Here is a 142,753-nt window from a genome sequence, read left to right as displayed (position 1 = left end):
ATGGGTAGTACGACTAGGACTTGATCCAAACACTGGAATTTTCCGTGTTATAATATAAGCTAATTTCTAGCTGATCGTTGCAGTCAAATTAGTTCGAAGAACCAAATGCTTCGGTTGCTATATGTACATGTGATATTGCTCTTGAATGTTTCCGCTGGTTTGCTTTAGAATTGTATTCCAGTAGCACTTAACAGAAGAAACTGTCATTGATTCCATTTTGTTACGAGAAAATATTTAGCATAAGATATTTGATCAGGAGCAAACTTTTTATTTCTGACTTAATCTGACTTAATTATTACTGGTGTACTAAGTTCTTTTCGTTCCTTCATTGATTACCAGACATGCAAAATACAGTTTTTGGGTCCGTTGACCTTGAAAATTCTTTGTTTATAATCTCTCCTTTTTGTGTACTCACCCTTATATGAAAAAAGTATGACAATGATACTATAATATAAGATATTTTCTTACCAATGTCGCTAAATAAAGACTTATTTAAAAAAATTTACTTGTCCAAATGGAAGTAAGATCAAGATCAAAGCAGCCATTATACAGTTCACAACTATGCCTATAAGATGAAGGATAAAAAATACCAGAATATACAAAACGATGAACACAACTGGCAGAACAGATTTGATTTTTTCGGGGAATGTGTCAGGAATGAAAGTGAAAAATGAAAAATGGGAAAGAGCATTCCACCTTATAATTCAAGTTAGGTGAGCTCAAAACTACAAGTCGGAAGAAAGCAATGATTGCCTGAAACTCAATTTACTTTTTCTTGGACACTAGCGCCACCGCCTTCGATCGCTCAATCCTTTAATTTCCGGAAAAGACAAAAAAAAGATTAAAGTGCATCTCTTTCGTATTGATCATTCGGGCGCGGAGGTCGATCCACGTCCCATGTGGATATTCTCCGAACTTATCTTCCCATTATGCCTTGGAAAAAGAAGTGAGGGGGACGCTCTGGTTCTCGAGAATCGTCTTCTGAGAGCACTTATACGTCAGGAAATTACTCCGGCGAGCGGTCGCATGTTGCGCATCTTTTCGGCTGATCTCATCATCGTCAACTATGGACCCAAGCCTCCGTCTCCGCCTTTGATAGACGTTCCCCACCCAACATCTCTCGCCCGTCAAATTAATTTAGGAGGACCGTCGATCTCTCGCTTTCGACTTGCATGGATCGCTGTTGCAGAGGAGGATTTTGTCCACTTCCTATAGATTATTTATTTAGAGTGATGCATTTTAGCTTCCAACCATACTACCGTGTGACACAGAAGGGGATGTGACCTGCCAAAAAAAAAAAATCATGGCTTCACCACTTTTGCTAGTCAATATGATGTGCAGCTTGGAAATGAGGAGACGCCTACCTTCACATCCTCCCCCATCAACCCATAACACACAATTCATCTTTTAAGATCCGTTTGGCAATACTAACAAGTTATTATTATTCTATCAACATGCCTTATATGAATCTATCTACTTCAATTTTTAGAGTAGGGTCATAAGATAAAACAGTAACAACTTGTTATTGCTGTCAAATAACTCTTAAAGTCAACATTTTAATGGAAGTTCCAAAAAAAAACTTAATAGAAAGCTGCCAACTTTGACATGTGACGATCGGAGATGAAGAATGGATCAACATTTGAGCAGCTGCTCACCCAGATCCCTTAACAATTTTTTGTTAAAGCTGGAAAAATGTTGTTTAACAACGACTCATTGTTATCTCTATATGTCCAACACATGGCTCTAGCCAGAAATTTTTGGTTGAAGGGCACTCTAAATTTAAATTTCAATCTTTTAAATAGCATTCATATGTCAAAAACTGAAAACTTGTGAAGTTTCTATATTTTAATGAAGTAAATTTTGTAGGTTAGTGAAAACAATTGCCCACATCAACTACAATGTTGCACCACCATTTTATCCAACTGGAACAGCCGATCGAAGCGGACCGCTGGTTGAGCATGCAGCGCACAGAGTAAGAAGATTTAAATTCTAACACATCAGCAATCTACATCCAGCCTGTTACATGCACTTAATGAGATCCACTCGAGGGAAACGTGATCCCATCAGTCGCCCCTTTGTCATAAACGGAAGTCATTGTGCTCCATAAACCGGAGAAAGCTACACAATGGCTAACATCATGCTCGTTGCATGTTCTACACTCAAAATGATCAAAGTACCCCTTCACTTCACAAAGAAGACTCTCTTTCCATGACGGCAAAAATGAAATGAAAATTTCTTTTTGAAAAATAAACGAATACTCAATTGGCGCAACAGCAACCTGGTTACTAAAAACTGTAGAACACTGCAAGAACGATGGATGACACCGCTGGTCAAGCTTTACAATTAAGTCGGTAGGAAGAAAAGACGCTTGGTAATTGGGATCGAAGAAGAGATTACCGACAGACAGCTTGTTTAAGCATGTCTATTGTTGGCTAACAGAGAAGCATGGTGCACCATACAAAACGCAAAGAGAGATTTTCTTTCACGTCACATGAGAATCAGATATCCACTGATGTCACAGAAGGCCAAATTAAGATGGCGTGGAACGACAGCAAGTGATTAACGTCAAGGCTCGCACTGATCAAATTAACGCCAAAAAATTGGAAGTTATGGCGTCGTCCGCTCACCTAGTTACCGCCATGGCACGTCGCCCTCTTCATTTACTTCACCAGATGATTCCAAACAAGTGGAATGGGTTTGGAAATGCCTTCCTCCCCGTCGTCGATATGCCCATATAAAACCAAGGCGCACACCAGGAAGCCTTGCACTGCACTGGTGAAGTCTGTAGGCAAAGCGTGAAAAGAAGATGGCCAGCAGCTCGAGCAGCCATTGCATTAATCCTGCAGGCATCCGAAGGGGAGCTTGGAGCGAGCAAGAGGACGTGCTGCTGCGTAGATGCATCAAGAAGTACGGTGAAGGGAATTGGCACCTTGTTCCTTCAAGAGCAGGCAGGGATACATAATGATATTCAACTCTCTATTGGGATACCTAATGATAACTCTTCCCTGCTTGCATTTTTTGGGAAAAGCCCATGAACATTATTTGCATGCATCGTCGATATTTGCTCGGACGGTTGTGGCTTCTGCCAAACCCATCAATATGCTTTGCTACAGATTCCCACTCACGTTGGAACTTGCGCCACATCTTCTTTCTCCTATCTATAGATCTCTGTGCGTCTTTCTTCCTGCGTCTTCTTCAAGCGTGTTGATTTAGTTATCCGACTATGGTTTTCGGCACGAACTGATGCACTTCAGTAGGTGACAATACACGACTCGGGGCAGAGGCATTGCACCAAATTTCCATACAAACCCAAACAAAAAAAGTCTTACTATTGTCATATTGTCGTTCCTTACAATTTGGAAAGTTTATACCTAGTTCCTCTTGACCACTATATCTGACCCCGTTCTCCAACTGGCCAGACTCAGCAATATGCCTGTGATGTACTGGAATTCAGCATCACGAACATACTTTACATAGACCTCGTGGGTCGAGTACTTGAGTATATAAGTGCTTAATTCAATGAGATGTCCGCTAGTTCGTAGTCACTTCCTCGCGATTCAGACGATTCCATGCACATGATCTGGACGTTCCATCTCCTTTCTTTCTTTTCTCTTTCTAATAATAAAGAAACGGAAGCATGCAATTTTTAACAGTATTAAAAGTCAAGAAAAGAAGGGTACACAAGCCACATCACATGGCAGTACTGCATTCCGAGCAATATGCATGCATTGAACATGCAACACAGAAGTAAATTAAGCATGAAATACTGAAAAGATCAAAGTACCGAATTGCTGCATATTGACTCAATTATATTAATGTTGATCAGGGCTGAACAGATGCCGTAAGAGCTGCAGATTGAGGTGGTTAAACTATCTTAGCCCCAACATCAACCGTGGCCCTTTTGCACCGGATGAGGATGATCTCATAATCAGAATCCAAAGGCTTCTCGGGAACAGGTGTCCACTTACACAACCAGTTCTCCTTTTCCCCCATTCTTTGTCTGTTGCACGTCTTTAACCTCTCATTTCCCTTCACCTTCTCTGTGTTTCTATTTTACTTCCTAAGCATCCTAAATTTGCCTCTCATAACATGGACATGGCATTCGGTTCCTGCTTTACTCACTGTGCACAATTTCTAAAATCAGTTTTGAAAAAGTTAAGAGGTGGGCATGAGTACTTTTGCACAGAACATTCATTCAATTAAGGACGGGACTATAGTAATGCCAAGGGAAGAATTGAAGCCTGAGTATCAAATTCGTTTACCTATTTCCTCTTCAAAACTTACCAGTGGGGGGAAGATGCGCCTGACTATTAGACAAAATTAAAGTGCACTCAAATTCATAAAAGTTAAATAAAGTTATCATTTTTTGTCTTGCGTCTCATTTTATTTAATTAAAGACGAGCTTACTCAACCAAAGCTAAGAATATACTATTCTACTGACATTTTCTTACGAGTGTGTGATGAATAAGATGGTCGTTGATTGCTGGGAGAATGCTGGGAAGGACGGCCAACGACATAAAAAATCGATGGAACTCTCACTTGTGTAAGAAAATGGTGACCTATCAACGGCCAAAGGAAGCGCCGCCAATCCCTTCCGTTGTCGTCGTGAAGCCGCAAGCTTACAGGCCTACCGTGAAAGCACCGCACTGGTTCAAGACGCAGCAGGTGCCCACAACAGAAGAGCCTGCAGATTACTTTACAGAAGAACAGTTCTGCTTCTCTAGCTGGTTCGACCCATTCAGCATTCAAGGAAGAGGGGTAGAAATTGGAAGAGGAGGAGGAGGAGAACTCGAGGCACCTCATCAAACTGGAGAAGAAGCATTATTGCTTCCTGAAATATTGTTCGACTTAGATGGCAAAGAATTCCCTCTTCAAGCAACAACAGCTCCTACTCCAGCCGAACTTGAATGGCTTCCCGAAATATTGCTCGACTTAGATGGGAGAGAGTTGCCTCATCAAGCGACAACTGGTCCTACAGATCAGGGGGAACTTGAATGGGAGAAGTTATTGTCAGATCCGGAGTTTTGGAGCACTTTCGACATTAGTGGTGGAACCACAGGTGCAGAGGCCCCTTCTGACTTGCCAAAAGATGATGATGAACCTGCGATATGAAGAACAAAGCCGCTTGTTGAAAAAGAACAGGGGCTCGACCAAGTGTTTGTTGCCTTCATCGAAGCAATAACCCAATTCACTTTTAGAAATCTCTACAACAATCTTGGACTCTTTGCATTGACGTCCGGTTTGAGGAATGATGAAAATGATAGTCATGCATCATTAAGACAAGTCGTTATGTTGCAATTCTTAAGAAAAATGATGCAAAGAAGATCACGATGAATAAGGAGATTGCGAAGATAATCTCGATAATAATTTTGCAATCACAAAGGAAATTGATAAAACCATCTACCATAATCAGATGCAGATTTAATGCTAGTAATAGTAATTTTGCAACCATTCTAAGGACCAAGTTAATAGCATAAAAACATTGAATGGGTGTCCTGCTATCAGTTAAGATCGACGGATGGAGGCTTTCCATGGACTAGGAATTATTGCACCCACCTTTAACTCTTTATTCTTTACTTTCATTCTTTTTACACTTCAATGACAAAGTTTATTGTCAGATCTAGAGCTTTGAAGCTCCTTGGACGACAGTCCTGAAACCCCTCAAATTAAATGTTTATATATGTGTGCTCCGGTGACTCGAATTTCTAGCTTCACCACTAATCAAAACCTAAGCATGTCGATTTAGTTCCCTGTTCCCGATTGCCTTTTGTCTTGTTCCTTTTCGTGTCCAGGTAACGTTGACAATGTTGTGCATTTGGAACGAAACTGCACGCCCTTTATTTAAACGATGGAGAATGATTGTTCATCAAGGGCAGACTCCACGCACTTCTGATGTGGAAAATTCATGAGAAGACGGAGAAAAGTTATCCCCACTTTTTTTGTTTGGGTAGGAATAGCATTGCATGGAGTACAGACCTGCGTTTGGTATACTGAACATAGTATGATGCTAGTTATATAATGTCATTTGGTACCATTTTTGTGGGATCAAGAAAGCACTCAATCTCTCTCTCTGTCTCTCCCTTTGTGTTAGCGCAACCGTTTGTGTTGGGTGACGTGCTATAGTAAGGTACTCAAGGAGCTATCATAATTGTATTGAGGAATGTTGATTTTTAGATTAAGTGTGTCATTCTCGAGGCTAAGTAAACCGGTTTTTGTCCCTCCCTCTTTCCTCTTTCCCTTATGTTCTCTCTCTCTCTTTCTTTCTCGGACACACACACACATATATATATATATATATATATTGTTGAAAACACAGTTTAGTTACTTCATATATAAAAGCAATATCTTGAAAATATTATTTATTTGAGAAAAGAGAATGAACCTTAAACACAATATTCTTCAAATATATAGCTGCGTAAAAGGATAATCCCAATATGAAAGGCCCTGCCACTTCGTATTTTATATTTAATGGCATAATGATTCTTGAAATAAGACATTAATTTAATGAGACCGCCAAATGTAATTAATTATCTTCATTTTTAAGTTGATCAAATATGAAAAAAAAGCGATACGTGTTGAATAGTTCTTTAATTCAAGTAGTTAAAGTTCTTTTGAAGCTGAAGAAAATTAACTTTTCCTAAAGTACATCAGATCTCCTTTTGGTAAAAGGATCGTGAAAAAGACAAAGAAAAGAAAGAAATTTGTTGTACATGGTCCAGCTAGCCCAAACAGCCTAGATTTATGCGAAAGTACCACTATGTGTCTCTTTCTCGTTTGATTTACTCCCTATTTAGATACGAACATATATCTGCATGTTCCAAATCTCATCTGGAACGGACTGGTATGATTTTCAAGAGAAAACGTAATAAACATTATCCAGAAGATCATAACAAAACATGAAACTTTCGTAGTATTCTTGCATTATTTGCAGATGCTAACTTATGTAGCATGAACCGTAAGACTTTCCTCGAAGGAAGGAATTGACGTGTAATGGCAGCTCATTTCTAACCGATCGATTTACAGCTTACATTCAACTTAGTTCGAAGAACCAAGGTATAAATAAACTCTTTGGTTGCTGTATATACACGTGATATCGATCTTCCTTGTTTCCGCTGGCTTGTTTTCAAATATTACCTTTTGGTGTACCATTGATTCCCATTAACTTTGAAAATAGAGATTCAACGTAAGGTAAATTCATGCAGGAGCAGATTTTTTATTTCGGAGTACTCACTATTGATGAAGTTTTTTTCTTTTGGTTGCTTGACTTATTGATTACCAGATAGGCAAAATGTCATTTTTCTATTGTTAATCTTGAAAATGTTGTTTCTTTATAATCACTTCATAATTTTTGGTTACTTACCCTTCCGAGCAATCAAACGGTCACAATCCTTAGACATTATTATCAGATTGGTTATATAAAAAAGTGCAACAGCGACACTGTACATATCAATATAAAAAGTTTGTTTGTCTATTTCGTCAAAATAAAATTAATTTAAAATTTCTTACATGTCCAAAAAGAAGTAGGTTAGCGCCAAGCGTCACCGCATGGGCACCCGATATTATACAGCCACATCACTGGCAGCGAAAAACCGTTTTTTTGTACCCTCATACCGTTATCTCACTATTTCATTAATATTTTATTATCTCATAAACAATATCCCATATTTATTTATGTTTAGTGCTGTCTCATTATCTCATAAATATTCTATTACTTCATAAACATTTTATTAACTCATACATTCGTCCGTTATCTCATTTTCTCATAAATTTTTTGTTATCTAATAAACATTGTCTCATACATCTATTCGTTATCTCATGATCTCACAAGTCTTTTGTTATCTCATACACACTATCTCATACTTGTTTGTTATTTCGTACATATTTGTATCACATGCATATGCACATGCACATGTAATGTTTCGGCATAAAAGTAAGTATGCATATTGATAGTAGAGTCCACGTTTGGTATATGCTCGTTATATACAAAGAGTGGCATATAGAACTTGCTCTCTTATACAAGCTAACAAAAGGTGCTTGTAAGGGAAAGAATTTGTTGCCTCTGGTCACAACTAAATGATAAGTAAAGCTTTGTAAACTAGAAAATTTCAGAAAGTTAACTTTTGCATCCTTACGGACTTCAGTATGTTCATCAAATAACAATATCATTTTTCAATTTATTCTCAGATCGACATGATTTGCGGGCGGTTAACATTCTGCAAATGGTTTCTTATAGTAGATTATCATCCAGATGTATCTTTTGTTTTTGTCGTTGTTTTGAGTCTTTTGTAGTGTGCAAACACCCACTACGATTAACTACAATGCTGCTGTCAAGGTTCTACACTACTTAAAACCTCATCCTTGCTAAGGACTGGACAGTAGGCGGCTGGAAACTGGGGGTGGATAGCAGCCCACAATTTAAAGAGTAGTGCTGTTGTATACCTCTAACACCAACGTAGCTCTAGACATCGAAGGAAGTGGCACAGCCACATGGTAGCTGGTGTGAGCTTCACAAAGCTTGTTTTATTTTATGTTAATGCTTTTGATATATTTGGTTGTCAATAAATAAATAAATAATATATATATATATATATAGTGCTCCTTAAAAAGAAGGGAAGATATTGAATTAGTGCCCATGTAGCCAAAATTTCTGGCGCATCTGATGCCTAAGGATGAGGGAAGGAAGAAGAATTTTGGCTTTTTCTTCGTGTGCATTCAATTGAAGGCCTTACGAACATATTTACAATTTCTACATTCTTCATGTGCGAAGTAAGAAGTTTTACTGTGACAGCAAACAGCTCTGCATATTGCAGTAGATAACATATTTCATGAGCGCAAAAAACATACCAAAATCTGCTGTCATTTTGTTGGCGATTTGACCAAAGGTGGTATAACTAAAACGTCACCTATTCCTTCTCGTCATCAAACGCTTAATACCAAGGTCGTAGCAATATGCAGAAACATAATTAGTTAATGCAGAGCATGACAGTATCTATTCTATTATAAAAGAGTAGCTCGTAGACTGCACTGACTGGTTCGGCCTGATACAGAACAAATTATCAATACATAATACTTGCTCATTGCTGATTGGTTCAATACATGATATCTTTGCAAGTTAAAAATCACGATATTAAGAAATATAACTGGAACAGACTGGTGAATAAACAATGAAAATTATCCAGACGATGTAAATAGAAAACTTGCGTAGGTTTTTTTTGCATTGATTGTAAAATTCTTACATGGGTAGTATGAACTAGGACTTGAGCGAAACACTGGAATTTTCCGTGTTATAACATAAGCTAATTTCTAGATGATCGTTGCTGTCAAATTAGTTCAAGAACCAAAGCATCTCTAATGCTTTGGTTGCTATATGTATATGTCATATTGCTCTTGCATGTTTCCGCTGGTTTGCTTTCGAATTTGTATTCCAGTAGCACTTAACAGAAGAAACTGCCATTGATTCCATTATGTTAAGAAAAAATATTTAGGTGAGCTCAAAACTGAAAGTGAAAAATGAAAAATGGGAAAGAGCATTCCACCTTATAATTCAAGTTAGGTGAGCTCAAAACTACGAGTCGGAAGAAAGCAATGATTGCCTGAAACTCAATTTACTTTTTCTTGGACACTAGCGCCACCGCCTTCGATTGCTCAATCCTTTAATTTCCGGAAAAGACAAAAAAAGATTAAAGTGCATCTCTTTCGTATTGATCATTCGGGCGCCGAGGTCGATCCACGTCCCATGAGGATATTCTCAGAACTCATCTTCTCATTATGCCTTGGAAAAAGAGGTGAGGGGGGACGCTCAGTTGAAAATGATTCTCGAATCGTCTTCTGAGAGAACTCTTGCCCTTTACGTCATGAAATTAATCCGGCGAGCGGTCGCCTTTTACAAATCTTTTCGCCTGATCATCATCATCATCAACTTTGGACGCCAAGGTGGGGACGTCCCTCGCTTTCAGACTTGTACGGATCGCTGTTGCCGAGGACGATTTCGTCGATTTCTTATCTTTTATTCAGAGTAAGCTTTGTGGTCACAGAGAAGGGGAGGCTGACCTGTGTGGGCGGGTTTGAGCCATTGTACACACCAATCCGTCAAAAATTTCTCTGCAACTAAACTGAACACTTATCCAGCCCCCTACGGTGCCAACAACAGATCATCTCGTTAAGTTTCCCTCAACCAAAAAAATCATGTCTTCACCACTGTTACGAGTCAAATTGTGGCCAACGCCTTCCGCCCCCTATGATGTGCAGCAACACAGAAGTAAATTAAGTATGAAATACAGAAAAGATCAAAGTAAGGAATTGCTGCATATTGACTCAATGATATTAATGTTGATCAGGGCTGAACATATGCCGTAAGAGCTGCAGGTTGAGGTGGTTAAACTATCTTAGCCCTAACATCAACCGTGGCCCTTTCGCACCGGATGAGGATGATCTCATAATCAGAATGCAAAGGCTTTTCGGGAACAGGTGTCCACTTACACAACCAGTTCTCCTTTTTCCCCAGTCTCTGTCTGTTGCACGTCTTTAACTTCTCATTTCCCATCACCTTCTCTGTGTTTCCATTTTACTTCCTAAGCATCCTAAATTTGCCTCTCATAAGATGGACATGGCGTTCGGTTCCAGATTCACTAACTGTGCACAATTTTTAAAACCAGTTTCGAAAACGGTAAGAGGTGGGCAGAAGTACTTTTGCACAGAAAATTCATTTGATTAAGGACGGGTCTTCAGTAATGCCTAGGGAAGAATATTTTCTGCTAGAATATTTTCTAACGGGCATTTGTCATCATTCACTCTGTGCTATAGATATAACACACGAACAAAATAGATTTCTGCGGCCATCCATTGAACCTTTGCTTCATATGAATAATCAGCTACACCAGCGCGAAGCAAGCCATCTGTATGACCTAGCTAGTTAAATCCATAATTGGCTAGTCATTTTGTTCCTGTTTTTGGCAAAATATTGTGTGTTCAGTAACTTAAGATTTATGAAGATTATTTACAGAAAAAAAAGTAGCAGGGAAAGAAGTCAGTATTCATTTTTTTAACTTAATTATATAAATAAATTGGTCATTTGAACTATTAATTTAGTGTTTTTTTAATAAAGAGGTTATCGGTGAAATGGTCGAAAAAGATGACTAGCTGTTTAATGTTTATAAAAAGATCAGCGGTAATATTGTTGAGCGTAGGTTTTTTTTCATTTAATTATTTACATTAATAGTGTGATATTTACGCTAGCAGACCTACGTGGGTACTCTGGAGAACATTGTAGTCACAATAAGGGAAGGAGAACAGTAGGGTATCCCTTAGAGACACCTTGTTCATAAATAAAAATCAAAATCAAAATTGGAACACAGAAAATGATGACCGATCGTATTCGTGGTAGCCCCCTCCCACCTCGTTTTCGTCTTGTTCTACTCCACCGATGACTAGGGGTGAACACGAGCCGAGTCCAGCCCGAGCTTGGTCAGTTCGAGCTCGACTTCTATTTTGCACAGCTCGAACTCGGCTCGATGAAGCATGTCAGAGCTCGAGCTTGATCAACTCATTTATCCATGCTATAGTGCGGTAACAAAAGAACATTGCAGTGTGCTTATTGCTGCAGTGGTGGGGAAGGGCGATTGTTATGGAAATGAAGATGAATCACTTCATGAGAAATGAGAAATTTGAAATCATGAAATCCCAAATGAGAAATCTGAAATTTTATCTGATAAATTTGAATTTCATTTGAAACCCTCGCTCAACGAACGAAGGTTTTGAAACCCTCGCACCTGAGCAAGGGTTTGATCTGAGAAATTATTTTGAACGAGTCATTCAAATGTTTTGAAACCCTCACACCGGAGCAAGGGTTTTCCTAAACCTTTGAATGATTCATTTATCGTCATTTATTTAAACCCTCACTGATCGAAGGAAGGTTTTGAAACCCCTCGCACCTTTGAATGATTCAAAACCTTCTCTCCTTCATTCATCTGCTGAAACACTGACTCTCCATTAAGTGAGGATTTTAGAACCTGAAACCTCGCTCTTGCTCACTGGAGAAAGAGGGCTTTGAAACCCTCTCTCCAGCAGTAGTGAGGGTTCTCGCTCCCTGGAGTGAGGGAGCGAGCGAGGGTTCCTTTGCTCCAGCAAGCGATGGATGAAACCCCCACTCGGGTTTCAAAACTCTTGCTGAGCGAGTTCCTTTTAGAGTTTCAGAAAGAGAGAGAGAGAGAGAGGTACCTTGGCTCTGCAACAATGCAAGAATGGAGAAAGTAGCAAAGGTCGATACCTCCCATTTAGATGTAAAAGACCAAGAAAGTGAAAAGAGAGAACGAGCGCGATGAAATGAGGAGTAAACCTGAAGAAACGAAATAAATACACTCAAGTTATTATTCATTTTTTGTTGAATCGAGCTGAGTCAAGCTTAAAAATTCGAGTTTAAAATTCGAGTTCGAACTCGGCTCGACTAAACAAACGAGTTGAAAAATCAGCTCGAGCTCGGCTCGAATATGAAAATAGCCTACTTGAGCTCGACCACGAGCCGAGCTTTAATGAGCGGAGCCGAATTGCTCGGCTCGTTGTTCACCTCTACCGATGACAACCCCTCCACCCGATCGACCGAGCAGTCCCCTTCTTCTGGGCGGAACACGGCCACGACCGTCCAAGGCAGCACATGGTGGAGCCGCAAGAGGGGCCGGTGAGACTCTTCAGCCACCACCGGTGGATCGACCACAGCTTCTTTTTTACACGAAAAGAGCGAAGCTTGCAGGACTTTTCTTGGATTGATGATTATAAACCAAATCGGTTTTGGAATTTAAAGGATTGCAAGCAAACACAGATGCACTTTCCTCAGTTTGGATATGTAAAATTCACCATATGCGAAAGAACGACAACTACTTGTGCGTCAAGAAAATAATTCATGCAACTCTAGAACGCGTTCGGGAAAGGTTACGACCCGATTGGAACGGCTTGTAGAAAGTTCATGCCGAATTTAGGAAGCAGCAAAAGCGATCAGGTTATTTAATGACAGTAAGTAACGCCGCTGGTCAAGCATTATAATTAGTTAGTGGGAAGAAAAGGCTCTTCTTAATTTAATCGTTTGCAACGTCGAGCTAACTTAGGGCTCAATAATGTAACTTTTAGTATTGTGTATAGAATATGATCTCTTCTCTCCTTTTTGCTAATTAACGTCACATTACAACCTAAAACTTTGTTTGTTAATTTCATAGCCGTTGGGATTTTTTTATTATAGCTAATTTCTTCATAATTTGTCAGGCCTTACAGTCGCAGCCGCACCACGCACACGTGTAACATAATCTCCAATAGTGAAACTTGAGACCAGTTCCATGTGCATGCCATGTTAAACATATCTTTCCTTTGCCTGTTTTCTTAATTGAAAGGCATAGGTTCACCCGTATAATTTTTTAAAAAAGTTTGAAACCTTTACATTGCACAATTTTCAGGTTTGACTACAGTTTTTTTCATCGTAAAAGAAAAATATACAGAGAATTAATTTCGTATGCCTACGAAGCTTGATGACATTGAAGTGAAGATCCCACAGTGAAAATTGATGCGATTAAGGACGCTCAAATTCAAAGTATTTATCATTTAATTTCTTTGATTGTTGTGCTTAATTGGTGTCCTAAATTCAAATTAAAATTCAAACCTGAGCTTCTCGTTCCTTATTAGTTCTTTGAAAAGAAAGAATATGTTCTTTTTGACATCTTCTAATTGCATGCTTGTGATGATCAATAAGATGGTCGCTAATTGCTGGGAGGATTGTTGGGAGGACAGCCAATGATATAAAGAATCGGTGGAACTCTCACTTACACAAAAAAATGGTGGCCTTCAACCGCCAAAGGAAGAGGCCCCAGTCCCTTCCTTTGCCGTCGTGAAAGCACAAGTTCACCGGCTAACTGTGAAAGCATCCCACTGCTTCAAGGCCAAGGTTCAGACGGCAGAACCCCCTTCACCTTCAAGCAATTTTCGAGATGAACACTTCTGCTTCTCCAGCTGGTTCGACCTGAAGGGCACTCAAGGAGGAGAAGGAGGAGTTGGAAGAGGAGGAGGAGGAGAACTCGATGCACCTCATGAAACTGGACAAGAATCGTCATTGCTTCCTGAAATATTGCTTGAGGCAGATGACAAAGAATTCCCTCTTCATTAGGAATTTTGATTGAAGTTGAGTGGGAAAACTTATCGCTATGGAATTTTGGAACTCATTAGACATTGAAGGAGGAGACATCTTGGAGTCAAGCAACAACCATTTTCTTTTTCATTTCAATCACTTTAATTTTGGATGGATTTGTAAAGAGTCATCATCACCAAAGACAGCAACTTTTCGACAAACCGTAAGCTTCTTTTTGTAAGTCGGAAATTAATGATGTAAAAAAGAATAAAAAAAATAATAATTAAAAACTAGTGGAACTTTCACAACGGACCTTCTCAATTTCTGTCTAGCATGAAGAGAGTGGCGAGTGTCTTGTGCAAGAATTTAGTGAGTTTGTATGCTTACTTTCCTGAGCTGAAGTGTGAGAGTTTAATTGTGTGCTCAAGGGCAAGGACGTTGCGTGCGTGGGTGATGGTTCACTAAATGAGCTTGTTGAGCTGAGTTCTTATACTTCATTTTTGTAAGTTTTGTAAGTTTTATTATGACAAATAATGTAAGTATATTATTTAAATGTACTTGGTGTATTTAAGTCATCGTTTGTTGACATCATTTTGTGAACTATTAGTTTGGTAATTAAGTATTTCTTAAGTAAGTTTTGTTAAGTTTATTATTAAGAATTATTTTGAGCGTCGAGACTCTATCGATTTTTCTCTGCATAAATTGTTTGGGTTTGAATCTATGTTATATCCACTGTCCATATGTTCACCTACATGATTGAATTAACATTGAGTTATCCATTCCATTCATTTACTTTTTTTGGTAATTAAAATTGTTCTTTTATTTCTTCATTTTTTTCTTTCTTAATTAACCAACCGAACACATGATTAACTTTCCTTTTGTTCCCTTTTTTTTTCCTTCATCAGAACAGAACTACTGAAACCAAAAAGTAAGGACAGTTTGGTTCTACAAACTAAGTCGACTATAAAACTTCCTCATTGTACGTGTCAAATTCTAGCTTTTAAACGAGCCTACTTTTTATCTCAAATTCTCTGCTGGTTCATTAAAAAGAGTCGAGCTCAAGTCCTGTTTAACCAAGAGAGTTCGAGATCTAGCTCTACTTATTGAACATGGTAGCTGTCTCTACTCATATTGACAATGATCATCCGACCGGCATATGGTTCATTTTGCTGGAGCTCGGCAGCACAGCCGCTTCGGCAGATCACGAATCATTTGAATTCACGAAAGGACAAGCAATAAATAGATACATCGCTTTTCTTCTCCATCATCCATTCATTCTCTGCTTACTACAACGATCATAGTCCCTAAAAAGGAGCCAAGTGGAACTTAATGTCTTGGAAACCATGTTGAATACATTGGTCCAGTTCAAAATGTTTAATTTTTAGTTCTCCTGAAGTCACTTGCAGTCCAATCGTAGAGTCACTTGCAGTCCAATCGTAGAGAAGCTAATGTGGTGGGTGATTCAGCTCCTTTTATAGGTCATTTGTCAATAGCATTAAGTTTAGGCACCTGGCCGGGCTGCTTTTAGGTATCTGGTATCTTGTCCACCTAAAGCAACCTGGGCATGAAAAAAGGACATCGGGAGGTTATCGCCAGCCCTGGTAGACCCGATAAGTCCAGTGGGTTTGATAAATTTTTTTAATATTAATTTTATTAATTTATATATATATATAATATTTTATTATAATTAATTACAATTATATATTATTTTATATTTAAAATATATTTTATAACTTAATTGGGTCGAGCCCCGACTTGAGTTTCGGGTGTCGGGCCGGCCTGAGCCCAAGCTTAAGTAGAATTCCCACTCGAAGATGTGCACACTAACATGCAAGAGATGTATAACGACCGAAATACCCCTTACAAAGTGAAAAAGAGAAGGCTTTGAAAATAAGCCTTGTGTCGGGCCAGGCCGCCCCCGGGTACCCGATACCAGGCCCGACTCGGGCCCAGGCTCGGGCCTTGAAAATTTGCTTATCGGGCTAATATTATCGGGCCCGGTAACTAACGGGTCGGGCTCGGGCCTGCGACTGTAATGGTCGGGGGCCCGGGCAGCCCGATAATAAATTAATTTTTTTTTTCAAAAATAAATTTATGTTAGGGTTATTCGTTGTTCTTCATTCACGACTACTTCGCGCTGCCTTTGAATTTTCTTCTCATTTCCTTGTTGTTCTTCCTTTCTAAATCCATCACTTTCCTCACGATCGCTGCTATTTTCTCCCTCCCTCCCATCTTCATATCATCTTGTTGTTGCAACTTTGGTCTACCGCAATGGAGAAAGTGAGGAAGGACACGTCGACAGATATGCCCTCAAAGGTGGAGTTTTGGCTGCAGTGGGTGAAGAAGCCGCCAACGGAGGGATGAGAGATGACATTCATTCGCCCGCACCAGGGCACCACCAGGCCCTTGCCGCCGAAATCCTCCTTCACCAGCCAGTCCTGCTCACACAAGATCCACAGAAAGGGCACCTGCTTGCTCGGCCCTTCACGGCAGCAGGGTAAGCTAGAAAGTCAGGGGAGAAAGGGAACAGGTGTGACTCGGCCCGAAAAAGCCCGGCTCGACCCGTTAATAATCGGGCCGGGCCTCGGGCATAAATCAAAGCCAGAGACCCGATATTGCATGGGCCCGGACCGTTTAGAAATAGACCAGGCCTCGGGCAGGCCTGTTTTCAATACCAGGCTTTGATTTTATATTTTTATCGGGCTGGCCCGCTCCGGCCCGATACCCAGCCCTATTTAAAAAGGACAAAAATGAGATTGTAAAAAAGTAAAAAAAAAAAGGTACATTTCATCATAATAAATTTCTAAATACCCTCAACCTCTCTCCTATTTTGGAGGTGTATATTTGCTTTGTGTTGAGGGTTATGGACGCAACTAGATCTCCCGTAACCTATGCTACCACCTATTAAATTCTCCTGGTGATCATTCCCTCTCCTAAGTTGGTTGTATGCACTACATAAACAAATTGTACATCGGGCTGTATAATGATCAAAATATTCCTAACCAGTCAAAAGAGAGATCCATTGAGTTGAAAAAAAAAATAGTGAAAAAATAAAAAGTAAGATTTTTTTTCAAATCACCAAAATACCCCTACTTCTTTTTTTTTATTAAACTAACACATATTCATATCAGATATTCAATATCAGTTAAGTACATATTCATCTCAGATATTCAATATCAGTTAAGTAGTGATCAGGGTCTACCTAGGCCTCATCATAGGAGCATGCATGAACACGGCGAGAGTAGTCGAGCCAGGGCTGAAGGACTGGAACTACAAGATGAGCAGGGCATTGTGACAGCCAGGGAGGCTAAACCAGGACTTAGTGCACGAGCAGAGGGTGGCGAGGGCGGAGATGCAAAGGCTCTAGGTCCGAAAACATCCAGGGATGACCAGCAGTTGGGAGCAGATTCAACCAAGGAAGGTCAAATTGAAAGTCTCAGCTCCGATTTAGGTCTAGCCCATCCTAGTGTCGGTCTTGATCCAAGTCCTTAGCGGTGGTCTAGAATGAACCTAGGTAGATAGGGGCAATACGCCCAATTCCATATTCATTTGCTTATGCATTTTACTTCAAGTTGTGTGGGCCGAGATGGTTTGTATCTCTAATCATTTGTTTTGAGTTTAAGTGAACCGGTTCGATCCATCTGTGAACCGAGTCACTTAGGTTAGTATTTAAACTTTGTGTAATTTGGATTTCACATGCAATCATTAGAATTGAATTTCATTTGCCAAGTTTCTCTCTCTCTCTTCACGCCCCTCTCCCCTCACCTCTCTTTCTCCTCACGTCCCTCTTCCCCTCTCTCTCTCTCGTGTGCCCCTTCTTCACCTTCACCTCCCTCAAGTGTCAGCCTTGGCTGGCTACTTCCCTCACGCAAGCCTCTCCATAACCGGCGGTCAATCTTCTTCCTCTCCTTAGTTTCTTGTTCTTTTCCTCAACCCCTCGACCGGCGGCTTGGTGGCTGAAGAATCCAAAGTGTGCATCGGCCCTTGCATTTTCAACAGCTCACGGTTTCCCCACCCCAAATCCAGCATTCAAAGGTGCATTCTCCCTTGAACACCAAAGGAGAATAGAGGCCTGCATTGCTTTCGGGAAGGCTGCAACTTCCCTTGGTGGGCAGCATATGTCCATGTCAGCAATCTAAAGGTTAGTGCGTGAGATTTTAGAATTGAACCTGCGCAATGCCGTTGGACTATTTTGGGTTAAGATTCAACCAAAGGAGTGGCCTGATTCCCTCGAGTCACAGCCGAGAGTCTCAGACCAATTTCACGGTGGAAGCTTTCCCTAAACTAGTTCCTACAAGTCACAAGGGATTTCTTAGGTTTCCTGAACTATTCCTTGAAGCTTGCTTTCAATTGGTTAAAAAAGAAAGAAGAAAATTCAGTGAAAAGGGCAGAGAAGAAAAAGAAAAGATAGAAAAGAATCGCCCGCAAAAAAAAAAGAAAAAGAGAAAGAAATCCGTGCAATTCTGGCGTGCTTTGAGCAAGATTTGAGCCTGAATTAAGCTTGCCGGAAAACCTGCAAATTCCAGTCACCTTGGCCTTATTTCCGGTGACCTTTGGGCGTCTTCCAACAGTGGACCAATTCGCCCTTGTGCCAGCAATAGGGCAAACGCATCGATGCGATGCGGGTGCGACCTAGATTCGAACCCAAACTGCACCACGTTCATTTCAGTTTATTTTTTAGGTTTTTTATAATAAATTTGATATTATTAATATATTATAATAATAAATTAATAATAACAATAAATACTCTCACTGCACCGCCGCACCTAAATTTATTGAGATATGCCGCGTTGGCACCCCGCATCTTGGTGACATAAATGGTTACCCTCAAAATTTTAAAGGAGAAGGAAAAGCAAAATCTAAAAGGCCAGCGGTGGTGAATGCTGTGGAACGTGAAAATAAGTCATCAAAAGCTGTATTTTTAGCTGCCTCAAGCCTCCAACAAAGATTATGTGTTGTGCTTGACTATGGATGGCTATACTCAATTGAAACAACTACTAAAAGTAGAACCATCTCAGTGGCAAACTTTGCAGGTATGTCCCAAGTTCATGTTGACACCTGGATCATAGACAGTGGTGCCACTGACCACTTGTCTTCCTCTCTTGCTCTTATGACCAATGTGTCCAAGTTAACCTACATGTTTCCTATTAGATTGCCAGATAGCAGAACAATTCATGCATCACATGGTGGTGAGGTTATTCTTTCTCCGACTTTGACGGGTTTACTACTTACCAAATTTTAGATACAACTTGATCTCGGTAAGTAGACTGATCTCTAAAAATGATTGTTGTCTAACCTCCTCTTCTGATGGATGCTTGTTACAAGGCCAGACCTCCAGGACAATGACTGGTCTGGGTGAACTTAAGAATGGTTTGTTCTATTTCAATAATCTTAGTCCTATCGCTTGAGTCTTCAACAAAACCTATCCGAAATCTGGCACATGTGGCTGGGACATCCATCACACTCCAAGGACTGGTTGTTTTCTCAATATGACTCAAATATAAAGTTAGAAAAGACTTTATGTTATGTCTGCAATTCTGCAAAACAATCTAGATTACCATTTGGTTTAAGTACTTCTTATTATGTAAAGTCATTTAAGTTGCTCCATTGCAATCTTTGAGGACCTTACTCTCAAGCTACTCGATCAGGTGCTTATTATTTCTTGACCATTGTGGATGATTTTTCAAATGCTGTTTGGGTGTACCAAATGAAATATAAAAGTGAGACCAGTTGCTTGCTTAGAAATTTCATAGTCATGGTGGAAAAACCGTATGAAACTAAAGTTCTAAAAATCAGAACAGATAATCGAATGGAATTTTTTTCAAAAGATCTAAACAGTTTTCTCTCAGAAAATGAGATTATACATCAGCACACATGTCCTTATTCTCCTCAACAGAATGGGATTGTTGAGAGACGACATCGCTACATATTAAATGTAGCTCGACCTTTAAAATTTCAGTTGAGTGTTTCATCTTTTTGGGATGAATGCATCATAGCAACTGTCTACCTGATTAACCGAACACCTTCAAGTGTGTTGCAAAACAAGTCGCCACATGAAATGTTGTTCAATAAGAAACCATCCTTCTCTCACTTGAAGGTTTTTGGATGCCTGTGTTATGTGATAAAACTCTGTCCAAAGGATAAATTTGACACTAGAGCTTATCGATGTGTCTTTCTTGGTTATCTTACAAATCAAAAGGGTTACAAGGTGTATTGTCTGGAGACCAAAAGGTATCCAGTTAGTAGAGATGTAGTTTTTTATGGAAATGAATTTCCCTTCAAACAACAAATCTCCTGTGGTTCCTATTCCTGTAGATGATTGTCAAACTACAGAAAATATCAGTCTGGAGTTTGGATGTCTCAGCCCACCGAAATTCCAAATTATTGACCCAAATGTTGAAAACTGTCCACCAACAAGTCAAAACAATGATCAATCAAGCCCCATTGTTGAACTTGAAAATGTATCAACAGAACTAAACCCTTCTAATTATAAAAACTTGCATTCAAATCCAATTTTACTCTGAAGATCAACCAGAAAATCAAGACCATCAATCTTATTGAAAAATTATTATTGTGGAATAGCTCATGGAGAGTCATCAGATGCAGGATCGACTGGAAAAAAGCCTTCTACCAGGTATCCATTGTTCAATTCCCTCTCCTTTTCAAAATTTTCTCCATCACAAAAATCATTTCTCTTGAGTATCTCCCACATAGTAAAACCCACATCCTTTAATCAAGCTCAAGTAGATCCAAATTAGAAAAAGGTGATGGAGTCTGAAATTGAGGCATTGGAGGAAAACAACACTTGGAGTTTGGTGGAACCACCTGTAGATGCTTAACCTATTGGCTGCAAGTAGGTTTACAAGATTAAATACAAGGCCAACAGTGAAGTTGAAAGATTCAAGGCTAAATTAGTCGCCAAAGGGTATAGTCAAGTGAAAGGCATGGACTATTGTGAAACATTCACTCCAAGAATGGTCATAGTTCGATGCCTTTTCGCTGTAGCAGCAAAAAGAAACTAATTTTTGCATCAAATGGATGCCTATAACGCATTTTTGAATGATGACTTAAGTGAGAATATTTATGTGGAGCGACTTTCAGGTTATGGAACTGAAGGAGACACCAGAATTTGCAAACTAAACAAGTCTATCTACGGGCTAAAACAAGCCCCTAGAAACTGGCTTGCTAAACTAACCTCAGCTCTAAAGTCTTATGGTTTTGTTCAATCTCATGCTGATTACTCACTATTCACACTCACCATGGAGATTTCTAAGGGTGGGCATCGGGCCGGGCCGGGCCGGCCCGATAGCCCGGGTCTCGGCCTGGGCCCGGGCCGGCTCGGCCCATTTGAATTTAAAAATTATTTTTTTAATTATATAATATTTTTTAAAATGTAAAATATATTTAATAATACTAAATATATATTTTTAAAACAAAAAAATTAAAAAATATATATTTTTAATTTTATTGTCTTGCTAATATGCAGATAACCTCATAACAGCAGGAAATGAAAGAAGAAGTATTGAAAATTTTAAGGAATATATGCACAGTCAATTTCGAATGAAGGATTTGGGGGCTCTAAAATACTTTCTTGGTCTATCATTGTCTAAATCCAAGAAAGGTATCTTCTTGTCATAGAGAAAATATACATGTGATCTATTAGATGAATTTGGATTGTTGAATTAATAGCTACACTCACGACATTGGATGGTGAACCCCTCAAAGATCCAACTCGGTTTGGACGTCTGGTTGGACGTCTCATCTATCTGACATCAACAAGACCAGACATAGTTTTTGCAGTTCATTTGTTGAGTCGATTTATGCAGCAGCCAACTACTTTACATTATAATGCAGCACTGAGGGTTCTTAGATATTTGAAGTTGCATCTTGGCAATGGCATACTCCTTCCATCTGATGAAGACTACCAACTTGCAGCTTACTTTGATGCCGATTGGGGTGCCTGCATGGAAACAAGAAAATCTGTTACTGGTTACTGTATATTTTTGGGAGGAAGTTTAGTTTTCTGAAAAACTAGGAAGCAACCAACCATTTCTAGATCTTCTGCTGAGGCAAAATACAAATCAATGGTTGATACTTGTTGTGAAGTTACGTGGATTAAATTCCTATTAGCTGACTTGTAGGTTTGTCACTTCAAACCTGTTACATTATTATGTGATAATAAATCTGCCCTTCAAATTGCAGCAAATCCTGTTCAGCACGAAAACACACGAAACACATAGAATTGGACTGTCATCTTGTGTGTGATCTAGTTACTGCTGAGAAATTGTAGTTCAGTATATTGCTCACAAAATCAATCTGCAGATTTGTTTACCAAGTCAGTTTCTAATGGATCAACTTATTTTCTTAAGTGCCAAAGTGGGCACGTACAATCTACATGCTCCAGTTTGAAGAGGGGATGTTAAAGGGAGTGTGTTAAAAATCAGAATCGGTCCAGCATACCTGTATCAGCAGCTCATGTTAAAATCGTGTCTTAAAGGATATTTTTGTCAAGGAGATATTGTGCACGCTTGAGATATTTTTTGCCCATCGCCATCAATATTAGAGGAGTGGTGCTTCTAGTTATTTCTGCACTCTTGACAACTCTGTATAACAGAATTTGTTAGTGTTGTGTTATTGTGATTCTTTTTGTAACTATATGTATGTAATGAAATGAAATGAGGGTGTGCGCCTTTGGTTTTGCATCGGTTTCTTTCGTCTGTTTCTGCCCTGCTCTATTTTGTTCAGCACTGGTGAAGTCTGCACGCGAAGAGTGAAAAGAAGATGGCCAGCAGCTCGGGCAGCCATTGCATTAACCCTGCAGGCATCCGAAGGGGAGCTTGGAGCAAGGAAGAGGACGTGCTACTGCGAAGATGCTTCGAGAAGTACGGTGAAGGGAATTGGCACCTTGTTCCTTCAAGAGCAGGCATGGATACATAATGATATTCAACTCTCTCTTGGGATACATAATGATAACTCTTCTCTGCTTGTATTTTTTGGTAAAAGCCCATATACATTATTTGCATGCATCGTCGATATTTGCTGGGCCGGTTGTGGCTTCTGCCAAACCCATCAGTCTGCTATGCTACACATCCCCACTCATGTTGGAACTTGCTTCACTCTCCTTCAAGATCGGGTGATCCCCCACGCAGTCCATAAGTTTCTTCCATCTTCTTTCTCCTTTCTCTAGATCTCCGTGCGTCTTTCTTCTTCCGTCTTCTTCAAGCGTGGTGATTTAGTTATCCGACTATGGTTTTCAGCCCCAACAGATGCACCTCAGTAGGAGACAAGAGACGACCCGGGGCAGAGGCATTGTAGTAATTGTCCAAACGGACCGAAAACAAAAATTCTTAATGATATTTCTGAACAAATTTTTTCATTTACATATTGTCATATTATCATTTCTTAAAATTTTGGAAGTTTATACCTAATTCCTCTTCACCCCTGTATCTGGCGCCGTTCTCCAGCAATATGCCTATGATATCCTGGAATTCGGCATCTCGAACCTACTTCACATAGACTTTGTGGGTCGAGTAGTCGAGTATGCAAGTGCTTAATTCAATGAGATGTTCGCTAGTTCGCTGCCACTTCCTCGCGATTCAGACGATTCCATGCACATGATCTGGACGTTTCGTCTGATTCTTTCTTTCTTTTCTCTTTCTAATAATAAAGAAACGGAAACATACAACTTTTAACAGTACTAAAAGTCAAGAAAAGAGGGGTACACAAGCCGCATCACATGGCAGTACTGCATTCCTAGCAATATGCATGCCATGAACGAGCCATTGAACATGCGACACAGAAGTAAATTAAGCATGAAATACTGAAAAGATCAAGTACCGAATTGCTGCATATTGACTCAATCATATTAATGTTGATCAGGGCTGAACAGATGCCGTAAGAGCTGCAGATTGAGGTGGTTAAACTACCTTAGCCCCAACATCAACCGTGGCCCTTTTGCACCGGATGAGGATGATCTCATAATCAGAATGCAAAGGCTTCTCGGGAACAGGTGTCCACTTACACAACCAGTTCTCCTTGTTCCACATTCTCTGTCTGTTGCACGTCTTTAACCTCTCATTTCCCTTCACCTTCTCTGTGTTTCTATTTTACTTCCTAAGCATCCTAAGTTTGCCTCTCGTAAGATGGCTGCTTTACTCACTGTGCACAATTTCTAAAACCAATTTTGAAAAAGGCAAGAGGTGGGCATGAGTACTTTTGCACAGAAAATTCATCTAATTAAGGACGGGTCTTTAGTAATGGCAAGGGAAGAATTGAAGCCTGAGTATCAAGTTCTTTTACCTATTTCCTGTTCAAAATTTACTAGTTGGGGGGAAGATGCGCCTGACTATTAGGCAAAATTAAAGTACACTCAAATTCATAAAAGTTATATAAAGTTATCATTTTTTGTCTTGCGTCTCATTTATTTAATTAAAGACGAGCTTAGTCGATCAAAGGTAAGAATATTCTATTCTACTAACATTTTCTTACGAGCGTGTGATGAATAAGATGGTCGCTGATTGCTGGGAGAATGCTGGGAAGGACCGCCAACGACATAAAAAATCGATGGAACTCTCACTTGTGCAAGAAAATGGTGGCCCATCAACGGCCAAAGGAAGAGCCGCCAGTCCCTTCCGTTGTCGTCGTGAAGCCACAAGCTTACAGGCCTACTGTGAAAGCACCCCACTGGTTCAAGACGCAGCAGGTGCCCACAACAGAAGAGCCTGCAGACAACTTTACAGAAGAACAATTCTGCTTCTCTAGCTGGTTCGACCCATTCAGCATTCAAGGAAGGGTAGAAGTTGGAAGAGGAGGAGGAGGAGAACTCGAGGCACCTCATCAAACTGGAGAAGAAGCATTATTGCTTCCTGAAATATTGTTCGACTTAGATGGCAAAGAATTCCCTCTTCAAGCAACAACAGCTCCTACTCCAGCCGAACTTGAATGGCTTCCCGAAATATTGCTCGACTTAGATGGGAGAGAGTTGCCTCATCAAGCGACAACTGGTCCTACAGATCAGGGGGAACTTGAATGGGACAAGTTATTGTCAGATCCGGAGTTTTGGAGCACTTTCGACATTAGTGGTAGAACCACAGGTGCAGAGGCCCCTTCCGACTTGCCAAAAGATGATGATGATCCTGCGATATGAAGAACAAAAACGCTTGTTGAAAAAGAACAGGGGGCTCGCCCTTTAGATATCTCTACAACAATCTTGGACTCTTTGCATTGACGTCCGGTTTGAGGAATGATGAAAATGATAGTCATGCATCATTAAGACAAGTCGTTATGTTGCAATTCTTAAGAAAAATGATGCAAAGAAGATCACGATGAATGAGGAGATTACGAAGATAATCTCGATAATAATATTAATGCTGCAATCACAAAGGAAATTGATAAAACCGTCTACCATAATCAGATACAGATTTAATGCTAGTAATAATGATTTTGCAACCATTCTAAGGACCAAGTCAGTAGCATATAAACATTGAATGGGTGTCTCACTATCGGTTAAGATCCTAACTCGCTCCAATTCTAAATTTACTCAGCCGATCTATATCCGAATCATTTAAAGTTTAAACTCCTACTTCACAGATCCAACTCGGGAGATGGCCACTGTGCCTTATTTGCATCAACTTTATAGCGTCGGTGGATATATGGTAGTAATAATAGTAGTTAATTTCTTTTCTTAGAAGACGAATAAGGATATGGACGGATTACCAAACCCTGAATTTGGTTATAAGATATGACTTAGGAAGCGACACACATTTCTATTAGTTTGGGTTTTATGCAGCAAAACAGGAAAATAAGAGAAAGAAAGGGGCAGAGGATCGATGAAATAACAGTTTCCAGGAAGTAGAGAAGATTAGAATCTTATGTAAAAGAAACCTTTGATATGTTCTCACACAAATCAAGAAAATTATACATAATTTTTTTTATTCGCATCGTATAGTGACCATGCAGGGGAATTCTCGTCCAACCTTGCTGTTTGAATAAAAGAGGCGCTAGAATTTTACATTGTCATGGAGGCAGCTACAAGCGTTACAGGTTAAACTAGCGCGACCAACTTTTCCGGGCCGTGAGGATAGTTTTCCCATCATATATATACAAATTTGGTTTCTTAAGTGATTAAAAGCTTGATCATGAACATTGCCAAACAGATTAGTTTGGCCGATCTTCAGCTATCTTTAAATCGCTTTACTTATAATTGATTACGCAATTACCATATTCATTTGTTTATCAAGGGTGACGCATCTCTGCGCTAGAACTAGTCACCAACCGCAGACCAAAAGACCTTCAGTTGGTAAAATCTTGTAGCTCACTCCTGCCCACCTGTAAGCCCTCCAAGTTTTCATCACTTACCAAGGCAAAGTGGGATCTGGAAGAAGTATACCCAGAAAATATTGTCCACGAAAAGACTGTCCCGTTGAAATTGGTTTTATTTTCCTATTTGACAGAAAATGGCCGTGTGGCCGTGTGAAAAAACTGCATGACTTCAGACGTGGAGGAGCCTTAATCTTCATTGCGAATAGGGGTGTCATTATGGAGGAGGCTAAGCCTTAATCTTCATTGCGAATAGGGGTGTCATTATGGAGGAGGCTAAGTAGAGCAGTTCTTGTCCCTCCTTCTTCCCATATTCTCTCTCTTTATTCTTGTAGATAGGGTGCTTCTTGTTCCTAAATTTTGTTATATATTTTCAGCTCTTTTCTTTCTCTCTCTCTTTGTGTCGACACACACACACACATATATATATATATATATATATATATATATATATATATATAAGCGATTTTTTTAAAAAACATAGTTTAGTTACTTCAAATATGCAAGCAATATCTTGAAAATATTGTTTATTTGGGAAAAAAGTATGAACCTTAAACATAATATTTTTCAAATATATAGCTGAGCAAAAGGATGCTCCCAATAGTAAATTTAACATATGGGAAGGCTTTGGTGGCTCTGCCACTTCGTATTTTATATTTAATGGCATAATGATTCTTGAAATAAGACATTAATTTAATGAGAGCGTCAAATGTAATTAATGATCTTCATTTTTAAGTTGATCAAATATGCAAAGAAAGCGATAGGTATTGAATAGCTCTTTAATTCAAGTAGTTAAAGTTCTTATGGTTCGGCTTCCAACTAGAGAGACGATGAAGCTGAAGAAAATTAACTTTTCCTACAATACATCAGGTCTCCTTTTTTGGTAAAAGGATGGTGAAAAAGAAAAAGAAAAAGAAAAGAAAGAAATTTCTTGTACATGGTTCAGCTTGCCCAAACAGCCTACATTTATGCGAAAGTACTACTATGTGTCTCTTTCTCGTTTGATTTACTCCCTATTTATATGCGAACATATATCTGCATGTTCCAAATCTCATCTGGAACGGACTGATATGATTTTCAAGAGAAAGCGTAATAAACATTATCTAGAAGACCATAACAAAACATAAAACTTTCGTAGTATTTTTGCATTATTTGCAGATGCTAACATATGTAGCATGAACCGTAAGACTGTCCTCGAAGGAAGGAATTGACGTGTAACGGCATCTAATTTCTAGCCGATCGATTTACAGTTTACAGTCAACTTAGTTCGAGGAACCAAAGTATCAATAAACTCTTTGGTTGCTGTATATACACGTGAAATGAAATCGATCTTCCTTGTTCGTTTCCTCTGGTTTGTTTTCAAATTTGTGTCAGTAGCACTTCACAGAGGAGACTTATTGCCTTTTGGTGTACCATTGATTCCTATTAGCTCTGAAGATAGAGATTCAACGTAAGGTAAATTCATTAAGGAGAAGATTTTTTTATTTCGGAGTACTCACTATTGATGCAGTATTTTTTGGTTGCTTGACTTATTGATTACCAGACATGCAAAATATCGTTTTTCTATTGTTAATCTTGAAAAATTCTTTCTTTATAATCACTCAATTATTGGTTACTTACTCTTCTCAGCAATCAAACTGTCACAATCTTTAGACATTATTATCACATCAGTTATATCAAAAAGTGCAACAGCGACACTATACATATTAATAGAAAAATATGTTTGTCTATTTCGTCAAAATAAAGACGAATTTAAAATTTCTTACATGTCCAAAAAGAAGTAGGTTAGTGCCAAGCATCACTGCATGGGCACCCCATATTATACAGTCACATCACTGGTCGCACCTTGGCCGAAAGTAAAATTGGTTTCTAATTCTTTGCTTTTGTTTAAACTTTACAAGAACTGATATGGAATATAGATGACCTATGTCATACCAATTGAACAAAAGGAACCAAAAAAGCTAGACAAAACTTCTTTTTTCTTTTTCGTGACCAGGATGGCAGCAGAAAAAGAAATTTGAATGTCGTGTTACTGCAATTAATTAAGATTTTATTCTTCAATTTCATCAACATTTCCTTTTCAAATATCTTAGACTCGCCCTTTACAGGCATTAGTTCTTCTATTAAATAATTATCCACTGTTCAAGCGAATCTGGCTATATAGGCCATCCCCATGTATGAAATTTCATGCATTATTTTAATAATGACAAAACATACTTGTGATTAATAAAAAAAAAACTTTTTGTAACACAAAAACGAAAACGGTAAAAAGAAAATTTAAAGATTCGATAAAGGTAAAATTTGTTATCCTGTATATGCATATATTATGACCAATATACCCCTCTAAGCAGTAAACAAAAGGTTTTCCTTTTTTTGTCTCGCTTATAGCACTATTTCATTATCTAATAAATATTTGATTATCTTATAAACATTATCTCATACTTATGTTTAGAGTTATTTCACTTTCTCATAAATATTTTTTTATCTAATAAAAATTATTTCATACTTATGTTTACCGTTATCTCATACATCCGTTTATTATCTCATTATCTCATAAATCTTTTACTATCCAATAAACATTATCTCATACTTATGTTTAACGTTATCTCATAATCTCATAAATTATTTATTATCTCATAAACATTATCTCATACTTATTTGTTATTTTATACTTATTTATAATCTCATGCACATGTATATGCAACGTTTAGGCATAAAAGTAAATAGACATATTGATAGTAAGGTTCACATCTAGTGTATGCTCGTTATGTGTACAGATTGACATACAGAACTTGACCTCTTATACAAGCTAACATAAGGTACTTGTAAGTTGACTTGGTTAGTAATGAAACGAATTTGTTACCCCATGTCACAACTGAATGATAAGTAAAACTTTGTAAACTAGAATAGTTCAGAAAGTTAACTTTTGAATCCTTACAGACTTCGATATGTTTTTCAAATAACAATATCATTTTTCGATTTATTCTCATATTGACATGAACTGCGGGTGGTTAACTTCTGCAAATGGTTTGTTATAGTTTATCATCCAGATATATCTTTGTTTTTCTCCATGTTTTGAGTCTTCTAGTCGTGTGCAAACACCCACTACGATTAACGACAAGGCTGCTCTCAAGGTTCTACCTTAACAAAGGACTGGAGGACTGGACAGTAGGCGGCTGGAACTTAGTTAAGGACTGGACAGTAGGCGGCTGGAACTTAGTTAAGAACTGGACTGTAGGCGGCTGGAACTTGGGGGTGGATAGTAGTACACAATTTGAAGTGCAGTGCTGGTGTATACATCTGATACCGACGTCGCTCTATACCTTGAGGAAGTGGCAAAGTCACATGGGTGCTGGTGTGAGCTTCACAAAGCTTGTTTAATTTTATGTTAATGCTTTGATGTATTTGGTAGTTAATTTATATATTTATATAAGTGCTCCTAAAAAGAACTAAAGATATTGAATTAGTGTCCCCCTAGCCAAAATTTCTAGCTTCGCTAGTGCTTAAGGGTGAGGAAAGTGGGGGGAATTTCGGTTTTTTTTTCCTGGTGGGATTAGCCTCTCACTTACCTAAAAAAAAAAGAATAAAAGAATCCAAGTCAATGCATACAATTGAAGGCCTTACTAACACATTTACAAGTGCTACATTCATCAGCTGCGAAGTAAATCGAAGTTTTACTGTGACAGCAAACAGCTCTGCATATTTTATCGGATACCATATTTCATGAGCGCACAAAACATATCAATACCTGCTGTCATTTGTTTTTGGCGATTTAACCAAAGGTGGTATAACTAAAGCGTCACCTGTTCCTTCTCGTCACCAAACGGCTAACCTGGCCTGTTCACCAAACTGAGCGCACGAGAGCGGTACTTTACAATTTGAGAGTTAGCAATTCAAATTAAATCAGCATGGAAATACCAAGGTTGTAGCAATAACATAATTAGTTAATGCAGATCATGAAAGTATCTATTCCATTATAAAAGTCTACCTCGTAGACTGCACTGATTGGTTTAGCCTGATACAGAACAAATTATCAATACATGATACTGGCTCATTTCTGATTGGTTAGTTGCTCCATCCTGTTCTTTCTAGAACGCTCCGTTCTTTTCTCAAGTGTATATAAGAAAATGAGATCATAATTGTAAAGTGTGTCATAAATAAATTTCTTACTCTGTCCTGTGTTTCTTCTTCTCCCCACTCTGTTTTTACACCTTACCCTGTTTTGCCGCCACAACAAATTATATATATATATATATATATATATATATATATATATATATATATATATATATATATATATATATATATATAAAATAGTGTGTGTGCCAAACATAGGAAAAGTTTTTTTTCTTGAAAAAAAATATATTTTTTATCCTCAATTAAAGGCTCTCGGCAATGAGAGATGTTATTTCATGCTACTGTTGCACTAATATTAGATAGGCTATCGTAAAGCAACCTACAGTTAAGTCTCCTAGATCAATAATTCCTGTTTTACATTCCTCACAAAACAAAGAATTTTCATTGGCATGTTTCCTTATCGTTCCATATAGCAAGCTTTATATGGAAATTAAATAAAAAAGCTCGAATTCTAAAGTGGCTAGGGTTAGATGATCTGGGGTTATGAACATGGACACATTCTTCATTTTTCTCTTACCATTTGTTCTGTGCATATAAGGATGGGAAACGAGCCAAACAACTTAACTGCATATGGCATGCTTGTTAGATCATATACCAAGTTAACCGTTTACTGATGTGAAAATTTATTGGTCTAGTAAGAGTCAATTTTAACTGATGTTGTGCAAAACGTTAGTGAATCATTAGTGACATCTACTATGCTCTGATGGTTAATAGAAACGTCATTACAAGTTTTGCGGATGTTTTGCCCAATTTACTACGTGTCAGTAAAGACCTTTTTCTTGTGATATATCAAATGTGCCGTTGATACTGAATGCCGTATGTCAAATTTTTAAATATTGTAAGGCTTCTTTTTGTTGCGTTTAAAAGTAAAAAATATTAAAACTGTAGTAATTGCCCCACCCGCCTCCTACTCGTCATCCGCTGCAGCAATTGCATGGGAGCAAGTTCCAGCCCCATGCAATCACGTGCGAAAAACAACTGAAAAACGAAAGGCTTGTCCGCTGTATGTAACGGTGGACTTGGGCAGACTCGATGGATCGAGTAGTCTCTTCGATCGAATCCAGCTCTTTTTACATGAAAAGAGTGAAGCTTACAGGATTTTTCTTGGAATAAAGACAAACCAAATTGCTTTTGGATTACTGGGCTGCAAGATGCAGTTTCATCCGTTCTGCTATGTAGAGTCCACCGGATGTAAAAGGACATTGAACGATCGGCAACTACCGGCCGACAAATTAAATGCATGACCGCAGATATATGACGAACCACCTCGCGTAGTTTAATTGGCTCCAGCGCCCTGATTCTTTCTACTACATAATAAACTGGAAAAACATATGCATCCAAACAAATCATAAGTAAAAAAAAATAACAGGTATGTTTACAAGATTTTACTGAAAATAACATAAGACTGCAGACGCAAGGGCGTGAGCTTCGACTTGTGCCAAATTGGCAGTTCATTCATACCAAGTTCAGCGGACCCTATCTTAGTAAGATATTAACGAGATGAGCACAAGTTTGTTCAAAGAGACTAGCTATCTAGTGAGACAAAGATCAACGGTCTTGCGTCCCATGCACTCAAGCTGGTTAAGTATACACCCAAGTGCACGAAAAATTGGTGCACAGTGGTGGCAATGATCAAAATACTTCTATTGAAATAAAAACAAAACTTTTTAAAAAAAGTAAAAAAGGATTGTGAAAAAGTAAAAATTGTCTAGTTTCTTTATAAAAAATTTCAAAAGGTCTCTCATCCCCCTTTGGTGCATACTTGTTGCGTGTACACCTCTGTTCTGTTTGCCCAACTATTGCTCTCGTTATTCTACCCAACAAAAACTTAAAAGTTTCGATTCAGTCAAAATATATATTTATACATATGATTGCATCGAACTGCATGGCACGACATCCAAACAAAAAAACGGCGATATATGTATATTTATATATATACACTCTGATCGTGTCCATCATTTGGTTGATAATGATATGGCATATATATCGTATAAGTCTGTCGGGATGATATGGTGATATTATTCACGACAGCTGCGGTTGTCAAATGCACTCTGTTTTCTGGGTTGTTCATACACTCTATTTTCTGGACTGTTTACCTTCGGCCGGCAACAACAGCTGTTCATGTAGTGCAACAAGTTTGTGTTTAATATGTTTTCATTGTATATTTTCTGTTTATGAATAAAGTTGTATCTTATTTTCTGCTTTCGGTTTATAGGTTGAGTTCCTGCATAGAGGTGAGAAGTGGAGGTGGGATTTTTACAGAAGTGTTGCTCCTTATATATCCTCCAGGATATTGGCGGCAAATGTACTGCATCATCCATCCATACATGTTATCCATCACTAAATCAATAATTCATACCGACAGAGTAGTTACGTAACAATAGTATTGATAGAGAGTATGTGGCTCTGAAAATAGTATTGACGCAGCCCATGTGGTCCGTAGGATTATACCTTTTCACATGAAGGATTAATTTTTTAGTTATTTATCCACTCACCATCCATAGAACAGAGTGAATGATGATAAATGCTAGTTAAAAAATATTCCAGCTTAAAGTTGCCATAGAACTGCCGTAGTTTTCATTCCTCTCTCTCTCTCTCTCTCTCTCTCTGAATGTATGAGAGAGAGAGAGAGAGAACTGCCGATGTGTGATATTTACGCTAGCAGGTCTAACATGCCTAGGTGGGTACTCCTGGAGAACATTGTAGCCACATAAAGGAAGAATAACAGTAGGGTAAAAAGGAAGGCCTTAATTCCTGGAAGGACGACCGATCGGAGTAGTCCCACCCACCTTGTTCTCGTGTTGTTCCGCTCCACCAATGACAAAGAAGCGGACCCAGCCCCGCCTGACCGATCATATGCCAAGAACAACTGAAAGATGAACAACTTGTCCGCTGTAGATAATGGTGGACAGGTGGAGCACTGACCACCCGATCGACCAAGCAATCCCCTTCTTCCTGCCGGAACACGGCCACGACCGATGAGACTCTTCGGCCACCATCGGCGGATCGACCCCCAGCTTCTTTTTCACACGAAAAGACCGAAGCTTTCAGGATTTTTCTTAGATTGAAGATTACAAATCAAATCGGTTTTGGATTTTAAAGGATTGCAAGCAAACACAGATGCACTTTCCTCAATTTGGATATGTAAAATTCACCATATTTGAAGGAAAGACAACTTCTCGGGAACAGGTGCCCACTTACACACATGATGCATGATGCATCAACACCCCAAGTGCTGTTTTCTATAAATTCAGCAGCGTATAAGCGAATGCGAAGTCATAAATTCTATAACCCAAAACCAAAATCATGCAAAGGAACATGTTAGATGTTTTGAAGTTTTAAAACTTAACCCTCTTTTAATTATCAGATTATAAAACGTCATCCAGGCATTGAAATTTTAATTTTTCATTTCTATGTTTTAATATACTATACGTCCACCTACATTATTAGATTTATTGCGTGTGTGAGTGTGTGTGTGTACACCAAGGTGCTCATCTGTTTTAGCCTTTTCAAATTTAGCCTATGCCTTCATTTTGCATGTCCCTTAAAATAAAACCAACTTTATATTCAAGGCCATTGTTTGTGATAATTTCTCATAATGTTGTGACCAGTTCCACTAATGTAGTGCATGCCATGTTAAACATATCTTTGCGTCGCCTTTTTTCTTAATTGAAAGCCATAGGTTTCACCTATATAATTTTTTAAAAAATGTTTAAAACCTTTACATTGCATAATTTTCAGGTTTGACTATAGTTTTTTTCATCGCAAAAGAAAAATATATAGAAAATTAATTTTGTATGCCTACGAAGTTTGATGACATAGAAGTGAAGATCCCACAGTGAAAATTGGTGATTATTAAGGATGCTCAAATTCGAAGTATTTATCATTTAGTTTCTGCGATTATTGTGCTTAATTTGTGTTCTAAATTCAAATTAAAATTCAAACCTGAGCTTCTCGTTCTTATTAATTCTTTGAAAAGAAAGAATATATTCTTTTTGACATTTTCTAATTGCATGCTTGTGATGATCAATAAGATTGTCGCTAATTGCTGGGAGGATTGTTGGGAGGACATCCAATGATATAAAGAATCGGTGGAACTCTCTCACTTACACAAAAAAAAAATGGTGGCTCTTCAACCGCCAAAGGAAGAGCCCCACAGTCCCTTCCTTTGCCGTCGTGAAACCACAAAATCACCGGCTAACTGTGAAAGCATGCCACTGGTTCAAGGCCAAGGTTCAGACGGCAGAACCCCCTTCACCATCAGGCAATTTTCGCGATGAACACTTCTGGTTCTCCAGCTGGTTCGACCCGAAGGGCACTCAAGGAGGAGGAGGAGGAGGAGGAGTTGGAAGAAGAGGAGGAGAAGAACTCGGTGCACCTCATGAAACTGGACAAGAATTGTCATTGCTTCCTGAAATATTGCTTGAGGCAGATGACAAAGAATTCCCTCTTCAAGCAACAACAGGTCCTACAGAGTCCGAACTTGAATAGGAAAACTTATCGCTTGATATGGAATTTTGGAACTCATTAGACATTAATGGGGGAGCCATATTGGAGCCAGGCGAGGCAGAAGCCTATCCTGACCTGCCAAAGTTTTAAAATGTATGTACAATGTACATGTATGTTGTGGCCCCTCAAATGGAATGCTATATGCAATGTATGTTTCTATTTTTGTTATGTTTGTTATTCAAACAGTTTCAAAAAGAATTACATTAATAAGAATTCCAAAATAACAAATTTCTGGCAAGCCACTGAGTATAGTTCATGTTAAATCGCTATTCCATAACACGAATGAATGTCAGTTTTGCTTTGTTATAAAGCATCAATATTGTTATAAGAATCCGCCTGAGTCGGCCGATTCAAGCCAAATTGGCGGCAACCTGACTCAATTAGGTGGCAATTTTTTAAGCTATTTTTGAATATTTCAATCACTTTTAACTAATTTCAATGTGACAAGAATTTTCTCGTGTTGATTTAATTTTATGTGGTTTTCACTTGTTTTATTTGTTTTTCTATTTGGTGGGTTCGCTGATTAATTGCCAGGCCACCAAATTAATTGGAAGCTTCACTGATTGATTGACATTTCGAGAACATATTTATATCGAGTTAACTTGTTTGGATGGAGGGAAATGGGGAGGGATGACGATGAAAAGGAAGAAAATGCGGAGAAAGGAATGGAGAGGAAATGAAAGAGAGAAAAGAAAAAAGATGATTGTAAAACTCGTTTGGATATAAATGAAATGAAACACAACGAGCAACCCTTTTCCTTTCCGTTTCTTGGAGGGATTGAATTTACATTGAGTTATCCATTCCATTCATTTAATTTTCTTGGTAACTAAATATGGTTTTTTATTTATTCATTTCCTTCTTTCTTAATTAACCAACCAAACACATGATTGACTACTCTTTCCCTCCATCCAAGCAGACTCTAAATGCTAGTGGAACTGTTCATCAGCAAAGGCCGTACTCATGTCGCCCATTAAATTCTGATGGTGATCACTCCCTCTCCTAAGTTGGTTATGCACCACACAAAAAATTGTACATGGAGCTGAGCTGTATAATGATGAGAATATCCCCGGTCTTATGGATATGTATATGAAAAATTGGGATCCTGAAAGTGCAAGATTGCTATTTGATGCAGTGTCTGAAAAAGATGATGTTTCCTTCAATACCATGATATCATGGTTGTGGAAGAAATGGGGATGGCAAATTCCATACTTCCCTTTCCTTCAATACCATGATATCAGGTCCCTCTACTTCCCTTTCTTTTGTGCGCACCACCGTGGTGCATGCAACTCACTCACTTTGTAGCTCCTTTTCTCAATGTGGTGGCATAGATGTACGTAGGCTGGTGATGGCCGCTGCCCACACACCAGTCAATCGAAATTTTATTTTAAAACACTTAAATGACGTGACACTGATTCAAAAATTATAATGTTTGCCGACGCTAGATTTAGGCTGGTGACATGGGCCTCCCTCAACCAAGAATCCTAGCTCTGCCATTGTCCCGATGCATCCGTCCTGTTTTGTGTTGATGAGGAATAAGTCATTTACTTTCGAGAGCATGGCACGTGCAGTCTATTGGGAACTGTACCGTGTTTGTCTTGTCCACATGGGCAGCTCAACATTTGGTTTGAGCACTCAACATGGACCGAATTTTCTTTCTCAAAAATTTATGGAGGGATGAAGCACTTGATTAAATTGTTTACTTCCTGTTTCCCTGATCTTAGATTTACTCCTAGCAACCTACGTTGGCGAAGGCCGAAAAATGAATAATGAATAACTTGTACAGCCTTGAATAATGAATAACTTGTACAGCCTTGCACCTGACCACGGGTCTATGCGCATGACAGGTACCGATCTTTCAGAAGACACATGTGCTCCCTTATCTAACATCTTGTAAACAAAAAAACTCACCTTGGGGGGAAAATATTCATTAGTAAACAATCATGCCCTGAACCAAATTCTTTTTGTAGTTCAGTTCCATGATTTCTTTTCTTTTACAACTAATTCAGCTGAATTACTGATTTGGCCGATTCTTTAAATGAATGGTTTGACCGGCTAGTTATTATAATAAGATTAAATTTTGACCGTCTCAGTTATTGGTATTTGGTAACAGGCCAGTAAATTTGATGTACAAATGTAGTTTTCTTTTTTTTTTAAAGGGTTATAGTGCATAAAGCCGTCGACCTTTTTAGAACTTGGGTTCAAACCTTGAGGTGGTCGTCAATGGGCTCTTCCTCTATATGGTAATATATTTAGAAGCTAGTTTTGTGAACCTTAAAAAAGGTGGACATATGAGAGGCAGCAGTGGCCTTTTTTAAAGATGGTAAAAAAACCTCTCAAAAAAAAATAAATTTACTTATAGGTGACCACGAAACCTTTTCCCTACTATCAACAAAAAAAAAAAAAAAAAAAAGATTCGTCACTACCTAAAACATTGTGCCCTAGACCACCCTAAAGAGCAAAGCGAGTAGAGCATCCCCTACAAACACGTGACTCATAAAAGGGAAAACAGTAGCCCCAACCACCTCGTGCCCGTTTGCCTCATGCAATCAATGCAACCATAAGTTGCAAACGGGAAAAAGTTATCAGAGTGGATGAGTGAGTGGGGGAGGAAATGTACCTCTTCCAAACACAAAAAAAAAAAAAAGGATGAGAAGTCCATGAATGCCATCAATCGAGTCGTCGACTTCTTCTAGCTGACACTGTTACATTCACGTAGCCTTGAAGGTCTCCTAAGAAGTCATACTATTATGGTCTTTAGGCTGCGTCAAGTTGTGACCCCTGTGAAAATTGAACCATCGTTTCGACCAGTTATGCTAAGTCTCTTTCAGTACACTGGTAACAAGACAGTCTTTACTGACAGTTGAGGACGTTGGCAATAACCAAAATATACCCACTCCAGGCTGGTTACTTGTAGACTCACATGCAGAAGTGTAAAATGACCAAAATACTACTCATGAATTGAAAAGAAAAAATGAAGGCTTTGAAAAGGACAAAAATGAGATTGAAAAAAAGTAAAAAATAAAAAATAAAAGGCACACTTGATCATCAAAAAATTCTAAAATACCCTCAACATCTCTGGTTTTTTGGAGGTGTATATTTGCTGCATATTGAGGGTTGTGGATGCAACTCAATCTCTCGTCACCTATGCAGTAGTAACCCACCTCATGTCACCTATTAAATTCTGATTGTCATCACTTCCTCTCCTAAGTTGGATATATTCACCACACAAAAATTTGTATATCGGGCTGGATAATAATGATCAAAATATTCCTCGTCAGTAAAAAGGGAGCTCCATTGAGTTGAAAAAAAATGGTAATGAAAAAATAAAAAGTAAAAAACACTTAATTTAAAAAAAATCTCCAAAATACTCCTACTTCCCTTTTTTTATTGAATAACACGAATCCATCTCAGATATTCAATATCAGTTAAGTCGTGCGATCAATTTGTAATAAGTGAAAAAGTTTTTGTTCTCCCTTATCTTACATCTTGAAAAAAAAAAAATCTCACCCATGGGGGAAAGGTATTCATTGATAAACAAACATGTCTAAACCAAATTCTTTTAAGATTAAATTTCAACCGTATCAGTTATTTTGGTAACAGGCCACTAAATTTGATGTACAAATTTAGTAATTTTTATTTCGAAGGACTATAGTGCGTTGGGTAGCAAGGCTGTCGACCTTTTTTTAAGAACTTGTGCTCAAATCTTGAGGTGGTAGTGAATGAGCTCTTTCTCTCAATCGTAATAAATTTTAAAGCAAGTGCCATGAACCTTAAAAAAAAAGGTGGGCGCAGGAGAGCAGTGGCCTCTTTTAAACATCATGGTAAAAAAACTCTCGACAAATGAAAAAACAAAAAAAAAAAATAGTTATTTTATGGATAGACAACCGAAAACTTTTCCTTACGATCAACCAAAAGTTAATAATAAAAAAAAAGGGCTTTGTCACTACCTAGAACACAGTGCCCTTGGCCACCGAGTGGGGCATACCCTACAAACGTGTGATTCATAAAATGGAAAACAGTAGCCCCAACCACCGTTTGCCTCGTGCGGACCACAAGTTGCAAAGGAAAAAGTTATGAGAGTGGACGAGTGGGTGGGGGGAAACAAATGTAGCTAGGCAAACAGATAAAAAAAAAAAAGGAGGGATAAGAAGTCCATGATATAATTGCTGGGGTCGTGCTCAATTGAACCATCAATGGAGTTGTCGACTTCTTCTAACTGATACTGCTCCATGGCCTTAAGGTCCCCTAGGAAGCCAGACTATCCTAGTCTTGGGCTGCGTTAGCGGTTAGGTTGCGGTATGAAAATTGAACTATTCGGGTTATTGTTAAAGTGAATAGATTTGTCATTTTTTAAAATTTCTCTCTGATTCGATTCAAAATCGTGGTGCAACTTGTATCTCTCTTTGTTCTAGTCATGGAAGAGATGGAACAAATCATAAAATGGGTTTTTGTTCAAGAATGAAATCTTATTGGAACTGTCCATATTAGGTTCATCCTTCGAAACCATATCTGATGAAACAGGATGAATTGAGACAGTATTTTGTTAAAGTTTGACTAGTTACGCTAAGGCCCTTTCACTACTCAGCGCACTTCATTCGATTTGGCTTATGTAAAATCCACCGGATGTGAAAGGACAAACAAACGACAGATACGTACCCATCAAAATTAAATATACAAAGGAAGATGACTAACTACTTCTTTGACTAATCCTTCATGCCATACATAAATTAAAAATGGAGACATCGTTCCATACAAATATTACTATATGAGGTCATCACTCTACTAATGGAAAACAACATTCAAGCAATTATTCCTAGATCTTTCTTCCTTGCAGTTTCCTTTCATGGTTAAAATACATATTGAATCGAGAACAAAGAAAGTAAGCATATAGAATTGATTGTGCTGGTCAACTTGCCAACAAACTTCTCCCATATTTTCTTATTAAACCAAAAAACGCCATCTAAACTTAAATTCATATTATGTAAATCTTCAAGCACGAAAGCTAACTTAGATCATTTTTCTCAACATAGGAAAAGTGAAGCACCTAAGGTACTTCTGATATTAATGTTGAAAATGAGCCATGGCTTTTCATGGTTAATTGAAAGGTTGCATTAAGCGTTGTTTTTTTTTGTCAAGTTTGGTGTAAAGTAGCCAGGCGAGGAAAATATTTTTCCAACATAAGTCATGAACCCATTTTCTTCAATTTGCTTCAAAGGAAGAGACGTGGGTAGGATCAATTTGCTTCAAAGCCTCAGACTAATATAGAAATATAGTTGTGTGTCGGTTAATTTAGATACCCAAATTGGACTGCGTAAACTGTAAAAGTTAGACATCTAGACGGTCCAACTTTGCATTGATATAGTAATATTTTCGTACATTCAGAATAACGGAGATCACATCTCGCGGCAGAGTGCAGACAAACAAAAAAGCTTTTTTAATAGAAAATGATAGGCGTTCTCTTTGCTTCTGCTTCCTTCCTCGTGCAATGGCACAGCAGCATGCAGCAGCAGGAGAGCGAGGCTGACTTGCATAGACTAAGAAATATAGGGTGGAACGACTGGTGAACGTCAAGTAGCTGGCGCTGATAAGGGCCGAAATTTTGGTGTTGTGGCGTCGCCACCTCACGTGGTTGCAGTTATGGCACGTTGGCCTGTGAATGATTTGCTGGGGCAGACGATTCAAACTAATTTAATGGGAGGCACTTTTGTCCATATAAATCCACAAGATGCTTAGCGCGCAACCTCGCACAGAACATAAAGCGAGTCGAGAAAGTTTTCACAGAAAGAAAACGGAAGATGGCTCCCATCTCGACCAGCCCTTGCGCGGATCCAGGCATCCGAAGGGGAGCATGGACCAAGGAAGAGGACGCGTTGCTTCGAAGATGCATCGAGAAGTACGGTGAAGGGAATTGGCACCTCGTTCCTTCAAGAGCAGGCAGGGATATTCAACTTCTAAATTAAGTAGTTGAAAAAACCAGATGCATTATGTGCATGCATCGTCGCCAATATTTGCGAATTAAGCTGGGTGTGGCTTCTGCCATGCCCATCCATGGGTTCCAGCTACGAGTCCTCTTCAACATCGACGAGTTGATCCCGAATAATGCGGCCTTAGTTTCCTCCTCCTCCTTTTTTTGTTTCTTCTTCTGTCTCTTTCTTTCTCTCTCTCCGTTCATCTTCCGTCTTCTTCTTCTCCTTATTTTCTTTTCTCTTAAAAGCATGTTAATTCAGGCATGAAGTTATGCATGCATGATTTATTCCTGAACGGCTGAGCTTCAGCAAGTTGGTGAAGTACTGGAATTCTAGGCAGGAAGTCGATCTTACTTCATAGAGACTGCTTCGGTCGAGTTCGAGTTGCGAAACTACATTCATTTTCAAAAAATTGCATCACATACATCTTAAGGGTCAAACTAAATAATAAATAGATCAAAGCAGGACAAGTACTGAGGCCGCACACTGACTCAATGATATCAATGGTGATCAGGTTTGAACAGATGCCGAAAGAGCTGCAGATTGAGGTGGGTAAACTATCTTAGCCCCAACATCAAACGTGGCACTTTCGAACCGGAGGAAGACGATCTTATCATCAGAATGCACAGGCTTTTGGGTAACAGGTGCCCACTTACACACTCACTTCTTTTTCTATTTTTCCCCGGTTTCATTCTCTGGCCTTTGCCTGTTTAGCCGCTCACTTCCTTTATCATTTCCATCCGGAGTGAGTTGGTGCATAAAAAAAATGAAAGTGTGAGTTGGAGTATTTTGAAGATTTTTTAAGAAGAAATTTTTTTTTTTTAAATTCATAACATTTTTACTACTTTTTTGTAAAAAAAAAAAAAAAAAAAAAACTTGAAGAGGGGATTTTCTTTTAAAAAAACAAAGGGATGTATATTCTACTCCAATTTAATTTTGGGCTCACAGGAGTGCATATAACCAGTCTCACATCCCATTTTCTGTCTTTCTATTTTAGTTTTTAAAGCATCCGTGCATCCTAAATTGACCTGTCATTGCTTTTCAAAACCAGCTTTACCTAAGTCGACATGAGTTGCAAACTACTCTTTTGTTTGGTATGGCTGATTCAAAATTCTCTTTTATGTGGGACCTACAGTGTAAACAGTAGACAATTTTTACCGTTACGTGGAAGGGATAATTAAATCCGTCCATTTGATTAAGATCTTCGGTGAGCAAAAATCACATGGGATCTCACAGTTGAGTCTGTCAAACGCCCAAAATGATGGGCACGGTCTCTATAAATTTTCTTTTCAAAAGGACGAATGCATTGTAATATTGCATATTTTTTCAGTTTGGTCATAGAGTAAGAATAGAAATGGAGGACTAATTTTGTGCCAACAAATATCGATCATACAAAAGTTAAGGTTCCCACTCCATTGATTTAATTAAGCTGAATGAGTGAAGCCGCCGAGTCACTGAATCCACAACCCCCCCGATTCAGTTCACAAATCAACTTTTACAATACTGCTTAATATGATCTTACGTCTCTTAATACATTAGATCCTCGAATTAAACACGAGATCCTTCTAATTAGATCTTAAATGTTACCAACACTAAGTTCACGTCCCAAATCCTTCGTTTGATAAAATTTAAGAAGAAGAAATCTCGAAATTGAGAGAGAGAGAGAGAGAGAGAAAGATAGTGCAGTAAATTCCATTGACTAATGACTTTGAAATATTGGCAAAAAGTGCCTCACATCTAGTGACAGCAAAAGTACCCTCAAAGTTAAAAAAGAATAAGTCTTCTACGATTTGTTGTGCTGAATTAGTTTGAGCAGTTTCAAATATTCAAACGTGAGCTTGTTCATTCAAAGGTAAGATTATATTCTTTCTGACATTTTCTAATTGCATGCTTGTGACGATCAATAAGATGGTCGCTAATTGCCGGGAGGATTCTGGGGAGGACAGCCAACGATATAAAGAACCGGTGGAACTCTCACTTGTACAAAAAAACGATGTCCCCTCAACCATCAAAGGAAGAGTCGCCGATCCCTTCCTTTGTCGTCGTGAAGCCAAAAGCTCACCGGCTCACAGTGAAGGCACCCCACTGGTTCAAGGCCAAGGCGCAGGCCGCAGAAGTGCCGCCAGTGGGCAATTTTATGGAAGACCGGTTCTGCTTTTCGAGCTGGTTCGAACCAAAGAGCACTCAGGGAGGAGTTGGAAGAGAAGGAGGAGATGAACTCGAGGCACCTAATCAAACTCAAGAAGAATCAAGATGGCTTCCTGAAGCATTGCTTGATTTAGATGGCGAAGAACTCCCTCTTCAAGCAACAACTCCTATAGCGGCCGAACTTGAATGGGAAAACTTACTGTCAGAGCCAGACTTTTGGAGCTCATTAATGGACATCAGTGGGGGAGCCACATTTGACCCAACCGGGCCACAGGCCCCTCCTGACTTGCCAAAATCATAAAATATGTGTATGATCTAATGTATGTCGATGGAGTTCCTTGTTCCTCTCTCTGCTTTCCTGTCCTGGTAACGTTAATGAGAGTACCGCTTAGTTCAGCTTTGCCAAGGTCCAACAATCTAATTAAGCGAGCGGAGAATCAGAGTACTCGAGCAATGGTCCACAAACATTAAATGGGAAAAGGTAAGAAGACAGAACCACTTGCACCGATTTAGCTTTGGGTAGAGATGCAATTCGATGGAGTGAGAATTTTGATACATTGGAATAACCCCTTTAATTTATAAGCAAAATAGTGTGCATAATCTAGAAGGCATTCAAGTATTTTAGTTCTTGAACTAAAAAAGGTTGTTCTATGAAAAAAAAAAAATCCAAATAATTATACCATTGGTTTTTTTCTTTCTGATATGAGAGAGAGCGAGAGAGAGAGTCGTGATCTTGTTCTTTTTTGAAATTTTTATTATTCCTTTCAAAACTACCAGCATATAACTTGCAAGATTGAACTTAAAAATCTTACCAGCAGTTAGTTTTCTGAATTATGCGGTATATTATCTTATGATTAAATATATGAAAATCTACTTTCACTACGTTTAGTTTATCTTCAAACTCAAGCAAGTTCTGTTAACATGTCTACTATCCTCGATTTATAAATAAAATAAATTACCTTCAGTTATTGCAATAATTTCCTTAAATAATATATTTTAGCTAGGATGTATGTCGAATACATCTTTATTTTCGAAAAAGGTATAAAAATTTTCAACAAGATAGTTTTTTTCCAAATATTTATCCTGAACTTAAAAGTTTGCATTATTGAAACCCTTATCGAAGAGCGAAGAGAACCAGACTTGTTCAAGGGATCGGAGGACCCTGTTCGTGTATAGCGAGAAAGAATGATGTCCCCAGTAAGAAATTTAACATATAGGAAGGCATTTGCATGGCCTTACCACTTCCTATTTTACATTTAATAACATAATGTTCTTGAAATAAGAAATTCATTGAGACCATTTAATGCAATTAATTATATATATCTCCTTTTTTATGTTGAACGCTGCAAAAAAAAAAAAAATGCACTGCGTAGAACACTTTCTAAGTAGTTAATGATCTTATTTATGCTTGGCAGCTCCCAGCTAGCGAGAGAATTAAGCTGAAGAAAATTCTCGTTTTCTGAAATACATCAGAACTCCTTGTGTTAAAGGATCGCCATCTTTGCATTATGTCTCTCTTTTCCATTTTTGGGTCAGCAAAAGAGACTCGCCGAAGCTGCCATCTAACCTAGGCCTTCCCTTCACATCAGTGGCCCCTCTTTTATAGTGAAAAGGTTGACAACCTTGACATACAAAAATGGAGACTGACCGTCTACGAGCACCCACTCTTAGCTGCTGCACCAAGCCACCAACCCTTTGGCATATTTCTCACTCACTTTCCCATTTGATTTAAGCTCTTGCTATATATCTCTGCATGTTCAAAATCTCGATATTAAGAAATATACCTGGAACAGACTGGTGAATAAAAAATGAAAATTATCTAGAGGATACAAATAGAAAACTTGTGTAGATTTTCTTGCATTGATTGTAAAATTCTAACATGGGTAGTATGAACTAGGACTTGATCGAAACACTGGAATTTTCCGTGTTATAATATACGCTAATTTCTAGCTGACCGTTGCAGTCAAATTAATTCGAAGAACCAAATGCTTTGGTTGCTTTATGTATATGTGACATTGCTCTTGCATGTTTCCGCTGGTTTGCTTTCGAATTTGTATTCCAGTAGCACCTAACAGAAGAAACTGCCATTGATTCCATTATTGTTGCGAAAAAAAATATTCAGCATAAAGTATTTGATCAGGAGCAAATTTTTTATTTCTGATTTAATTATTACTGGTATACTAAGTTTCTTTTGTTCCTTCATTGATTATCAGACATGCAAAATACAGTTTTTGGGTCCGGTGACCTTGAAAATTCTTTCTTTATAATCTCCTCTTTTTGTGTGCTCACACTTCCTATCAGCATTAATCAGATCACTATCAGAATTTGTTTATAAATTAGTTATATGAAAAAAGTATGACAATGATACTATAATATAAGATATTTGTTTACCAATTTGGCCAAATAAAGTCCTATTTAAAATTTTTTATTTGTCCAAAAAGAAGCAAGATCAGAACCAAACAACAACCACGCGCCGCCAATTATATTGTTCACAAGAATACTTATAAGATGAAGGGTACAGAATGCCACTATACCAGTCTATGCAGAAACGATGAACACAGATGGCAGAATAGATTTCATTTTCTCAGAGAAAGAATATGTCAGGAATGAATCTGAAAAAAGGAAGAGCATTCCACCTTACAATTCAAGTTAGGTGAGCTCAGAACTACTAGTCGGAAGAAATCATTGATTGCCTGAAACTCAATTTGCTTTTCTTGGACCCTTAGTTTCCGGAAAAAACAAAAAAAAATTGAAGTACATCTCTTTCGTATTGATCATTGGGGCGCCGAGGTCGATCCACGTCCCATGTGGATATTTTCAGAATATATCTTCTCATCATGTCTTGGAAAAAGAAGTGAGGGGGACGCTCACGCTCAGTTGAAAAGATCGTCTTCTTGAGAGCACTCGTGCCCTTTTAAGTCCTGAAATTAATCGGGTGAGCAGTTGCCTTTTACTCCTCCCTTCGGCTGATATGATCATCGTCAACTATGAATTCTCAGCCTCCGTCTCCCATGCTCCGCCTTTATGGGACCATTGTCACAAGGGTACTATGGTAAGAAATTTCTCAAGTATAATTTTATATTTTGAGAATAAAACAAAAAAATCTCGGTAAATTTTAAAAAAATTAAAACATTTAATAAATCCTAAAAAATATCAAAATACATAAAAACTTATAAAAATACAAACAAACACATATAATGTGCATATAATACTCACTTTTTTATGTTTTTTATTTTCTAGCGTCTTTCAAAAAAAACGCGTTTTTGTTCAACAGATAGGACCTTCCCCTTCCCCACCCAACATCTCTCGCCTATCAAATTAATTGCTGACGACCATCGATCTCAAGCTCGAATTGTACCGATCGCGGTTGTAGATGATAATTTGTTGCTTTCGACCTGCATTCACTTTTCATGACGGCAAAAAACGAAATGAAAATTTTTTGTTCTAGAAAATAAACGAATGCAGAAAAATTGGTTATATATATATATATATATATATATATATATATATAGATATATATATATAATGATAAATATTTAAGATTTCTATAAAAATAAAAAACTTTTAAAAGGCAATGTGACTACCCCCACTGTTGAATCAGAGCACTTTTCTTCTCATTTCTTGGTACTTTTCCTTTTATCAAGGGTAATTATGTCTTTCACTAAAAAATAACCTTTTTTTCTCCTTTTTTTCGCCTTTTTTTTTTTAAAGTTCATGATTGTGGGGGCTTCTTTTCTCCTTTTTAAATTCCATCCATTGATCCGAAAAATTTTATCCAATGAACTGAAAAATCATAAATGACCGCATAGTATTACATATGGCTCAGACTCATTCAATTCAGGACACTGAAATCAGTACATGTCTGTGGGCTGCATGGACGCTTCACCAAACTCACTCTAGAAGCTTATTTTTAATGATTGGATCTAAATATATTTGGGTCCAATTATATGTACCATCTCCACAAAACTTGGGCCACTGCTTCAAGGCTAGTTCATATATTTAGTGCTCCATAGACAAAAACTTTTAACTCTGCCCATGCATGCTTATGAGTTCTGCCAACCTCAGATTCATTACTAAGAGCTGGCTCAGCACCAAAATGGTTATATGAATGCAAGTATAAAGGTGTGTAATGACCAAAATGCTTTTGATAAAATAAAAAAAGTGAGTTTTTAATAAGAGAAAAAAAATATTGTAAAAAAAAAAGTTAAAAGTCTAAGACTTCATTATAAAAAATTTCTAAAATACTCCAGCCCTCCCTCTTTTTTACTTGAGTGTATATATATCTGTCAAGTACACATGGTTGTGCAGGCAACTCATCTACACACAGCAAGACTGGTGAGACAACGACCAGTAATGTGGCTTCGGCTTCCATCCAGCCCACCTAGTTTAGGGTCGCCATTGTAATGAGCTCTTATTTGTGCAATTTGTTTCGTTACATTCTGCCAACTAATTTACTATTTCTTTCCTTTGTTGTCAATCACACGTTCTTTGTTCTCAATTACACGTTCTTTGTTCTCAATTACACGTTATTTGTACATGCAAGTGAACTCATGAAAATGAACTGACGAGCTAAGCAGTTCAATGATTTTAAACTTTAGTTTCGCTTGTAAAATCAAAGAAACTAAATGAGCCAAAAATCTCACAGAACTGGGGCTTTAAGTGAAGTTTTAGATTGGGTCACTATTAATCAAAGGGCTTCACTGGCCGACCCTGAACATGCTATTAGTAACGGTGGACTGCGAGAACGAGATGAGGAAATAATGGCAAACGCAGGAAAGAAGATTTTAGGAGGAAACATTCAGTAAAGCAAGTAAAAGAAAGAAGATGATTTAGTGGATGAAGCTAGCTGATGATGCTCATAATTAGCAGGATGAAGGCTGACGATGTTAGTTCAAGAAAAGAAAAGAAAGAAAGAAATTACAAAGTACAAGGTGGAATTAGGATTTAATCACGAAACAACTTGTTAGAGTAAACAAATAGGCGGGTTCTCAAACAGTGTCTACAGTCATCACCACTAATTGCAGTTATGCCTTTCCTTCAATTGGGGTTGAATGTTTTAAGATAGAACATGCCTTATCCTTGTGGTGTTCAAGTTCTTCATCAGTCATGGCTTAAGGAGCGTAGCATAGTTGGTTGGACAGGTTGATATATAAAAGGCACATTGTGTATTTGATTTTTACCAGGTTTTGATGTAGCGTACAACCCCAGAGGCAAAAAACTAAGGAGGCCTTCAGGTCTTCTTCAAGTGGTGGGTTGCTGACCCCCTACTCACTAGAAGTTCTTCATCAATATTAATGTCTCTGCCTAGTTTAACAGCACCACTAATTGATATTATCAGAAACACCAAATAGCTCAGTGCTTCTATTGCATTCCAACACATCGATGACTACCACACACAAAGTAGTTCAGGAATATGCTCGCTATTTCTTAGCACACTGCACCTTTGCCACAATTTAAGCTTCCTTTGACGCAAATTCTCGAGTAAGAAGGAAACTGATTTCTTAAAAAACTACCACTTGTTTGAATGATGAGTCGCCAGAATTATGGGTATTATTTACCCAAATAGGGAGAAAGAAATACAAGAGTAAAGCAGATGATACGAGGAAAACAAGTAAATAAAAATACGAGATGAGGGGAATGGAAAATCTCAAAGGTGACCTATATGAGTTTAACTCAGAAAACTTGAAGCACAGAGGCCCTTTTCTGATACATGAGTTCTTCAATTATCAGAACTGACCGATGAAACAGTGAAATGGGAAGGAAATAATTAACATCAGTGACTCCCTTTTATAGTAAAAGGTTGATGCCCTTGTGGCCCGAAATAGAGACTGACCATCTACGAGCTTCCACTCTAAGGTGTTGCATCAACCCTCTCGCATACTTCTCGTTTTCCCATTTGATTTAAGATCTTGTTATATATCTCTGCATGTTCAAAATCTCGATATTAAGAAATATACCTGGGACAGACTGGTGAATAAAAAATGAAAATTATCTAGACGATACAAATAGAAAACTTGTGTAGATTTTCTTGCATTGATTGTAAAATTCTAACATGGGTAGTATGAACTAGGACTTGATCGAAACACTGGAATTTTCCGTGTTATAATATACGCTAATTTCTAGCTGACCATTGCAGTCAAATTAGTTCGAAGAACCAAAGCATCTCTAATGCTTTGATTGCTATATGTATATGTGATATTGCTCTTGCATGTTTCCGGTGGTTTGCTTTCGAATTTGTATTCCAGTAGCACTTAACAGAAGAAACTGCCATTGATTCCATTATGTTAAGAAAAAATATTTAGCATAAAGTATTTGATCAGGAGCAAATTTTTTATTTCTCACTTAATTATTACTGGTGTACTAAGTTCTTTTTGTTCCTTCATTGATTGCGAGACATGCAAAATACAGTTTTTGGGTCCGCTGACCTTGAAAATTCTTTCTTTATAATCTCCCCTTTTTCTGTGCTCACCCTTCTGATCAGCATTAATCAGATCATTGTAAGAATTTCTTATAAATTAGTTATATGAAAAAAGAATAACAATGATACTATAATATAAAATATTTGTTTACCAATTTCGCCAAAGAAAGACTTATTTAAAATTTTTTACTTGTCCAAAAAGAAGTAAGATCAGAACCAAATAACAACTACAGGCCGCAACTATACAGTTGAGAACTATACTTATAAGATGAAGAGTGCAGAATACCAGACTATACAGAAACGATGAACACAGCTGGCAGAATAGATTTCATTTTCTCAGAGAGAGAATATGTCAGGAATGAATCTGAAAAAAGGAAGAGCATTCCACCTTACAATTCAAGTTAGGTGAGCTCAAAACTACTAGGTGGAGGAAATCATTGATTGCCTGAAACTCAATTTACTTTTCTTTGACACTAGCGCCACCGCCCACCGCCTTCGATCGCTCAAAAGTACATCTCTTTCGTATTGATCATGCGGGGGCCGAGGTCAATCCACGTCCCATGTAGATATTCTCAGAACATATCTTCTCATTATGGCGTTGAAAAGGAAGTGAGGGGGACGCGCAGTTGGAAATGGTTCTCGAATCGTCTTCTGAGAGCACTCGGGCCCTTTACGTCACGAAATTAAATCCAGCAAGCGGTCGCTTTTTGCCCATCTTTTCGGCTGACCTGTGTTAGATACATTGCTCACACCAATCCACAAAAGTTTCTTCTGCAACGAAACTAAACACTTGTCCTGCCCCATATGATGCCAACAACAGATCATCTCGTTAAGTGCCCCTCAACCAAAAAGCTTCTCCACTGTTACCAGCCAACTTGGGGTCAACCCCTTCCTCCCCTGTGCAGCTCCCCTTCCTCCCCCTGTGCAGCTCCGGAATGAGGAGACGGCTTTCACACCCTCCCCCATCAGCCCATAACACACAATTCAACTTTGAAGACCCTTTTGGCAATGCTAGCAAATTATTACTATTCTATCAACATGCTCAACAAATGAGGTAGATTCTGTGTAAAAAGTATTACTTAAAGTAAGCTCATGAGACATTAACAACTTGTTATTATTGTCAAACGACTTCTAAAGTTAACATTTTGATAGCAGTTCAAGAAAATTAATAGACAGCCACCAACTTTGACATGCGACGATCGAAAATGATGAATGGGTCGGCGTTTGAGCAGCTGCCCACCCGGACCCCTTAACAATTGCTTGTTAAAAGCTGGGAAAAGTGTTGTTTAACGACGACCCATTGTTATCTTTATATGTCCAACACATGGCAGAGTAAAAAATTTCTGGTTGAAGAGCACTCTAAGTTTAAATTTGAATTTTTTAAGGAGCATTTATATGTCAAAAACTGAATATTTTGATAAAGTAAATTTTGTAGGTTAGTGTAAACAATTACCCACATCAACTACAATGTAGTATCCAACTGAAACAGCCGATCGAAGCTGTGATTGCTGGTTGAGCATGCAGAGCATAGAGTATGAAGATTCAAATTCAAACACATCAGCAATCTACATCCAACCTCTTACATGCACTTAATGAGATCCACTCGGAGGGAAACGTGATCCCATCAGCCACCCCTTGGTCATAAATGGAAGTCATGCAAATCATTGTGCTCCATGAAGCCGAGAAAGTTACACGTTGGCGAAGATCACGCCGGTTGCATGTTCTACATTCAAAATGATCAAAATACCCTTTCATAAGACTCTCTTTCCATGACATGAAAAAATGAAATGAAAATTTCTTTCTGGAAAATAAACGAATACTCAAACGGCGCATTTTTCTTCTCATTTCACGGTACTTTCCCTTTTGTCAGGGGTAGTTATGTCTTTATCTAAAATAACTTTTTTTTGGGTTTCTTTTTAATTCATCGTTGTGGGGGCTTCTTTTCTCCTCCTTGAATTCCATCCAATGAACCGAATAATTCCATCCAATGAACCGAAAAATCATAAATGACGGCAGAGTATTACATGTGGCTCAGACTCATTCAATTCGGTACATTAAAATCCGTACATGACAGATACTTCACAGGGGGGAGGGGGAGTAGCTGTGGGCTGCACATTGGAGGAGGTTATTAAACTTTAAAACTTTGTTTTTAACGATTGGATCTAAATAGATTTGGATCCAATTATATAGACCAGCTCCAGGTCACTGGTTTAAATCAAAATCAATTGAAAATTTGTTATTTATATATTTAGTATTCTATAGACAAAGACTTTTAACTCTGACCTACCATGCTTATTCATTGCCTAGTTCGCTCAACCTTAGCTTCATTACTAAGAGCTGGCTCAGCACCAAAATAGTTATATGCATGCAAGTATATGTGGGGCGGAGGGAGGGGGTGGGCAACCTAGCCCATAACCCCACCCCAGCCAATTGAAAACAAAAATTTACATTGAAAAAATTAAAAAATTTTAGTTGCGCCATGTATTGTTTGAATTCAAATTTAGTTTGGTCATACCTTAATTCAGAGGTTATACTGTTCGACCTTATGGCTCCTCCCTTAGTATGGGGTGTATAATGATCAAAATATTTTTGATAAAATAAAGAAAGGGTGAGCTTTTAATAAGAGAAAAGGGATATTGTAAAAAAAAAAGTTTAAAGATTAAAATGTACACTTCATTCTAAAAAAAATCTATAATACTTCTAACTCGCCCTCTTTTTTTACTTGAGTGAATTGTATATTTGTTAAGTACCCATTGTCTATTTGATGTTGATGTTTATGTGGGTGCTACTTTTTTGAACTATAAAATGTAGGATCAAACCCCACTCAGGTTTTGATGTAGCGTATAACCCCATAGGCAGGGAACTAAGGAGGTTTTTGGGTCTTCAACGCTAACCCCCTACTCACTAGAAGTTATTCATCAATATTAATGTCCCTCCCTAGTTTAACAGCACCACTACTTGATATTATCAGAAACACCAAATAGCTCAGTGCTTCTATTGCACTCCAACACATCGATGACTACCACCCACAAAGTAGTTCAGGAATAAGCTCGCTATTCTTAGCACACTGCACCTTTGCCTCAAATTAAGCTTCCTTTGACGTAAATTCTCGAACAAGGAGGAAACTGATTTCTTAAAAAGCTACCACTGGTTTGAATGATGAGTCGCCAGAATTATGGGCATTATTTACCCAAATAGGGAGAAGGAAATATGAGTCAAGCATATGATATCAGGGAAACAAGTAAACAAAAATACGAGAATGGAAGATCCCAAAGGTGACCTATTTGAGTTTAACTCAGAAAACTTGAAGCACGGAAGCCCTTTTCTGATATGTGTTTTTGCGTTCCTTAATTCACAGAACTGACCGATGAAACAGTAACATGGGAAAGGAAATAATCAGCATTTCAATTTTTCAAGTTCATATTAGAGTACGTATAAAGGCAATTTTTGGTACTCTTCCATTTCACTTTACCTTTTCCATCAGCTTCTATGGCTGAGGCAGTTATTTACGAATTAGTTTCTTGATTAGGCTTCCAATGTAATTTTTCAAAGTTGAGCAGTCTTTGTAAATTGCTCAATTGTTAGGGCCTATTTTAATTGAAGCATTTTAGTCATTACGCACTTTGGCATACACTAACCAGCTTTGATTTAGTACCATCTATGTTTCTGATGCGGATATAAGGGACAGTACCATATTACTATTGTCAAAAGGTCTATTGATATTGTGTAGTTGTCCTTTCTTTAAATATATATGTAGCGGAATGAGGTTTGGTCCTTTTGTGAAAATTAATGGCATTTTCTTTTTTGGTGGCATGATGCCGTCTCTTGTTTTTAGGGCAGATATATAGAATAATAACGTACTGTTAGTCTGTCGAACATCCCGTTGTATTCTTTAGTTGTCATTTCTTTAATTATATATGTAAATCGAATGACCTTGGCTCTCATGTTGACAAATATGAGTGGAGTTTGAACTCCGAAAATGAGTTGGCTGTGAATCGACCATTTAAACGATGCAGGATAATGAGGATCCATGCACTTGATAATGATGAGGGATGGCGACTAAGTATGCTGCGCCTATATTGTCGCACATGAGAACTGGAATTCATATGTGGGAACTAGCAATGCAGTGAGGAGGGGTTGAAAGTTTTAGACACCGCTCCCACCATGGCCTTATACTCTGTTTCCGTAGATAAGTGGGCAACGGCAACCATGGGTTGTTTATTTGAACCCTATGATATAGCAATGCCTCCCAAAACAGTAACAAACTTATTTGGTAGACCTCTGATCATCTAGGCTTCCGGCCCAGTCTGCATAAAAAATACCTCTACTTTCCTATTGATGATCATAGACGATGCCTTGAAGGTAAAGAAAGATCCTTTTTACATGAGCCCAATGAACATTTGTCAGTTCGCGCTTGAACTGGCATCCCTTGTTTACAGCAAAAGCGGATTGTCAAGGTCTCAAAGTCACATGTCACATGTTGAAGTGACCCAACTAGACTTCTAAATAAAGTTTCATATGAAAATTTTGTGCCTTCATATCTATCTAGAAAGTGTTACATTTGGTGTAGCGGGATAGAATTTCTGAGATATATTTTCTTTGTGAAAGAGCAATACTGCGTCCCTGTTGGTTTACCTCTATTCCAAGGATGCAGTGAAATGGTCCCAAATCCTTAATTAAAAAAATCGTTGTGCAATAAATCTAATAATGTCATGCTCCTGTTGAGATGAACTACTAGCTAGAATGATACCATTCGCTAGATCTTCGAACCCTGGGAGGCTAGCTAGCTCATATAAACCTCTTCTTTCAAGGTTTCATGGAAGAATGTGTTATTAACATCAAGTTGGTGAATCAGCCATCCTAGTTGTATGCAACAGTGAACATCAAGTTGGTGAATCAGCCATCCTGGTTGTATGCAACAGTGAGCACCGGTCTGGTCTAATAGTTGGTTTAAATACAGTACTGAAGGTATCAAAATAATCTATTCCTTCCTTTTGATTGTATCCTTTCACAAGCAATTTGGTCACAAGCAGTTCGAATTTCAAGCATGCAACAGATTCATCTACGTGATACCTAATTTTATAAATCGATCAGAATCCAACAACCTTATAGTTATTCTTAAAAGACGCTAATTCCCAAGTGTGGTTGTTATGAAGAGCTCGAATTGCACCTGTCATAACATCAGCCCATCTAGGACCTTTTTGGTCTTCCTAGAAACTGGCAGGTTCGAATTCATTAGGGTTGTAGGACTTTGATTCATTGGATGTCAATGAGGTTTGATAATTGAAAATCTTTGGTTATAAGGTTCCATCTTGTGACTGGGAAACCATTGGGTGAGTTCTAGTTGGGTTGTCGTCTAGACAATGATTTTGATATAATTGGTCTTCGGGCACTAAGGTCCCATGATTGTTTTGGGATGTGGATTGATATATGAGTGATGGGATTAGGTTCTTCTGGGAAGAGCTCGAGTGTAATATAGAGGCATGTCAACCATTGCTTAATGCCCTGCGAGTCCAAAAAGAGAGAGAGAGAGAGAGAGCGAGAGAGAGAAATCTTTGCTCATGAATTTGCCTCCCCAAGGTGTCCGATTTCTTCTTATGGAAATATCTACGAATGGTTGAGATGCATGTTCTAAGGTTACCCACCCTTCACGAGAAGATGTGTGGCGAATGAGTTGAGCAAGGATTGTTCTGTGACAGTGGCCTTTATCCAACTTAAGGTCAGTTGCTCTGTGTGTTTCCATTGAGAGAATGCCAGATTGGGTTTGATTTTAACATCATCAAGAAATTGATGTGGAGTAGGGAATGAACGATCTACAGACCACATAAGATCTGTTGGAACTTTCAGCAGCAGCTCCCAGGATCCAACCGGAACACCAGCATATTGGGAGAAAGCCAGATTGCTTCATTTATTTCTGTTAGCTTTGTAACAGTTTCTATAATTGAAAGTTACTGGATTATAACATCCCTCATGATATGCCCTCTCACGCTTTTAGTCTTTACGTTGGCTAAGGGCATGGCTCATGGCCATAACCCAACAAGATTTTACTCATCATAACGCGATCGCCATAACAAATAGTTCGTGCGATCAAGTTTGATGGACACCAAAGTGGAGAAGGCAATAAGCCATTGCGTTCCAGCAACGGAACTACTGGATAATTATCAACATTTCATACTTTTCAAACTAAAGAGATATCTACGGCAACTGTTGTTTCATATCAGTTATCTCTTTTTCTAGATAAACTCATTTGTTGTAACCTTCCTTTTTGTAATCCTTCATTCACTCTACAAATTGTGGATCTTGTAAAACTTTTCTGTATATACGGCTTGTAACAGCTCGTTGTAAAATTAAGGGAAAACATTCTTCACGTCCTCTCAATTTCTCAGGAACCAGTAGGGGTGGACGACAAGGACGCACCAGATGCTTGCTTAGAGGTTGCTATGCAGCCGTGGGAACCGGAAGAAGCTTTGATGCCAAGAAAACAGCATGAGAAGAGAGACAAGAGAAAGCAACAACAAACAGGTCCTTGGCGTGACGAGAAACCCAAAAGATAAAGAAAATAAAGGCCACCATTGGCCTTGAAAACCATCGAGCAAATCCTTCAAATTTACAAGGGATTTCAGCAACCAATGTCAAAGATTGCTCCTAAATAATTAATAGGAGCAGTTACAATAGAGTTTTTTCATTTTTTTTATTTATTTATTTAATAATGATAGCATCTCTTATTTCGAAAACCTAACTGCGGTGTTACGATATGCATGATACTTTTTTAAAACGAAGTAAAAATCAACCTTTGAAAAACTAGTTTTCACCAAACCAATCTTTTTAACGTGTCATCCAAACACTGTTGAAGTGTAGGATTGGGACACGTCCAACACAAACTGGGGGAGGGGCAGCAGAGGCCACGGCCCTCCTTAGATCTTTAAAAAATAAAAAAATACATGCACATTTAAAAAATTTAGTTTAACTTATATAAAAAATTTAAAAGTAATATTTGGACTCATTTTTAAATTTTAAAACTCTACTTCGGTCTCAGCAATAAAATATTCCAATCTCTGACCCTGAATACAGACATCAACCCCACCACACACTCTATTTTTGAACTATGAAACGTCTATTTAATGTGTTCATTTTCTCTTTCTTTTTTCCACGTCCTCCTCTCTCTTTCTCTCTTTATATATATATATATAAACTAAGTGATGGGCAGCCCAAGTGGTTAATTTTGGTGGCATGTTGCAAACACATCCTCAATTTGATTTTTGGAGGGTGCTATCCTCATGGTATTAAGGAACAGAATTAGTCTTGAGATTAAAGGTGTCATTATGAAGCCAAGTAGATGGGGTTCTTGTTGTCATTCTACTCTCTCTTTTTGCTCTCCTTTTTTTTTCTTTCTCTCCCCCTCATCTCTGATTACCCTCAAAAAGGATGACCAGGGTCATCTTTTAAAAACAAATTTTTTAAAAGCTTTACTTTATTTAATGAAATTTCTAATTGAAGTATACTAACCTTAACTACATAAAAAAATGTTACAAATATAAACAAATAAAATTATTGAACAGTTAATTCATTTATTAAATGATGGATTCTAAGTTAACATCTTGTCATCTTTTGTTAAATTTATTTTATATATATATATATATATATATATATATATATATATAGTCTGATTATCAAGAGTTATTCAGTTATCTAATCAAGGACCTTCACCCAAATCAAATGAATGGTGAGAAAAAAAACATAGAAAAAAACATGTGAAGTGATAATAAAAGCAGAAAATGTTAATCATCTTTTTTTCTTATTTTTTAATTATCCATCATGTTGGATCAAATAACTTTGATTAGATAGTTAGTTAGGTGGCTCTAAAAAGTTAGTCACTATCCAATTTTCAAATTTCATATATATATATATATATATATATATATATATATATATATATATATATATATATATATATATATATAGCAAGAGAGACAAAATTGGGTCCATGTGTCCAACTTTTTAAGGTTTACCACCATTTTTGACACCAACACCCATGTTTGGGTCCAACGTCGACACCCGTATTTGTATCCATCAATACAGTAGGCATAAGAGAGAGAGAAAGAGGGAAGTTATGTACAGTCTTCGTAAGCAAGAAAGGGAGAGAGAGAGATGAATCGAGCAACTCATCGATAGGTATAGCTCGTTTGACTAATGAGCATCAATGCTCGGACTTCCATTGACAGCTGCTTGGATCAACTCAGAGACCTAACCACTTGGTAATTCAGAGTTCTCTTTTAGAAACATATTTGGTAGTAAGTTCTGTTTTGACTTAGATTCTCGACCCCACCACCTCAAGTTATCTCATAAAAACACTCACGAAAAAGAAAATCATGGAGGGCAGGCCACAAAATTGAAGTTTTTAACATGACGAAAATTTCCAAAGTTGAAAAATCAATGGAAATGTGATAACAAGTGAAAGGTAGTGTGTCGTTACGTCCGTACCAACTCCTGCGGAGGAAGTATGTGGCCGAGACAAGGACTTTGGATTGGTTCGGGGTTGCTCAACTTAGTTAACTTTGGTTTTTTCACTGGGATTAGCATAGATTAGCTAGCGTAAATTCATTTTGGACTTAGAAGAATAATCAAATTCACATGCACCTTCGATTTGCATGGCCGTGATGTGAAACGACAAAAGAAGGCAGCTGCGCGTCAAAATTAAATATATGATGGAGGAATTTTTTTCTGTTTGAGTTATGTCTACTTTTCTAGGAAACTCCAGTTTCCAGAGGAGGATTATTTTTAGTACGTACGGGTTCATGATCTCTGGAAATTAACTACTTTCTTTCACTATAGCTAGAACAAATTCAGCTAGTTTATAACTTCACAATGTGTTTTTCTTCGTATAGTGGGAAAGGGCTGTAACGTGTTTCTCATCACTGCCAAAGTTGTTTTTATTGTAGATTATAGTTTCAAAAAAAATAAACAAAATTAAGATAATAACTGAACCCTATATCAACATATGTAGCTTGAAATGCAGAGCATACAAACGTAGACTTAAATGATTACAATCATGGACTTGTTGTTTGCTATCATTTCTCTTTTATGATTATACCTAACTGAAATCTAAAATTATGGCTAATTATTTTCAATTAATCTCATGCTGTAAAATGGAATGATGTAAGGTATTGCATGGGTTGGTACGATTATGTTGTGTGTGTGTGTTTATATAATTTTGTTGATATGCTTGTTAGTTTAGTTGTATTTCTCAAATTTTCATCATTTTTATGAATCTTATATAATTCACAAATGTGACCATGAAGCTTAAGCTTCAATCAATGCCTTGCTTGGCCTCACCTGCCTCATCGCCTTTTAAAAATTGTTGTCGAGCTAAATTGCTAGGGCACAACTTAATGCTTTCTATTACATAAACTAGAAAAGACACCCATATAAATCATACCATGTAAGGATTATAATCTATTCTAATTAATTGGAGAAAAAATCTAGCATTTTGGAAAAATTATTGTACAATATTGCAAGTATTTTGATATCATTTAAATAGTTCTTCCATGGCTAAATATACACGAAACAGACACCAATGAAAGCATGAGTCACTGTACCAGTTCTGCACACAAATTGGTGCTGTATTTTCTCATAAACAAACAAGCCACCCAATTGGATTTGCATTGACTATAGTAAAAGAAAAGACACCAAACCTCTCGCTAATTTCGCAAGGGTTTTCATGGCAAATTAATAAAAAAATGTTCAAAGAGCTGTTTCTTGTCAGGTTTGGCCCTAAAACTGGCTGGAAAAAATAATAATTTTTTCCTCCACAAAAAATAAATTAAACACCATTTTCTTACTCTGAATAATTGATGCAAGAACAATGAGTAACAGCTATTTACTTACATGATTGCAAAGCATGGAATATATATATATAGAGAGAGAGAGGGGGGGGGAGATCTGAAGTCTTTCGGTCATCCCATCTATAATGCATTGGATTGTGTGGGGGACACGCCACTTGATACCTTTGAGATAGTGTACAGCAGGAGGAAGGTCATAGGATTTCTTTTTGTTAAGTATAGATAGAGAAATGCAATGCATATATATATATATATATATATGGAGAGAGAGAACATGACTCTATGGACAATACCATGGTGAACTAATCGAAATTAATATATTTACCTCATGGTGCAAACATTTGAGGCTGTTTTCAAAAGTTTTGAAAGATTAAGCGTGCTTTTATTGTCGACAAAGACTTTAGGTATGTTACATAAAACTTCTGAAAAATAAAATAAGATGAGACGATCTACATTGCTACTAGCTTCATAAAACTCCAATAAAGTTTGGGAGAGATTGTGATCTATCGGCAAGTTTAGTACAAACTAAAGAGAATGAGATTGTTTCGTCTTTATTAGATTAACGAGGCAGCCATGATTAAGATGGTGTGGACCAACAACAGGTGAACGTCAACTAGTTGGTACCGAGAGGCCGGAAATTGGATTGCAGCCATCAAATGGTTGCTTTCATGGCACCTCTCCGTCTCCACTAATTTCGTTGGCCAGACGAACCGGGAAAATTTGAATGCGTGCATCTATGGGAGAAACTGGTTATGTGGGGGCATGCTTTCCTTCCGATGTCCATATAAAACAGGACGCCTAGCTCGCAGAGCCTCGCACTGCTCATGGAGTGATGAGTCGAGAAAATCTGCAGAGATAGAGAGAGAAGGAGATGGCTCCCTCGACCAGCGACTGCAATCCAGGCGTCCGAAAGAGAGCCTGGAGCAGAGAAGAGGACGCGCTGCTCCGAATATGCATTGACAAGTATGGCGAAGGGAATTGGCACCTCGTCCCTTCAAGAGCAGGCAGGGAATATATATATATATATATATATGCAATTCATTTTATTCATGAGCTCTTCTCTAAGATCAGCTGGTCACGCCCATGGCCGGCGTCACTTAAGTTGGAGTTGATACTCCGGATGTTACGGAAACCATGCACTTCGTGACGATGTCGCTGCATTGATAGGGCGTTCTGCGTGCTTGGCGTTGAACACCCTGTTCATACAGTCAAAGGCAATTCCCATCTTTAAAGATTGAGAATAATGATTCTCAAATTCCATTGAATCAAGTGAATCAAACAGCACCATTTACCCGTGAGTTTATCATGATCTTCAGGAACAGCTGAGCCTGATCAGATCAAGGAAGAATGTGAAACTGGGGTTCAGGATTAGCACTACATTACAAAGAAGAGGAGCACTACGACGCTGGGACGTCGGTCATCTGCGTTCATAGTCGAATAAGTTCCAGCGGCGTCTCCTTACGTTTCTTCTCCTTTTTCTTTTCTTTTTTTATAGGATTTCACCGTGAAGTTAACTAATGATAGAGAACCATTTCTCGCCTACAATACGCCGAGACGTGAACGAATCATATTAAGCATGAAATGGAAAAAGGATCGAAGTAGGAAAAGTACTGAAGCAGCATACTGACTCAATGATATTAATGGTGATCAGGGCTGAACAGATGCCGTAAGAGCTGCAGATTGAGGTGGTTAAACTATCTTAGCCCCAACATCAAAGGAGGCCCTTTTGCACCGGATGAAGATGATCTCATCGTCAGAATGCACATGCTTCTCGGGAACAGGTGCCAGTTACACATTTCTCCCACTCTCTCTTTCTACCATATCTTGCCTCGTAGTATCTAATTAGCACTACAGTGCCGTTTTTTTATAAATTCAGCTGTGTATAAATGAATACGATATGTCCAAATTTATAACTCAAAAAAAGTCTTATTTGAATACATAAATTAAATAGATAAAGTACTTTGAAAACTTAACGGTCCTGGTTTTCTCCGTTTAAACGTATGTGATTAGACATTGAAATTTCACGATCATTTTTATTCTTACATTTAAAAATATTTTGCATCTATCTGTAATTACGTTTGTGAAAAACATTGAGAGATATGATACACACACACATGCATATACTTGTTTAGTGTCCTACTTCTAAATTTTGACACTAATCTTGATCATATCTGAGTATCTTTCTTATTTTGCCAAATACTCAATTTTAACATTTGTTGAAAAAGAAAAAAGAAGATACAAAGTTTTCATATTCTGCAATAATCAAGATTACTGTGTATGCATGTGTGAGACCATGAACATGCACACACAACAAATCTTATCTAATTATCTAAACAAACATTTATTGTGTAACTTTGCGGTCAGCTTAAATTTTTTTTCAATGTTGTCCTACGCCTTTTTAATCTGCGTGTCCCTCAACAGGAAGCCAACTTTAGATCCAACAAACCCATTTTCCTTGAAAATTCTCATAATTCTTTCATGTTTTTGCATGTCCATAGCAAACAGGATGCTCCATGTTTAAGAAGCATACTTTTTTGTATTATTTCTCATTATCCTTCAGTCACTTTTTATTTTTAGCATACCTTAGGTCCTATGACTGCATACCGTTATACAGATCTTGATGATCTTAATTCATGTTTGTTTTTATATCTATTAAGATTTTAGAACCTTGAACTCAAAGCTATACCCTTCTAATTAGACCTTATACGTTTACAAATCACTAAGTTCACATTGACAATGGCATTTGATTGTGTCTGACAGCTAATGCAACAACTTCTGTTGATAGGACATTGACAATGAAATCTTGACAGAAAGTGCCTAACTTTTAGTGACAGAAAACTTGCACTCAAATACAAAAAATTGTCATATTGTTGCGTTCAATTAATTAAGTAGCTGAATTTAAATATTCAAGCGTGAGAGGCTTATGGATGACACCCCAAAACGGATTTTTGTAAGGAACACTTGGTTTTGCTTCAAAATTAGGTTTCCAAATGTTTAGGTGTAAGTTAAAATTAGGTTTGAAGAAAACCCAATTTAGACAAAACCAGGCTTTGTGAAAACAAATACAAAACATAACCTCTTGAGGTTATTCTAAAAAACCAGGTTTTAAGTATGTTACCCAAACAAACAAATCAAGTTCTCAAATTCATTAAAAATTTAGTTTTAATAGATTAAAGCTTTCACAAAACTAGTTAGGTGAGGTTGTCATCCAAACATACCCTTTGAAGGTGTTTGGGTGACACTTCAAAACCAGGTTTTGGATGCAAAATCTGGTTAAATTTGACTCCAAAACTTGGTTTTCAAAGTATTGGGCGCCATGAAAACTGAGTTTGAATAAAATCTAGTTTTGGCAAAACCTGGTTTTGTAAAGAGAGTTAAAAATCTGGTCCCTTTTAGGTTATTCAAAAATCAGATTTTGGATGTCACCCAAACAAAAAACAAATTTTTAAAACTCATTAAAAAACTTGATTTTCATAAAACCTAGTTTTTAGAAAACAGAGTTAAAGGAGAGTGTCACTCGTATAAAACCAGGTTTTGAGTGTGTCACTTAAACAAACCAACCAAGTTTTAAAATCTCATTAGAAAAACTTAATTTTCATAAAACCAAGTTTTACAAAATTGGGTTAGATGAGGATGTCATCTAAACACACCCTAACTTATTGTTCGTTATTCATTGAAAAGTAAGAACACATTTTTTTTTTTTTTACATTTATTACTTTCTAAATTGAAGTGCGTGTGATTAATAAGATGGTCACTGATTGCTGGGACGATGCTGGGAAGGACGGCCAATGATATAAAGAACCGGTGGAACTCTCATTTGAACTAACAAATTAAGGTGGACCGTCAGCGCAAAAAAGAAGCGCCACCAATCCCTTCCGTCGTCGTTGTCAAGCCACAAGTTCACCGGCCAACTGTGAAACTGGTTCTTCAAGGCACACGAGGCGCAGACAGCAGAAGCTCCAGCAGACAGTTTTATAGAAGAACAGTTCTGCTTTTCGAGCTGGTTCGACCCAAAGGACATTCAAGGAGGAGGAGGAGAAGGAGGAGAACTCGAGGCATCCCATCAAACTCGAAAAGAATCAATATTGCTTCCTGAAATATTGCTCGATTCAGATGGCCGCAAAGAATTCCTTCTTCAACAAACAACAGCTTCTATAGAGACCGAACTTGAATGGGAAAAGTTATTGTCAGATCCAGACTTTTGGAGCACATTGGACGAAAAATCTGCGGCCTAACCAAGTGGATAATCCAATTTCCCGTTCCTTTCTCGTCTTCTTTTCCGTTTGTTTTTTTCCGCCCAGTTCATGTTATTGGAGGACCATCGCCTTCAGGTTGATCAGTTTATGCATTTGGAAGGGAACTTCAGGCCAAGTTTCGAATTAATAATCGATTATGGCGAAAGATGCATGAATTATTCCATATCAGACACGGTGCAACCATTAGAAGCTTTCAACATAAGAAATAGGAATATCAAAAAATTTACCTTACTAATGTGCTTCAGCCATGTTGTGCAATTTAGATTCGGGGAGAGCGTCAGGATTGAGTAGCAAGTTATGGGACTAGTGAGTTGTGACCACATTCTTGACGGGCCTTATCTGTTTCTGCTTGCACCTTTTCGTAACCTTGTCTTAGAAAAGTTAAAAGCTATGATGATGAGGCTAATCATGATTAGATTCAGTGCACGTTCACCTTAATTAAGAGTCCAATCCCCTCACAGAATTTATAGATAGGGTTCCGTACATAGAAAAGAGTGGAAAACTAACAATTCCCACCAATTAGAGAGGAAGTTGTGTATGACATGGGCACGGTATTGTAAAGGAAAGAAGGACAGTTTGATGATTTATTAAAAAATGTTTTTTATAGTCTTTTTATTTTTTTATTTTCATTTTTATCTTTGCAAAAAGATTTTTTCTAGTGTGAACTAAATGTATTTTAATCATTAACCATGTATATCATGCACATTATTTTCTTTTCAACCCCTTGTCTCTCTTTCTCTTTCTTTTATATATATATATATATATATATATATAAAAGTGAATGATGACTGTGACAATTCAAAGTCATCCAACCATCTATTAAAGAAGACCACCTGACCTGGTCGTCAAGCATAAGACTTTTTATTTGCATTCAGGAAGCCCAAAAAAAGAGAGATTAACTAGACCATATATCCATTTTACCAGTTCTATTGGTAAAATTTGGGACTCTTCCTTAATGGTTTCTTCTAAATGTACAAATTTCTAATTCTTTAAATTCTTTAAAGCAAGAAAAAAAAAAAAAAGAGGACAGATGATTGCTATAAAAACGCTTTCCCCAAAAAAAGCAAAAATTTGATAGTAATGGACAGCATGTATTTAGCTATGGGTCTTTCCTTTATTCTTTGTTCCTATCATTTGTTCTGCAATAAAGGATGGGAGAGCTCCTCTCAAACGCAACCTTCTTAATTCAAAAAGTGTGCCAAAGAACATGTTATGCCTAATATGTATGGTATATCTCTCAACAGGTCATTTCAATTTTAGAATAGACGGAGGGGGGAACTGCAGTTTCTCTGAACTCGGAAAGGGTTTCAAGAAGAAGGGATCAGACAGTAAAATCCGTTGTGTTTTTTTTATGTAGATATTTTTCTTCTGTCCGCTTGGCCTTTAACACATGCATGCCAACATGCATGTCAAGTAAGGGTGGGCGTTGGGCCGGACCGCCGCCGGCCCTGCCTGATTGGGCCTGAGCCTGGGCTGGGAAAAACCTGGCCCAGGCCCAATAGGTTAGCTCGGGTCAGCCCGGCCCCGATAGGTCGGCCCAGGTCAGCCCGGCTCGGCCTGTTTAGCCAGTTTAAATTAAAAAATAATTTTTTTTAATTTTTTAATAATATATATTTATTATTAATAAATCTATTTTATATTTAAAATTATATTATAATTAAACAAATATTTTTAAATTTTAAATGATCCGGGCCCGAGCCGAAACCCGAGCTGGATCAGGCCGGCCAGGCCGGGCCCGGCCCGATGCCCACCCTTAATGCCAAGTTAAACCAAAGCTGGTCATTTTCTAACTACGTCAGACGAGTGAGTAACGTATAAGAACTCGTCCGTGCATGCAAAGGGGAAAAGAGCTGTAAAAGTTTGCACCTTAGGTTGTGGAGCAGAAGGAGAAAACCACCAGACCGAGGGACGCGTTTGGAACACTTGTGTTTCTATTCCAATGGGTTAGGTTTGATTGTCATTGTCTTTTTGTTTCCAAGTCTTAAACCCAAAAAGGCATAATACTATATAACAAATATTATATGGAAATGAAAAGAGATGTAGCCCTAATTTCTTCACAAATGGTAAGATCTTTGATTCAATGAGGTTGGTGCAATGGTCGGGGGCTAGTATATAGGCGATCGATTTCCGTTTTGAATTCTCATATCATTCACCTTCTGTTTTGCAAAAAAGAGCCATTGACATACAAGTTAAAGCATGGCGAAGGCAACACTTTAAGAACCGAAAGCAAACTTTGTACTTTAGGGAGATACGAGGTTAGGGCGAGCACTTTAGAGTTGTTCTGGTTAGTGAAAAACACCACTCACCTAACCCTAAAATATATATATATATATATATATAATCACACCAAAGTGGAGTGCACTACTCTCAAACAGGACAATGTCTGAAAAGCCATAGTACATTGGCCAAATAGAAAGTCATATCTCAGTACCGCCAACTAAAGAAAAAGGTGTACTTTCAAACTCTAAAAATTAGAATGACCGATGGTCTGGAGAAGTTGTTCATTATCTTGGATATACAGCATTTATTAGAATACAAAAAGCTTTGCACGAGGAAGAGAATTGTCCTATGTTTTTGATGCGCGATGCTAATATGGGAAATTGTTCAGCCGAAATTAAGAATAACCTATGAATCAAACGCGCCCCACCCATCCATGCTGCAGATGCATTTGGATAGAATGCCATTGTTTGGAGATTGTGGACAAGGTGTCTTCCAGGAAGTTCGTTCATTTGATGATCTTCATATAGCATCTACTTTGCTTTTTTCCCTTTCTTCAGGGAAGCATAAAAAAAAATTCAGACATTATTCATGCCAATTATAATAAAAAGGTACATTGTGTGCGTAGATTTATTTGCAAAAACGCACCTGTATTTTCAGAAATTACATGTTTCTTGCTTGTTTGATGAAGAAACCGATGCTCATAGTTTCAGAAATCACAGTCTCATGCATCTTTAGAAACAAAATGAAAAGAAAACGCTGGGAAAAAAATTATTTTATTTTATTTTATTTTATTAATATATGGACGAGTGAGGAGCTGTATCGGCCGACAGAACCATATCGTCCGAATTTTGGACGGAGCCGTTTCGGGTTCCTTCCCGTGACATTTTCCGAACAATACGTTCGGCCGCCGGAGTTGGCATGATACACAAGAACGGTGCGTCACACTCACGCATCATAGTAAGTGGAAGTCTATGCTGGATATCCTTTTCGCGGCGTTGGTGTGTGGTGTGACCGAAAAAGGGAACCACGCGCGCGGGGAGAGAGAGACAAGAAGAAGAAGGAGGAGGATCAGGAGAGGTCCAGCGCTGACGTCAATGTCAGATCGATCTTTCTCTTCAACGCTTCTTCTTCTTGCTTTGCCTTTCCTTCCTTAGGGAAGAAGGAAGTCGTCGAGCAAATCTGGAAGCACTGAGAGAGAGAGAGAGAGATAGAGAGAGGGTTCAGTAAGGGGGTTTGGTTGTGTTCGGGAAGATCGTGGAGCAATGAGGGCGTGGTACGGGGTTGCCAAATCCGCGCAGGCCGTGGCCGCACATGGCATGCTGCTTGCTTTCACCATCCTTCTCGTAATGAAGCTCGACGATTCCCGCGCCTACTCCTGGTGGTTAGTTAAATAACTCTTCCCTTTCCATCTCTTCCTGTTCAGTTTGTGGACTTACTGGTTCCCACATTAAGCTCGATTGCCCTGCCAAGGCTTTTCTTTCCGTCGGTGTTAAGGGGAGACACTTGGGACAGGCGGTGCTTTCTTTCTGAATTCGCTGTTCGGTTATTTTCTTGGGGTTTTTTAAGTGAAATAGTTCTCTATTGGAAATCGAGGGGAAGAAAGGGATGACACGAATTCGGGTAATTTGTAGGGTGGTATGTTTTTCAAACACTAATTCTCCATCTCTGTATGTAAATATCGTCGTTTCAACTCACGATTGATTGTATAAGAGGAAGACTCTATCCTTCTTTCTTGGGCTTGCAACTTCCTAAGGAAAAATGTCTGTTTCGTTATTTTAATTTGGCGGTTGTGTTCTGGTTCTTTATTGCTCTAAGTGAATTTGAAAATTCGGCCTTCTTTGGCAAGTAAATAACGAGTGGATAGCATTGTTCCGCATGTATGTGGGCGCAGTAAAAAAGCAGCATTAACCAGCAGATTCTTCTCAGCAGCAAATGTATGTAAGGTGGGGATTATTGTTTTCTAGCTCGTTCTTAGTCAAATTTAGTGAACTCGTACTTGTATCGTAGGTTTAGAGTTTTAGTAGATCTATGGAAGTGTAGGTACGCCTCGGCCCTCAGCTCATAGAAGATGATTCTGAAGTGCCAGGAAGGGGTTCGGCGAGCAGTAGTCCAGACTCCAGCAGACGTGTTCAGTGAATATCCATTCAGTGCTGTTGGGCCAAACGACGATTCCTTTAAGAAATGGAGAGGAAAAAAATGAGAAAAGGATTAGCTTGGAGTAGTTCCCTAATGGGAAGCTTAAGAATGCATTTAGTTCCTTGTCTAGGCAATCTTGGAGTACTTTGTCCACTGTCTCTTTCTGTATTCACCGTTTAGTTAGTGTTTCTGACAAAAGTTCATCTGCATATTCTGTAAAGAAAATGCTAGTGATTGTACTATAACTTTTAGGTGCCTCTTTGAGAGGGCCATTTAGAATTCCAAATTTACATTTAGGGCATCTAGAAATAAATAAGTGGGAGCTGTCATCTACATTTTTTGAATGTCGTTTTTCTATTTTTGGCTTTTAAATGCCTGACAGCTATTAGGCGCTAAAATATTTACTCCATGTGTAAATAGTACCATTTAGGTAATGATGATTATATGAAGATTCTTAGATTATGAAGATGTTTTTGCCTGTGTATATTGCATTCCAATTATGCTGGTGAATTTGTACTTGCGCATGAAGGTGGCCATTGTTAAAATTTTTTCAGGAGCATCACAATTAGCATTCTTTTCTTGCTTGGGATTTGGTCTGTTTCAGCAAGTTCTTCAGTAATTCTTCAGTTATGCAGGTTCGTTTTTACTCCGTTATGGTTATTCCACTCGGTTGTTGCTCGAGGAAGGTTCTCCTTACCTGCTCCATCACCACCACGTAACCGTCATGTACGATGAAGTTCTTGATTTGCCATCTTTCTAGTGTAATGTTTTATTTTCAATTAGTCAAGCTGCTTGCGCACACAAGCGCAAACATGTATGTATATACATTTATCATAGTTACTAATATTTTTCTTGAATCTTTTTCCAAAATCTGGAGTTTTTTGGAACATATTGGGAAGATATTGGCAGTTTTGAATTTTGGGAAAATATAAAAGAAGTTATAACATAACTGTTTTGTATTTTTCTTGCAATATTACAAGAAACAAGTTGGCAAACTTTCTGGAATCATGAAAGAAATATTTACATGCTTAAAAATATTTAACGGGACCATTTTAAAAATTTCAGGAAAATATGAGAAATAACTTGTAATAATATCACAATATTTTCCTTTTTTCGTGATATTTTTATAATATAAAAAATATTGGTCAGTGTACTGGATGACTTCAAATTGCATCAATTTCACAATATTTTCAAAATATCAGTAAGTCAGTGGCATTTGTCACTGTGGTATGCATCTGTTAATGCATGGGCTCGCATGTGTATATGATATTCACAATTTGTTCTTTTATGCATTAAATGATATTTAAAGTTTTTCTTTGTTTTTTTTTTCTTGTTTTCCAAGTCAGGGCACTACTGCGTGTGAGTGAGAGTGAGTGTTTTACAATTTTTTCTTGTTATTTTATGTGTTGAGTGAAACTTATTTCCTTTTCCTGTTTTGTGTTCTTTTTCCAGTGGGCCCCTTGCCATGCTATTGTTGCCACTCCACTGATTGTGTCATTTGAGCTGCTGCTTTGTGTTTTCCTTGAGAGCTTGTGGGGTATGTCTATTGTCTAAATAACATGTATTTTCTTGTTAACATATTCTAACATGTAATTGAACATGACCTTGTTACTATTATTTCATTGTTGTTGCACCAAAGTCTTAAGGGTATGAGAATCCAGTTGTCCTTCAGATTTGATCGGTTCCAACAACTGTTCTATGCAAAGGCTGTAATGGCAAAATAGATCTTTGTTTTTGTTGGACTTATTTGTTTCAAATGCTTTGCTTGCAGCTCGGGGCTTTCCAGCAGTGAACTTGAAGATTGTCTTTCTTCCTTTGCTAGTATTTGAAGTGATTATTCTGATTGACAACTTCAGGTATTTTCCACTGTTTGAGCTTATTATAGTTTGTATCTTATGTCAGGTTTACTTCACAGCAATAATGAACCTAGAATCTCTTTCATTCATAATTGTATCACTGCAGAACATTATTTATTTTTCCTTTTGAGATGGCAATGACCTTCTTTTTGCAACTGGATGCATCTTTTCCAGCTGGGATTGTACAAATATAAATCTTGTTTCACTTGACCTTTCCAGTGGATATGTTCTTCTCTCATGGTAGTATAATGACATCAACTATTGGCTGCTAAAGATGAGAACGGAGGTTGAATGGTTGTGTTCTTATTACGGTTTTAAGGCATTTTAAACTCTTTTGTCAGTGACTATCCACTAACACTTTTGATTATGTATTTACAGTACTAACTGTCAAGTGTCAATACATTTTTATAGTGTTCATGCACTTTCTCTTTTCACACAGGATGTGTATGGCTTTGCTGCCAGGTGATGAAGAAAGCATAAATAATGAAGTTATACAGGAGATGCTTCCAGTAAGCTCATTCAGTTGATGCTATACTTCTTTAATAAGTGATGAACCTTTACAATTTCCCGATGTATATATTTGTGCTTCTGGTGGTTAAAGCATGACAACAATGGATCTTTAAGTTGCTTGCCTTCAAAGGTCATATACATACTTCTAAACTTCATGACCATAATAACCATTGATAAACACACACAAACACACATATAATCCCCCTTTCATTTGCTTTTGGGGAAAATTTTTGGGAAAACCTTGGCTAGAACTATTTTCACCTGTCTTTATGGCTATGTGCTTAAAAGTTTTGGTATCTAACACCACTTATGAAATAAAGTTATCTGCTAGTCAAAGTGAAGCATTAAAGTTCCAAAATAAGTGCAATTCATTTTATACTTTCACATCATGATTTTATCCACTGCAATATTATCTTATTTGGATTCTCAGAAAGGACTTGCAGGATTCACTTAAAAAAAGAAAGAAAGAAAAAAGCTATAGTGGAAGATGTGCTTTTAGTCTAGCAGAACAATGACTTTCTATTTGTACTGTTTAGTTATCTTCATCTTTTTACCTTGTCCAGTGGTTTTCTTGTTATTTCTGATCAATCATGTATATACGTTGCTGTGATTATCTTTTGAGATATTAATCTGCAAACTTAAAATTTTTCCAGCATTTTTGGGTTGCAATGTCGATGGTGTTCTTTGTTGTGGCAACAATATTTATGCTCCTGAAGCTATCTGGTATGGTTCTGCTCATTTTTATGAAGAATGTCTTTATATCTTGATGCTTAAGTTTGTATATTTTTTATTACTCTTTGAGTGTCACTCCAGGATTTTCTGAAAACTAGCAGTTCAATAGTAGATTATGTGTTTTAACTTTTATGCATGTCCCTGATAATCTTACATAGCTGATGTTGATTCCATGTGATGCAGGTGACCTTGGTGCTTTGAGTTGGTGGGACCTACTTATCAGTTTTGGGTAAAACATCCTTGTTCATTGAGAAGTCTTTTTTTTTACCTTTATCTTTTTTATCAAATCAATCCTCACCCAAAGCTCTAATATCTTCTTTTTCCAGAATTGCAGAGTTATTTGCATTTTTGGTTTGCACAAAGTGGTCCAACCCAGCTATTTACCAGCAAAATTATTGTACGGGGCCAAGTTCATCTTCTCAAACCACTCGACAACTTGATTGGACTAGTGGTCTCGTGGTCTCATCTGAAGAGGATGAAAATGAGCATCATATGTGTGGCACACAGGATATTGGAGGCCACGTTATGAAGATTCCGTTAATTGCATTTGAGGTTTTCCTTTGCATGCACTTAGAGGTATTTGTTCACCTAGCTGTTTCCTTGTGAGACTTGGTAGGAAACTAGTATATTGTAATTTACTATTCGAAATGGATGAACATCCTCACCAGCTGCACCTGATGTTAGGGCACACCACAAAGTGCTAGGAACATCCCACTCGCAGCAATCTTCCTCCCACTTTTCCTTCTTCAAGGTGTTGGGGTTTTGTTTGCGGTGTCAAAGTTGGTGGAAAAAGTTATTCTTTTGCTTAGTAGCAGAAGTAATTCGGGGAGATGTTTTTCCATTTGTTCAAGAGCTCATGATTGTTTTGCATTCTTACATCATGGTTCAAGGTAACAAGTTCTATGTTCTTGGTGTACTTATATATGCATTTTTTTTAGCATTTACCATCTTATTCACAACAGTATATTCTAGATTAGCAATGTGTTCCAACTCTTGCAGACTTCTGGGGTGGTGGTCCATTGATGAAAGCAGTAGAGAGGAACACGCTAGACCTCTTCATTCAGCATGTTCTGGGTGAGCACCCTGTTCCTTTAGTTGGATAAGAATTAATTGTTGTCTAGTTTTGCACAATGATGCATATGGCTCCTTCAGAATTGCCTAAAATTTGAACTGCAGATGTATTTTTGTTCTATTTCACCCTAAGGATGGTGTTCAGTTCTTAAGAACATAAGGTGTAGTGTTAACTGGGGAGATGTTATACTGGTATTCATGTTACAGATTCAGCTTGATTATATGTTATTCACATTGCCAAAGCTGTTGTTGGGGTGATATAACTATAACCTGAACAACTTGAGCAACTTTAGTGTGTTTTATTGCATTTGGACCGTCCGCACAAGTTTCAGGAAATTAAAATAGCTAATTGTGTTTAGCAATCCAGACAGTAACATTCAAAAAGATTGTACGAGGTATCATTATTGGATCTGATCCTTGTCTTCAGCAATTGAGGACATCAAAAGTATGTCACACATATAGCAACATATCAGACCATTATGGTGAACTTGTGAATGTAATATTAACGGGTATAATATAGTTGTGGTGTTAAGCAGCTGCAATATGTGTTTGCCAGAAATTATGCTAATGTAAATTTGCTCCATGCAGTATACTCTAAGTCACATAGGTACATGGAAAGGGTCTAGTCACCCATGTCAGTATGCTGGTATGGCAAACCGGGTACTTGGACACAAATTTGGTACATTTGCCTTGAACTTTTTTTTTTTTTTTTTCAAGGCATCGATAGCTCTTTCCTTCCGAGAATTTTGAAAGAAAGAGGTGACTGAAAGCCGCCCACCCCCCACCCCTCCTTTTCCTTACAGGGGGGACAAAGGGTTTTTAATGAGAGAAGGATATAGAAAGAGAGGTTGGGTGGGGGGGGAGGAGTGGGTTTTAGAGAGATATTGAAAGTGTCAGCACCTGCACCAATACTCGTACCAATACCCATGTCACTTAGAATATCTTCATGTTCATCTTTCACGGAAACTAAGTTGCACCTCACCATACCCCATAGGCCCATACCCACTATTTTAAAATTTGCAGTATCCGTACCCACACCCATACTTGTTCCAATACCCATGTGACTTAGAGTATCATCATGTCATATAATTCATCTTTCATGGAAACTAAGTTGTTTAAAATTGAACCCCAGTGCCCCCACACAGAATATATTGAAGCGACAAGGCCCTTGTTTTGTAGCTTCTTCAAGCTGAGATTTTTTTCTTTTTTCTTTTAGATTACCTCATGAACTTTCAGAGGCCCAATTTCAATGTAACTAAGGCTTCTCAAGACCTGTTTCTTGTTTCAATTCCTCGCAGATTGGGGTTCTCAGTGATTTGCGTGGCCGTGAACTATCTGCCCACCACAGGGGCTTCTCCACGCAGGATGGACCTATAAATTATGACAAGTGAAAATTTTAGTCTAAGATGCTAAATTTATGTTGGAATCCTTCAAATCAAAGTCTATAATACTTTTGGTGTGTTTGATGATTGAAATGTGATCTTCAGTGTCTCTTGGGATTTGTTGTTCATACCCACATGTTGAGTATGATCCTAAGTTTAGCTTTTGAATCAAAGATCTGCTAGTTGAGGCCGGTCTAATGTGTCCTTGGATCTCATGTTGAGATAGTCAATTTTCAAATAAATGGTTGTCATTTTAGGTCTTGTTTTATCAATTTTGTATGTGAATGTTTAGGACAAGGGAAAGTTTCTATTACATTGTTAGATTAAACGCTTACGATTCTTTTGTCTGCTTGACATAAATCTTGACTTCATTCATGTGCCACTCAAATACTCAAATTTAAGGTTTCACACTGTTTCTGCCACATTATGGACTTACTTGCATTTTAGACTGTGGTTTGTGCCTTCCACGTTTATGTATTAATATATTTATTCATGAGTATCAGAAGCTAGCTCAGCTTGGTGAGGAACTATTTGAAGACTGTATTCTGCACATGCTTTTGACACCATCCTTATGGATCTATGTTTGTGAATAGGCATCATAAGTTAAATTTTTGCAATCCTTGGATATAAGTCTTGAGCGTTATGTATTTCATGCAAGGCTTCTATAATTGTATCAGTCAGAGATACCTTGACCATGTTTGCTGCGAGAGTTACCATCTGTGAAGTTTCATTCTATTTGGAAACATCTGTCCGAACATAATTTACATCTCAATTGTCATTCTGAAAATTTGTGTGGATGATTTGGTAATTTCATATTTGCTTTATACAGACAAGTAAACTTTTCTTTTTCTCTGGGACTTCCTTTTTTAGTTATACAATTGATTGGATGTGCTTCCACTTACTTTCTCACTTTTGCATATTTTCCCCCTTTTACAAAAACCATCTTAAAATGATCTTTGCATATTACTTTTATAATGCTGCAATTCATCAAAAGCTGATCTGCATCCTCATCCAGCCTATGAAAAATTTTGTTTGGTGGCGAAACTTCAATGTTAAATTCCGTTCATGTACTTTTGATTTTCTCCAAACCATGTTTTTCACATTTTTGATGTAACTTGTACAGGTACAGCACTTTCTCTGATTATCCACCTGAGGTGGTGAAAAAAATGCCCAAAAGGGATCTCGCTGAAGAGGTGACATATGGTATCCTGTGCCATTTAATTTTAACTTTCTTCACAGATTGAATTTTTTCAGTTTAAATTTTGATGGACTAATTTTGGTATGTAGCTTTCGAAGTCATGCCTTGTGAACTTATCCTTCATGTTTTTTTCCTTTTTTGTAAATTTGTGATGGATGTCTATTATCTTAGTAATTCTACAATTTTCCAGGTCTGGAGGTTACAAGCAGCATTAGGGGAGCAAGCTGAAATCACAAAATATAGCCAAAGGGAATATGTGAGGCTGCAAAATGTAAATCATAGCTCTCTGTTCAGTAATCTAGTTATCTTACTTTGAACAAATGAGATAATTCTATTCCGTAGCATTCATAACAATCTAATGTACTGTCCATTTTGGCCCTTGATAAGTGTGTTGCTCCTTGGTTGTTTGGCTGTATTAGTGCCGCATGCAACTGAGTTTCACTATCTACATAATTGGATGTATCTTGCGTGCCGGTTGTTTGATATGAACATGTTGTTTATTGAGCTTAGCAATCAGTGGTTATCCCGTTAATGGTATTTTTTTTATGAATTTTGTCAAATTTATTGTGGGGATATGAGGTGTGTGTGTGTGGGATCTTTCTTGCTTATTTTTGAGCTCGTGTTACCTGGCAGCTGATTCTGAACATTCTTACCTTTTCTTTAACTTTTCCATAATTAAGCTTATGAGCTATGATGGCAGGTTAGAGTTGGTTCTTTCAGTGATGAGCTCATAGTGAAGCAGATGAACTTTGTAATCTTCTGTTTCTGCTATTGCCTGCAGAGGAGTGAAGCCATATGTTTGTTCAGATTAATATGCCTGTTTGGCTTTTGTGAAGCGTGAACTAATCTGAGCCCAATGCCTACTCCATTAATTTTTCTATGGTGTCTATTTTATAACAGGAAACAATAGCAAGGGTCATTGAAGGACCTTGAATATCCAACCTCAGCCTGGTTGTGACACAATGGATTAGGATGACACTTTCAAGCCCTAGAATTTTGTTTAGGCCCTTGGCCAACATGGACTTCATACACACACTTAATAGGTGTGGGTATAGAAGAATTATCCATTTAGATCAAAAGCAAAACAAATTTAGAAACGCTGGATACCAACTAAATATTGATTTGTTTATGATATTAAGATGACAAGCCCATGAACATTTAACAGCTACCAACTTGAGTCAAAGTTAAGTTTGATGGATGTAGATGCACTTGACTGCACTTGATAAGGCTGATGATCGAATTTGATGAGTCGGTGAAGCACCTATACTTGCACTATGGTGCAGGTGTGACACGGTGCAGCAACCTCCTTTTTGTGTTCATATAACACGCATAATGGTTGCTTGGGTTTTTTAGTTTGCGGACCTTGGAAGGGCGTCTACTACCTTTCTTTTCTTGTGCTTCATATTTCCTGACACCTTACATGATTCAATTTTCAGGAGAAGGTTCTTTGTAGGATTTGTTTTGAGGCTGAAATTGGTGTTGTCCTGCTGCCTTGCAGGCACCGCATCCTGTGCAGGTATTCTACTAGTACTCTTTTTCCTATGATTTGTATTCTATTCCATGCTAGTGAAGTAAATATATGTTTTATCTGTAACTCAGTACTTGTTGCAAGAAGTGCAAATATTGTCCAATCTGTCGAGTTTCCATTGAGGAGCGCATGCCTGTATATGACGTGTAGACTAACCATACGTGCTAGACAACACAAGAACGACTTGCTCAGAAGCTGTGTGAATGGTACTTAATGCGCAGTATAGGAGATTATCATTCTAAACCAGTACTCCACAACACTTCTGGCCGTTCTTGCTCTGACTTAGTTTGAAGGATGAAGCATTAGATGCCGTGTCAGAAGTTTAAGTGTAAAGAAATGCCAGTGTAAATATTTTACGGTTGGAAACTTTTGTTGCTTATTGTAAAATATGCTAGTAATGCCATTTATTGGTTTTCCGATCCATCTTTTCATTTGACCTTCTTTTGTGCTTGACTGGTCAACAACTTTGTTGTTTCGTGTACCGCCACTACGGAAATGAAGAGGTTTAACGATTCTATTATTTCTACGATAGTTTTCAAGCAATAACCTACTTTTGTTAGTTGCGAACTTTCTCTACCCAGAAGTTTCTAAGAAGCGTCTTTTTTTTTCCTTCCCATATATTTGCTTATGCCGGGGTAAGCCATGATATGGACATGACTAACCTGAACAAAGTTATGTGAAAAATAGTTAACTTTATGGTTTTCTTGCTTATGAGTCTCGATTAGGAACTCTGTCGATTCGAATGAAGGATGGTCTTTCCTTTCCAAACATTAACCAATCAAGGAAGGAACTTGCGAAGAAACTTGGTTATAATTTTGTTCAGGTACACCATGCTGCTTTGGTCAACTAAAAGACGCATGAGAATTGTTTTTTCTTTTTCATTAAAAATTCTGACAAGCAACATGGTTTAGCCAAAGGCATGACAAGCTTGGTAACCGATCACGAATTCATTCTCATGGAGCCTAGCCTCAATTTAACCTGCCTTTCAAAAACAGGTTACACTTTTAATTTTCTAAAATTAGGCTTTGCATCGCTGCAGGCATTATTGGAGAGGCGAATGACCAAGAATTAATGAATGGTGATGACTACCTGATGAACGCACATTCTCATTCTGTTAAGGGAAGGAGCATTTGTGTGTTTTTTCTTTTTGTCGGAATTTTCATTTTGAGTTGACTTTTTACCTATAATTTAAAAGTGGATACTATTTTTTGTAATTTTATGAGGGTGCATTTTATGAACACGGTCAAATCAAGGCTTGAAATACACTTTATTAACTAAAAAATAGTGTTAGCTAAAAATTATAAGAGTACAACTCAATGACAGATTGTCAGATGGTATTGTTAGAAATTTGCAGCTAACGTTCTTCGTTCACAAAGTTAACATAATTTCACTTCAAGCATTTGTCTGACAGTTTTTATAAAAGGTGATCTGGTTTTTCAAAATGATAGGCAAAAAGATGGGCCTGTACATGGAATTTATCTGTTCTTTTCGCAGTTACATTTACACTCGGATCCGCCCTAAGCAAGTGCTTCCTCAGAGGAGGCATGGAATGAGCGTTTATAACAGTTCTATTGTGAATCACGTAGAAAGCAAAATGGTAAGGGACATAACTGATTTATTCTGCCTACTAGGCAAGCTACCCTTAATCATGGGATCTGATTACGATACAAAAAAGCAGAGGATGATGTTGGATCCCTGGGATATCTAAGTTGAATAGAAGGCAAGCATACTGGCCAAACCAGGTCAAGGACTTGGCTCTTTCAGGCCAGGCCCATTTTAAGTTGGTTTGCCTCCCAGCCTGCCCCTCTGTAACGGGAGCAACAACCCATCAGGCCCTCTCTCTCTTTCTCTCTGCATCTCTCCACGTCTGGATGGACTAACCCCTTTTCCCCTTTCTAAACCCCACACAACTGCTTATGGTGGTGGATTCTTGGCTTCCCTTCTCCAAACCGGAAATTCAGAAAGGAAAAGACCCTAAATCGGTACATCCGGACAAAGGCATTTCCATGCTTCTCAATCTGAAATCGGGTGCACCTCCACTGCGGCGAAGAAATGAAGCAACGAAACCAATTTGAACCAGCAACAAGGAGACCCCGTTTGGAGCCTTCCCCGCCATCGGAGATCTGCCTTCTCATACGCTGATCGGCCGAGACCCATGGAGAAACCTGGGAAGCAGCTCTCCCTCCCAGAGTGGGAATCCCTAATTGAGGATTTCCAATCAGGAGGTCCAACGCAGACCAAGTGGCTCACGCTCTACCCGAGCCCTTCTCTCCTGGAGCTCGCCCTCAACACCATCCTCAGGAAGGAATTCCCCATCAAAAGCCAGTTGATCTTTTTTGTCGAGGAGTTTTCCAGTGTCATGATTGAGCCCCTCGACGCCGAGCCTGCGCTCGGCAGCGTGGTGCAGGCGCTCAGGGCACTTGTTCAATCGCCGATCGATGGTGTTTCCGTAACGTACGCCTTGAAGGAGCAGATGATGGTGTCCATGACTTCGGTGGTGATAGTCGCTGACGGTCTCCGCCGCGCCCCCCACCATCTTGAGAGCTTGGTGGCGCTCCTCCTGACGGTAATCAACAGGCCTAACCATGGCCCTGACCGGCAATCCCGGGCCGTCGCCTGCGAGTGTCTCCGGGAACTCGAGCGCGCATACCCTTGTCTCCTCGTCGAGATTCTGGGCCATCTCTGGACCCTGTGCCAAAGCGAGAGGACGCATGCCTCTCAGAACTACATCCTCCTACTGACCACCATCGTCAACAATCTTGTTTCTGCGACAACGAGCAACGCTCGAGCGAAGCCTGGTGTTCCTGCTTCATCCTCCCCTTCGATACTTTCGACTTCGATCCCTCTGGTCCCCTTCAATAGGCCCAATTTTCTGGTGAACTCGTCCTCTGCCCCGGAATTCGAAAATGGTGTGAGATCGTTTGCAGGAAGGGAGCTCAGTTCCGTGAATATGAAGGAATTGCGGCGAGTGGTTGCCTTCCTTCTTGAGCAGCCGCAGCTTCTTACGGCTTGCGGATTGCTGGAGTTCATGTCTATGCTTATGGGTGTCGCCGTGGTGTTAGGTTTGCAGGTTTCCCTCTTGAAGGTGCAGTTCTCTGGCTTGATTTATTCTTATGATCCTATACTCTGCCACATTATTTTGATGCTGTACTCGAAATTTTCCGATGCTTTCGACGGTGAAGAGGGCAAAATTGCTGACCGATTGGCGTTGATCTCCAAGGAGGTTTCGGCGCAACTTGTGTTCCGGTTGCTGTCGGTGCATTGGTTGTTAGGTTTGGAAGTTTTTTGCTTGAAGAAGGACAAGAAACAGACCATCGTTACCATGGCCTCCCAATTCTACCCACATGTGTTCGACCCGCTCGCACTAAAAGCACTCAAACTGGATTTGCTGGTGCATTGTATCATCCGTCTTGATCATTCACTTGCCGCGTTGCTTCCTTCGGCCAATAAGCGGTCTGAAGACCCTGTTATGGAGAAGAGAGGCTCCCAGAGCGATTTGGATTGTGGGGTTCGGACGACGAAGCTTTTTGAGGATGGCCTGCATTGCGTTTCAGCATTCAAATGGTTGCCGCCAAATAGCACGGAAACCCTCGTGGCCTTCCGAATGCTGCATAAATTTTCGATAAGTGCTATACCCCATGAAGTACCTGATTCTTCGGTTACAGTGATTTTCACAGAATCTGCCAGCTTCTGCATGCTGCGGGTATACTTTCATATCTTGAATATCTTTTCTTTCATTGGTACTTCACAAGTACATTCATCGGTGTAACATATGTGGGTTGGATTTCGCTTTCTTCAGACTCTGCTTGTTAAAACATTGCTGGAGTTTCGGAGAATGGTTCCTGTTATTGTTACCTTCGTTGACCGGCTGCTGGGTTGTGGCTCCCACAAATGGTTAGGAGAACGCCTGCTACAGACGTTGGACACACAGTTACTTGGCAAGCTTGCGCCAGATCAATGGTTGACATCGTACTTCCCAATCTTTGACAGAATTGCAGAGACTGTTGCAATACCTCCACGTTCTTTGCTGGAGTTGCTTACAACGTTCACTGTTGCTCTAGTGAAAAATTATGCTCCAGAAAAAGGAGTGATGCCTTGGTCACAAGGAAGTAAAGTGCTAAGCATATGCAGAACGTTGCTTATGTATCATCATAGTTCTAGAATATTCGGTGGGTTATCACGCCTTCTTTCCTTCGTCTGTCAGTTCTTTCCGGACTTGGAGGTTCGTGATAATGCAAGGTGCGACTAAACATCTGGGCTGCTGTTTCATATCTTTTGTTTGGTTCAACATCTTTTGAACTCACGATACCAATTCACGTTAGAACGTTTCGCTATTGGTTTTTCTGATGAGAGCTTCGATGATGTTTGCAGGATTTATTTGAGGATGCTTGTATGCATTCCTGGGAAGAAACTGAGGCACATTCTGAACCTTGGGGAGCAGCTTCCGGGGGATGCATCATCTACCCACCTTTCCTCATTTCTCCAGTCGCAGTCTCCTACAGCTTTTCGTGATGTGAATAAAACACGTGATATTTCTTCATATATTCTTCTTGAACGGGTTGTACCACTTATCGTGAAGCAATCATGGTCATTGACTATCCCAAGTCAGGTGATTGAAGATGGCGGCCATAGTTATCTTTTAAACGACCCGTCAACCGTCACCTCAGATCCTGATACTGGAGTCCCTTCAGATGGTTTGAACTTCATAGAATCTGAGATAAGGCATGCGCCTCAGGAACCATTGCGTGTTATGGATTCAAATGTCGCAGAACTTTTGGGAACACTCAGAAGGCATTTCGCAATTATCCCAGACTTCCGCCACATGCCAGGAGTCAAGATCAGAATACCGTGTATGCTGACATTCAAGTCTGCGTCCTCAAACCATCTTTTGGGGCTTGATTTGCAGGTTGCAGATTCAGATGGAAATAGGAGACAGTTGGCACTGTATGCAATAACTGTTTCCTTCTCATCTTATGCACGTTATGGTCGAATTCCACCATTCCGAATTCCTTTGCTTCTTGCTAGACCATCAACAGATGCCAATGATTTCTCTATGGGTGCCCAGGAAGAAAATTCTGTTACTGTTTATTCAAAAAATGGGGTGACAACTGAGCAGAAGGGACACTTAAGTCTCACCCACGATGATATGAATAGATATGGAGCATTTGGAGCCTTAGTGATAATTGAATTGGAGCCTCGAGAGCCAGTACCTGGGGCTGTAGATGTTACGATCGAGGCGAATATTGATAATGGACAATCCATCTCAGGGAAGCTCCATAGTGTCACGGTGGGTATCGAAGACATGTTTCTTAAAGCCCCTCCAGAGATTTCAGACGAATCACTTCCTGATTATTACTCAGATCTTTTCCATTCATTATGGGAAGCGTGCGGAGATGCCAGTACCTTTGGCAGAGAAGTATTCGCGCTTAAAGGCGGAAAAGGTGTGGCTGCTATTAGCGGTACAAGAAGTGTCAAGCTGTTAGAAGCACCGTCTTATGTAGTTATAGGAGCGGTCGAACGTTCTTTGGCATCCTTTGTTGTTACCGTCATTGGTGAGCCTCTAGTCACTGTGGTTAGAGATGGTGGCGTAATTAAGGATGTTCTTTGGAAGGAAGAGTCTCCAACGCAAACAAGTGAAGTTAACAGCTTGGTTCCATATGCCAGTGGTCCGCAGCAGTTGAAGTATATTTCTGATGGTAGAGAAACTCATTCAAATCCCGGTAAGAGAAACATGGGATATATACATGTTCTGATATTTCTTCCTCCTAGATTTCATCTCCTCCTCCAAATGGAGGTATCTGAATTTTCAACACTTGTACGAGTCAGGACAGACCATTGGCCATGCCTTGCATATATTGATGAATACTTAGAAGCTTTAATTTTGTCTTGAAAGATAACAGCTTCTAAGCCTTTCAATTTATTGATGATCGCATCAATATAGGAGACCATGATTATTTCTCTCCTTTGAAAGAATAACGTGTAAAACCATAAGCATGTTTGCAAAGCGCAACTCATATATACCGCAGCTGATGAGTGTACGTTAAACAAATGAATGCATTATTTTTGGTAATTTGTCTACATTAGAACTGCACTTCATCTACATTGTAGCTGCCTGTGGTCATTCCTTTGTCCTTCAGTTCTGCCGCTCTTATGTAGGAGTGCATGCGTTGCACAGAGACGGAGAGAGATATAGAGAAAGAAAGAAGATTATCATTCCCTCAGCCTATAGACAAATATTGCTAGTGAGAAAGTGATGTAATAAGATAGTTGTCTCTTGAAAAACCTATTTTTTACTGAACAATTTGATGCAGTTAACTAGCCGTCCTAGTTTTTCATAAGGACAACATTTTCCTTGCATCATCCGAGTGCCTTCTTGGTCTGTCTTCTGCAATGATGTTGCTTTATCAAGCTTTGGGGCTGTCCAAGAGCTTTTGCACAGTTGAGCGAAAGTCGTCTGCGGACTTCTTGCACGGGGCATTTGATATGAGATACGAAGCTCTTTTAGATGCTAGATTCTTAGGTTGCATTTCGTCGCTTAGACGCTTTTGTGACCTGTCCCAGAATTTAGCGTGTAAAGTCTTGATTGATGCCTTTCCAGATCACAAAGGGCGGTATCCCCACCCTGCGACTACTTTTGGTTAGCAGAGGCAGGCACAGCAAAAGACTCTAAAAGACAAAGTTGTAGAACGTCCCAGAGCATGAAACTTCAAGAGTGCCTCTAGACAAAGTTCGTGCACTCAACATGTAAAGTATCAGGAGAAAAAATGCAAGTAGGCTTGTCAAACTTGTACGTGCTTGGTCAATGTGAGCCAGTTTCTCAACTTGGACGTATATGCATAGAGCGACATAGTCGCTCATCCGGCGGCATAAAACACTGAGGCGAGTATTACTGCGAGGGCCTCTGCATGCCTTAGCTTATGTAGGAAGTTGACAACCAGCAACTGGCTGTTGGGCAGATCAGCCATGCCAGACCCAGGGAGGCAATGGTTTTTTTTTTCAAGGGTATGCGAGAAAGATAGGCTGCCGTCCTAAAAGGTGTAGCGTAGCTGGTTGGGCTAATGGGTTGGTGAGAATCTGTTTGATTCCTTTTTGTAGACATTTTACTCTTCTATACTGCAAACAGTGGTGGTGCATACCCGAAGCAACCTCTTAGGGCAGAAAAATGAAGAAAAGTTTTGGCTCTTCTTCGAACAGCTTCCGTTCACCCCAAAAAACCTATGAGGACCTTCTGATGGATCAGGGGGCACCCGTTGGAAAGGATTTGACTTCCTGGATAGGCTTCTCTCCCCTTCCAAACAAAGTGCCTTGTTTGCGGTTTGCGCCAAATGAGATTTTATGCTATTTGGATTGTCGAATCCTGCCTGCGATAGTGTGAAGGGAACGGAATAGCAAGACAGACAGAATCTTTATCAAGTACCTTGTTTTCCACTTTTCATGAACCAGAGTTCCCAATACTCTGGATTTGAGAAATATAAAAGATTGGAATCAAGGACAGAGACATTCAGATGGAAATCGTAAGTTCAAGTTGTATGTATTCAATCCCAAATATATGGATGCACTTCTAGTTGTTCTGTTTGTCGACAAACCCTGCGTTCTACACTTTTACCTCGAAACCAGACGACGACTTTCTGTCTCAAGTTGTCAGCGTCTTCACTACCGATCCTCAAGGATATGGAGGGTCTGAACTCCCAAAGGGGTTGATGTGGTAGGCCGCACCATGACCGCTAATTAACAAGCAGCCATGATTTGGTTTCCTTTGGGCATCTCTCAGAAAGTAGATTTGGGCTTACATCATGAAGGCAATATACTGCACCAGTTTGAGCACTGCACATAACAGAATCAAGGACACGCCTCTTCTTGTATGGTACAGCCGATAGTTTCCCCTCCTTTTTGTCAGGTTGCACTTTACCGATCAGAAATTTGGGCAAAGCGCAGCAGCTGTTGTTTCCATGCAGCTTCTTTTCCAAACAGAATCTTCAGATTGTTGGGTCCGTGCGATTGTCAAATCGAGTTGCATTTGAGAGAAGGGAAAAGATCTCCGCACACCATTAACTTGGTTGGACTGGAGAAGGGTTTTCAACTCTGGGATTGGACGTATGACTTCCAATTCTAGGATAAAGATGCGGCTGAATGATTTTACAAGATAATTTATTGTGATACGATTTCATTTTAAAGCGAGGTAATGGTCAAACTTAACCAGCAACTGGAAGAAGCGGCAGAGGTGAGGCTGTAGAACGGAAGAAAACTAAGAAAGCGTGCATATGTAGAGGTGAGTATGATGAGTGGCATACATATGCTTAAACGCCAGACGCGCTTCATTCGGTTGGAAGATAAATGCAGCTCTGACTTTGTCTTGCAACTTGAATCGGAGTTAAAGGGCTGACTACTTACATACATGACTTCTGACCCGGTCTCCTATATTATTGATGAGAAAAAATTGTGCCTCCAGTCAACCACTCAGGCTCGTCACTGCCACATTATTTTATCCCTTAAAACTAAGGGAGGAGGTAAGAATTTTTCCGTCATGAAAACCGAACTATAGTCTTAAAATTTTAACATGTGCCTTTTTAAAATTTTATATAGGCAGTCTGCCCTTGAAGATGTAAATTTTACTACTTAGCAAAGATGCTATGGACGTCCTTGTTTCTTGTTCTAGACAAGATTATCACCAACGTGGCTGTGGAGAAAAACTTCACTTTTGACATGTTCAAAGGCTTACTGAGGTTGTCCCAAGAGAATTCCAAGAGATTGTAGCATACTGGACAGAAGGACCTGGGTTTAAATTCTGACATGGTCGCTGTCACATGAAGCAAGCTGTGTAGAACTTGAAGGTAGTGAGCAGTGAATTCCCGTTTAACTTCCGCATCTATTTATGTTTTTTCTCTGGCCTTTCAGCAGCTGACCTCGCGTTTGGTCACCGTCAGCATGCTGCCAACTCTTGACAGCAAGCATATGCTAAAGTCAACCGGACGACACTCATGCATAAATTTATATATGTATTTTATATGCAAATTTGAGCAAATGAGTTGGGCAGCGCCGATGCCAGAAAATTTGACCTGAGTTTTTATCCGGTGAAGTCGTTCGTGGTAGTGACATCTAAGTTCAGATATCTTGCATAGCAAGAAACTGGTTGTCTTTTTGCTTTTTTTTTTCCAAGAGTCTCTTTGTCATGATCTTGGTATTTTTCTAATCTACGAACTTAAGACCAAGCCTTCCCTCACCTAATCTTCAATCAAACTGGAGCTAGGCCTCATTAATTCAACGGATTATGGATTTTGATGTTGATTTCTTGTCACATAATATTAATATCCAGACATTCAAACTCTTTGGCTCTAATCACATACTCCATACCTTTACCTCACATGATGTTGATTTCCTGTTGATGACATTTGAAACTAATCTCCCATTACCCTGTGTCCGATGGAGAAATTTTATTTGGAGGTTGACATAGTCTATAATCCTAAATTCATGGTCCCTGCAAATTAATATGGTGCACACATTCAACATGTGGTAGATTTCAATGTTATTATTTCGTATCCACTTGTATCACCATGTTTTTCGTTTTTGAATTAAAAAAAAAATCATTTGAAATATTTTAAATTTATAAGAGTTAAACCTTTATCGCCAAAGGGCTTCTAAGATACGTGCAACACGGGCGAATATGAACAAGACTGGTAGATTTGAGGCTTCGAGTGGTGGTGGTCACTTGGTTTGGTAGTGCTTAAAATGCAGAAATGGAAAATGACATAATGTTTTGAGAGAGTGTTTGCTAACAAGAATTATGAATCTGTTTCAAAGATCAAAGCAAATTCACGTAACACTGTGTTATTATTCATGTTGTCAAACAGCCTCGAGGAATATAACGCAAATCCTAAAGAATATAGTGAGGCTGACTTGGGTCAGTAACCAGTAGGCAGCTCAGCTCTTGTTTGAGTGGCGTTGGTGCTTAGATGGTATGTTCCTTTGCCCACGTAAAACTAACCAGTGGCAGCTCCCAATATAAGCAACCTGATATGATGTCATACATTTCAGGTTCGACTTTAGATTCGTTGGTCTATATATATAAGCAAGCCTGAAAAAAACCCTTGTGTGAAAGAGTCTAAGAACACTTTATTGACAAATGCCCAAGCCAGTAAGCCTATGGTAGGTCTAAACCTTTTTCCCAACAGTTTCATTACCTTGATGAATTTGTCTAAGACATTTTTCTTTCTCTTTTTTTTTTTTTTCTTTCTTTCTGGATAACCTTGGATGACATTACCCGAGACCTCCTCCCTAAATTAAAGCATGCTTTTTTTAAACGTAGTCTTAGAATTGGTTCCTCATATTGCCAAGGAGAGATTTATCTCGTCTTCTTGCATACAAACCTTTTTCTCAAGGGAATCCCGATTACGACCTCAAGGGTTGTTTGGAACTTGGTAAGGTTGCAGAAAATTTTGTTCTAATGCATGTCATTTTTTTTTTCGTATGGAATTTATTCCCGATGGATCTTATTTTAGGCTTCTTGTTTCAAATTCAGATGTAACATGATCCACGCTGTAACTGTAATTCTTCTAGAGCAGGGGCCATAGCCCTCGCAGCTTCTTGAGGTTTTGAAAAATAAAATTTTGCTTATTAAAATTTTCGATAACCTTAGTTGTCCCAATAGAACTTATAAAAAGTATAGTTGACTCATATGAAAGAGTTTCAGAAATTTTATTCAGTGGATCGTTGGTCCTTCGCTCGTCCAAAGTGAAATCCTATTTCCGCCACCGATTGAGAGAGGCAACTCCCAATCTAAGCAACCAAATAGAGCTGGCGGCAGCCGCCAAACTAATCTACTTAGTCGACTCATCGGTAGCCTGTTGACTCCTTCCTGTTCGTATCTCAAACATGTCAAGCCAGTTGAAGAACTCCTCCTCCAACAGTATTCAGCCAACATCTGCTCCGTATTACCCCAACTTACGCTATTTGGGGAATATTATCTTTCACATAGGCAGCCTGAGATTGCCCTGCAGACAGAGTCGAAGATCACTGTCGACAAAAAAGAAACTAATCAGCTAAGTCAAATACGTTAAATAAGATAATCAGAGAAACTATTGATATAATGAAGAAATAAATTAAGTATATAAATGCATGCATTCATAAATACAAGAAGAAACACTGTAAAATTTTCGTACCATTCCCACTTGCTTCTAGGAGGCCTGATTTTGAGGATAGAAGACAGATACATTGGAGGAGGTTGAGAGTCCGGAGAAGGTAAACAGGGCTCTCCCGAACGCATGAAAAGATTCACGAAGTTTAGATTACAAAAGGGTCAAAATCCATAAGGGCGCGTGTTTGTCTCACGGTGGTTGTAGTTGCCGCGGATGGGTGTCAACTTCGGGAAGCATCGCTGCAACCTCAGTCTGCCCCTGTTCACGCGCCTCCTTATAAGATACTTTCCAGAGAAAAGTACCAAACAAACGAGCGTCAAACCATGTGTTTTCGTCGTTGAGAGAGAGAGAGAGGGAGGGTGGCCGCCTTCTCCTTTACATCTTGCCTGCTGGTCACGGAAGCGAGCTCGCCCTCTCGTTTGCCCCTTTACAGTGTACGAACATCTCCGCTTGATCATGTCAAAAATTAGTAAACTCATCGGCAGCATCACCAAGCCCTTCAAATCTCGCCATTCCGAAGGTAGAATCAGAAGAAGAGAGAAATAGCCTGACCCTCTTTGTCTTTTTCTCGCCTTGAACATCAATTGCAAAGACAGTCTAACGAAAACACATGGTACTGACCCATTGAGATGCAGGCCGCGAGGAGGAAGATTTGCAAGCCATAGCAGTTCAGGAGCAGAGGGTCTTCTCTCTCACTGTGTTGTCTGCAGCCACCCGCAATTTCCATCTGGGGAACAAGCTCGGTGAAGGTGGTTTCGGACCCGTCTACAAGGTGCTTACTCCTGGTCTTGTAATCCCCATGTTGGTTTCTTTCTTCCTTTGGAGGTCGCCTCTTCGTCTGTGGGTTTTAATTCTTTTTGATTGGTGTGATGGAAGCAGGGGACATTGAGGGATGGGAGGGAGATCGCGGTGAAGAAGCTGTCTCACGCGTCGAGGCAGGGGCAGAAGGAGTTCAAGAACGAGGCGGAGCTCCTTTCTCGCGTGCAGCACAGGAACGTGGTCAACCTGCTGGGTTACTGTACAGAGGGCGTCGAGCCGATCCTCGTCTACGAGTATGTGCACAACGAGAGCCTCGACAAGCACCTCTTTGGTATTTGCCTTTTCTCCTCGTTCCCCTCCCTTGTCCAACCCTTTTGGTCCTTCGCTTTCTCTCTACGTTTTGTCTCTGAAGGATAACTGGATTGCGGTTTTCTTCTTTCTGCACTTTGGTTGTCTTCTCCTTGCAGGTTCAAAAGATCATCTCAGAAAAACGCGTATATGCTACTATTAAAACTTAGCCTTTTAAAGGACAACAGAAAACCTCTTCTTCTTATTGCCTACCTTAAATTTGAAGTAAACTTGTATGCTTGTAGTGGTACTTGAGAATATGAACATAACTTCAGTTTATTTGGTTTGGAACTATACTACCATTCATGGTGGAAACCAAATCCTATTGGTTGCTGACTGGATTGAGAACATGACATGGACAGTTAGGTTGTGATTGAGAGCCTTTTATCTGATAAGGCGGCAGAAGGTTATTTACATGCTGCTGGCTTAAAGTCAGGAACGGAGGCTCAAGTGAGGCATCTCCAATCCTCGACCCATCAGCAACATTAGCTACATAATTTCCCCTTAGTAGATGGTTCTCTTTTGTGCTGGAGATACTTGGACTAGAAGTCTGACTGAATGTACTAGGCGCATTCCTAATTATTTATTTTTCCCTTACATTCATTGTCGAGCTTATTTAACCAAGTAATAGCCTCTCAGAAATTAGTCTAATTATTAGCAGTTTCTTGATGAGCATGGATGGTAAAGGATTGGAAAATCTTCAGTGAACCAAAAGGATGTGCAGAGACGTGCATAATTATGCTTTCTTTCACCTCACGACCTTGCGGATGTATCCTGAATAAGGATGAACAATGGGGACAGGGATGGCCAAGGAATTTGAACAATTCTTGTGCCAATAGTTCAGGGCCGAAACAGAAGGAAGGGACCAAGCCATGAGTTCTAGCTTCACACTTAGCATCAACATATAGTGTGCTTGACAGCTAAATTTACTAGAAATTGAGAATTCGATATCAATTTCAATTGGTTTTTCTTTTTCAGAAGTCTAAACAAGTATTTTGAGTTAATTTACACTTGTTTTTGCCTGTCTTAACAACTGGAGCACTCTTATTTATTCCTCTTCTTGATGGCTAAGCTTTTATTTGCTAATAGACCATATAGGATAATGGACAGTAACTTCTCTTCCTCAGTTGAATGTTGCTGTTGAGTTGGTTGTGTTTTACAGTTGATGGTGCTGCTAACTATATTTCCTGTAGATGGAATCTAGGACTAACCTCCTAATTGGTCTAATTATTTAGCAGTTTTATGATAAGAATAAATGGGATCTAAAGCATTGGAAGATTTTAAACGGGTCAAAAGGAATGTGCGGGTACCTGCATAATTATGCTTTCTTTCACCTCATGACCTTGCCAATATATAGAGAAGAAGGATGAACAAGCGAGACAGGGATGAGGTGCCCTACTTATAGGATTTGAATCATTCTTGAACTAACAAATGAAAGAGACCAAACCGTGACTTTGGCTTCATCCTTAGTGTCAGTATTTAATGTTGATGATAAATTTCCTAAAAAATTAGTAGAATTTGATATCAATGGAGGCCAAATGTGTGCTTCAATTTAAGTTACACTTGTTTTTAGCCAGTCTTAGCAACTGGAGAACTCCTCTTACTTATTTCTCTTCCCGACGGCTAAACCTTCATTTGCTAGAGACACATATTGAATAATTGGCAGTAACTTATCTTCCTGAATGAATGACACTGTTCAGTTGGTTGTGTTGTATGGTTGATGATGCTGCTAACTATGTTTCCTCTCGATGGAATGGAGGACTAACCTCCTAGTTGGTATGATTATTTTAGTTTTTTTATGATGAGAATATATGGGACCTAAAGCATTGGAAGGTTTTCAATGGACCAAAAAGAATGTGCTCGTACTTGCATAATTATGCTTTCATGGTTTTATCCCCTGACCTTGCCAATATATACAGAAGAAGGATGAAGAAGGGAGACAGAGTTGAGGTGGCCAACTTGTAGGATTTGAATCATTCTTGAGCCGATAGTTCAGGACCAAGACAAATGGAAGGGACCAAGCCATGACTCCCAGCTTCATATGTAGCATCAATATATAGTTGTTTAATGGCTAAATTTCTTAGAAAACTAGGAGAATTTGATATCAATTTCAATAGTTTTTTCCTTTTCAGAAGTTAAAACTTGTTTTTTCCCTGTTTTAACAACTGGAGTGCTCCGTACATTTATCCCGTTTCTTGATGGCCAAGCTTTTATTTTTCTACAAGACTCATATAGAATAATGGACAATGTGGTAACTTTTTTCTCTGTGATGAATGATGCTGTTGAGTTGGTTCTGTTGTTATGGTTGATGATTCTGCTAACTAAATTTCCTATAGATGGAGTGGAGAACTATCCTCCTCGTTTATCTTGTTCTAAAAACCACATTTGTCTCAAATAAGTCAGGAGAACATCTCATGGACAGTGGTTCTTTTTTCAGATCCGCAGAAACGCAGCAAGCTGGACTGGCCTAAACGTCTTGATATAATTCATGGAGTGGCACGAGGATTGCTTTACCTCCACCAAGGTGCACATTGCCGTATAATCCATCGTGACATTAAAGCTGGAAACATCCTTCTTGATGAGAGATGGCAACCGAAGATATCAGACTTTGGCATGGCTCGACTCTTTCCTGAAGATGGCAAGACTCATGTCAATACACGTGTGGCGGGTACGAAGTATGTTCTTCATTCTATATGGTTTGCATCTTGCAAATGAAGGGAAAGATGTGAACTCTTAAGTTCTTGTTTCTTTCTTTTAGAAGAACCACTGCTTGTAAATTGTTGCTAACTGGTTTTACTTACTGGTGGCAAATTGCAGTGGATACATGGCACCAGAGTATGTAATGCATGGGGATTTGTCGGAGCGAGCTGATGTTTTTAGCTTTGGCGTTGTTGTCTTGGAGATAATAAGTGGGAAAAAGAACTCCACTTTTCAACCCTTACCTGAGGCGCAGTGCTTGCTAGAATGGGTAAGTGTGTGGGAACTGCCCAAATTGGTGACTCTCTCTAAGATCTTTGTCAAATGCATGATCAGAAACACAGTTTACTTGTTAGTTTTGGAGTCCAAAAGTTAAATCATACTGGTTTATTTGGCTCTGGTTTTCAATCATTACTGAAAAGAGATTGGTTACACATGGAACTTGAATGAACCTCTTAAGTGATGAGCTGGGGCAGAACATTTGTAAATTCTTGATTGATTCATTGCTTTGGTTAGGTCCTCCAGATAATATTGGCACGTGCTCTGTTAACATGATAATATGCACAAGTATTGAAAGCGATAATAATATCTTATTTTCCTTTTTCTTATATTTAGGTTTGGAGGTTGTTTAAGAAAGACCGAAGCTTGGAGATTATGGATCCAACCTTGGCTGCATCAGCAGAAGTTGAGCAAGTGAAGATGTGCACACACATTGGGCTTCTATGCACGCAAGCTGACCCACAACTGCGGCCACTAATGAACCGAGTGGTGACCCTCTTTCACAAAAAACCTGGAAACATTGAAGAAGAGCCAACTAGGCCCGGTTTCCATGGGCAGAGATACAGGAGACATTCCAAGCCCGGATCAACATCATATGGTATCTCCAGCACGAGTCGTTCTGCTGGATCCTCCTCACGCTCTAGTGCTAGCAGTACTAATGTCACTGCTGGAGCCAGTGGCACCAGCAACCCCATGGGTCCTTCCACATCTAGGATGATCCATGTTTCCGGTTCTAATTCTGCAGGCCCCTCTACGTCTGGGACGCGCTCCGTTTCCCAGTCTCAGGAATCCTCGGGATTAGCTTGAGCTCAAGATGCTTTTGTGCAGATCTTATTCTTTATTTGTATATTAATGATCAAATTTTGTTTCAATTGTTGATAAATGGTTGGTCTTTGTTGTAGAGTACGAATTAAATAAGGTTTGTAACAAATAGAAGTCGTCAATTGTTTGCTGGGAGGGTCGGCACCCTTTTGTGCTGCTAACGAGGTCACTTCAATTGTTAAAGTAATCGTGGTTTCTTGACTTGGTGCTTGCTCCGGCAGAAGCTTATCGTTCCAAATGATATGTCCAGTTTATCGGGCAATAACATTTGATTTTTATGACGAGTGGTGTGCACCATGGTCCTTGAGACCGGCTCAGCTGAAGCTCCCTTCAAGCAGATCATGATGGGCATGGGATATTGTTGATGGCTGCGTTCAATGGTAGCATCAATGAAAAACTACCTAGCTTGGTGTTTTCCTAGTGGATGTAGGTCCAATGGCCGAACCACATTAAACCAGTCATAGCTTTTCCCATGTCCTCTTATTTTTCGTTGTTATGGTTTCTTGATGTCTGCAGGATAGATGTTTAACATGGTATCAAGGCTAGGTTCGTGAGTTGCTGATGCATTTCTTCCTTGCAGTCAGTCTTTGTAATCCATTACCGTACTGGCCCCAATTCCGCTTCGATACCAAACACCACTACCGACCGAGCCAGTAAAAGGAACTTAAGACAAACGGTCAATCCTGTTACTCTTCTATTTCATTCATCATATTTAAGAATGGTACGTAAATGTTTTAACCATGGCAAAGATTACGGCAAAAGCATGCGAAAGTAAATCGCTGTGACGGCACATGTCCTCTGTAGAAGGCAGTTTATAAAATATGCACAGCATCATACATATCACGCATCCTCTTCCATACATCGTATAACCATACAACAGTTTAGACAGAACGTGGAGGTCCTGCTTAGGTCTCGGCCATGGGTATGAGCAATTGACAAGCCAGATTGCCGTGACTTCAGATCTTCCTGCTTTGAGTGCCGCCTGCTCTATATTCATGGCAGAAGAAGCACGTCACAAGGTGAAAAATGTTAAAACTAATGAACCTGATATTAGCACAGATTCTTCCAACACCAGTACTCAGAGAACTTCAACACAAGGAGCTTTTACTCCAAGCATGCATTGCACAAAGGACAATCATACGTGTGATCCAATAGCAACCGTGACTGCTCTGGCATCCAAATTCGGTTTCATATTCATCAAGCTTGTTTCTTCACTAGTCACGGGATCTAAGACACCTGAGTCGAAGACAAAGATATGAAAATTTGTGTTGAGAGAGAAGAGCGCGAGTGTCGACCAATTACAGATTTAATTTCTTGGGTGCCCACCCTCTCAAAAGCGGAACCCTTGCTGATGCAGAAGAAACATCACATATTTTATCATCCCATGACGGGCGATTTGATGAAGAAAAACCAGATTTCCAAAAAGTTCAATGTAGCGCTCAGGGGGAGTACATTCAAAGCCTACTTCTTTCACCTTTCTGAAGAAGACAGGACAGCCTATATTGAAAAGCAGGCTGGACGCATGAACTGGTGTGAATTTTGATCCAAGCTGCAAACAGTCAAGGCACAGTTCTTCGTAGATCAGAAACTGCTACCAGATTTCCTTGTCGATAAAATGGGAGCAAGGACGACAGATACACACAAAAGCGAATCACGGGATTGGAAACCCGTGTAAGAACTTGGCCAACATAAAAAAAATGTTGGGAAGCTGATCTACTTGACAGTTGCTCTGTTGAATATAGCTTATGCAGTCAGCCAAGTGAGCAGGTACATACATGATCCTCAAAAGACTTATGTAGAAACAGCAGAAAGAATCCTGTGCGCGCTATGTAAGAAAGGCCTCACACCATGACTTATGGATGAAAAGAGATGCACACAGAGGTGTACGTTGGTATATGGAAGCCGACTAGGTAGCTTCTTGTACAGAAACGGTACAAAGGGATTTAGTATACTTTTTTGGGGGCATATTCGGCGGCGTGGAAGAGAAGAAGCCAAGGTGGTGGATTGAAGAAGCGATGACAAAGCCAAATTCACTAAGTTAACTTGGACAAGGCATTGAATGAAGAAACGAGATTTAAACTAGAGCTCCTACACTAGTATATTGTGATAGTCATGCTGCTTCGTATATTGGCAGGAATCTTGTTGGAGTCTTCATGAATTAATGATCTAATCATTTCGTAGAATTAATTTGGAGAAGTGGTGTATTGTCAATGTACTTATCGAGGCACTAATAATGATATTCTGGATAGGAAATATGTGGTCCTGTTTGCATGTTGAATTAACCAATGAAACAAAACCAAGTGACTTGATCAGTTGATCTGCATTCATATATGTCATGCTTAGTGTAGATAGACTTCTGAGAATTAAGGTCTTTATCGTGTACAAGCATGGAAGCAATTGAATGAAAACGAGAAGAAAATGAGGAAGACTTATCTTCTCCCCAAAAAATGTAGACTTTATATGCACTTATCATGTGTATGCCACATTTTCCTTGCAGATGAGCTTCAACCGTTATTTTTTTTTTTCCTTTCACCCAATTCGTTTTATTTTTTATTTTCAGACTCAAAGTAGTGATTTTCTTTTATTGTCTCTTGTTTTATATCCCTAAGAATCAAATATAGTTCGTCAAACTATCATTTCTATTTCCTGCTGCATGATATTCCAAGTTTCAACAAGATCCTAATGAATCCGTAGTAGAGATTGAAAATTTTTCACATTACAAATCTTATAAATTTCGACCTGCACCAGTTATCAGCAAATCTCTTGCTGATACTGTGATTTGTCTCTTTAAAAAGCTTCCAAGTTAGAGACTGACTTTGTTTCAACTTCCAACTTCATGGGGAGAATCAATTAGATTCTACAACAGATCAAAGTAGTGATGAATAGTTGCATGATGACCAGCTACAAATTTGAACCAGCTAAAAAGTGAGTGTGGGGGGAACATGAGGGCCCCTGAACATTTTTCCTCCATGAAACTTTTTTTAGCGAAACAGAGGCATTTCCATCCACCGTAAGTACCGGATGTTGCATGTTCGAATTCGAATCTAATTTATTAGGAGGGAGAAACTGTAGGACATGGCCAATAATTCTTGAGACCCACAATGAATACATGATGGATAGAAGCAGGCTTGAGTGTTCGTTGATCCTGTATCTCAAATCTCACCAGACAGCCATCACTCTCCGCCGCTGAATAATAATCTTGGACCATGAAGCCTAACAATTCTTGTATTTATGTACTTACTTTTCCATACCGTCGTTATGGATTCGTCTGGTAGATCTATATTCCAGATTTATGAATAAAGGATCCACATCCAACCAACTATTAACTAGCAGCTGGCTCTAGAAATCACTACTACTCATTCAGGCATCTCTCTGCCAAATAAAGAAAAAAAAGTTCATATTCATAAGTTGGCTATTAGGAGAGGCTTCAGTTTTTTCCCAAACAGCAAGGTAATATTTCATTTTTCAACTTTTAGTAAAGGAAATATCTTGATGGAGATAGTATACCATCCAGGGGTGTACCTCATCACTGCTCACTACCTAACATCCGCGTACTTTCTTCCTGCCAATTGAAGAAATAAAGAATGGGTGAAACATTGCAAAAATATATAATATTTTGAATAACAGTTGATGTATGTATATTATTATTGAGAATCATTTACTTTTCGACAATCGTGAGATTAACACATCTAAAAGTAAAAAGTGTACAAAAATCCGTGTAATGTTCACGGTTGTAAGTTGCAATATGCTTTATATTGTCATGGATATACTTTTAATTTGCTTAAACCCCAAGTCCTAAAACGAACTAGCTCACAAGCTGCAGGTTCTATATCCAAGCATCTCCCAGTAGATAAGCATCATGGTTCATGTTGTTGGCTAGCTTTGCCTTTAATCATATCACATTCCTCAAAACAATGCTTTCCAAGTTTAAATTATATTATGTGGGGAGATATCCGAAGTGGCTGAATCTTCCCTCTCTGCCTTACTCTTGGGTCTAAGTCAAATTATATTATGTGGTTGATATATATATATATATATATATATATATATATATATATATATATATAGGAAAGGCAGGCCCATAATTGGTGGCGTGCGCCCTACTTTTTCAAGCATATGGCCACCACTGCGAGACATGATGATCCCCACCACCACCACCACAGCTTTCCCGTTGGTTTCACTATTCACCATGTTTCTCCAGCCTCATATAGTGTCTGTTTTTTCTTTTTTGAAAACAGTTGCTTGATGTTTGTGATTATTTCATACATATGGCGTTTGGAAGCCATTAAAGCAAGTCAGTACATAAGGTTTTGGCTGATAGTAAATTTGAATTATTACTTCGCGGAAGGAGGCGCCTGGTTCATCCGTTATTCAGAAACAGTCATGCTAACAGTTGATGAAAAATAATGCATCAAAGAAGTCTTGAAACTGTTCAACTGACTTATGAATGCTTGTATCTTTGGTTCGTGATGTTTCTTCGCACTTAATCGAGAGTTGGTTTGATTAAAGCCGTCGGGTCGTGTTTGGCAGTTTTGGACAAATCCACCAAGGGATACTCATTACTCTCACATCTCACAAGGAAAACTTGGTGGCTTCCCTTGGAAAACTTATGTTCAGTGTCTTTTTCCCGAAATTGCAGTGAAGTGTTGAGTCAAGCGATTGGATGTTCCGGACAAGGTTGTCTCGCAAACTGCGGAGTCTGAAGAGGGCAACACTTCTCCCGGATTGCCGGCGAAGGAGGAGGAGCGTTTCTCTTCAGGGGTGGCCCGTGGCCCCTCACCTGCCATTATGTTTTGAAAGACTTGCTAGTGCCGTAATGAGTGTCAATTGGTGCAAATCTTGTACTCATTTTGATGAGATGCCCGACCTTAAATTGTGAGGTACTGAATGGATTTACGTCAAGTTCTTAGACAATGATCCAATCTTCTTACTACTCGTGGAATTTCTCCATATCATTCCAATCTCATTGCATTAAGGTATAATTTGGCAATAGTATTGTTTCATGAATTTGTCTTTTGTGATAGATTCATGGAACACTCACTAAGTATTCATGCTGCCAGATAACTCTTAATGGCCTATTTGGTAAATGAGTCATTCGTAAATGTAATGTCTTACTTCAAAAAGTTTAATTTTGTATTTAAAATTATGAAAAATCTTACAAGACTTACAAAAGAGGTTGTTAACTTGTTGATCATCCTGGTTTATAAACTGGAACAGAAACCACTAAAGGTGGGTTGGGACTGGTCGGACCAAAGGCCCAAGGTTGGTATGAGAGTAGGCCAAGTTGTTTGTTATCATGAAAAAAATGTGTTATGAGCTTGTGAATCTTGATAAGATGGAAGCAAAAAATTTTCTAAAACTTTGTACATCTTTAAGGAAGTGTACGATTACCCATTTGAGATCTATAGACTTTGTGATTAAAAGTAAAATGCAGTCTCTTATTATTCATCAACAATGTAAAACTCCATAACAAAAGCCACCTAGAACTGTATAGGCTGATTCTAGGTAAGCAGAAGCCACCCATAGGAGAGCCAGAACCTAAGCCTGTGTGTTGAGGCTTGGTGTAGAAAAAATGCATCACCAACTTGGTGCCAAACTCCACCGCATATACTCTAGGGACATAGCAGCAACACATTGTTCTTGGCCCGACTAGCTACGCTATGCAGTTAGCCTGCATGAGAATCAATCAATTCGAGTTCTTGACATTCTCGAAAGCCGATTGTAAGCGAGAAACAGTCATCCAATTGAGCTCCCTTGATAAGGGAAAGAGCAATAACATGGGTTTGTTCGGGCCTACCCAACCCCACAAATCATGTGAAGAGGGTTGCTCTAGGCAAAGCGACTTTATCATCTTCAACCTCTTCCTTTTCTAGGCCACTTTAACCAATTGAGTTTGCTTCTCCTTTTCGGTTCCGGGAATCTGTAAAAGATTCAAAAATTAAAAGTAGTGATAAAATATGAAGAAAGCTGCACAACTAAAATGTTTTATATTTTTGAATAAATGGACATTTCCCCTCTTCTTTTTCTTGCAAAAGCTCGCTCGAGATGGGGAAATATTGTCCCGATTTTCAGTGCTTTTAACAGAGATAGTGGTTGATGGTTCTTGACCAACTTATCTTCTTAACCACCTCACCCACTTTAGAGAAAGAATAGTGAGGACCAATTTTTCACCCCTTCTGAGACTGAGACAGCCATCGATTGCTTAGTTATTTAAAAATGTGATTCAAATTCATTTGAAAAGTAATTGGATCTTATGATGAATGCGGATTTTGATTTTTTTAATATCCATTCAACATATGCCTATGGAGAGCATGTGGCACTGTGATGAGATGGGAAGCTCTCTTGGACCTACCGATTGCTCTCAAATATAAAATATGTGACGTTTATTTCCTCCCTTCGAAGGCCGTGGGAGGACAACAAAAGCATTCACTATTCAGGACTGTATTTGTACATAACCAGTAAGATGGAGTCCTTTCGGTAAATGAACCAGCCTTCCCATCGCAAAGCACGAGTCCAGTTGGCATTTCTTCTTTTTTCTTTTTTTCGCCCCGGTCGTAATAATGGAGGGCCCACAAATGAGTCGCCGATGGGTCCAATTCAATTGATTATCGACCCGAACCCGGTTTAATTCGTTTGACATCTCGATCTGGATCTGATAGAGCAATTAGAAGCTTCACGTCCGATTAGATAATATCCAGTTACCAGATGTCATAAAGATTCAAACTAGAGCCCGACCCGTTCTCCGATGGATCTGGATTCGAAAATCTCGATCCAAGAAAAAGCGTCCCGCGCTAACAACCAAATCCGACGGGTTCTCGTTTCGGTCCAATCCGTGTCGGTCCGGGGATTAGACTCGAATGGATCTTATCTTAGTCCGCCCTGACGGCCCGATGTGAGCTTCAAGTTTTGGTACTCGGACTCGGATCGGAAGAGCTTACATTGTTCGGATATGATTCGTTTTAAACACGCACGGGTCCAGACCCGAAGAACATTCTAATTTGAAGCCAACAAATGATCAAAATTTTTATTGCCGTGCGAATTTTTTTTTCGCATGATAATAATGAAAAGAAATATTTTTGTCCAACATGCACTTTCGGTTGGTGTTGGATCCCCTTCAGTGCCGTGTAGCTTGCCTTTTCCTTTTTATATAATTTAAGAACAATACAAATTTGAAACGCACAACACTCTGTTGTTCTCTTTCTTCTTCTTTGTTTTTTTCCAAAGCCAACAAAAGTTAATTTCAGGCCGAACGACTCCTTTATTTTGGAAATGGTGTCACGCTTTTACATTTTCTTGGCGTGGCGTATGTTTTTTTTTTTTTTTTTCTGAAAACTGAAAGCCAATTTTTTGTAGATGCTCCCAATTAACTTTATCTCGGTTTAAAGTCCGGTGGAATTGAATTGAACGGAGGGGAAGAAAGCAGGCGAAGGAAGCAAGATTCAAGAAAAGGATAGAAAGATTCATGGCCACATCAATGAGCTTCGTGCATTTATGAGGATATAAAAGAGTCATGAACGAAATCGACACGAATTAATAAGCAAGATTCGTCTTATCGTCATGAGCGGATTGAATCGAAGGATGTGGACGCGTTTGATCCAGTTTTGCTATGCTCTTGGTTGTTTGTGTAAGTCAGTCGGCGGGGGGAATCGGGGTCTGAGTTGCTGAAGGGGACAATGGCAACTCAGTCTGGGGCATGTGTCCCATCGATTCCCGACGTGACCGAGCTGCTCATCTTGGACTTCGTGCGAACGCTGCTTCGATTCCTTTGTCTGTTGTCTCCCGCGTTGCCTCCGCCTTTTGACGACCTTCCAACATTTTCTTCTTCTGACTTCTTCGGTCCGTCCGTCCGCCGCCGCTCTCCCTTTATTCCTCTCTTCCACCGACCTCCACCGCCCCCTCCCCCACTCCCCCTCCGCTCTCTCTCTCTCTCTTTCTAGTCACCAACATATTCCAGCCTCCTCCCCCTGCTAATTTCTCTCTTCTCCTCTTTCTGAAAAAATCAACGAGCCAACTCCAGCCTGCGCCTCTTTCTTTTTCTCTCTATTCCCCTCTCCCTTTCTCTTGTAAATACAATACAATCATCAATGGCGGCAGGGAACAAGTTCGCGACCATGTTAAGCAGAAACACGTCAAGGATGACGGTTGTTCTCGTCTATGTGGCCCTTGAATGGGTTTTGATCGTCCTTCTCCTCCTCAACTCTCTTTTCTCTTACCTTATTAGAAAGTTCGTCGCCTACTTCGGCCTAAAGCCGCCGTGCCCCTGGTGCTCCAGGATCGACCATTTGCTGGAGCCCTGCCGGGAGTTTGAGGGCCACCCCTTTATTGAGTCGGTATGCGAGGCCCATGCGAAGGAGATCTCCAGATTGGGGTACTGCTTGAAGCATCGGAGGCTGGTGGAGGCTTGCCGGACTTGCGAGGATTGCTCGCTCGCTCGAGGGTGCCACCAGGGGAGCGTCATTGCCTCCGTCTCTCTGGTCGCCCAGACTGATGTTGGGGATGAGGGGGAGGTAGCGAAGTGCTCTTGTTGTGGTGCTGGATTGAATGACGGCTTCTATTCGAAGTACTTCTTGAAAAAGGGTCTGTTTAAGCCATCGTGGGACGTTTTGTCTGATGGCGACAAAGTGGCATCTGTTATTCGGGAAGAAGAAGAAGAAATAGAAGAAGAGGAAAAAAAGAGAAAAGGAGCTGATGAAGACGGTGAAGGTGATAAAGACGATGATGCTGGTCAAGACGTGGTGGTGGAGGAGGAGAAGGAGGAAGAGCGGAGGAAGATGGTGGTGGTAATGGAGGAGGAGGATGCGGATATTGTGGAAAAGGTGGTTGATGAGCCATTAGGGAAAGCGTCAATTGGTAGCATAGTGGACTCTGATGGTGGTGATTCTTCCTGTAACATTACGGCCTTAAACTTGATAGATTCTTGTGATTCTGATCGCCGACGTTTGGCTCCTGTTGAGATCATCGATTCCGTCACCCAGCCGTATGTGTTAGGGGCTAAGGAGACGAGCGTCGGGCGATCGGATAATGCTCGTCTGAATCTGTTGGACAGCTTTGATGATCATTTACAGAGAGAGTCTCTGGAGAACGAATCAGTTGCTTATTATCACGGCTGCTCACCAGCTGTCGAATTGCAGGGCTCTCTGGCAGAAGATGGTTCACTGACGTGCTTCGATCAGAATAATAGGCGAGAAACTGTTGACGAAAGAGACGAATCAGATGGCATGGCTATTGCCGGGCAAGCTGAAGACTCCGACAAAGTCTTACCCATCCATGATCAGATCACCGGTAAATAACAAAAGGGTCTTGTGGAGGGTTGTTCCTTTTTGTGTTTGTTTGTTTGTTTTTTTTTTCTTTTTTCTTTTTTGTCTGTGATACATTTTTTTTTCCTTCTGCGACTGAGTTTTCCAATGTTTCAAGCAGCAACAGCAAGCAAAGGCACTATTCCGGTGGAAGAAAAATCGACGATCTCTCAGGATGGAATTGTCCATGAGGAACCTGTTGTTCGTTGCAGTGAATGCACTGAAGGCGCTTCGTCTACGTCCTCGTATGATGATACCCAGAAGAGCCTCACTTCCAGTGCCTTGAACGTTGAGGAAGAGCAAGGTATATGAGCTTTCTATCAATAATTCCTTTCTTGATTCATTTAAACGATGAAAAACTGACCCAGTTTTCCAATAAGCAGGACAAGGAGGGGTAAGGGAATCTGCAGATGAGGAAATAGATGGGTGCTTTGCTTTGGAAACATCGTGCGTAACTGGGAAGATGGAACAAAGGATAAAACAGCTGTCCCTCGGTTCTGAAGTCAACGAGATCGATGAGGAAAGGGAGCCTGAAACACCAAACCACATGGATGTCTTCCAGAGTTTGCACAAAAGATTGATGATGGAGAGGAAAGAATCCGGAATAGAATCTGTGGATATTAGTGTCCTTAGCGAACCCGAAGGTAGTGAAATGGTGGTAATTGAACAACTGGAGGCGGCTCTGAAAGCAGAACGGGTGGCCTTTAGTGCCTTATACGCGGAGTTGGAAGAAGAGAGAAGTGCTTCTGCTATTGCTGCTAACCAGACAATGGCTATGATAACTCGCTTACAAGAGGAAAAAGCTGCAATGCAAATGGAAGCACTTCAGTACCAAAGGATGATGGAGGAGCAGTCTGAGTATGACCAAGAAGCACTGCAGCTTCTGAATGAACTCATGGTTAAAAGGGAGAAAGAAAAGCAAGAGCTTGAGAAGGAATTGGAGTTGTATCGGAAGAAAGTACTGCACTACGAGGCCAGGGAAAGAAGGATGAGGAAGACGAAGGCTAATGAAAATGGCGTTGGGCAGATCTTGAATCATCAAGTACAGAGGGTGTCGTCTGCATCTTCTACTGGAGGGGATAGTGATGAACTTTCAGCGGATTTTAACGACGAGGATGATGGTTCTGATACTATCTTCGAGAGCAACCAGAACACCCCTGGTGAAGCTGTTCACAATTCAAGCAATGAACATGAAAACACCAAACTGACCACTCTTGATGAGTCTCTTGCTGATTTTGAGCATGAAAGGCTTTCCATTCTAGAGCAGCTAAAGGCTTTGGAAGAGAAACTTTTGACGTTGTCAGATGAAGAAAGTGAAAGCACGATGACAATGAATCAAGTTGTTGGTATGCCCGGTGCTGTAGTTCCTGAAGAATCCTTTGAACTGTTTGTCGGAAATTCGAACCTAGAAGGATCACATTGTGTGGACACTGATGGGAAGGATGAATTGTTTGGTGAAGATGCAGATTTGGTTGTGAATGGTACTCCAGATCACCTAACCAGCAATTGTAAGCGTCCTGCTCACCGGACATATGATGGTCCTATGCCAAAACAACTGCTTCCACTATTCGTTGCTGCAAGTTGCGAAAATGGAAATGAGGAAGAAGTAGAAGACGAGGAAGAAGAAGAGGCAAGCTATAATCACTCAGATGTTCATCTTTGCAAACATGTCGCCATTGAAGAGGAAGTGGAACAAGTTTACGAGAGGCTACAGGCTCTTGAAGCAGACGAGGAGTTCTTAAAGCACTGTGTCAACTCACTCAAGAAGGGAGATAAGGGAATGCAGCTCCTTCAGGAGATACTACAGCACCTGCGTGACCTAAGGGCTGTTGAACATAGATCAAGAAATCTTGGGGATGCTACTCCTTTATAAATCTTTGAATTGGTATCGTCCTACTTCTTAATCCTGACGTGCTTCTTATTTAGCAATGCACTTTGCATCATCTGGCATGGTACAATTGCAACACTATCTGTTGCTACCATTTTGAAAATGTGTCATGACTTTAAATAACTCTACTTGGTTTGTTTTTTCCTTTTGACATACTGTTGTTTAGTAATCCATTTTCGCTGAATGGTATAGTACAATAGTAGCATGACGTATTGATTTTGTATTAGGAATTGCACAAGATAACTTCATCTACCTGTGAACCAATTTGTTGTCTGCATAAAATGGGTTCCGATTGTTCTGATAATTTTTGTTTCTATTGGTTGATGCAGGTTGATGAAACTCCCAGAAGTATGAAGTAATTGTCAATAGCAAATGGAATTGGAAGAATGGAAAGAAAAAAGATAGTAGGGCTCAGAGTTGAAGGGGAAATTTTGTTGATAATGCCTAAAGGAGGTCATGTTTCGTTGCTCCTCTTAGTGTCAGTTGTATCTATTTGTCATCAGTTTTTTCTTTTTCCTCTTTTTTTTTTTCCTTCTTTTAACATTTTATTGGAGCCCATAGTTTTTTTGTTGGGTTTTCTATTGATGACCCACCCACCTTTCAGGGTGAAAGGTGAGCAAAGAGAGACATGAGAGGGTTGGTTTGGCCGTCCGCTCTCCGTCTAGCTAGGTGGAATCCTGGGTTTAAGAGCTGGAACCCTACCAAAGATTCCAGTTCCAGGTTATACAACCAGACCCTATAGGTAGGCCTTTCGTTTTGTTTCCTTTATAGCATAGTGTTTGATGAGTGTAAAAAGAGGAGAGAGGGTATTTCCTCTTGGGTCTTAGTTCTTTTCTTTTAGTATTGTTTTTCTTTTTTCATGAGTTGGCTCCTTGGTTGTGTGTAGAAATTACTGTCCTTGATGAAAGCCAAATATATGTGTATGGCTGCATCAGCCTGGGGGCACCATTCTGTAAAAAGTTGTATTCATTTTTTTTTGTGTAATAGTGTGTTCTTTGTGTGGCTATCTCTGCTTTTTCAATGCTCTGTCACCCAACATAACACCATCTCTGTGCTGACATAAAAGCAACTGCTTTATTGAATTGTTAGGTTCGCCAAAGCGAACTAATTGACTTACCTAACTATTAATCAAGTCATGTTTGGTGGTGAACACTATGAAATCTTGTCGTGAAGGGCATCCCCTGTGCAACTTTCGTCTTATATATGGCGGTTGCGTGTGTTCCCCAGAAGTCAATTGGACCCAAAAATTCCAATTGTATCATAGAAAAATTAAATCGGCTGTTTAGATCGATCAATCTTTTCTTGTTTTTGGAAGCGCAAGTTGGGGTTCGGCAGGTCCTTACCAGTTCATTTTATTAATGATCTAATTATCTTAGTACCAAGACTTTTTGGAGGGGCAGAAGCAGTCCCTAATGAATTGTAAACGCCAACTTTCTTTGTTTTAACTTGAAAAAACCATTTCTGCAAGTCATCCCACATCTTTTTACCACGATTATTGGTTGAAGGTGGTTTGGATGCACGCAGCTCTTATTAGCACCGTGAGGTTCTGGGATCTTATATGCATCAGGCCCTTCATCTGAATGACTTTAACCTTGACGCCGGGAACAAGCCTGGATCGAACTTGTCAATTCTTAGCAGTAATGGTTGCTTTTCTTGCTCATAAGAGTTAGGGTTCGCATTGACATCTTTCTTTCTTTTAAGCAACTTATATGACCTGGGTGGGACAGCTTCCCTACTGGCTGGACCAAGAAATACCCTCTCCGTCTAATTAATTAAAATGAGGCCGCATTTGTTGGTAACTGAAATGATCATCAGCGTAGTTCATTCAGATAGTTTTCCGTTCACGTCTAAAGTATTCTTCAAACTATAGATTCAATATGCCACTGCTTGGAATAGGCGGCTCGCTTCGTAGTTAGCACAAATAAGGTGCCCATGAGTGTTGGGGAATGAGTTCAATACGCCACTACCATGTACGTCAGATGTGTATCATATTACTACTAATATGTATATTTACTTTTATATTCAAAAGTAAATAGGTATGATATAACAAATAAACATGAGATAATGCTTATAAAATAACAAAAGATTTATGAGACAACGCTAAATATAACTATGAGGTGATGTTTATGAGACAACGAAAGATTTATGAGATAATGAAATAACATACGAACGTATGAGATAACAATAAACATAAGTATGAAATAGTAAAATATTTATAAGACAATTAGAGAATGTTATAAGTGGGACAAAAAAACAAACAAGTATATTGGTTTTTATCAAATTTTTAATTTTTTTTTTTACAGTTTTCTTTTTTGTCTTATAAAAAGTTTTTTTAACATTAATCATGAAATTTTTTTGTCATTAGTCTTAGTAAAAGGACACGTGAAATTTCATACGAGCTTCAAAATTTTGGTCTGTCTTTTTTTTTTCTTTTCACAATCAAAACCAAATTTACAGTATCAACCTTCATAAACAACCTAGAGGCTACATGCTTCGTTTAATAAAAGAGAAGGACTCGGGAAAAACATGTTTTCTCATTAAAGGGGAGTTCCCCAATTGCTTCCTACTACTTGCTATTCAACTTGCCTATGTTTTCTGCTACCAATTCAACACTTCTTCTCTTGTTGTCCCTTTTTAATTTCTCTTTCTACCAGAGTCTTGGAGATTACATTCTGCCAAGTGTAGCGCGTTCTTTCTTGTCAATCAGTTCTCTTGCTTCCGACGCAACACCTTCCTGTTGTCTCTTTTTGGTTGATCTAGCGGTGATTGGCCTTCTCGTTTCTTCTCGCCCCCACAATCATTTTAAAAGTAAACCTACTCCATGTTTAGTAATAATTTTTTTAAACTTCATTTTGCTGCTTTTGCTTTACGTCTGGCCTCTGCTATTACAGTTGGACGATTGTGGCTTTAAAAGCACAACAAATTCGGAGGCAAATTCGCCGATGTGAAAGCCTGAAAGGCTAGCGAATGACGCCTGTCGGTTGAAGTTAATTGTTTTTTGGCTCAAGGTCGTGGCTCGAGCTTCAACCATTACTGGTTTCCCTTCAGCAGCTTTTTCAGAGGGCGCAACCTTTCAGTTTCACTTGCTGGTGGTGGTAGGTCATGGCGTTTTGCTAAAATCCAAAACATGGAATCCTAAGCACAAAACTGTGGAAGTTTGTTTCGATTCACAGTGAGAAGCATGTTATCAGGACGTCAAAAGGATGCCAGAAGCTCCGAGTGAACCGGTAGTGGGGGAGTGAACACTTCGAAATATTACTACACTTTTGTAAATGATTAGATTCATCAAAGTTGTGATGAAGCGGGCAGCGGATTTTCTAGTAGCTATCAAAAGGTTTCCTTTGATTGTGACATGATCGGATTGCCACAGGGTCCAGGTTTGGTGAAAAAGGTCTAGTTCCAGTATTTAAGGCTGAAACAATACGGGGTTCTTTCCTTCCGGCACAAACTCTGGCCGGAGCCAGCGATTAACATCAAGCCATTGAGAAAAGGATAATCTAGACATCTTAAGAAAGCAACCGAAACACGACGGAACAGACTTGGTTTCACCTGAGGAAGACCGTGCATCTACCTTCTAAGCCCTTGTTCATTGCGCCTAGTATGTATGCTCTTCTTTGATTCAAAATGACGTGCACTCTGAGTCTAAAATCACTACTCACTGCAGCCAAGCTTTTGATGATTGTGAAAATAACCAGCTTCTATGTAGTCACCACGAGAATTCCTACTGGAATAGGCAGTTCTTCACCTTGACCTGAATTAGCTTTCACTATTATAACCTTAATCCGGCCGGACAAAGGCGCCACTCCTGTGTTCACAGTTTTTCCAATTCCTTGCGTTTGGTGATTAATTCGCACTATGAGTGTAGAGGCCCTAACCTGCTTGACAGTTAGTTTGATAGTAGAGGAGGTTTGGACAAGACCCATGTTTTGTAGTCGATCATGGGTTTCAACTTGTACCCTCATTTCTACATAAACTTGTCACTTTTCATCCTTTACGCCTTGTTTGGATGGAGGGAAAGGGAGGGAAAGGAAAGAAAATAATAATTAATGTTTTGTTTGGTTGATTAATTAAAAAGAATGAAAATGAAAGGAAAGTAAAAAAAAAACTAGTTTGGTTGCAAATTGAAGGGAAAAAAAAAAGAAAGGAAATGAAAATGATGCTATAATGTAAATCCAATCCATCTAAAATTGGAGGGATTAGAAAGAAAATGAAAGATTAGTCACTCTTTTTCTTTCTCATGCATGAACAATGTTTTAGGTGATAGCAAGCTTTTTTTTTTATTTAAAGTCTTTTTTTACTACCATTTACGTAAACCATCACTGCAAAGAAGTGTCTTCAAGTTTGTCTCATTTCTCTTTTCTACTTATCTTTTCACCACCACCTCCCTTCCCCTTCTCCATCGTTTGGTATAGGAGTATTACTATAAAATAATATAAATTATACTCTTTCATTTCCTACTTAATTTTAGCAATTCATTTCTTTTTATTCAAACAAGTTTTATAATCAATCTTTCTTTTTTTTTTTCTTTCATTTCGTTTCTCATTCTAGAATCTTTTCCTTTCCTTTTCACCCCTCAATTTTCTTTCCTTTCCCTCCACCCAAACAAAACTTTATCGTCCAAGGCGCGTGGAATCTGGAACGCAAGCGTCATACCAAGAGGGAACGTGATTTCTCTTATGAGGATGTGTTCCCCTTCAAAGGTAGGCGATATATAATTTGTTCCACTTGGGTGAAAACTCTTTGGGGGAGCACAGAAACAAAATAGCCAATAAGTTGAAAATGAACAGAGAACTAAGTCAGTGAGCAAAATTTTACATGCAATAGAAACCAAACTGCCAGTCCAAACTTCTCATCTACTTAATTTCACATTGTGTCGGCAGAGATCTGCAACAGCTTTTCCTGTGCTTGCTTGCCTTAAAACAGAGCAAGCCCCTGTTTAATCCTGTGTTTAAAGCAAACTAGGTCTCCCTGTGAAGCGACAAGCCGAAAGAAACAAGAGCAGACTTTCTGTTGTAGATTGTCAGGCCTTATTTGCATAGAAGTTCATCGGCGATTCACAATGTTGACCATTCCAACCCCAATTGCATAGAAGTTCATCGGCGATTCACAATGTTGACCATTCCAACCCCAACCTTTGCATGTACGAAGAAGAGAGCGCCGTCCAGAAGAAAGGAGTAGCTTCAGGATAAGTTGTTTGCAGCACAAGGAATGATAATATGATGGGTATTTGCTTACAGCTAATCCTCTACTGAATCTCTCCATTAACAGAAGGAATATAAGGAGATGGCAGATTTCGCCGTCTAATTCTTCTATTGACATTAAAATTTTCACATGCTTCACCATCTACTATCACTGCAATAGTCAAGCACCAGAGAAACGTTCCATAATCAGTGTACATATTGCTGCCTTTCAACCAAATCAAAATGGTGAGAGATTAAAGGACTTCCAATTTGCACAATGATCATCTGCCTTCGCCAGATCAGTTTCGACCATAAAGGTCTATTCTTCTAAGAAAAGGCACTGGTTTCCTTATGTTATATTCTTAATGGCCCCGGGAAACCCATCTAGCCTTTTGATCTGTTGATTAACAGACATGCTCTTAGTATGAATATTATCTGATCCCTGCAAGAATTTCGCCATTAAAGATTTAAAGGTACGCGCAAATTCTAATAAAAGATCAGTGAGCGTTGGATGCAATGAGCAGAAACGCAGACATTCTGTCTCATTTATTACGGATTAGGATGTCTAGCAAGTTCGAATAAACCGTATATACAGGTGTAGCAGTACCTTGAAAGAAGTTAGATTCGATCCAACTCTGGCAAAGTTCAGAACTATTGATCAACCTCTTAGACTTGATATTTTTCGTTGCTTCAAGCACCAAGGAGTCAGCTTAGTAGTTGTACCTGAAGAATATCAACCAGCCTGATCATGTCAGCTCGGAATGTGGAAGCCCTCATTATTGAATTCTTTGTCGTTAATTCTCTATTAATGCTGGATAAGAAGTGGGAGAGTGGAGAAGGCTGGTAACTTACGGAGTTGGGGAGTGAGGGTAAGAGAAGAAGGTGAGAACAACCAATTAGCTAACTAGCTCCTTTGGTCATGAGGGTGGGTGGAAGGGGTTGGGATGTTAATGGATCTAATTTGGATCAGATATATCCTTATTCATATCTGTTTTTTCGGATATTCATATGTTCGGATTCAAATTTTGATTTGAATTTAAATAAAGAAAAGTCATACCTGAATCCCAAATCCGATTTTACAATACGAATCCGATTTTTTTTATTTATGTTGAATCCGAATGCAAATTTTGAACTAGATTTTGTGAATTTTCAAAATTTAATAGCAATAAATACAAGATATTTGTCTAAAAATAAATCTGAATCCATATCTGAATGCAATCAGATATTTATTTATATCCAAATCTGAATCCGATTGGATGTTATTTATTAAATATGAATCCAATCCGATTTATTAATCTTATATTAAATTTTTTTCCATATTCAATTTTTTCAAATTGGATATATTGACATCCCTAAAAAAAAGCCAAAAACTTCTGGTTAAGGGGCACGGTTACTTTAAATTTTAAACTAATGAAATATCTATATGTAAATAAGAAAATTTTGTGATTTGATGTGGGCAATTGTTTGCAGCAGCTACCTGTGGGTGGGGTTCCCATTCATCCGTAAAGGGGTGTGTGTGAGAGGCCAAACCATGTGGATCTCAGGAATAAATGCTTTTTTACTTTATTTGATAATTGGTCAACGAATTTTTAAATTCTCTTGAAGTTCTTCCTTCATTTACAATTACGTGATTCAAAAAACTTTTAATTATTTGGATTGGTAAGCAAGATCCTGTCTCCTGATTCAGGGACCTGAATCTTTTTAATAAAAAACAATACAAAAATTAATGATCTGATCCACACACAGATGCTTGCAACTTTCAATATTGACACTCTGGCAACAATGAACTTGACATGATCCCTTGAACATGCACGTAGTAAATAAAAAAGGTGACTGAGAGATCATCAATCATCATGCAGATCAGTCTTCCGAGAGGCCCATTCCTATCGCGCCTGCTTAAGCCAAGGCGAAGTTTCCTTCTCCCAAGGTGGAGACGCATGCACTTGCAGCTCGCAGGAGCATTTTTCTTATTGAGCTTCTAGTGTTTTGAAAAATAATATCATAAAGTATGCTGTTTTTCTTTTGTTATATACAATCAGTATGAACCCGTTGTACATTAAGATCGTATTTGTATAAATTGTGAGTCATAATTAAGGACGTCCGCAACCCAAAAAATCATTTAGAAGATTGCCATGTCGAGGGACGCTCAGCCCAACAAATTAAATTAAATGGCTACACAATGTGTGGCCTTCACTAGCCTTTTTAGCTTCATTTTGTTTTTGGTAGATAGGAGGTTAACAATTCATGTCTCAAGAAGATCCGAAGGCCTCTATATTTCTCCTACATTAAGGGTATGGAAATATATCAGGATGAAAGTGGGGTATGGTATGGTACCCCACTTTTATGGTTCAGGAGATTGACACTCTCCAAAAATCGAGCAGCATGAGGTACTGTATCTTTTACATATCCACCTGCCAGACCACTATGATGAAATGTATTTTCACTCCAAAATTAAAAGAACTAAAAGAAAGAAAGAGATAGTGAGAAAGAGAGGGGGATCCGATGGTCTCAGATCGTCCATGGCGAATCACGTGCTGTGTCTGGTGAACTTCTGATGAACTTCTGAAAGGTAGGAGGAAAGAGACAAGGGGGAACAGTTAGTGCCGGTTGTTCATCGTGTTTGATTAAAAGTGCTTGAATAAAAAAAGTGCCATGAATATCACAGTAACATCTTTCTGATGTGAGTAATCGGAAAGCAAAGATCGCAGGATCTATCTCCATTTGGCAGTTTCATAGTCAAACATGGCAGCCAAAAGAGAGGTAGCTGGCCTACCCCAGAAGGATTTCCTTATGCTAACAGACCAATCATTCGTTCACCATGCCCCTTGGCAAGACGAAAGAGAAATGATCGAGATCAATTTTCATCTTAATTTGCATTGCTGGATTTGACGTCCATATGTGTATGTGTGTGCGCGCATCAAATGCAATTCAGATTCAAATGAACTCAAAAATTTGAGCACAGAAACCTGCAAATTGTCAGCAGGATCCTATAATGTCCGGATTTGAGATGCCAATCTATGGATGGAACTTTAGATAGGCATCAGACTGAAGCATCTTCAGTGAGCCGAACAAAAGTTTTCTGGGTCCAATCTTCATTCTATGTAACGCTAAGATCACCTTTAATTTTAATTAGTTCCTGGCATTTTAGGACTCTTATGAGTGGTTTGATAATAAGGGCACTGATGGAGTGTTTAATAAAACTAACCCAAATATTGAGACAGGATCATGCAACATTAATAGTTTTAGTGTACCATCCAACAATTTTCAAATGTTTTTCTTACCAAACGACCTCCTAAGACCTTATAATAATCATGATAGGATTCGGCAATTGAAAATGACATTTTGTGGTCAGACCCATTGTTACATGAACATCTGTTTAGACAGTAAACGTCAGCTCGCATACGCATATAATTGGTTGAGATTTTAGGAATATACTCTATCGATATATATGTGGAAATTTCCCACATTCATCTATGTTTTAAGCCTCTAACGGAGCCCTCACGTCATTATATATCCAATGCAGACACTGATGACACGACCCACAAAACGTAAATGCTGATTTTTATATACAACTCTCTTTTTCCTTCACATATAATCGCCTCATCTCTGCCTCCAAACTTCCCTCACACATTTTAAAGTATTTGTGAATTATTTCTCTGGTAAATGCATGCGTGCTGCCCGCCCACCAATATTATAAAAAAAAAGATAGCAACAAAAAGTAAATCTCTGACAGAGACATGATCAGTAAATAAAGATTATAAAGGGAATCCCAAAAGTCATCACCAGATTATAGGGATTTGAACATGACAGACACATAGGCGAACCATGGGGGGTAAGCTTGGAAAAAATTCTGTGGAGAGATGCATTATGCATCTCTGGAGCAGACGACCAAGTCATGTCCTGCACAATTTACGACCGGAGAAGAACCTGGTTATATTCGTAGGTCTGTGCATTGCACAGATTTATGTGTTAGGTGGTCCAGTAAAGGGGACAGATGTTGTAGACTAAGAAGTGTACACCATGAACAGTTGCGCATGTAACCACATCTTACTTAACTTGTGTCGATAAAAGTGACTGTCTCACGTAAAGGGGAAAAAGTAAAAACTAAGCTTCGGGCAGGCTTTAACGACAGTTGCGCATGTAACCACATCTTCCTCAACTTGTGTCCATAAAAGTGACTGTCTCACGTAAAAGGGAAAAAGTAAAAACTAAGCTTCGAGCAGGCTTTAACACCTGAAACACAGGCTCCGGCCTTAGTCTTGGCGGGCAGGCTTTAACACCTCAAACACAGCCTCCGGCCTTGGCCTTGGCCCAGGCTGATACCTAAAACCCAAACCAAAGTCAAGCTTGATTAAATTAAAAAATATATATTTTAATATAAAATAATATATAAATATAATTAATCATACAAAATATTATAATTATATAAAAAATAAATAAACTAATACTAAAAAATCTTATCAGGTTAAACGGAGCTTAGTTGGGCCTACCCAAACCAGTTTGATAAGTTATCAGGTCAGCCCAATGCCTTTTTTGCGTGCTCGAGTCAGGCCAAGTATTGAGTACCCGACCCAATGCCCAGCCTTAATTTAAACTATGTACTTTCTCAATTATTGCAGCCACCCCTCTTCTAACTTGGGTCCTCTAAATACAGAGTTACCATATCATCATCATCATCACTAATTTGTCTCATTCCTGCTAAAGGGATAATGGAGGGCGATAGTTGAGAACTGTAACTTGATCCTTTCATTATTAATCTTTAGAGGCCATTTTCATGAATCGATTGTCTTCCCTCCATTTTAACGATCAATTTGAGGTTGGTACCAGTTGTCTGACCAAAAGCAGCATCAATTCCAACACAGTCGCCAGATTTACAACATTATAAAGAGATTTGGACATGACATGAAGACATTCGCCAACAAACTTACGAGAGCACATGCACCATTGAAGCAGTGTACCAAACCATCTCCAACAGCACTTAAAACAAGGCGTACATCTATGGAGGGGGAAGGTAAAAACCGTGGACCTTTAATCGCAGTTGTTCTCCATGCCTTTTCCAACTTATCGTCCACCTACACTGGTTAGCATAACATTATTATAAGAGTTTCCATTCATTCAATGGAGCGTTTGATGCATCTAAAATCATAAATTTTAGAATAAAAAATGCTCATTTCTTAAGAAATTAAAATTATTAAACAAGCATGTATTTTGTTTTTGGAATTAGGAAACTGAAACCTGAAAGTTTGATTTCATTTCGGTTTGAGGAGGAATTATGCTCATGGAAGTTTCATTCTTGACACAAAGTTCCAAACCATCAAACGCCCGAGTGTTTGCTGCTAAAGGGGCATGGAAGGTAATAGTAGAGACCCCATTTGGTATTCCTTTAATATAGTTTGCTTTCGAAGATGAAGTTTATGGAATCGCGATTCCGAAACTTCATCCCACAACTGAAGAATGGGAACAAGCTTATGTTTTGCCCAAAACCTTGCTGTGTTCGTACAGGAAAACCCATTTCTACTTTTGATGGACAAGGACCAGATCAAAAGGCGGGAAAGAAATGGCTTTTGAAATTTTTTAGAAACATGAATTATTGTTGTAAACAAGTACTAGGGGAATGTAGAAGTAACTGTTTTCCATTTTGAAATTTAGTGCCAAAATTCGAGATGGATTTGAAATTTTCATGAACTCGTTTTAAAGCCCATTTGATTTGTTACTCAACATTCTGTGTTTTTTTTCTCTCTTCTCTCGACTAAGGACATGCTCAAGCGATCGGCGACACGTTCAGGCAAGCAACTGGCACTTGCATCAAAGGCCGGTGGTGGCATTGCAGAAGTCTGCTTGGACAAGTGGGACATACATTTTTTTCTTGTTCTGCTTCGACTTCTCTTTCTCTTTAATGCCCGGTCATTGAAACCCTCTGCATTGAGGGTTCCGAGGACCTAGGTTGTCAGAAACCGTCGATCGAAAGAGTTTTGTTGGTCGACACAACAAAATGGGGTTGCCGAACACAAGAATTGGCTACTTAAACATAACCGGGTCGCTCATGATGCACATGAATGTCTCCATTCGCTTCTTGTCAAAAGCTATAGGTGCTGCTTGCTACATAGCTAATAGAGTGCCCAACTCAAGTATTCACAACCAAGTCCTAATTCAGCTTCTTCTTGACAGACCGGTCTCTATAAAACACCTCAAGGTTTTTGGTTTAAGTGTTTTGATTCACATTCAAGGAAAATTTAGGAATAAATTTCAATAGCCAGCTATTAAGTGCATTTTCCTCGGGTATTCCAGCAAAAAGAAAGGTTAAAAATTCTATGAACCATTTTAAAAAGGTTTTTTGTTACCTTGATTCACATTCAAGAAAAATTTAGGAATAAATTTCGACAGCCAGCTATGAAGTGCACTTTCCTCAGGTATTCTAGCAAAAAGAAAGGTTATAAATTCTGGTTTTTTGTTACCCATGACATAAAATTTTTGAACAAGAGGCTTTTTATGAAGAACATATTCAAGGGGAGATTGACACAAAAAAAAAATCTCAGTGACAGCCTCAACCAGTCATTATCATTTACGATGAAGCTGCCACTAGTGGAAGTTCTATTAATGAAAACCATGACCAGCTCACTACACAAAATGCACAACAAGATAATGACATCCACGACATTCAACTTGACGCAAATGAGGGCAATGCAAATGAGACCACCACTAGATCTCAACCTAACAGAAATACAAGTGCTACAATCCCTCAACATGAAAAGTTTGAGCCCAGTGAAAATAGGCTGGAATATCAGCAGTTGAGAAGGTCTGCACGACCCACCAGACCGCCACTAAAATTAAGTGATTTCTACACTTATTAATCCGCTTGCAAGGATCATTCCATTGATGACGACCTTGCTTTCAAAAATCCCAAAGCCATATCAAGGTTATATTTTGAACACTTACCGTTATCAAGAACCAAGAAATTTTGAAGAAGCAAAGAGAGATTCAAAATGGAGAGATGTTATGATGGAAGAGAGCTTTAGAGAAAAATCGCACTTGGGAAATGGTACCTCTACTGAAAGGAAAAAAAAGTGGTCAGCTGCAAATGGGTTTACAAAATAAAATATTAAAGCGATGGAACTATAGAGAGATATAAGGCTCGCCCTAATCGTGAAAGGGTTCATGCAAATTGAGAGCATTGATTACAATGAAACATTTGCTCTTGTTGCTAAAATGACCTCAGTTAGAGCTCTTATCGTTGTGGCATCAAACAAGAGATGGGAGCTCATGCAACTTGACATTAAAACGTCTTTTTACATGAAGATTTGAATGAAGAGGTATTTATGGAAGTTTTTCAAGGTGTCAAAAAAGAAAAAGGTTATGTGTGCAGACTAAAAAAAGCGTTATATGGATTAAAATAGTCACCACGCGCATGGTTTTCTTTCTCATCTTAGTGAATCACTTATTAAGATTTGTTTTGAAAGAAACACATCAAATTATACTACGTTCACATCAGTGCAAGCTTCAAAACTAAATATTTTGCTGGTCTATATAGATGACATTATAATGACATGAGATGACAGTGAAAACATGATTCGAGTCAAAGAATATCTAAATAAGCAGTTTTAGATAAAGAATCTCAAGAAGTTGTGATATTTCTTGGGTATTGAAGTTGCACAATCAGAATAGAGGATCTTTATTTGTCAGAGAAAGTATATTTTGGATCTTCTAAAAAAACCGATTACATGGGAACCAACGCTTATGGCACTTCAATGGAAATGAACAACAAGCTAAAAAGAGGAGTTGCAATTTTCAAAAATTTGTCGGAAAACTGATTCATCTCACTATCATATGCCAGATATTAGCCGGACATTGCACCTGTTGTGAACCTTATCTGCCAATTCGTGCACAAGCTTAGGCCCACTCATAATGAGGCAGGTCACAGAATCTTGAAATATCTAAAGGGGACCCCTAGATAAGGAATTCTAATGAGGCGAAATGACTAACTTGATATTGTGGGCTATGCAGATGCAAACTGAGCATGTGATCCAAATGATAGGCAGTCCACCTTAAGATACTGCACATTTATAGGTGGAAATCGGGTCTCATAGAAAAGTAAACAACAGCTAGTCGTTGCTCGATCAAGCATAGAGGCAGAGTGTAGGGCGATGGCATCCTGCACATGTGAATTGGTACGGATGAAGGCTTCATTGAAAGGTATGAAAGTTGAAATTAAAGGACCAAGGAAACTCATGTGTGATAATGTGACAGCAATTCACATCAATGTTAATCTAGTTTTTCATGAATGAACTAAACATATAGAAGTTGATTGTTATTTTGTCAGAAAGAAATTCAAGATGAAATTGTTGAGACTCCTCATGTTAGAAGTGAAAAGCAACTAGTTGATATATTGACGAAGGTCCTCGAAAGAAAAGAAGCACAACAACATCTGTAGCAAGTTGGAGCAGTTTGACATCTACATATCAACTCGAGGGAGAGATTGTTATGCAGTTTTAAGAGGTGTTGTCTTCACTCCTCATGTTATGATCAAAAGCCATTGAGAGAGAGACGTTGAAAATTGTTTTGGAAAGCTGGCCTTCTTAAGATTACACCTGCCTTCTCGACTTAAGGTGAACCTCAAGTTTGGTGTAGAGGTACAGGTCTACTAAGTTTCGAGTGAGCTGAAAATAAAACCATAGTTGAGTGGGCTATATGGCTGGCTCCATTTAATTAGATGTTCGGGGCCCTCTGCATTTATGCCGAACACGATGCAAGTGTTCGGGTGTCCGAACTTTGTGCCGGGCGATACCTGTTGGCTGGTGAGGGTTCAAATCCTTTCTGTCATCTGAGGAAGACGACAAGGCTTCCGGCAACAAACCGGGAAAGGAATAAGCCTTTTCACACGCAAGCGTGGATGTGGAAGGAAATCCCAACGACGGTGTCTATATACATCTATCAAATAGCGTGTCGGTGTCTCCATTACCTTTCTTGGAGGAATAGTGGTGTGGTTCCACGGATCCATTTGATGAACGCCACCAGTTTCCAAGACTTCCTTTCACGTCAAATCCAAGCAGATTAGACGCACCACCAACAGCATTATTTTTAAAATGAATCCGGGAATAACCAAACGATATCATTATTTCGCGTCAACTTCAAGAAGATTAGAAACACAACAAGCTTCATTACCTCTAAAATGAGTCCCGTATAACCAACAATTTCATTTCCCCAAGTAATGAACAAGGACGCCGAAGATGAACTTGGAAAAGAGTGTTCGGTTTGGTGTAACCTAACCTACGTCCTTTTCCTTTTCAAGCAAATTGTTGCCTTTTCCAAATTGAGGGCAAGTCTTCGATCCAAGCTCTTGGACTTGATAACATTTTACTATCACCTGCCCATGATTAAGAGTCGTCCCAAGACCGAGGTCCTCATGATATATGACAATGGTAAACAACCTACTTCTTTTTTTATTGTCGTCCTTATTTTAAAATATATATAACCGGACTATTTTCTGTCAGTCCTTTAATTTTCAAGTATTCATTTCACGTAAAGGCAAGTTGTCATGGAGAAGACAGCTAGGTAGCTGATTATGCAAAGTACCCAGGAAGGTTTTGCTCCCGAGAGTTAGGGGGGGTCCGACTTTTGCACCTACCCGCACGTAAACCTACCCGTCCTCGAGTCATGGGCTCGAGGGCCCGATGAGAGAAAGAGTCTGGTTGTGATGACATACAAGACAAGTTGTTGAGCTGTTAGCTGAAAAATTAAATAAGCTTCTTCTCTATTTAACTTTGAGATTTCTCCAGGAATTCGTGCGCCTTCGCTTTCTCAGGCTTTGGAATTTGAAGTAATTGGTGGTCTCGCACAGTAGGAGCCATGGCTTGCGTTACGGCAGCGCCAAAGTTCGTGCACGATGAGACCAAGAACGGGTTGATCGCCGACCTCATAAAGGCCCAGGGCGCGGCCCACGCCGCCGCCGGCCAGGCTCATGACGCGCGCAAGCCGACGTTCGAGATAACGCCTCCTGCCAACACCAAGGATTGCAGGGTGCTCATCATCGGCGCCACCGGCTATATCGGCCGGTTCATCGCCGAAGCCAGCCTTGCTTCCGGACGCATCACGTACGTGCTCAGTCGGCCGGGGCCCGTCTCCGGGTCCAAAGCCGAGGCCGTCCGTGAACTCCAAGCAGCTGGAGCTGTTTTCCTACACGTAATGAACCTTAACCTCGAACCCTGGTTTGAACGCAAGCCATTTGGGCTTGGGTCGGCTCCTGATTCTCTAGCTACGCTGCCCAAGAAACAGGCCAAGCCGCCGTTCATGGCTTCTTGGACGGTGTTCAAGCTTGTCACCGGTTTCTGCAAGCGGCCAGATTATTGGAGCTCTTCCCATTCTGTTTGGAATCACGACGACTCTTTCGGATTCTCACTGCACTTTGCTTGCTTTTTTTTTCCTCCCATTTCCGTAGTTTTAAGAACTGCTTTTTTTTTACTTCCAAGTTCCAACTACTGTCATTAAGTTTACTTAGTGAGTAGGAAATGTTCAAGTTTCCCAACTACTCGGAACCTGTTCCTCCATCTTGTCTTTTTATTTTCACCAACCACTTTTTCTCTCAAGTTTTTTCAAGTCTTACCGTCCTCACAAGTTTTCCCAGATTCTAGCTCATGATTTTGATCATGTCAAAACACCTCTCATTTTAATCACTTGCACTACAGCTTTATTTGCGAAGCCTTAAATGGCACCCTTTCTTTTGGGTGGTAGAGCTGCAGTTGTGCTTTGTGAGTATGGCAAGTTTCGCCACACCTGCCACGATGCTTTTCATGACATTGTCGATAATGGGATAAAAGTGTCTCGCATCTTCTATCTTCGATCTTAAAATAGAGCTTTCGTACTGTCTCAGTTAGGTTCATATCTCTCTCTCTCTCTCTCTCTCTCTCTCTTTCTTTTTATATATATATATATATATATATATATATATATATATATATATATATATATATATATATATATATATATATATATATAAGTCTTTTCTTGCTTTTTGAAGGTGAAAAAAAAAAGTAAAAGAAACCAACCCTGGTTGTTTACAGGGATCGATGAAAGACCGAGACTACATGACGAAGATCTTGAGGGAGTTGAAGATCGACGTGGTGATCTCTGCCGTCGGCGGTGAGTGCACATTGGACCAAATCGAGCTCGTGGACATCATTAAATGTGTCGGCTCCGTCAAGGTAAGGTCTCCCTCCCTCCCCCGTGTGTACTTTGACGTCGGATTCGGAAATTTAAGTCACGAGAGAAACTTATTTTTAATTTTTTTCGGAAAGAGGGTCAAAATTGTCATTTTATATGTATTTGTATGATCAAGAACCCCTTAATCTTTACTTTTGGACCATGCTTTATGATATTGGATTTGGAGATCAGCCCCCTTTTAAAAAACAGACAAAGTCTGCTTCTGCTTCAGACGTATTTTGTTGTTTTCATGCGACCCCAGCATTCAGGCCTAATGGGAAAGATTCTCTCACCTGAGTAACTTTTCTTCCTCGTCAGGGTCCTAGGTCAGTTCAAATGACAAAAAAATTGGTGAGTCGTAAATTTGAAATAAAAACTATCCACCTACCAACCCTTGCTTCGTCCATTGATACAACTCTCTCAGGAATCGCACGTCCACGTAGTGGCTTGTGAAGAGAATGGCAGACCCTAAACATTCGAGCCATTTTCATGCGACCCCAGCATTCAGGCCTAATGGGAAAGATTCTCTCACCTGAGTAACTTTTCTTCCTCCTCATGGTACTAGGTCAACTTGCATATCAATGACAAATGAGTCGTAAATTTGAAACAAAAACTATCCGCCTACCAACCCTTGCTTCGTTCATTGCTACAACTCTCAGGAATCACACGTCCAGACAGTGGCTTGTGAAGGGAACGGCAGACCGTAAGCATTCGAGCCATTTTCGTTTCTAGGGCCTACACTAAATGTGATCCACTCTACTTTGGGCTTGGCAAAATGTGAAGTAAGAAGAGGGAGTGCCACCAATTGGATTTGAGACTCTGATGTAGGATCCAAGTTTGATGAAAAAATTGTTAGGTGTTTTGAATTATTATCATATAAATCTATCTAAAAAATTGTTGTAGACTCATGTTGTATTAAATCTAGTTTTTCATTAAATTATCCTAATACTTGAAGCAGATTCATTAAATACTAACACAACATTCATGTTACCAAATGTTTATAAAGCTATTAAAACCAATTACTCAATAAATTGGAGATTTAGAATAAGACTTGGTGTTAGTTTTAAATTGGAAATCATAGATCGTATTCTTTAAAATTTATTTAGACTTTGATGACAAATTTAGTGTAAGGGTCAGTCCGGCCTGTCAGCCAACTTATTGACGTGTATTTAAACAAGAACGAAGTACCGATGTCACCTGAACTCATCATCACAACTTTTATATATATATATTAATGCATTCTATTATTATCATCTTTAGTTTATTTGTACCTGCCAATTTTTTTAAATAATGCTTTTCATATAATTTTAAAAATTTTAATTGTTACCTTACTGTAAGTAGCACTTCAATAATTAATATTCTACTCCTTCATTAAAATTGCCAATTACAGCTTACTTTAGAATACTAATTAATCATGTTTAATATTTAAGATTGAACTGAAAAAGGGAAAATAAAGATCCTTTCTTTACGTGTTTCTATTACTTATCATGGCGAGCATAAACGGTCATTTGACTGTCAGATGTGCGCCATTAAAATGCACCAAAAAGTAAGAATGTATGTTGAAGATGGACAAGTCCCGCCACTGTTACTCCGGTAAAGTCTGCTAAGGCCTTCGGAATCAACACTAAAGTGCCTCTTAATCGGAGTTTGGTGGCGAGTTTCGTTTCCGAAAGAAGAGTTTGACTGAGACGTGGTTCTGTTGCAGAGATTCCTGCCGTCTGAGTTCGGGCATGACATCGACAAGACGAACCCGGTGGAGCCGGCGCTCACCATGTACAGCCACAAGCGCAAGATCCGGCGAGCTGTGGAGGCCTCCGGGATACCCTACACCTACATCTGCTGCAACTCTATCGCCGCCTGGCCCTACTATGACAAGACCAACCCCTCCAAGGTCCCCCCACCACTCGACTGCTTCAACATCTATGGCGATGGCAATGTCAAAGGTACGTCATAAAGAAGGGGGAAAATGATCAAATGCTTATGTCATTAAGCCAAAGGAGAGTTGGAAACTCAAAATCTTTCTCTCTGTCGTCATTCGGCTATGATCAACGCTGTCGTAACGCTGGATGCAGCTTACTTTGTCTCCGGCACGGATATCGGCAAGTTCACGATGAAGACGGTGGATGATCCCCGCACCATCAACAAGACGGTGCATTTCCGGCCGCCTTCCAACTTCCTGACCGTGAACGAGCTCGCGTCGATGTGGGAGAAGAAGATTGGGAGGGTGCTGCCCAGAGCTTCCATCCCTGAGTCCCAACTTCTTCGCATGGCTAAAGGTCTGTTTACCTCTCCCTTATCGCTCCCAATCTGCTTCACCTAATCAATTAAGAGTTTCAGTACACACTAAACATTCTCCATCTCATCAGCTGTTCTTCAGATTGGTTTCCCTTTTCTTGATTTCGTTTTCAAATTCGTCCTCCTGGCCATTAAATCAGATGGTTTTATGATGTTAAAAGCTAAACTTACAATTAAATAAGTTGAATAACATAATACATATAGTAATGCGAAGTTACCATTGCGAGAACTCAAACTTTTTCCGAAGTTCTTTTCAATACTAAACCACAAACACGTTTTCCTTTCGTTCTGTTCTGTTCTTTCCTTCTTCCCTCCGTGAAGGGTAGTTATGGTTGAGCCGCAGCTCACATCCTTGATTTATGCGGAACAGAGTATCCAATACCAGGATGCGTAGTGGCTGCCCTGACCCACGATATTTTCATTAATGGCTGCCAATTCAAGTTCTTGATTGATGGGGAAGTAGACGAAGAAGCAGGGTTGCTGTACCCCGACACGCCTTACCAAACAGTAGACGACTGCTTTGATTCATTCATCGTGGAACTTGTGGCTGGATCAAAAGACGGGCGCATTTTTCCGGCTGCTTAATGCAAGGCTTAGTGTTGGACCTCAAATAACAGGAGGCGTATGATCTTTAGCTGGTGTGTCCTTAGTGTTTCAACCTCGTAGGATTTGAACAATTTTACATTTCTATCAGATGACTTGCAATGCCATAGAATCTTAGCATGTAACAAATTGCATCACTTTGGGCACCAATAAAGAGTTTGATCAGTAAGTGGATTCCCAAAGCAACAGCAGGAATTTCTTCCCTTCCCTTCCCTTGGATTTTTCTTTTTTCCTTCTCCAATTATATGCAGATCATACCACAGTGAGCTCGGAAAACTTGCCGCACTGCACGTATTCTCCTGAACCTATTGCTTGTGTGGGTGCAGAGTCTCAAACGGGAAGAAAAATTATGATCAATTGAAACTCAGAAGGAATGACAGGACAAATTGCAATGAAAGCTCTGCATTTATAAATTTCCAGAACACTTTGATTGATGCATTTAACAAAGAGGCAGGATAAAATGCAATGAAAAACGGCATGTGAGCCACAACCCGATCCCAAGGATTAAGAAATTAGTAGACATCCCATCGTGAGATTTATGAAGCAATTTAACACCATATCATTATGGCAAGAAGAAATAATAAATATGGACTGTTAATAAAAGCAGCCATCCACCTAACTCGATCGATGCTTGCTGATGAGAAAACTTAGTGAAGCGTCTCAATCGCATGCTAGAGACCTTGACTAGGATCCAATTCTTAATTTGGATCTTAGATATGAGGTTATTCAGACCATGCCCTTAAATTTTTAGTATCTTCTGTGCATGGATATCAAATCTATGGTTGCCGGTCGAGACACATCCTTTGGTAGTGTTTGGTAGTCTCGGACCACAGATCTAAGGCTGATTTGAAATTCAGGTTATGTGGAAGTCCTCCCGTTCAATAAATAAAGTATTTCAATAATGTGGATCTCAAACTCACGCTCCATGCATATAAAAACTTGTGGTTTTAAGGTTGGAGGGGGTTCGGACTTCGGATCGGCAGAACGAGTTCCTGCTGGGTCATTAGAGGTCACTGCAGAACTCTCATGATTCGCATCTACCATACAACACAGGGGCAGAGCGAGGATAGGGCCCACTAAAAAAGAAAATTAAAAATTTACATGTAAATTTTAAAAAATTTTACTTGTCCTATATAAAAATTTTGAAAAATGATATTTCGGTCAAAATTTAGAAACTTTAATTCGAATGTCTTCATGAAAAATTTCTAGCTCTACCCCTGAGCATACATACCCTTGAAGTTTTATTGAAAGCAACAAAGTACATTTGGTTCACTCGTTGTTTCCTTGCGTTGGCGAGAAACAAAATCAGACAAAGAAAAAGGATTGGAGGGTGTGTGCCACATGGAGCCCACTTTCGTAGTTGGTTATTATTGGATTATGTTCCATGAGACTTGTTGAGTACCATATGTACTTCAGTGTTAACTATATATTTAGTGTCCCATAAAAAAAAGCTTGTACCTCTACTCCTAGGTATTAGAAGCAATGTCGGGGAAAATAGTTTTCTGTTTGTAACAAAAATTTATGAAAAACAGAGACATAGTTGATGGGAAATAGTGTATAATTAAACACAGGGCATCACAAATAAAGTTGATGAGAAGGTCTTTTCCCCATGGAGAACAATGGGGAAGGCAGTCTTCAACGTCCTTACTTGCCCTCCCATTGAAACTAGACTTGATCTCACCATCTTTCCAGCGTCACACTAATTTAGATTGTGTTTGGCAAGCCGTGCTCAATATAACTTGCAAAATCAAAACATTTTGGGTGGTGCATAAATTGCCGGTTTTTCTTTTGACATTGTAATTGCAAGCATATGAAGATCTAATCGCGCTAACTTTGCTGATTGGCACAATCTCTTTCTGTCTTTCTCTTTTCTTATCGTTGAAGTCTGTGGCACGCGCCTTGTGCAAAGGATGTCTGTTTTGCTATTCGGCTACGGTGCTGTCATTCGTCTGTTATTGGGTGACTATGTCGCTCCACCTATCCACTCTTCCCCATCCCTCTTACTTTTTTTATTGTGCTGTTTACTTGTATAATTCGTTTTTTTTATTTTGTTTTTGTGGTTTGGTTTATATGTGTATATATTCGTTGGATGGATTGAAAAGTCTAGTCCATCAAACGCTGAATTTATTTCCTCTAGCTGGCTGTAAGATAGCGATCAGTTCTTCCTTACCCTGAAAAGTAGCTAGCTTGGCGTGCGGTTGAGAAGAAGAGGGTGAGGACGAGCAGATGCAGCAGAAAACGACTAAGTCAAGTTGTGCATGGGACAGCTGGTATTATCCAATTTGACATTATCTGCAGGTTGCAGAGCAATTGGGCATTCAATGGTCGAATCCAACAGCTCAATAACTATTTCAATAAATTGGACTGGATATCTGACTGACTTGCTTTTCGGAAACGTAACATTCTTTAAAAAATTGAAGCAGATTAGAAGTTATGAAACGGCGTCTGGTCGGATTCTTATTGAGATTCAATTTTCAATAAATAACTGATCACGTTCGGATTTAGATTCCCATTTAGTTTTAAATAAATATGTTACATCCAATATGTAGATATGCACTTTGAATGTTGGTTTTGTGTGCATAATAATGCAGTTCGGATTATTCAGTCGTGCGTTTAAAAATCGGATGCTGATCTAGTTGGAAATTTAAAAACCAGATTTGAACCAAACCTAGATTTTGAATTTAAAATATAGATTCAATATTGTACAAGCTTGCATTCAAATCTAAATTCGAACCCATACATGCACATCCGACATGTAAAATGAAACAAATTCGTTACATTGACAGGAGTGTCAGTGGGGGTGTTTAGATGTAAAAGCTGATTATGTACACAAAAAACTATGCATCAGGATAATGACCAGAACATTTCTGCGTTCTTTTATAAGGATCACAAAAAAATAGTGAAAAAATTAAAAGTTCAAAAATAAATATCTTTTTAAAAAAAACTTTTTATTTCATTTGGGTGACTTTGTGCACATAACTCACCATGACAAGTACTCCTAGGGATGGAAGCGGGGTCGACTACGCGGGGGGCCAGTCGGCCCAGGCCCGATGGGCCGGCTCGATCAGGATATGATACAGATTAATTTTTAAAATTATTTTTTATTATTAATAATATATATTTTATTATTAAAAATATATTTTACATTTAAAAATAATTTTTATTAAAATTGGGTCAGGCCGAGGCCGAGCCCGAGCTGACCCCCACCCAGTTCTTTGCCCGACCGGCCCCATGCCCAACCCCCCGACCGGCCCCATGCCCAACCCTAAGTACTGCTAGTAAACGTGAAAACGACCCAATGCTTAAATGAAGTGATTAAAGGAAGATTAGGGGCGGAGGGAGGGGGGCCCGCCTAGGCCATATCCCCATCCTCTCTAATTGAAAAAAAAAATACATAAAAAAAATTGAAAACTTTTAGTTATGTATTTTTTGGATTTGAATTTAGTTTGGTCCTATCCTATATGTATTTTTTGGATTTGAATTTAGTTTTGTCCTACCCGTATAAGTTGGTTGAACCGTTTAGCCAGTTCCTCAAAAAATCCTCGTTTTTGCTCGCCCCCTGACATAGTTGGTGTTAGAGGATAAGGAGGAGGACAAAGACCAAAGTCCAGTGATGTGAAACATGGGGTCTTGGCTTCTTGTCCTTACTATCAAGCTCCAGTTGCCCAACTTTGGGCCGCTTTCGTTTGATTTGAAAAATATGTGTTCGCGTTATCTAAGATGTGTCCAAAATTATGAGCCCAACAGTACTCTCCCTCCCTCACTATCCTGCTCGGCCTCCGCGTTATTGGATCCACTTGTCTGAGTGCTCCACGGACCCGATCCAGTTTCCAAATTGGAATATGCTTGTCTGAGTGGTGAGTTGGACTGCGGATTCACTTGGACTTCTCTACTGCTGGCTAGCTACCAAAGAGCGGCCTCTTTGTGGTTTAACCAAATCTCTAAGAAAGCTGCCAAATACATTAATAGTGTTACAAATGGTTTTGGTTTTGTATTAAATATTATAATCAATCTCTTTAGAAGACCGATGAGTATGAGAAACATTTCATCCTACCACCCGATTGAGAGCTGAAACTCACACATTTTCCCGCATGTTCTAAGATACTGGACTTACGTTTTATACTTGCACTCCATACGCATTCCTAAATCCAATTTAGAAAAAAAAAAATCCTTAAAACGAGCGTAAGCTCACATGTCGTTTCGTTCTTTTAGTCGAGTCAAGTTCGAGTTTGTCTTTTAGTCGAGTCAAGTTCGAGTTTGTAAGACTCCACTTTGGTTAGCTCAACTTGGCTAGAGCAAAAACCCAGCTAATGATCGTTTGAAGCATTTGTTCACTTTTCACCCGTTTCATTCTTCATGCATTTTTTCTCTCTTCACTCTCTTCCTCTCCATCAAAGAAACCCTCTAATCCTGCATCCCTTCCTGCTACAGCCGGTGGTCGAAGACTCCTGCCATCTCCCTCCTTTACAGCAACAGAAGCATCAAGCAACCAAACGAGTTAATTGCGCTCACAAGCTGAGCTCGAGCTTCAACCAGGTCACAAGGCTAGCTAATATTGTACAACTCGACTTGAGTTAGAGCTGAGCAAAATAGAAGTCAAGCCTAGCTCCGGCTCGAGTCAGCTCGTGTGTGGTTTTGATATTAGAATCCAGGATTTAACATCTCGACTTGAGTTAGAGGCTCAATAGAAGTCAAGCCGAGCTCCGACTCGACTCAGCTCGTGTGTGGTTTTGATTTTAGAATCCAGGATTCAACTGGACTATATTTTATGGGAAAAAATCTTTGTGTAACTTCATCCGCAGGAGAGACAGTACTACTTTTGGCATCCACCCACCTTAAGTGTAAAATTTTTATGTCTCAATTTTTTATTATTAAATATATTAATTTCTTTCTTCTCTTTAAGTGAGTATAAATATATTGTCATATAAGATACAGAGAAAGGTTTCTCTTCAAAACAACATGCAGCCATTCTTGCATTATCATCCGACGCACCGGTGGCAAACTTGGGGTGCATTTCGACAAAGAGACGAGAATTCATCAAGAAACGTTCGATTTGCATTCGCCGAAATGTCGATCGGCTTCTATAAAGTTTCATTTTTACATCCAAGATAAATGGGATATCGAAACTGAGTTCAAGCTTTGAACCATAGGCATGCATCCGTATAGTTTAATTTTCTGCAATTAGGCGGCACAGAATCTGTTCTTCCAAGCCATACAGACACCCAAGTCATGAAAAACTTGGAAATTTCGTCGCTAAAACACAAACTCAAGGTTATTACCATCAACACGGAAACTCGGAACATGCGGAGCAGGAAATAAACAGAAAAACGAAAAACAATATTACTAGAACCTTTTCGTTATTTTTATTAAACTAAGCTCAGAGCAATACTGCCAGAACTTTTCCATAAACTTTATTACACTATGCTCCATGATTCAAAACCCAGAGAACAGAAGCACCATGGTCAACGTAAGGGAGAGAGATTGTTTGAGGGATGATTGTGGGTGATACATATAAGACCATGCATGTTGGTAATTTATAACGTGAAGGAAGTGGCTTCAAGGATCATAGCGGACGACTCGGCCACTCTTCAAGTGATCGGTGGTGGAATAAGAAGAAGAGGCAGAGTTGCCGATCAAAGGATAGTAGAACGGGTAGATCTCGTAACGTGCAACGCAGCTGCCGTAGCTCACCTGGCCTCCTTGCCTCCCGTCACAGCACGTGGGGAAGTTAGAGATAGCCGTGGCCAGGCACTTGGCACACAGAACAGGCTCCAAGTCCCTGGTGCACTGGGCCAGGCCGTAGATGGTCACCGTTGAGTTGTACTGGGTCTGTGCAGTGCCGATGGCACGGCCGCCCGGAACCACGGCCATGGAGCTCACCTTCCTCATCAAGTTTTCCTCCTTCTTCCGGAAGAGTTTAGCGTCGGGCAGGCTGTCCCCATTCACGTATTGCACGGAGTAGCCTGTGTCAATTTGGCCGAAGAAGCTGGTGGTGTCGTAGCGAATGTAGCAGAAATCGAACCAGACCCTGGCCTGGCCAACGGTTCCGCAGAGAGCCTTTGCCTGAGCAGCGGCATCCCTAGCGCATTGTGCGCAAACTGAGGAGGGGACGTCGCCGCGGCACTGGAGGAGGCCATAGACGGCTGAAGAGCCGCTGCCGTAGCTCGCAGTAGCGAAGTTGTTGCTGGGGGCCTTCGCCACCAGCTGCGAGAAAACACGGTTGATGGCAGACTGAGAAGGAGTGGAGCTACCAGTATCGCATGAGTAGCCTATAGGATCATAGCATGAGCCCAATTGCAGGAGGAACACTACATTGATCAGCACGAAGAGGAGAAGAGATGGCAAAAAGAGCTTCATAGTTCCCTCTCCCTGAGTAGACGACTAACTCAAGCTGTCGATGATGTTTGGAAGATGGCGAAAGGAGTCACGTACTTATAGAGGTCACCAGTGCGTTTCGGCTTAATTATATGACATGGGATGGACCGCACACACAAATGGTCAGGCCCACCTTCAAACGCACGATAGAAAGATCGAACGGCTGGAATCGCGTTGGCCGGCATCTTTGACGAAGGAAGATGAAGCTTAAAGAAAAGACAAACCAGAACGCGTAAATGTGGTCCCCCCAACGAAAAATCTGTAGTCAATATTAACGGCCCCAGTTCACTAGAAGGCCGCAGCAGTCAAAAACCATTGTACAGTGTGGCGCCCACCAGCCCACTTTTCCTGCTAGATGTTTAATTTGAAAGTCCACGCTCACAAGCCACCATACATCCGATTTGGATAAGCACCATGCAAGAATCTAACGAAGGGGCGGTCCCTTTGGTGCAGCAAAATTAAGGAGTTATATGGCTGCATGCCGCTTTTCATGAGTGCATCGCATGGAAAGATTCGAAACCAGTAGTCTAAGAAATCCAACGACTGTAAACCATCTGTTTCATTTCTTCTTGTTCATACTGTATTTTGAGGAACTGCTTGGTGAAGTCTCCTTCCAGCTTTTCCCAGTCAAGATGCAAAAAATTTGCTTATAAATAGATACATTGGTCCAGTGGAGGCCATAGAGAGTAGCATCTCACGCTAAGCACAAGAGAGATGGGTTACTTCCTTCTTTTCCTGCTCGCCTTCCTTGTTTCCTTTGCCTCAGGGAGCGACCTCCTCGGGACCCAATGCTTTAACACCGGTGCGAATTACTCAGCAAGCATCCCTACTGTGGAAGGGATGCTTCTTTCCCAGATAGCCAAGCACGGCGGTTACGCCACCGCCTCCTCTGGCGGCGGCTCCTCCGCCGTCTACGGCCTCCTGCAATGCAGAGGCGACGTTAGCCTCAATGACTGCATCTCATGCGGAAAAGATGCAGCCAACCTACTGCGGACCCAGTGCTCCAACCAAGCGGACGCTCGTGTCTGGTACGACTTCTGCTTCCTACGCTACGACACGGAGAACTTCTTCGGCAAGTCCGACTCCGGTGCCGTTATCCTTTACTGGAACGTCAACACCGTAACGGACACGGCCATGTTCGAGCGGAAGCTAAAGGGCGTCATGGACTCCGTGAGGGGCCAAGCTCTGAAGCCCAATAGCGGCGGCCTCGGCCGTGACAAGGTGAAGCTGTCGCCGTTCAATGAGCTCTACGGGCTGGCTCAGTGCACCGGAGACTTGCCGACGGCGCAATGTGAGAGCTGCCTGGCGGATGCGTACACCTACTTCCAGGACAATGGCAGTTTGTGCAAGGATCAGCAAGGCTGCAGGGTGCTGTCCAATGGATGCTACGTGCGCTACGAGATTTACCCTTTCTACTTCCCTCTCTACTCCTCGCCCAAGCCCACTCCCGTTTCTCACGCCTATCTTTCTGGAAGGAAGAAAGTTCATTAAGCATGCAACTTGTATGCACTTACTTAGTTTGAATCGAGTGTTTGAATAAAGAAAGGGGCCACACGAACTTCTGGTCCTAGCTAGGCTACTCTTTCATGTTATCCATCTCGAGGGAATCATCCCCTATAGTGAAGTAACTTTGAATTGTCGTAATAATTTGAATACGTTATGTACTTTTGAATTTTTGAAGTAGTACTCGTGAATGGTTTGATAAATTTTCTTCGTAAGTTAGATATCTTGGTCTGCAGCTGTGCCAGTCCCGTAGATCTGAACCTACTTCTTTGTCTGCCGTCCTGCTCTCGTGTGAAGTTTGGACTTAGTCCGGTTCAGTTTGGGTTAAGTTTATACCAACCCATTAAAGCGGGACCGACCATGTTGACATTAAAATATGTGGGAAACAAGAGGAGACAATGTTTTGTCAACCAACCATTCGATTTTAATCCAACTTACAATGCTAAGGTAGAGACAATTATGTTCAATATAAAGAGTGCACTCTAAGAGGTCAGTCGGCAAAAAAGACACTTTGTGGTTGTCCCATGAATTTGATTCAAAAATTGAGGTATGCTTAACATACACTAAAATTATTTATTTTATAACTCCGCTACAATATTTGGGGCAAACTCATAAGACACTTATAGAATAGAATGTCTCTTTTGCCAAATTACCCATACAGTGTCGTTATTTCCTCTTACCAAACACAAGGATGGGAGGAGTAAGGAGGTCACACATCAAGCCGGCACCCTGCACTGGCCATAGTTGATTAACCCATTTATTTAAGAATGCACACATATGTGAAGTTACTTCTCGCCATAGTTGAATAGCCAAGTAATTTAAGAATGGTTTTTACGGAAGTTTAGCTTTGTAACAGAAAAAAAAGTATAGAAATACACTTGAGTCTTGCTTCCTTTCCAAATTTTCCCATTTTGGCTTCCTCCTATCAAAAAACAATAGATAATACTCTTTCCTTTCCTTCATCTAACTATTTTCCACCATCCAAATACCACAACTTCGATCTCTATATCCGTCCATCCATTTATTTATTAAATACTAAATACCCCCGTTACATGGATAAATGCTTAGTCATCAAGGCCAACAAAATTATATGGCGAGGATTTCATTTCCGTTCTATCCACAAAATAGGTGAACAAAGTTGTTCATAAGGGTCCAACTTTCTTCACCCCATCTCTCTCATTCTTTGGGGTCGCTGTTACGGGTTGCTCCCACCATCCTTCCCGATAGAAAGCTGCGCACATGAACGTGGTGCATGGAAGAAATATGCACTAAAGGAAACAGAAGGTGAGTATAACAACCCGACCCACTCTCGGGCTCGGGCTCCTGGTTCGACGGATCCCAACCCACCTCTTAGCAGTTTCGGTTTCAATCCTAAAAATGCTAGGAACCAGAACAATCTTCTCATCAATGTCCCCCTTTATAAACCCTTGATTCCTTGAAGATTCGTCACAATGTTCGATACGAGACTAAACTTCTAGGAGTGTTACAATGAGGGAGCAAAATGCATCGTCCAGCCACAGCCGGCCCTTTCGATCATATTTGATAAAGATGCTTACACGTTCAAAACCGTGGGCTTCTGTTGTGATCCGAAAACTAGTTTGGCTGGAATATTAATTCTGGTTTCTTTAGATTGAAAATAATACTATTAGTGCGCATATGTCTTTTGGTTGTAAAACTTGCGTACGATTAGTTCTATTTCTCTATCAAAAGGTCCAAACCGAGATAAGTTAAAAATTAGGCACTTGGCGACGTGAACTTCTGGGTCTGATAAATCATAACTTCAGTCTTCAGTTGTGCAGTTTCTTCTTCAATTTGTAGCTTGCGCTTGTTCTATAAAGTTAGGCAATACTGATGAGAACACACAATAAGATTATACTTTTCCGCCAACCTTTTAAACTCGGAACCACCATTGGCTTCTAAATCTTTTGCCCGGCTGCTAAAGGCGGTTTGATCGTGCATCTTAATTGAGTCCGACGTGGGGAGGGAAGGTCAGAACCACCTCTGTACTACTTTTATCTTTTCCAATGTACTAGTGGCACATTAAATGGCCTGGTTATACTAAACATTTTAATTGCAAGCACATCATGTAGGTCCAGTTGCACTAACTTTGCAGAGTGGGACGAGCATTATCGGTAAACGTTATTAATTAAACATTTTAATATGCAGGTATAGTCTATGTGACAGATTTCGGATTATGGACGGAACCTTGGTGCAGCCATAAGTTACGGGCCGACCACGTACCTAAAGCTTGATTGGACAATATAAGGAGGCTCCATTTGACAAACCTTGCGCGTTATAATGGTGCACTAAACTTTAGTGCACCAGGTTATGACGAAAATACATCTAGTTTACACAGAAAACGAAAACTTTTTGTGAAGACCAAAATGAAAATTATAAAAAAAAAAGTAAAAGAGACGGGAAATTACCAAAGTGACTTCTTGCTCTTAGTGGGTATATGGGTCAATCTGCCCATTTCATTTTGAATGGGTTGGGAACAACGTTATAAAAAGCACATTGTAATGTGTATTGATAGAGCTGATCTATACATTGTATCATAAACGTAGCGTAACATACCTTAAATTATTTTTTTAATTCATAAAAATTTTAAAAAATTAGAAAAAATAGATAACAAACTGGTACAATAAGGAAAAAAACAAAAAATAAATAAATAAAATGTGTTTTATATAAAAAAACTCATCACATCATTCACTAACCATAATATATTAACAACACATTTAGAAATGACAAATAACAAATTCAAAATAACATAATAAACATCTGTCACAACTTTAAAGTTTAAATTTTCTAGTGTTTTAGGTTAGATTACAAGTTTATAACAAATAATATATTATGATTATCATTAATCAATGTCCTATTGTAAACTTATAAAGTACGTATTGCACATTACGAGTTCGTATCATGCGATACAGATAACATTGATTAGGAAGAAAGATTGATTAAGAAGAAAGATGGACACTTGCATTTGAATAAATTAACTAATTTAACTTGAAGGAAGATGTTTGCTATGAGAGATAAAGCATGAAAATTATAGGACACCCCTCAGCCTTTACACTCAACTCGGTCATGTGGGTAGCATTCATGGGAATCAAATATGCTTGTTAATGTGTCATGGCCTGGCCAACTATGCTACATCCCTAAGTAAGGGAGTCAAATGGGATAGGTGCACCATCTTGCGCCTCCACCTCAACAGCTACGTTTCAACTTTGAAGTAGTGCAAAAGTCTGCACGCGGAAGCAGTAGCCGATCATGACTTGATGTTAAGGTAAAGCCCAGCAAGTCTTCGCTTCTTGTCCTGATTGTTGGCCCCAGTCGCCAAACCTCGGGGCCTTCACACTACTGATGTTGAAATCATGTGGTTTTGGCGTTGAAAATCATGTGTTCGTGTTATCTGAGGCAGGTTATATGCAGTAAACGACCTGCATTATTGGCTGGTGTTTATCTTTACATGTATGTCTAATAGTTATGTGCTTATATATCCATATAATATTCAATATTTTTTAGTAATGCCCCTTAACAAAAAGACTTCTGGCGCCATCATTGATTGATTATATGTTGGTGCTTCACAGCCTCCCTCCCCACAAAGGTGAGCCACGCCATTTAGATATATATCGGCCCCAGTTCCCCACTTTGCATTTGTTGAAGTTGGTGGAAAAAATCGAATGATTGGAGTGGCGCCATGGACATAGAATATCTCAAGGATAGACATGGCCTGGTGGACCTCATCTGATGGGTCACTCTCACTCTTAATGAGGCAAAGCAGTGGCTGCCATGAAAATCCACATCTAAGCTGTCACTATTCCTGTGACTACGAATGCCTGCACACTACTTTGACTCGTCTATTTTTTTCTGTTATTCATACTGTAACAGAGATGCTGTTGAGCGAAGTTAATATATCACACCATTTTCCGGTTGATGTGCAAGGGCTCGCCTGCCCATGTTTGCATCTGACGCTGGACACGAGAGAGGTGAATGGTTACTGGTTCCTCCCTTCCACATTGGGAATGGATCAACGGGGTTGCCGTCTGATCATGGAAAGTTGAGACGAGATATAGCTTCCCCGTTGGATTGTGCCATGAATAAAATCAACGGGGTTCCTCTCTGAGTTCTCGTGATAACAGGTCCATTAGCTGCGCTGTGATGCTGAAAATGGAAAGATTACAACATTGAATGTGAACCAAAAGGCATCAGTTAAAAAGGTAACTGTATAATTAGCCATTTTTTTTTCTTCAAGTCTCTCAAAATATTAGCTGATGTATGTCTAAGTGCCTCCTGTTTCATCGGGTTTGCCGGGTGCTGTGAGTCACCGTTCCACACAACCACGGAGTCATCTTCAACCTTCGGTATCTTTACAGGCAAATTAAGATATTCCATAGCAGATCGATACAGATGAAAAAAGACTACAAGAAACGAGAACGCTCAGTATATAATAAAATATTCCAAAGCTGATAAAGACTTATAAAGTAGTCGTGGATTCATGAGGAACCTCAAGTTGGAGATAGATGTTGAAAATGGACCTACCGTTCCAGGGGGTCGATCCAATCTACAAACTGGACTATGCTCGTCTATGAGCATGGAGAGTTCGACTGCTCATTTACTTGGAACTTTTCTTCTAAAACTTGGAACCAAAAGAGGCCGGCCGCCTTGTGTAAGACGTATATTTAAATTAACAGTGTTCTTCAATGGTTTTGGTTATGTATAAGCTCTGAAAACGTGGATTGAGTTAGCATTTACTCTTCATACCCGTTGCTAAACCTAAATTTAGGAAAAAAACAAAAGTAAGACAACCGGTCGGAACCCATTGATCAGTAGTAAATCCAAAATATTTCTTTTCAGCGGACCCACACATTATCCATTCACGCTGCAGCTTGGCACGTCATTGGGATGGAGACGTTCTGTCTCTTCCCGACCGGTAGGCGTGTACGTAGTTGGCAGATTCCTTTCTTTTTCTGAAAAGGAAAATGGAAAGCGAGAAGGATTTATATAAATAAGTAGAAAAATCAGGTTGTTGTATAAATATAATCACCCACGACAAGGAATATTAGTTCATACCAGCAACGTACCATGCATGCTTCGTGAGAGCAGGTTTTATGTGGGCATATTTAGATGGGATTCCAATGTGAGCACAAGTGACGAAACAAGAGTTCGCCAAGAAAATTTCATTTTTGCATTCATCGAACGATCGACTTGTATAAAAAAAGAAAAGTTTGCCTCCACATAAGAAAAACAACGGAACGACAGTGAATTTACTGGTTATGAAACCATACACATGGATTCTTATTGTTTTCCAAATCTTTTCAAAAGCCGAAAGTTTCATAAAAGAAGTGTGATATATTGCACAAACTTTAAGAAATTACAAGGTACTCGATCTGCCCAACTTCGAATTTTCATTATTAAAGCACAAAAGTAAGTCACTACCATCATAATGACAACTGCGCACCAGAAAGGAAACAAAATACAATAACACGAGAACCTTTCTCGTCACTTTATTAAAATAAGCTCCATGATTCGGAACCCAGACAGCACAAGCGCCATGATCCATCAACCAAAGGCGCAGAGAGAGAGGAAGAGGTAGAGAGAGCTTGTAGTACGATGAAGGTAATACACAAAAAGCCGCGCGACGAGGAAGTAGCATCAAGGATCATAGCGAACGACTCGGCCACTCTTCAAGTGATCGGTGGTAGAATAAGAAGAAGAGGCAGAGTTGCCGATCAAAGGGTAGTAGAACGGGTAGATCTCGTAACGTGCAACGCAGCTGCCATAGCTCACCTGGCCTCCTTGCCTCCCGTCACAGCACGTGGGGAAGTTGGAGATAGCCGTGCCCAGGCACTTGGCACACAAAACAGGCTCCAAGTCCCTGGTGCACTGGGCCAAGCCGTAGATGGTCACCGTTGAGTTGTACTGGGTCTGTGCAGTGCCGATGGCACGGCCGCCCGGAACCACGGCCATGGAGCTCACCTTCCTCATCAAGTTTTCCTCCTTCTTCCGGAAGAGTTTAGCGTCGGGCAGGCTGTCGCCATTGACGTAGACCACGGAGTAGCCTGTGTCGATTTGGCCGAAGAAGTTGGTGGTATCGTAGCGAATGTAGCAGAAATCGAACCAGACCTTGGCCTGGCCCATGGTTCCGCAGAGAGCCTTTGCCTGCGCAGCGGCATCCCTAGCGCATTGTGCACAAACTGAGGAGGGGACGTCGCCGCGGCACTGGAGGAGACCGTACACGGCTGAAGAGCCGCTGCCGTAGCTCGCGGTAGCGAAGTTGTTGTTGGGGGCCTTGGCCACCAGCTGCGAGAAAACACGGTTGATGGCAGACTGAGAAGGAGTCCAGCTACCAGTGTCGCATGAGGAGCCTATGGGATCATAGCATGAGCCCAGTTGTAGGAGGAACACAACATTGATCAGTACGAAGAGGAGAAGAGATGGCAAAGAGAGCTTCATAGTTTCTTCCCCTTGAGTAGACGACTAACTCAAGCTGTCGATGATGTTTGCAAGATGGCGAAAGGAGTCACGTATTTATAAAGGTTGAGAGTTCATTTGTCATAACAATGGAGTTCATGGCTCCGCAAATTCAACATCACAATCACTAAAAATGGATCGGACCAGCAAACCAGCCGATCTACAAGAAAGATCGAAGGGCTGGAATTGCATCGGCCGGCGTCTTTGAACACGGCGGATGCAGTGGTCAAGAAAAGAGAGAACTAAAACGCGTAGATCTGGCCCACCGACGAATAACTAGTTCTCTAGTTAGCAAGAGCAGTCAAAAACCATAGCATCATGTGGTTCCCACCCGCCCATTGTGCTTCTTGATGTTGAATAGTCCATGGCATGCCAACAAGCCGTCAAATGCGACTATTTGGATAAACTCTTCGCATGAATCTAAAGAAGAGGCGGCCGAATTAATTACGGCTGCATGCAGCTTTCATGCAAACCATTGGTCTACGAAATCCAAGCGCTATAATCCATCGGCTGTTTCGTTCTGCCTTCTTCATATTGTAATTGAGGAGCTGCTAGCTGCAATCTTATTCCATCATTTTCCTGCTCGTGGCCTATAAATAGATACTTTTGCTAAGTGAAGGCCATTGCAGTAGCATCTCATCCTAAACACAAGAGAGATGGGTTACTTCCTTCCTTTTCTGTTCGCCTTCCTCGTCCCCATTGCCTCCGCGAGCGACCTCCTCGGAACCAGATGCTTTGACACTGGTAAAAATTATTCGGCAAGCATCCTTGATGTTGAACGGATGCTTCTTTTCCAGATAGCCCAACATGGAGGTTATAGCGCTGCCACCTCCGGCAGCGGTTCCTCCGCCGTCTATGGCCTGCTGCAGTGCAGAGGCGACGTTAGCCTCAATGACTGCATCCAATGCGGAAAAGATGCAGCCAACCTACTGCGGACCCAGTGCTCCAACCAAGCGGACGCTCGTGTCTGGTACGACTTCTGCTTCCTACGCTACGACACGGAGAACTTCTTCGGCAAGTCCGACTCCGGTGCCGTTATCCTTTACTGGAACGTCAACACCGTAACGGACACGGCCATGTTCGAGCGGAAGCTAAAGGGCGTCATGGACTCCGTGAGGGGCCAAGCTCTGAAGCCCAATAGCGGCGGGCTCGGCCGTGACAAGGTGAAGCTGTCGCCGTTCAATGAGCTCTACGGGCTGGCTCAGTGCACCGGAGACTTACCGACGGCGCAATGTGCGAGCTGCCTGGCGGATGCGTACACCTACTTCCAGGACAATGGCAGTTCGTGCAAGGATCAGCAAGGCTGCAGGGTGCTGTCCAATGGATGCTACGTGCGCTACGAGATTTACCCTTTCTACTTCCCTCTCTACTCCTCGCCCAAGCCCACTCCCGTTTCTCACGCCTATCTTTCTGGAAGGAAAAAACTTCATTGAGCATGCAACTTCCTGTATGGACTTAATCAGTTTGTCTCGAGTGTATGAATAAAGGGCCACACGAACTTCTGGTCCCAGCTAGAATAGAATACTCTTTCATGTTATCCAATCCCATGGCAACATTCTGATGTATCCGTTTGTGAAGTTGCTTTGAATTATGGTAATAATTTGAATGCATTATGGACTTCTATTTCCTTTTTTCTTGTCATGAATATTTTGTTTTCGTTAAAATGTTAGCTTGATATTTTGTTTTTAGTTGGGCTAATCTTGAACCTAATTAGAGGTTTCGCAATGGACGGCGGTGCGCCGTAGATCTGACGCTAGATTTTAATTTGAAGTCCTTTTATTCGTGGGAGATATGGTAAGTTGATACTCAACACATTGACAACCACGGCTACCTGTATATATATATATATATATATATATCGCGGCTTGATCAAGACCGGGTTGGATCGCCTGGATTTGTTATCCTGAAAATCAAACGTCCCGATAGTCTCTCAGTCTCCGGTTGCTCCACCATCCCTCCCATTGATGCGATCCGGTGGAGCTCCTCTGCTGCCGAAACCCACCTGAAAATCAAATGTCCCGATAGTCTCTCAGTCTCCGGTTGCTCCACCATCCCTCCCATTGAAGCGATCCGGTGGAGCTCCTCTGCTGCCGAAACCCACCTGCAAGTGCCCTTCCGATCTTTGCAAATCGCCTGCTGATCAACGAAAGTGGCCCGCCGATCTCTCCGATGACCTCGGCCACCGCACCCTTCAGCTGTGTTTCAAACACATCGCAAAAGTGGAGAAAAAAACAGATACAATGAGGACGAGCGAAGGGTTTTAAGAACTTCTTCTTACTTCATAATTGGAGCATATTTCGTGGCGATCGTGTCAGGATACCCACTACATGTAATGAGTAGAACTTACTATACTCTGGAGATTAGGGATCAAAGAGGGAGTGTTCATGGGGAGTTGCCAAAATTCAAGGCAAGAGAAGATGCTCTAGGTTTTTTTCTGCATTTTTTCTTGGAAAAAATGGCCAACACAGAACAATGGACGAGGACAGGTCAATACTTTTGAGGGAGAAGATATTGCTAGGATAGATTTATTATTAATCTAGCCATGGACCCACGTTAAGTTGTTTTAAATATGATTGTTTGATTATAGATATAATTTGTTTCATCTTGCAGTATCACTTATGCATGTACATGTGTGTTGAACATGATTTACACAACTATGGAGGCAATTAAGCCATAATTAAAAACGCTTATTTTATATTGATATTTACTTGAATGTTTGTCACTAGAATTGCTTTTCTTATTTTTATCGATATTATATTATTTTTCTTTTTTATTTCAAAGTTTACGCTTCAATGCATGGGGACTTATCTGTTTACTTTAATAATTGTCATTAGATTTACTTTTTATAATTAATTATATTTATATATTATTTTATATTAAAAATAAATTTTTCAATTTAATCAGGTCGGGTCCAGGCCGGGCTTGAGCTCGGGTTTTCCAAGTCGGGCCAAACTCAGGCCCGGTATTTGGTTTTTGAACATCGGGCCAGGTCGGGTCCAGGCCCGGGCTCGAGCTTCGGTTTTCCAACTCGGGCCAAACTCAGGCCCGGTTTTTGAATATTGGGCCGGGCCAGTCAGATGCCCAAGCTTGAGTGGGACTGAACCTGAAGGTCGAGCTTCTTCTTTTCTTTGGGATGGAGGTTGCCCGGGTGAGGGTTGGGACCCGGGTGAGGGGGGAACGTAGACAATGAGTAAGGAAGAATGAGACCGGAGTTAACCACTGGCAAGTTACATTAGACAGCTCATGTATGTATTTCGATATGGGGAAACACAGTAATGTATATGTAGACAATGAGATAAATGTGTATTTCCTCAACCGTAAGAAAAAGAACCAAAATATATTTTACATTTAGTTGCTTTGATTAGGCATGGTAAACCAGTTATTAAAAAACTGTCTTTTTGTAAAATTTCCTGTAAAAACACGTTTTGAGTCCTATTGGGCCTTCAAATTAAAAAAATGAACCCATTGCTGAACCTTATTGGGCTATATTGAAAAGGTGCCCATATACAATGATTTAAGAAATTAAACAGTGAAAAGAAATCTTCAACAATGACTAGGTGAGCAAAAGCCATCCAGTGGAAGCTCGCTGCTTTCAGGATATCCAAGAATGCATTGAGACCAGGAAAGGACGTGCACCATCAATTTGGTAACATGTTCTTTCTGATAAAGCATACATCGGAATTGAACTAGATGCCACCAGCCCAACCAGCTATGCTATTGCAACAATGTAATTGAGGTACCAGGTAACAAAACAATAGACACATAGCATACCATGAACAAATCACTTCACTTCTACATGCTATCCTGAATCTAAAATTTAAGATTTCGGTACCATGGATAAATCACTTCCAACCATCAACTCACTGCAAGTTACGAATTTGAATCAAGGCAAGTACATAAGGACCATATATGTTGTGTGTTAAACCAGATACAGATATTATGGATTTTTTTATTGGTGTTTGAATGGATATTGTATGGTGCAGCCACCTCCCCACCGCAGACTAGTCATGGCAATCAAACAAAGAAACTATGAGCAAGTAAAACCAGAGGAAAACCAACGGAACATCGTACCTGAGCATCTTTAGTTCCCTAATAAATTCACGGAATGAAATCAGCGACGCTGACTGGCCGTATTTTATCGTAAGTTTTGTATGTCAGGTCATCTTCAGTACAGTCCAAAAGAAAATAACGAGATCCCAATAACAGTTGATGTAATGACTGAAGATGGAGGAAGAAGGGCCAACTGAACATAAGGTGCATGCAGGATATGTCCATTTATGAATAAGTTTACAGTTTAGGAGGAAACAGTTTCCCAACTTGAGAACCCTGTATGATAGTTTCTGCACACAAGTAATGGAATAAACAATAGACGGTTCATGTCATATTTTGCAATGGTGCACTAATCAACAAGAAATTTCAAATTTCCAACATACTGTTTCACTGCAAGACTATATATTGCATGTATCTCAGCAATAAGTAATTCACATAATCTAAACTACACTGTGGGAAGGAGTAGGGAAGAAGCCACAGATTTTAGACAAGATGCGATATCGGTCAGCCTTCAAATTCAGCATCTAAGTTACCCACAGGCGAAAGTACGATAATATACTTTTAATTGTTGAGCTAAGCTGTAAGGAACAATGGCAAAGTTAGTGATTGACAGAAGAAAGGAAATCTACGATCACCATAATCGACATCAAAAATACGTGCACATTTTTTCTGCTAGACAACTCATCCCCATATTGCAGATATGTTTTTTTCTGACATGTATTCATATGAGTATCAATAACTTCTTCTTGCTTTTAACATATATACCTGCATAGGAAACATTGTTATCCACATTTCACGTGCCAAATAGCCCTGTAATTAAAAATATCATCGAACGCCATGCATCTCAGAATATCATCTTTCTGGTCTTCACAAAATTTATGTGCCACAACGTGCTTCCTCTTGAAGCTTGTAGAACAGTTCAACAGAATCAACACCTCTTCCATATTTTGTTGGAGCAATCTTCACATATGGACGCTGTCTATGAGAAAATGCGTCTCTCCACAATCGTACAAAATAATCCGAGCCAAATACATTTGTCTTCACAGGTAAGAGTTAACACTAAGGATTTTTGGCAGAAAATGCAAGTTAATATCAAATATCTCGATAATTAGCAAATCAATATACAGTATCAATCAGCTAGATGAGATACACTAAATCTCCTGGACCACAGAAGAGACCATTTTGATTAAGCTGCCTGCAAGACAAATTAGTTCTTTGACCAAAACATTACCATAGTTGAATTTCCCCATGGGTTCTGCATCACACAGAACACATATGGCAAGGTCAAGGTCCTCCTCAACCATGACAAATACTCCCGTCCTTTTCTCTTCCAGAGCGAATCTTTTCTTGCTAACCATCGTTGCAACCGAAAAGCATACTTTGGTTTTAACTACAGCCAATGAAATACTGAAGTCCATTTTTCCCAGCACATTTTCAGAGTTTTCACATGATTTCTTCGTATACCCAACATTGTTTCACTTCTGCACTAGACCAAAATTTATGGTTCTACACAAGCCATACAGGAACCTCACAA

The 142,753-nt window shown here is 39.5% G+C and overlaps 12 protein-coding genes across 13 annotated transcripts; 10 read left to right on the top strand and 2 right to left on the bottom strand.

Annotated features, from left to right (window-relative positions):
- Window positions 1–2,793: 2,793 nt before the first annotated feature.
- LOC126410337 (transcription factor MYB1-like) lies at window positions 2,794–5,112 on the top strand. The gene is made up of 3 exons (XM_050079361.1): window positions 2,794–2,948; window positions 3,827–3,956; window positions 4,470–5,112. The coding sequence occupies exons 1-3, from the start codon at window positions 2,807–2,809 to the stop codon at window positions 5,110–5,112; spliced, it is 915 nt and encodes a 304-aa protein (XP_049935318.1). The 5' UTR covers window positions 2,794–2,806.
- A 17,685-nt stretch (window positions 5,113–22,797) lies between these two features.
- On the top strand, window positions 22,798–25,399 carry LOC116259091 (transcription factor MYB4-like). The gene is made up of 3 exons (XM_031636720.2): window positions 22,798–23,027; window positions 23,984–24,113; window positions 24,611–25,399. The coding sequence occupies exons 1-3, from the start codon at window positions 22,886–22,888 to the stop codon at window positions 25,248–25,250; spliced, it is 912 nt and encodes a 303-aa protein (XP_031492580.1). The 5' UTR covers window positions 22,798–22,885; the 3' UTR covers window positions 25,251–25,399.
- A 15,427-nt stretch (window positions 25,400–40,826) lies between these two features.
- Window positions 40,827–43,526, top strand: LOC116259047 (transcription factor MYB1-like). Its single transcript, XM_031636647.1, has 3 exons — window positions 40,827–41,002; window positions 41,549–41,678; window positions 42,943–43,526. Exons 1-3 carry the CDS (start codon window positions 40,864–40,866, stop codon window positions 43,481–43,483), a joined length of 810 nt encoding a protein of 269 aa, XP_031492507.1. The 5' UTR covers window positions 40,827–40,863; the 3' UTR covers window positions 43,484–43,526.
- Window positions 43,527–66,883: 23,357 nt separating this feature from the next.
- LOC116259124 (uncharacterized) lies at window positions 66,884–76,749 on the top strand. 2 transcript variants are annotated; one of them, XM_031636769.2, is made up of 14 exons: window positions 66,884–67,296; window positions 68,687–68,777; window positions 69,504–69,588; window positions 69,823–69,907; window positions 70,347–70,416; window positions 71,071–71,140; window positions 71,333–71,378; window positions 71,476–71,725; window positions 71,834–72,039; window positions 72,149–72,223; window positions 74,726–74,795; window positions 74,991–75,071; window positions 76,237–76,316; window positions 76,400–76,749. In XM_031636769.2, the coding sequence occupies exons 1-14, from the start codon at window positions 67,178–67,180 to the stop codon at window positions 76,476–76,478; spliced, it is 1,407 nt and encodes a 468-aa protein (XP_031492629.1). In that variant the 5' UTR covers window positions 66,884–67,177; the 3' UTR covers window positions 76,479–76,749. The 2 variants fall into 2 exon arrangements, with proteins under 2 accessions (XP_031492629.1, XP_031492630.1); XM_031636770.2 differs by lacking the exon at window positions 68,687–68,777 and adding an exon at window positions 68,606–68,686.
- Window positions 76,750–77,902: 1,153 nt separating this feature from the next.
- On the top strand, window positions 77,903–82,406 carry LOC116258878 (uncharacterized). The gene is made up of 3 exons (XM_031636318.2): window positions 77,903–80,031; window positions 80,128–80,567; window positions 80,700–82,406. Exons 1-3 carry the CDS (start codon window positions 78,484–78,486, stop codon window positions 82,216–82,218), a joined length of 3,507 nt encoding a protein of 1,168 aa, XP_031492178.1. The 5' UTR covers window positions 77,903–78,483; the 3' UTR covers window positions 82,219–82,406.
- Window positions 82,407–87,681: 5,275 nt separating this feature from the next.
- On the top strand, window positions 87,682–92,566 carry LOC116258324 (cysteine-rich receptor-like protein kinase 43). Its single transcript, XM_031635414.2, has 6 exons — window positions 87,682–87,980; window positions 88,096–88,232; window positions 88,340–88,550; window positions 91,005–91,242; window positions 91,385–91,535; window positions 91,880–92,566. The coding sequence occupies exons 1-6, from the start codon at window positions 87,917–87,919 to the stop codon at window positions 92,348–92,350; spliced, it is 1,272 nt and encodes a 423-aa protein (XP_031491274.1). The 5' UTR covers window positions 87,682–87,916; the 3' UTR covers window positions 92,351–92,566.
- A 7,345-nt stretch (window positions 92,567–99,911) lies between these two features.
- LOC116258920 (myosin-binding protein 3-like) lies at window positions 99,912–104,555 on the top strand. The gene is made up of 4 exons (XM_031636397.2): window positions 99,912–101,647; window positions 101,783–101,965; window positions 102,045–103,546; window positions 103,879–104,555. Exons 1-3 carry the CDS (start codon window positions 100,450–100,452, stop codon window positions 103,532–103,534), a joined length of 2,871 nt encoding a protein of 956 aa, XP_031492257.1. The 5' UTR covers window positions 99,912–100,449; the 3' UTR covers window positions 103,535–103,546; window positions 103,879–104,555.
- A 13,960-nt stretch (window positions 104,556–118,515) lies between these two features.
- LOC116259067 (leucoanthocyanidin reductase-like) lies at window positions 118,516–123,004 on the top strand. Its single transcript, XM_031636680.2, has 5 exons — window positions 118,516–118,905; window positions 119,784–119,924; window positions 121,628–121,865; window positions 121,995–122,198; window positions 122,588–123,004. The coding sequence occupies exons 1-5, from the start codon at window positions 118,573–118,575 to the stop codon at window positions 122,800–122,802; spliced, it is 1,131 nt and encodes a 376-aa protein (XP_031492540.1). The 5' UTR covers window positions 118,516–118,572; the 3' UTR covers window positions 122,803–123,004.
- Window positions 123,005–128,147: 5,143 nt separating this feature from the next.
- LOC116259078 (cysteine-rich repeat secretory protein 55-like) lies at window positions 128,148–129,222 on the bottom strand. The gene has a single exon (XM_031636694.2). It carries the CDS (start codon window positions 129,175–129,177, stop codon window positions 128,377–128,379), a length of 801 nt encoding a protein of 266 aa, XP_031492554.1. The 5' UTR covers window positions 129,178–129,222; the 3' UTR covers window positions 128,148–128,376.
- A 626-nt stretch (window positions 129,223–129,848) lies between these two features.
- LOC116259139 (cysteine-rich repeat secretory protein 55-like) lies at window positions 129,849–130,870 on the top strand. Its single transcript, XM_031636793.2, has one exon. It carries the CDS (start codon window positions 129,910–129,912, stop codon window positions 130,684–130,686), a length of 777 nt encoding a protein of 258 aa, XP_031492653.1. The 5' UTR covers window positions 129,849–129,909; the 3' UTR covers window positions 130,687–130,870.
- A 5,176-nt stretch (window positions 130,871–136,046) lies between these two features.
- Window positions 136,047–137,195, bottom strand: LOC116259074 (cysteine-rich repeat secretory protein 55-like). The gene has a single exon (XM_031636687.2). The coding sequence runs from the start codon at window positions 137,149–137,151 to the stop codon at window positions 136,351–136,353; it is 801 nt and encodes a 266-aa protein (XP_031492547.1). The 5' UTR covers window positions 137,152–137,195; the 3' UTR covers window positions 136,047–136,350.
- A 602-nt stretch (window positions 137,196–137,797) lies between these two features.
- LOC116259171 (cysteine-rich repeat secretory protein 55-like) lies at window positions 137,798–138,810 on the top strand. The gene has a single exon (XM_031636845.1). It carries the CDS (start codon window positions 137,826–137,828, stop codon window positions 138,600–138,602), a length of 777 nt encoding a protein of 258 aa, XP_031492705.1. The 5' UTR covers window positions 137,798–137,825; the 3' UTR covers window positions 138,603–138,810.
- Window positions 138,811–142,753: the final 3,943 nt, after the last annotated feature.

The sequence above is a fragment of the Nymphaea colorata genome, chromosome 8 (assembly GCF_008831285.2).
Source record: "Nymphaea colorata isolate Beijing-Zhang1983 chromosome 8, ASM883128v2, whole genome shotgun sequence".
NCBI classification, from domain to species: Eukaryota; Viridiplantae; Streptophyta; class Magnoliopsida; order Nymphaeales; family Nymphaeaceae; genus Nymphaea; species Nymphaea colorata.
Note: the sequence above shows the minus strand (reverse complement) of the source record. Positions and strands in the feature narration are given on the sequence as shown.

Excerpts from the sequence above, each read along its gene's own strand:
- LOC126410337 (XM_050079361.1), top strand. The coding sequence starts at position 2,807 with ATGGCCAGCAGCTCGAGCAGCCATTGCATTAATCCTGCAGGCATCCGA. Across the intron at positions 2,949-3,826 it reads CCTTGTTCCTTCAAGAGCAG|GGCTGAACAGATGCCGTAAG; the intron begins GCAGGGATACAT and ends AATGTTGATCAG. Across the intron at positions 3,957-4,469 it reads CAAAGGCTTCTCGGGAACAG|ATGGTCGTTGATTGCTGGGA; the intron begins GTGTCCACTTAC and ends GTGATGAATAAG.
- LOC116259091 (XM_031636720.2), top strand. The coding sequence starts at position 22,886 with ATGGCCAGCAGCTCGGGCAGCCATTGCATTAACCCTGCAGGCATCCGA. Across the intron at positions 23,028-23,983 it reads CCTTGTTCCTTCAAGAGCAG|GGCTGAACAGATGCCGTAAG; the intron begins GCATGGATACAT and ends AATGTTGATCAG. Across the intron at positions 24,114-24,610 it reads CAAAGGCTTCTCGGGAACAG|ATGGTCGCTGATTGCTGGGA; the intron begins GTGTCCACTTAC and ends GTGATGAATAAG.
- LOC116259047 (XM_031636647.1), top strand. The coding sequence starts at position 40,864 with ATGGCTCCCATCTCGACCAGCCCTTGCGCGGATCCAGGCATCCGAAGG. Across the intron at positions 41,003-41,548 it reads CCTCGTTCCTTCAAGAGCAG|GTTTGAACAGATGCCGAAAG; the intron begins GCAGGGATATTC and ends AATGGTGATCAG. Across the intron at positions 41,679-42,942 it reads CACAGGCTTTTGGGTAACAG|ATGGTCGCTAATTGCCGGGA; the intron begins GTGCCCACTTAC and ends ACGATCAATAAG.
- LOC116259124 (XM_031636769.2), top strand. The coding sequence starts at position 67,178 with ATGAGGGCGTGGTACGGGGTTGCCAAATCCGCGCAGGCCGTGGCCGCA. Across the intron at positions 67,297-68,686 it reads TCCCGCGCCTACTCCTGGTG|GTTCGTTTTTACTCCGTTAT; the intron begins GTTAGTTAAATA and ends TCAGTTATGCAG. Across the intron at positions 74,796-74,990 it reads AAAGGGATCTCGCTGAAGAG|GTCTGGAGGTTACAAGCAGC; the intron begins GTGACATATGGT and ends ACAATTTTCCAG.
- LOC116258878 (XM_031636318.2), top strand. The coding sequence starts at position 78,484 with ATGGAGAAACCTGGGAAGCAGCTCTCCCTCCCAGAGTGGGAATCCCTA. Across the intron at positions 80,032-80,127 it reads CCAGCTTCTGCATGCTGCGG|ACTCTGCTTGTTAAAACATT; the intron begins GTATACTTTCAT and ends CGCTTTCTTCAG. Across the intron at positions 80,568-80,699 it reads GAGGTTCGTGATAATGCAAG|GATTTATTTGAGGATGCTTG; the intron begins GTGCGACTAAAC and ends TGATGTTTGCAG.
- LOC116258324 (XM_031635414.2), top strand. The coding sequence starts at position 87,917 with ATGTCAAAAATTAGTAAACTCATCGGCAGCATCACCAAGCCCTTCAAA. Across the intron at positions 87,981-88,095 it reads CAAATCTCGCCATTCCGAAG|GCCGCGAGGAGGAAGATTTG; the intron begins GTAGAATCAGAA and ends ATTGAGATGCAG. Across the intron at positions 91,536-91,879 it reads CGCAGTGCTTGCTAGAATGG|GTTTGGAGGTTGTTTAAGAA; the intron begins GTAAGTGTGTGG and ends TCTTATATTTAG.
- LOC116258920 (XM_031636397.2), top strand. The coding sequence starts at position 100,450 with ATGGCGGCAGGGAACAAGTTCGCGACCATGTTAAGCAGAAACACGTCA. Across the intron at positions 101,648-101,782 it reads CATCCATGATCAGATCACCG|CAACAGCAAGCAAAGGCACT; the intron begins GTAAATAACAAA and ends TGTTTCAAGCAG. Across the intron at positions 101,966-102,044 it reads GAACGTTGAGGAAGAGCAAG|GACAAGGAGGGGTAAGGGAA; the intron begins GTATATGAGCTT and ends TCCAATAAGCAG.
- LOC116259067 (XM_031636680.2), top strand. The coding sequence starts at position 118,573 with ATGGCTTGCGTTACGGCAGCGCCAAAGTTCGTGCACGATGAGACCAAG. Across the intron at positions 118,906-119,783 it reads CTGGAGCTGTTTTCCTACAC|GGATCGATGAAAGACCGAGA; the intron begins GTAATGAACCTT and ends GGTTGTTTACAG. Across the intron at positions 119,925-121,627 it reads AATGTGTCGGCTCCGTCAAG|AGATTCCTGCCGTCTGAGTT; the intron begins GTAAGGTCTCCC and ends GTTCTGTTGCAG.
- LOC116259078 (XM_031636694.2), bottom strand. The coding sequence starts at position 129,177 with ATGAAGCTCTTTTTGCCATCTCTTCTCCTCTTCGTGCTGATCAATGTA.
- LOC116259139 (XM_031636793.2), top strand. The coding sequence starts at position 129,910 with ATGGGTTACTTCCTTCTTTTCCTGCTCGCCTTCCTTGTTTCCTTTGCC.
- LOC116259074 (XM_031636687.2), bottom strand. The coding sequence starts at position 137,151 with ATGAAGCTCTCTTTGCCATCTCTTCTCCTCTTCGTACTGATCAATGTT.
- LOC116259171 (XM_031636845.1), top strand. The coding sequence starts at position 137,826 with ATGGGTTACTTCCTTCCTTTTCTGTTCGCCTTCCTCGTCCCCATTGCC.